The sequence below is a fragment of the Sorghum bicolor genome, chromosome 2 (assembly GCF_000003195.3).
Source record: "Sorghum bicolor cultivar BTx623 chromosome 2, Sorghum_bicolor_NCBIv3, whole genome shotgun sequence".
Lineage (NCBI taxonomy): Eukaryota > Viridiplantae > Streptophyta > Magnoliopsida > Poales > Poaceae > Sorghum > Sorghum bicolor.
Window position 1 is genome coordinate 70,075,585 of NC_012871.2, and position 139,751 is coordinate 70,215,335.

The window sequence follows — 139,751 nt, forward strand, 5'->3', positions numbered from 1 at the left end:
CACCATTGCTGGTAGCCCCAAGTATTTATCAGTCAGGGATTCAGTCATAATATTCAGAGCTTCACAAACCTCCGATTTTACCTCAACATTTGTATTATTGGAGAAAAAAATGCTTGATTTGGCTTCACTCACTTTCTGACTTGAATTAACACTATATCTGTTCAAAATATCAGATAAGCAATCAGCATTCTTCTTATCAGCATGCATTAGAATGAGAGAGTCATCTGCAAACAGTAGATGTGAAATCACTGGCGCCGTCCTACACACCTTGACCCCCCTCCAATTCCCCTCTTCCTTCAGCTCCTTTCAGCATACAGGATAAACCCTCTGCAACTATCAAAAAAAGATAGGGTGACAATGGATCCCCCTGCCTCAACCCCCTTGTGGGGATTATTGTATCTGTTTCCATCGAATTAAAACGGACCCTGTACTTTACCGATGTAACACAAGCCATAATCAACCTCACCCATCTTTGGTGAAACCCAAGCTTCAACGTCATTTTCTCAAGAAAAACCCACTCTACTCTGTCATATGCTTTATGCATGTCCAACTTTACTGCACATAGACCTCTACTCCCCTGCTTTTTCTTCATTGAGTGTATGCATTCATAAGCTAACAAAATATTGTCAGTAATCAACCTCCCCGGTACGAACGCACTTTGATGGTCACTTATAATATTCGGTAAGATCACCTTTAACCGACTTGATAAAAGCTTCGATATTACCTTATACACCACATTGCATAGAGAAATTGGTCTGAACTGCCCAACTGTATCAGGATTCGCCACCTTCGGTATCATCACAATTGTGGTGTCATTCCATCCATCTGGAATAGTGAAAGTATTTACTGCTTCCAGAACTTCGTCAGTCAGGTCTCCTTCCAACATATTCTAGAAACGTTTGAAAAAAATTGCATGTAGACCATCAGGTCGAGGGGCTTTAAGATCACCAATGCTAAAGAGAGCTTTCTTCACCTCCTTGGCTTTTTAAGCACTTGGCTCTATTATTGACCTTTCTCTTGGCTCAACTTTTTAACATTCTTCCAACTATTTACAATGTATACTCCCTTTGTCCATCTGTTTTGGGATGGAGAGAGAATATAAGGATCCTCAAAAAAATATCACCTTGGCCAAGTAAGTGCGCCCGCTCTAAATAATAAACAGATGTATTGGAAGGTGCCTAAATTAACGGAGGCGGAGGATTGATCCGGTTCATCTGGATCTATATATAGACGGGCCGTGTTGTAGCACAATCGGCTAATATACTGATGAGCATCTGCAAGAGACTAGCTAAAATTATATTCTAAATTATAAGATTTAGCTATTGTGCAAAATAAAAAATTCACTCAAAGCATAGAGTTCCACAACAGACTTTGTTAGGATAGCTAGTGAGGACGACATGGTATATATGACAAGCGAAAGTTTAGAAATAACAAACTTGTTATTTTAGTAAACCAGATAGCACATCTGTTGGAGTTTAACTTTTACTTTAAAAATATAAAAATAGCCTAGACAAGATGGATAGCATATCTGTTGGAGTTGCTATCCTAAAATAAATACAAGGTCTATCTTAAATCTAGTAAGTGCCCTTGCTCTAAATAAGTGGATCTGGATGGTGGTTAATTAAATGGAGGAGGATGATTGATGATGATCCGGTTTTTCATCTCGCTCTCCATGCATGCACAGTACTCCAGCCCAAGACCAAAACGAAGTGTTCACATGCATGCACGTCCGCATAGAAGACGCCGGCTGGGTGCGCTTATCTAGTGGTGCAAGACTTTATAATTTATAGATGTAAATATGGTAAAAATTTGACATTTATCACTATTTTTTATTTTTTTTCATGGGTGCGGCTGCACCCACAATAATACATGTAGCTCCGCCCATGTCCCCATGTCTAAACTAGGGTCTTGTTTAGTTTCAAAAATTTTTACAAAATGTATAATGTAGCATTTTTGTTTGTGTTGATAAATATTGTCTAATCATTAATTATCTAGGCTCAAAAGATTTTTCTTACAAATTATAGGTAAACTATACAATTAGTTATTATTTTTATCTATATTTAATACTTTATGTATGTACCGTAAGATTTAATGTGACGGAGAATTTGAAACTTTTTGTAAATTTTTTTGCTAAACAAAACCTAAGGGTAAAGTGAATTTTAGAGAGGCGTGACAAAACGGCGGGCCACGTGTTGACTTGCTGTGTGATGTAGCCACCAGAAGTAGTAGATGGAAAAGGTCAGCCCAGGCAAGCATCCCGGCAGCTGAGGCACATCCAACCCGCATCCTGCCTTGATCATAAATAACGCCAGTGTTGAGGCTACGGATGTTAGGCCTGGTTTTGTTCTAACAATTTTGCAGAAAAATTAAGACTTCCCACCATATTAAATCTTATGGCACATATATAAAATATTAAATATAGATAAAAATAATAACTAATTGCATAGTTTATCTATAGTTTACAAGACAAATCTTTTAAGCTTAATTAGTCTATAATTAAATAATATTTATCAAATATAAACAAAAATACTATAGTGTCTATTTTGTAAAAAATTTTGAACTAAACAAGGCCTTACAGAAAAAAATAATGAAATATCCGATACTCCCTCCGTCTCAATAAAAAATACATATTCCCACTTCGATGAGGCCATGTTTGGTTGTCGCCGTTAAAATTTAACTTCCATCACATTGAATATTTAGACATATATATGGAGTACTAAATAGAAACTATTTATAAAACTAAAAATATAACTAGCGAGTAATTTACGAGACGAAATTATTAAGCCTAATTAGTCTATAATAAGACACAAATTGTTAAATAAGACGAAAATACTATGGTACCTGTTAAACTTTAGCACCCCCAACCAAGCATCCTGGGTGGAAAGTTTTTACATACCATAGTATTTTTGTTTGTATTTGGTAATTATTATCCAGCTATGGAATAACTAGGCTCAAAAGATTTATTTCACAAACTATAAATATATTATACAATTATTTATTTTTTATCTATAATTAATGCTTCATGTATATGCTGCAAGATTTAATGTGAGGGGAATCTTGATTTTTTTTGATTTTGGGTGTAACTAACGAGGCCTGAGTCAAACAATCTTACGTAAATTTGACTAGGCTCTATTTGGTTGAACTTATCAACACTATTTTTCAACTATAAAAACAATATTTTTCTGTCACAATAAACTAGTATCAGCAGCAGCTTTTTATATAAAATTGACTTAACATTATATTTATTAAGTTTATTCTTTTTTAACGTGATCCAACTGTTCCATGGCTGGTGTGGCCCTATTCGCTTGAACTTATCAGTACTACTTTTCAGCAATAAAACAATATTTTTCTCTTACAACAAATCATCATCAGCATCAACATCAGCTAATTGAACTTCTTTCAGTCATAGAACAATATTTTTCTCTCACGATAAATCACCAGACAATAAGAGAGAGGGGGGGGCGAAAATCGTATATAGCTTTTCTATAAGTTTTGGAGTCTGCAAATTTTAATTTATTCAAAAGCAGATCGGTTACCGACATTTAGGCCGATCGAGAAATTCTCACACAAATTTTGACGCGGGCACTGCAAGATAGATTGTACTAGTGTTTGTAATATTGGGAGCATGTTCCTATGCGATAGTTTGGAGTACATTGGAAGTTCCGTTTAGGCCGGCCGCCACGAGTATTTTCAGGACCAGGCGGCCGCCGGTCAGGCCTGCTACTATCTAGTGTGAGCTAAAGCCTACAAGCAATAGGTCGATCAACCAGCACGTTAGTTAGGGTTACTCAGTCATCATTCCCAAAAGCAACGGAAAACGTGATGCATGTCTTTTTCTAATTGGAAAAAGGGGTGCAAATGCAGTGACCTAGTTGTTTGGAACATGGAGATTGCTTGTCCTAGAGACCCGAAACCGAAGATGAGCTAATAACAAGGGCATGCCGCATTGCCACTACTAGAAAATTTAGAGCATCTTTAATCAAGCTCCTTAATTCAACTCAAAAAGCATTTTTTTTGACCAAATAACAGAGAAAAAACAGGTCTCCAATAGTTTCATATCTGAATGCAGAACATCTCCAAGAGCTTGGCTAAAATTAATAATCAAAATTCATTGTTTAGTCATTTTGTAAAATACAAACCTTCTTAAAAAAAGGTCCACAACACCCTTGCTATTTTACAAAATCTGATAGCTAGTGTCAGTGGTTGGCTATATATGGCCACTAAAAATCAAGGGATAGTCAACTTTCTATTTTATAAAACCTGATAGCACATCTGTTGGATCCTACTTTTTGCTATGTAAATTCTAAAATAGCCTTAGAGCATCTCCAAGAGATTAGCTAAATCATTTTCTAAAGGTAAATTTAGCTATTGTTGAAGGAAAAACGTTTCCAACAGACTCTGTAAACCACTCTTCAAATTTAGTAGCTCTCCATCCCACCTTATTCGCTCTCTACTTTTAGATAGCCTACCTCACTAGCCATCCTTTTACAAAGTCTGTTGGAGTACTCTAATATTTTTTTGTTAAATCTATTTTAGAGAGTAGCTAAATCAGTAAATTTGACTAGGGTTTTTGGTTAATCTCTTGGAGATGCTCTAACAAGAATAACGACCAAGCTATTTGGTGAAAAAAATACCCTCCAACATTTTTTTAATTAGATCTTTAAATATGCATCTTCTATTTCAGATTACTCACTAGCCAAAGATGAAGAGCGAAGTTGACTCGATCTAGTGCACACAAGTATAGAGAATCTATTGAAGGGTGAAAAGATATAGATAAAGCATGATTTTTTTAAATAGCTCTCTAAATGATAATTTAGAGAGTTTTTGGAGATGCTCTAACATATATCCCGTGTCATTCCAAACTCTCTATCCGTAAGTTTCTCTATAATTTTTCTCCACGGGGTGAGGTTTCTACCTAGTTTTTCTCAGCAGTGCATTGTTTTTTAAGAAATAAATCATTTTGCGGCTGTTGGAGAAAGGAAAAATTGCCCTTCCTCATTTTGGCGATTTGGAATAATCAATTATTTAGTAAATATTTTTTACTGAAGAGAGCGCTAGTTTGTTCACGACGGTTTGAAGTGATCTAGTGCTGGCCGTTGGGATATCCCTACCGCACAAAATGGCCCTGAAAATTTTAGGCTTTCTTCTATAGGACTAAGACGCAATTAATCATTTTAAAAAAATATATATGGTTCATTCATTTACAAAAGAAGCCAAAGGTATATATATGGTGCCCGACAACATACACCTTCTGACAACTGATGAGCAAATAATGCCGTCATGTGTCGACAAACCTGTGTCTAATTTTCCATGCAACTACTAGTCAACAAACCTTCCAACATAAGAAACACACACACCTTCAACGGGACAACATGGTAATATTTGTTGACAAGTGGCCTTACATTCTTCTAGGCCCACACATAATTTGATCATAAGATTTTGTATAACCATAAAATATTTCGTCCCTAGGTTTGCAACCAACTTGCGCTGATACAAAATATTTAGATCAATTTCAAAGATATACATATATGTACCGTTCTTGTTTCATAACCAATGATTTTTCCTTCATGAGGACTCGAATCTCAATACATAGCCAATGTTGTTTTCTGAATATTGAATTAGCTAGAGTGGTGGATCAAGAACCCCAGCAGGTTAAGATTTTTCTTTTGTTGCCTGGGCCTTGTCTAGATCACCCAAAATCTAAAAACTTTTCAAGATTCCCGTCACATCGAATCTTGCGGCACATGCATGGAGCACTAAATATAGATGAAAACAAAAACTAATTGCACAGTTTGTCTGTAATTTATGAGACGAATTTTTTGAGCCTACTTAGTCTATAGTTGGATAATAACTGTCAAATACAAACGAAAGTGCTATAGTATCGAAATTCAAAAACTTTTCGAAACTAAATAAGGCCCTGATCTAGTTGACAAAAAGATTTTCTTTTTTATGAAAATGCTCTAGCCGTGTAGAATGATGCACTCCACCTACTGTAATATAACCGTCCATGTGGACACGTACCAAAATGGGCCATCACACGACACAAGAACCCCTTACCTCATAGCACCACATGGCTAATACACAAAGTGGGACAATATAGCCTTTTCACGGTAATTTGTCAAGTCCTCAGTCCTCATATATGATCTACTCTCTCCGTCCCTTTTTAATTGTCGCTTGCGCTTTCCGAAAAACAACTGTCGGCAATTATATATTAAAAATATTAATATTTATAATACATAATTAGTATCATTAGAAAGATCTTTGAATATAGTTTTTTAACAAATTTATTTAGAGATACAAATGTTGCACATATTTTCTACAAAACGAGTCAAACTTGTGGCACACACACCAACAACGACAATTAAAAAGGGACTGTAACACCCAAAAATTTGCAACCTTTGAAATAGGTGAAAAATGATTTAATTTTGTATTTTTGTGCTCATGAAACATAGGAAAAATAATATTTTTCATCAAAATAAAATTTATTATAGGGAGTAGAAACATTTTTTGTGCACTCATGCTCCTGCATTTTATTTATTGTGCTGAGTGGTTTTACCAAAGTTCAAAAGTATTTCAAAGTGATTTTAGAATGGATTTTAAAATAGGTTTTGAAATAAAAGAAGAAGGAAAAAAAGGGGAAAGAAGACCTCACCCCTCCCCTCTCTAGCCAGCAACCGGCCCAGCACTCCCCCTTCCCCCCGCCTTGGCCCAGCGCACGGCCCAGGAGCCGGCCCAACCGCGCGCTGACCTCCTCCTCCCTTCTTCCTTCAGCTGACGTCCGGGCCCCGCCTCTTCTCTCTCTGCCGCACTGGCCCCGCGTGACAGTCTCCCTTCCTGTTTTTCCTTTCTTCTTCCTTCCGTAACCGGCTGGGAATCCCCCTCCCCGAGGGCAAGGCACCCGATTTCACCAGGATTTTCGCGTGTGAAGATCTAAACCGCGCCCTATAAAGCTTCTCCTCCAAAGCCGCAGTTTCCGTTTGCATCTGCGCCGCAAAAACCAAGCCTTAGTCGCCTCCTTTCGTGAAGTGCGATCTCGCCGACCTCGGCCTCCACTGCCGCGCGTAACCACGCCCCCGTGAACCTTCTCGGGCCGAACCAACCCTCTAGGTGAGCTCGCGACGCTTTTCTCCATCTCCCGGTGCCCTTGAATCGGCGTTTGGTGCTTGTTTTCGAGAAAGTCGAGGTCGACGGCGAGCTCCGAGGCGGCAGCAATGGCGCCGCCGCACCGGAGGCCTCCCTGGCGACCGGCCCGCCGCTGCCTGGCGCTCCAGACGCGCCCGAGCCGTCCATATCAAGATCAAGGGCCCATAAACAAGGATACCCCTTCACTTGCAGTTTTGCTAAAGAGTCCCTGGAGATTTGAGTAATCAACCCGCGGTCCATGGCATATTTTCAAGTTTACGCTTTTCAATTTTAAAAACGTACTCTTTGTGGGCTGATTTCGAATGCGCTTTCCAGAAATTACAGAATTGCCACTGATTTTATAATGCTCATAAAATACTCGTTTTAACTCCGTTTTTGTCCATTCAAATTTCGTTAGATTCGTATTTACGAGCTCTACATGTTAGAAGTATTAGTTTGCTGTTTTGAAACTTTTTAATTCTGCAGTAGCATTTAATTAATTATTTCTCTATAGGAAATCTTGTGAAATGCATATCTTCCACGTTTTAATTCCGATTTTCGTGAACTTTACGTTTATGTGATCGTAGCGCTGCGTAGAATATTTTGATAAACTTTTATATTTGTTTTACTACTGTTTGGTGTATTGTTCTAATTATAGTTTGTTTGCTTCGTGTATGATTATCTACATTGGATTGCGTGTTGTTGATTGATGTTTGGGATTAGACGGTGAGCCGTACGTTGGTGAGCAAGATCAAGCCTTTGAAGACCAGCAGGCTCAGGAGAGCTTTGATCAAGACAAGTATAACTGGGGACTATCCTTGTTACCTATACACCATTAATATAACATTTATCATATGCATGTGTCCACCTTGATGACCTTAGCAAAATCATAGATGATTGTTATCCTGAATTCCTTGTTACCTATTTGGATATGCATTTGGGTAGTTCTTGCTAGTGCTTGATTATAATCCATGATCTTGTAACATGAATGTTGGATATACAATAAACAATAAAATAAGCTTTCTAGTAACTTGAATATAAAGGGTGGAAAGAACTCTGGCTTTTGCTAGATTGATCTTGACCCTCCATAAGGACTTATCCCTTGGCAAAAGCTGGGACAACTCGTACAACCATGAGGGCTATATGGCTCTGGCTTTAGTCAAGTATGAGTAAGCTTTTCTAGCTCGTTAGCGGTTACCCATGCGGCGCAATTGGGGAATAGCAGACCGTGGATTCCTGCGGGTGAATCACATGGACTGACTAATGAAACCAAGCGGCCCTAACTTGTTAGACGAACCTTTGAAAGACTTCATAGTGAACCCTGCCGACCTTCCTTGGTAGTGGGTTAAGAGGTCGACGGGCCTCGAGCGAAAGGGTAAATCATGACTCATGGGTAAAGATGTACAACCTCTACAGAGTGTTAAATCTGGTATACTAGCCGTGCCCACGGATATGGGCGGCCCGGAAAACTGATGGAATAGATGGACACTGACGAACGTGAATAATGATAATAAATGATGGTTTATTATGTTGTTTATATGTGTTATTCTTAATTCTTGTATACATTGATCATGTGGTTATGGGATTTAATATGCTACCTTGATATTTGCTATCCAACGATTAAATATGATATCTACATATAAAAGCTAAATGCAGTCAAACCAGTGTCAGCTTATTGAGCCTCATGAACCCCTGGTTATACTTGTTGAGTACGATATGTGCTCACTCTTGCAATTCCCCCACACCTCAGGAGAAGTTTTGGGCTTGTGATCAACCAGTCAGTTTGATCCTGTGGAGAGGAGTTAATACCCGAAGTTTGGAGTTGTCTATCCGCTGTTTGATACTAAAGGTTATCTCTTTTATACTAAGTACGTTATATATTTATGCATTGTCTTTTGATATTACCCCTTATTTGTAGCTATATGTGAGATTTGACTTCTAAAACTCACATATTGTGCATATCTGGTTTTGTCCTTAAAATCGGGTATTACAGGGACAGAGGGAGTATGCTTGTATACACCACAATCCTAGACCTCAAAATGCATGGTAGTCAATTGGGGGCCCTGGGATACATACACCTATTATTGGGAAAATAATGTTGCCTTTGTGGATTAATTATCAAAATAGGTAACTAACTTGCGACCTCAATTTTTTATATTTTTTTATCGACCTCACTACTCTAGGACGATTATTATTCACACAAGCATGCAATCCTTGCTTATTGGATTTGTCATTTGGGTAAGGATGGATCTTGGATTCTCATTAGGTTAGGCATTAGCTAGTGCAAATTAACCTGAGGCATGATGATGGGAATAGCTAAAATGGGGCCCCTAATTAAACTAGTGAGGGAGAGGGAATTCATTTCATGGAGGCTCAACGATTGATGTTCAAAGCGTATCATTAGGGAAAATAGAGCCAAGAAGCATTAGCCTCAAAAGAAATCAAATCAAGCAGTTTGTTCTCACATGAGGATGGGGCCCACACCACTTGTCCGCACCAACAGCCTCCCCAGACCATAGAACGTACAGCCACTGGTAGGCGGGGCCCATATAGGATGGCCCCATGTGTCGTGGGTGTACAAAGCCTGTACGTGGAACGAACTGCTGGTACGTGTAGTGGTGCTTAAACAGGAGTATTAGCAAGCAGCTAATCCAATCAGAGCAAAAAGCCAATTGCTTGGAGCTGTGAGCCAGCCGTAAACCCCCTGTAGTCTACTAGCGTGTGGTTAACTAACTTAACCCTAGCTTGGCCTGGCTAGTTGTTAGGTTAGGTTAGGTTTGCTTGCTCTCCCTACTGATTAAACATGTTAAGCAATTGATTACGACTAATTGATCCATTGATTAATCAAAGCGTCCCCAGCTTTGTGCATTAGACAATTTTGCCTGGCCGTTGGGCTAGAACGATTTTGTTAATTCTGTAGAGTAATCAGCTTGGCATCTTGTGTTGTGTGTATAATATTACATGGCGGATCACTTGGATGGCTTCATCGGCGTGTAGCGGCGGCGGCGCATGGCGCCCTGATCATTATTTGCCGGTCAGAGGAAGGTTCTTGCATCAGACACGGGATCAGCTAGATGATTTAGAGCATGTTTTATTCGGTTCTAGTTAACATGTTGTAGCAAACTACTGCATGTTACAGTCTAGATTAACCATCATGTGATCTTTGATGGCCCTCTCTCGGCTTCTCTCTCTCTCTCTCTCTCCTTTTGTTGTCGTATTTCTTGATGGAAGTTTTATTTGCTGACTTCGGATGATAATAATGGTTAGGAAATGGTATAGTTAAAGCAGCAGGAAAAAACAGTATATGTGTAATAGAAAATTTTAGTTATTAAAAAACTAGTACGCTGAAAAAAAAATGACTCGGAGGTAATATTACCATAAGTTAGAGGAAAACCAGGAGCTATACTATGTCATATATACTTCTGGATAAAATCCGCCATAGGCCACAAAAAATTGTATGCCACTTCTCGCACTGGATTCCACATGTATAATAACAATAATAGATACAATTGGGATCAGGTGTCATATACATGAGATGGGTGCGCAAGGGATTTTTAGTGGCACATGAAGAATTATCTCTTTTTGGAGTAACCAAATGTTTTTATCTATTAGAATGAAGATTTTAGCTATAACTAGGTAAATAGGACAACACATATGTCCAGCACATAAGACGAGATGCAAACCATCCCAAGATTAGCTGTTCAGTACTGCTCCCTATGAGTGAGGTTAATAATTGGAAACCTTAACTTTTGCCCACGGCATGCAGACTTAATCTTCTCCTTTATGGTAGTAGGAGCTGTAATGTTGTACTGCAAACTATATATATATATATATATATATATATATATATATATATATATATATATATATATATATATATATATATATATATATATATATATATATATAGTAGTACAAGCAATCAAGCATGTCCCAAGACTTGCATAGAGAAACCTCCATTATTATCCACAATCACGCTGAAGGAGGTCTATTCGACACGATTACTAAGTTTACCACAACGCTCCTCTGTTAGATTGCTAGAATTTCAAAAGCGCGCAGATAAAAAAATTATTATAAGTTTTGTCTTAAAAAAGAAGCGCAGAAAACCATCAACTCCAAACAATGACTACTTATTATCCACAATCATATAAATGTATTACCTTTCTTCTAAATTGTAAGTCGTTCTAGTTTTTTTTAACACGTATCTTCTATATACATGTAGACAAAATATATATGTAGGATTCTATGTACCTAGAAAAACTAGAATTTACAATTTGGAACATAGTAGTTTGTTCGATATGCGTTGAATATGTGTACAATTCAGTTATGTGACTTATTTTGCGTTATGATAGAGTTTGAATCGAACCCTGTATGTGTAAGGCATATATAATATAAGCTAACCCTTGTTGCAATTAGGAGATGACTTAACGGCATGTTTGAATGATAGCAAGGCCATGAGTCTGCCGGATGGTAGTGTAGTTACATTTTATAGAGAGAACTGTCTGTAGTCATGCTCTGATCGAAGATCGGATAAATGATTGTACCTTATTGTGCCTTCTGGCTTGCTTATTTTCTTTCATAGACTTCTACAATTAATATACTTGTTAGGATCTAGATCTAACCGTAAACTCTAACACAACTCTGATTGCGCAACCAAGTGTCTAGTCTTCTTTGAGCTCTTCACCGGCGACGAGCACTAGGTACGTCAATTTCTTTTTCTTTCATTCCTTATTGTGCGAAACCGAACATCTAAACATTTGTATTTGGATATGATCTCATTACACGTGTATATATTGGTAATATGAGCTACTAACTTTGATTGTTTGCAAAAATACATGGAGTGTATATATGTACATCCAATTCCTCTTTACTAAGTCCGCCAATGTCAGCGTGCCTGCACAAAGTGCTGAAAATGTAGGTTGGCTTTGCCTGGTAATCTGTTTCGCCTCAGGCCAAAATTTGCTTTGACCTTTTTCACGCTCGGGAACCGACGCTGACCGAGCATGTAGCGTGAGAAGAACGGGAAGACTAGCAGAAGAGTCGAAACGGAACTGGTGCAGGCGCGCGCGGGCCCGTTCCGTAGCGACGTGCTCACTCTTTCACTCGACTGAGAGAGATCATCCCTACCCCGGACCAAAATGCCACGTATACGTAAACGTATTTCACAAAAGAGCTAAAGCACATCAAAAGCCAGCATTAAACTAATGGGATAATAGGATGCTTCTCATGCTATCCTACTACGGTATGTTTAGGCCATGTTTAGTTCCAGTAGCGGAACCAGAAGCCTTCGTGAGCCTGGGCAATTTTCATTATACAAAATATATTTAGCTAGTAAACTGCAACGCTCTTCTTTGATACAAAGGAAATTTTTTTAAAAAAATCACCGACAAGCCCGCCCGTCTGCCTGGGGTGGCCGGGCGGTGGCTCTGCCACTGTTTAGTTCCCTGTGGAAAAAATTTCGCGATACTGTAGTACTTTCGTTTGTTTGTGGTAATTATTGTCCAACCATGGATTAACTAGGCTCAAAAAATTCGTCTCGTAAATTTTGACCAAACTGTGAAATTAGTTTTTATTTTCACCTATATTTAATATGTCATACATATGTCTAAAAATTCGATGTGACGGAGAATCTTGAAAAATTTTGGCTTTTTAGGTGGAATTAAACAAGGCCTTATACGTATGTGAGTATTGATTCGAGGTGATTTGAGCTCCATTTTTTTTTACCAAGTGTTGTTTAGATTTTCTTTATATATTTGTTTGTTGTTCTCACCTCACCACGTTCATTTGCTGATTTTTTTCATGCTGGTTTCAGCCGGCCTTGTTGACAGATTCCAAGTTGTTACGGTCTCCGTATAAACGCCAAAGTCGGGGGCTCTTCCAAACAAACAATCGGCATGCCATCTCATGGCACCCCAATAATACACCACCACCTACTATGGTGGGTCATGCCACATGTGGGGGCAGGGCAGTTATGAGTTTAACAATTGGACTAGACTACTCTTGATTAAGGACACTAATTATTGAATGCTCCTTATGTCATTCCAATATTTTCAGTTTCAGTTTATTTGATTCACAATTGAGCATGTTTGCCTTCTTCAGTTCTAAAATTTTTGATGTAAAAGTGGAATAATTTTGATATATCGTACCCCTCTATTTCAGATTATATGATGTTTTTTCTTTTTTTTTTCTAGATACAAAGCTTTTTGCATTGCACCTATCTAATACACCATGTCCAAATACACATAATAAAAATAATGTATCTAGAAACAACAAAAGGCCACCAAACTATGCATAAAAACAATTAATATTTAATTAACTTCAGTTGGATATATAATAACCTAAAATATTAAAACGTTTTACTTTCTTTGAGGCCAGGGATCCGATCAATATTTAATTAACTTGCAAGACATGAAATGTGTAGATAGACAGTGAAACGTACCAAGTGGCTCAACTTGAATGAAGCTCTCGTTTTGGATCCATCACTGTGGGTCGTAGTTTGCGTCTTTAACACTCGCTTGGGAGGCCCAAGGCAGCAAGGCTAGTACGGTTTGTAACTTTGAGCACAAATTAACAGATATATGAAAATGACATGTACATTGCACTTTCCATGATACGACAGTAACAGTAGTAGAAAAGGAAATGTACCAAAGCCGTGTCTTTTCTAATATGATGGTGTGTATAATCTATTGCTACTCGTGTAAGTTAATCATCCTGCAAACCCCATTATTAGTTACAACAAAGCCCTGATCACAGGAGATTTCATTGCTAATCTTTTGGCACAAAACAGGGCCTCCAAAACCAAAGAGATGTATTATTGCCGCTGCTTTGGAGTCACCATCATCAAAATATATTGGGTGGATATGCACGAAAAATATATACCAAACTTGTTCATTTGATTGTGTACAAATGACATCGTTCTAGAACAACCATCCCATCATTAAGCTTGGCTAGTCTTGAAACCTACTGCTAATAATACAGATCAAGTAACCCGATAATGGGCCATGTACAATAATTTGGCAATTTGCCAAAGCGCTATGATCCTAAAATCCCAATGGTATCCTACATTCCTACCATGTGCAAGCAACAATAATGCGTCCATGTATAGATGATCACATAATGGATATGTGATGCACTTAGATGAGCATTCCAGAAACACTATTAACTCTAACACATTTCTGAGGAAAAAAAAAGAGAGAATGCCATGGAGAAACCCCCCATGCTATGAGTGGGATGCAATTAGATGAGCAATTCAGAAAAATCCATCCTTTCATATAGTAATAGAAAATATATTCTACCGGGACACATGTTTATATATGTTCAACTTACCAAAGTTAGCTCTTGTAAAAAAAAAAACTTACCAAAGTTAGCCATTATGACTGTTGACAGGCGATGCCCTGTAAGAGCACATCAAGTTGCTGTGCTACAGCACACCACGACGCAACCTAGCTAGATGATCCATGTCGATTTTTTTACTCTCTGGTCGGCCTTTGCTTTTTAAAATGAAGAGGATAACTTAATTGAGAATTCTTACTGTTTTTTTTTGTGTACGTGCAATGTTTCACATAAATCAACTTTCACCTTTCCAGCATCCATTTTTTTCATGTTATTTCACAAAGAGTAAAAATGCCCATGATTTTTTTTTATTTATAATGACATACTTCGTATCAGACAAATGCATTCTTCAAGAAAAGAAAATATGATTGGCCTTCCAATCGTACACAACCATTATAACAAATTTTTCAACACAGCTGCTGATTATATCAAATAAAAAGGAAGAACGCACTTTAAAAGAATAAGTGAAGCCTATTATTGCTAGATACCTAAATACATAGCTACCTATGTGTATGTATTCAGTGAGTCAGTGACTTGCTATGCAATTCCATGTACTCCCTCTGTTCCAAATTATAAGTCATTCTAAGAATCTTGGAGAGTCAAAGCATTTTTAAGTTTGACCAAAAATATAGAGAGAAATATAAAGATTTATGTCATAAAATAGGTACACTATGAAAATATAACTAACAAAGAATCTAATGATACTTGGTTGGTACCAAAAATGTTATTATTTTGCTATATAAATTTGGTCAAACTTGAAAAACTTTGACTCTCTAAGATTCTTAGAATGACTTATAATTTGGGACGGATGGAGTATCCAACATTGCACGAGAAAGAAACCACTAAACTTATCCGTATGATGAAGATGTTAGTGTGACAAATTCATATAATAAACAAAATAGAGTAATGAAGAAGGCAATCTTATAGTCATGCACGCAAACACGTGAATGGTTCATTACCAATTATCAAACAAAACATGTAATTTATCTGATAAAATAACACATAACCCTCAAAACTAAAACTTCTTTGAGCAGGTAAATACTTAAATGACGGACTAAGCATGATTACAATCTAAGACAGCATCAGATAAAAAAGGACAAAATATATAGAAACAAACAAGTCAATGTACTAGAAACCACAAATAATTATAGGTGGCTTACCCCTAATTTATCTGTGCCATTAACAAATGACACCACCCAACCATAATTATTTAGGAAATTTAAGAAAAACACACAAATCAATTTGCTAATCCATTTTCTAACCAGATCTCAGCAGGGCAGAAATGTCCATTCAACAACCAAAACAACCTCAACAAAAAAAAAATCAGAACCATCTGTCCACAGCATTTCCGTAAGGTTTGTCGCACAGTTTCAAATCCCATTAATTTCTCCCATAAAACCTCCTCTCCCCTCGTTCTCCTCCCCTCCGCCTCCGCCTTCTCCTCTCACCCCACACCTGCCCTCCCCGCCGCCGCGCCGCGGACCTCTTCCATGGCAAAGCTCCCGCGTCTACCCTGCCCGATTCCCGTGCTCGCGCTCGTGTGCATCCTGTCTCTCGCCGCGCTGCGGCCCGCACTGTCCTCCCGCGCGGCGCCGAGGGACGGTGTCTCCTTCGCCGGCGCAGGCAACACGATACATCAACTCCTCAAGGATCACGGCCTTCCCGGAGGACTTCTCCCGCGCGGCGTGGAGTCGTACACCCTGGACGAATCGACCGGCCTACTGGAGGCGCGGCTGTCGGCGCCGTGCTACGCCACGTACGACAACGGCGACCTGGCCTACTTCGACAACGTGGTCCGCGGCAACCTCAGCAAGGGCGCGCTCCGCGGCGTGGAGGGCCTCTCCCAGGAGGAGCTCTTCGTCTGGCTCCCCGTCAAGGGCATCCTCGTCCAGGACCAGGAACCCGGGGTCATCCTGTTCGACATCGGGTTGGCTCACAAGAGCCTCTCCAGGTCGCTCTTCGAGGACCCGCCGGACTGCAAGCCGTCGGCCGCCGCCGGGATGAGCGCCACCGCCGCCGCAAGGTGGAAGGGTAGGCAAGGTGAGATTCTGACACGCCACTGTTTCAGATTTGTTCGGGGGACATGGTTCCCTTCTCGATTTGTTAGGATCCTTTTTTCTCGCTTGGCCGGTAGGTAGATGGCCTGTTTCTTCGCCGTGCTTGTTCGGACGTCTACTCCATGGAATTATGTATCTATCCCAAGATTCCGTCCACTCGTTTGAAGGTTTTTGTCGAATTCCTTGAACTTAGCCTCTGATTTCCATGTCCAGTTGGTCGATTGGATTTCAAATCGGTTGTAAATCTCACCCCAGTCGATGAGATACAGCTGCGTTGGATTCCGAGATTGGGTTGATTTATTAGAATTAAAAAAATTGCAATCTCGGTTCGTGTTCCTTGGATCAGTGGACGCGCCAGTTACAATTTGACACGACGGTAGTGGTTCGGTGAGGAGGGAAGCTGGAAAGATTGAAATTTGATGGCGTGTTGGAGTTGGAAGCTTGTGGAGGAGTAATTCTCCTACTGGGGATAGGGGATCGATTAAAGACTTCAGTTACTGTTGTATTTTTGGGCATTAACTCTGCAGGAAACACGTTCATTTGTCTTCGAAATCAAAGTCATGGCTTTGGCAGTGGAATTCTGAGCCCCTTCGGATTCACTTATTTTTTAAAAACTCTTACAGTACATACTTAGCAGGATTATTTGGATTGATAAATAAAAAACGACAATTCCTTTCTGGGGGGGTTGTAAGTTTATGGTGATTGACTGAATCCGCTGTCACTAGGCTCAGGGCGCTTGGTCAGATTACCGTGATAATCGTGATGAGGTTAGGGGCAAGTTGCTTGCAACCTGCCATGGGTGTCAAGAGGGGTGTATTAAGCATTAGATGCTTGCACTCCTGGCCTTCTCTGCTTTTGAAGCAAAGATTTTTGCCTGATGCAGGCTTTTGTCTATCTATCAGTCTTCGTTACCAATCCATTTTTTTTTCCTCCTAAACCCTTCTCCTTCTTTGCCTAGTTTGTTACGGGCAGGGCTGTTGGGTAGGGCTGTTGCTTTTGGATGCGGCCCTCCTTTGCGGATTGTTATCTTTCTATGTTAGAATGTGTGTCTCATCTCATCACCTGTCCCCTTCTATAGCGTCTTTCTCTATTGCTGCCACCTCCATTGGTAAATGAATGGAAAGCTGGTGTAGCAAACACGAACCCTTGAAAGAACATACGTCTCCGTTCCTCGGAAAGGGTGGAACAGAAGATGGTGCCACATGAGCTCACTTTGTTTCCCCCAATGGTTGAACCTCACATGATCGTTGTGAACCCTAAGCAGCATAACACTCCTTTTAGGGATTCCTTCTACAATTTTTCTGTGCAATGCTTTTTTAATTCATCAATTACAGCCGTTGCCTGAAGACGGGTCTAACAAAGTTGCTTATTGGCAGGTGTTACTGGTCTGAGGTTGAGGCGAGAGGTAGCAGCAGACAGCGACCAGCATCAGGAGCAGAGGTGAGGAGGCCTCTGAGACAACATCCAAGACGATGCCGAGCCAGTTTTCCGCTTTGTAAAATCCTGTGGTGAGTGAGAGAGTGCTGCTGCTGCTGCAACAAAAAAAATACAACTACTGCAACTTCATGCAGGGTTGGAATGTATCTACTAAGATGTGGGTACCTTTTTGTAGTTCTTTTTTGTTTTTTTTTTGGGCCTAAGTTCCTCTCTTGTTCATGCACACATGTGTGATATTAAGTTTGTCAGTCAGTCAATTGTTATAAGCAAGCACGCAGAAAAAAGAACAAAGGAAAAGAGTTGGCTGAGAAGCCAATTGGGGCTTTCGGGGCTCCGGGGCTGTGGTATAGACCATATGAGAGATTCTTGTTCTCCCCTGGGAGAGAATTCCTTAGCTGTTGGTGCATGTGCCAGCTCAGCAAGGAGTGAGCTGGGCACAGCACAGCCTCCATGTGAGTCTGTGTTGGCTGGTGGTTGGTTGAGTGCTCCTTGTGCTTCTTCCTTGGATTGATGAGTATACATATACAATCATACAATATTACTATACTGCTGCAATTATTCATTCTGCTAGGTTAGGTTAGGCCATAGAGCTATATATATAGCGTTATAAAGAATATAAAAAAGTTGTAGTTCCTTCTGTCTTGTTTATGTGGTGTGCAAGTCTTGATGAAAGGTATCTATCTGTACCCATCTCTCTCTACCTGTCAATCTATCAAGTGGCTGTATTCCTTGCACTTGTGAAATGGGAATTATTCAGTATGCTCCCTTGCTCAAGCCTCCATCCGGCCACCGGGAAACCAGCTACGTCGCGTATGGTATGGAGTAGGCATGATGAGGCAGGGGTGGATGGATGGAAAAGGATGTGAATTTTGTTTTGTTTTCCTTGTCCACATCACCCATGTTCTCTTTGCTTTAACTTGGTTGATTTCGATATCACGTTGCTTGATTGATTGTGCCAGTGTAAAATAGTTAGGAAAAGAGAAAATATCTCTTCTGCGTCCGTTGGCACAGAGAAAATTAATGAGAAAGAAAGGGTGGTTCGCATCACCTCGCATCACTTCTTTGACAAGGTAAGCACTAACATATCGATGCTGATTTTTTCTTCTCTCCTGATCTCTTTAGGCGCTGATGCTATTATCTTCTCTCCAGATCTCTTTAGGTGCTGATGCTCTGTTTTTTTTCTTCTTCTCTAGACTGTAGCCACAGAATGTTGGTCAATAGTCATTAGAATCTAAGCGTTGGATCGGACCTTTCTGGTGGACATGCATGTAGTACGCCGATTAAAAGGAGGACGTCATGAAGAAAAGTTCCGGTGACAGAAATCTCATGCAAATATCGTCAAAAATAGTAAGGACGTCACTGGCTAAGATTTCAGATTTCAGCGACAGATATCGTCTCAGGAGTGATCATCTAGCACCTCTCTTGGTTTGCCGATTATGGCGCGAACAAGGTTACTGGATTTGCACCATTGCAGATGTTGTTGTAGAAGCATAGCAAGTGGGCGGGGATGGTGCTAATCCTGCTCCTTTACCCTATCGATACGGCGCGCAAGTACTCTAATGGCACGCGCATAGGCGCACTAAATAATTCTGCCCGCCGCTGCCGGCGGACCACATCATGGCGATGGACCTCCTCGGACCAAACCACAGGGCGCCCGGATAACGTGCCCTGCCACGCGAATTCACTCACGGCTACGTCCAGTACCACTGATTTCCGTATAAACTTGCTAGTGCTAGTACCCTCAAAAAGCAAAGCGTACCCGGCGAAGCAAAAGCGTGGCGCGGGGGGGCGAGTCGCATGATGGGCATACGGGGCGGGCCGGGGAAAAAGATCCAAAAGCCTCGACATCGCAGGTCTGCACCCGCACGGCACCACGACCACGTCACAACAAAAAACTAATGCCTGCACGCCGGCAGCCCCATCGGGCACTACCTAACCAACCCACCCCTGGACCTGCACGGCACCAATTTTCTCCAGGGATATTCCCTGCTCGAGATGCAGCAGCCAGAAGCGACAAGGGATGCTACTCTTCCCCTCTCCTTCGCATGCTTTCGCAATACTTGTCGACATGTTTCGCTTTCAGTTTCCGGTACCCGATATGTACACAAAAGTGTATTACATTTAAGGCTATGACAAACGATGGTTTGGAACTAAGGGTAAATACACAGATGTTCACATCCATCTTTACAGCCAAACTGCACTAGGACTAACCCGCGATACAGCAGTTGCAATCACACCAAGCCGGGGATATCTAGCTCAGGGCTCAGCATTTTAAACATGCCATGTTATTTCGTGAGGGTAGAACGACGAGGTCCGGCCTCTGTGCGATGTGAGTCTCAGAAGTCTGGGCCTTGCTGGAAGAACTCGAGGTCTGGGTGGGTGCTCCCGCCTGGAGGCCGCCTTGGACGCCTACATCAGGAGTCAAAACAAAAGGTATATTTAGCTATCACCAGGTTTAGAAGTCTGGTGCTGATTCCGCAATCAAATGGACATGCCGACAAGCATTGACAGTTTCAATTGGATATCACTTAAATCTTCCAAGGTGATCAGGGAGAATATGTATTTATGTAGGATGTTAATAATCTAATATCCAACAGGATGTAGGATAGGAACCTGCACTAGGAAAAGCGTATTTGAAGAGCCGTTAAGTTAATTATTGACAGGTTGTAAAGCAGCACCGAGTTAGACATAGGCCATCTTGATTCTTAAAAAACCTTAGAATGGGAAAAGAATCCAGAGAAAATGGCAGCAATGATTAACTTACCTAACAAAGCTAGATGGCTCAAACCCTGGAACACCAGGTGGGCCAATTGGATCATAGCGGCCACCTGGTGGAACACTCCTGTTTCAAACATTCATTTTTATTAAGAAAAATAACAAAAAGAGCGCCTCACTAAGTGATATTGAAATGACAAATTTAGTGAAACAAGAGCAGAACATACCCAGGGCCACCAAACGGGGCATTGAAGGGATTATTAGAAGGAAAGAAGCGTGGATCATTGGGACCTGTTGCCCCAAAATAATCATTAAGCCTGAGCTGTAGACATGCACAAACATAACGACAAAAACTGGATAGTGTTTAATAGATAGTAATATTACCAATGAGCATGCTGCCACCGCTCCCAATACCACTGTAAACAGTACAGAGAATTGAAGCTATCAATTCCTTCCATGTTTTACACGAGTTCTCATTTCATGGTTGAAGACATACCTGTGAGGGTAGAAGCCCGCACCAGGTCCAGGGTAGAGATCATCAGAACCAAGTGGTGCTATTGGAGGATAAATTAGGCTGCATCACAAAATATAACATAGAAACTGATTAGCCACAGCCCCACAAGAATACAATACTCCAACTGTGACCATTTGGATAAGATACTAGGATTCTTGGATTTTTTTTTCCTATCTAGATTCTCAGAATCCAATGGATTCAAACGGGGCCTAAACAGGTATACAGGGGATCAATCATCAATCACCTTGGACGAAAATACTAAGATGTATACATGCAAAAGAAAAGGGATGATGTTGTCTAGGGATCATACCCGGAAGGGTCAGCAGTTCTAGGACCTGGATCTTCAGAGCTGGAAAAGCAAGTGTATTGTATAAGAAAAATACAAGAGAATGAGACCAATTGCACAGTTAAATTTTATATTCAAGAAAACTTTAATAATATAGAATATACGCATTTCTCCTGCATGTTCTAGAGAAAAAAAATCAAAAAAAAAAATCAGCTTTTGGTGATATTTTCCAGAATTCTTAACTATGAGAACCAAAAAGAAAAAGAAGAAGAATCTGCAGACTAGACCAATTACAGAACCATAATTTCCAACAATTGATGATTTAAGACATCGACACTAAGGAAAACAAATAGCAAGGTAAAGCTCCCCCTATGTAGCCTAGAAAATGAATGGCGGGAGAGTATTGCTCATAGTCACAAAGTTCCCAGATTGACATGGTCAAGGAAAGTGGCATGCTACTTGCGAGAGGTCTTTACATGGCGGGGTCGAAAATGACCTCACGTACCCAGGTCGGGTCGATGTTCCTGGGTCAAGGATCAATGCCTTCAACCTTATTTCCTGTGACTATCGTATTGCCCAAAAAAAGCAACATAATGATACCTCTGTATTGATGAACTTCTCTCAGCATCAGAGTTCTTGGCAGCAGCAGCAGCAGCAGCAGAGCTCTTAGCAGCCTCAGCAGCAGCATTGTCTCCATCCAATTTGCTCAACACATTTGAGTTCACAGTCTCAATGAGGCTTGCAAAATTCTTGTACATATCCCCATAATTCTTTGGCTGCTCTTCGACAAAGAAATCTTTCACACTAGATATAAGGAATCATGTTAAAACTTGAGGCTATAAAACTGGACAATTCAGATGAGCAAAGAAAACCTAGGGAGGCGGAAGAGCCAATTAAACAAGTATGTCAATATATTTCTTTAAATTTCTGCTAAGTATGAAGTAGATTACCATTACACTACATTCATATGTTCTTAAAAGATTGAGAATAACAGGGTGTTTAGTTCCCATTTCATCTCAAAAAATTTCTGGGTTTTGGTCCAAAATTTTGCATAATGGAACTGAACATCATGCAAAATGTTTGGCAAAACGGTTGTCATTCTCCATTTTGGATTTTGGCCTCAAGAGGCCGAAAAAACCCAAAAGAGCCTCAAGAGGCCATAATGAGGGCAATAAATTCTGCATTTTGGATGGAACTAAACATAACCCTGAAAATTTTGGCATTTTGCATTTCATCATTCCAAATTAGTTGGCATTTTACATTTTGCATTCCATGGAGAACTAAACAGGCCCTAAGTCAAAATTTCTTATTGCATCATATGAGGTCTTTTGAAAGTAATAGAAGAGCCTAATTGTACCATCTACTACTAAATTAAGATCAAAATTATAAAAATGATATTTTCCAAGTCGACCCACGTGATACAAGAACGTGCTTCCTAGTAGACATGGCGTGTAAATACGATTGCAAAAATTATGCTTCTGATTGGTATGAGTACCAGAATATGACATTATTGTACATAACTATTCCTATCCTAGTGTTCTTATTTATTCATTGATAGATATGCTATGCTAATAAATCATAACGCCTGGAACTAAATAATGTTGCAAATAAATTAGTTGCAAGATCCAAACATACTTAATCTGGATATTATAAGGGCTCTTATCTTGTGCCTCAAGATCCAAGACATCAATTGCAAGTACTTCACCGATCACCAGACACTTCACCAGTACCCTTTTCTTCTTGCCCTTCTCCTCCTTGCTGTACAAAAAGGCATAACAGTTCTCCATGCTGTTCCAACCATCAATCCCCACCTCCTCATCACCTGAAAGTAAGTAAATTGCATAATATATATAGAAAACTTAAAAATGACGGCTGAATTACCACCTTAACCATAGAAAACAAGCAGACTTAGGGCAGTCCCAATGCTAAAAACTATATATACCTATTAATTTCTACAAACACTACATATAAAAACTATGGTCCCAATGAATAGTTTCTACGGAATAATTTTTTATCCAATCATATACATTCTCTCTCCATTCTCTACCAATCACATCCCTTTATGTCTTGGTTCTCGTGTAGACATGGTTTCTAACTTAGACCCGGTTTCTATGATTTTTTGCTCACTCACCTCAATAACTACCTTGCCACATCAGCAAAACGCTCAGGTGGCAGTACAATTAATGTTTATAGAAACTATGATGATTTCATCATTGGGAGTGCCCTTATAAGCATGAATTCCCCATTGCTATCGATTTTAAAAACTCTGAGTATCATATTGTCAGCTACAAGTTGATTACATCGCGCAGTAATATCCAAGACAATGAGGTGCTACCCGTACGTTGAAATCTGCCCATGACGTAATAATGAATAAATTAACCAAACGCGTCCAACATACCAGCGGAAATATGAACCCTAGTTTTTTTTTTTGGGGGGGGGGGGGGGGGAGCAGGGGGGAGACGGGGCCGGTGGGGAGTCCCACAACAGGGAAGCCAGGGCGGGAGCGCACGCACCTGAGGGCGAAGGGTCGGCGAGCGCGGCAGGGCCGACGGCGCAGAGCGAGTACCCGGCGGCGAGGAAGGCAGCGTGGGCGGCGAATGCGACGCCGTCGTGGGCGCCGCGGAGGGCCGGCCGCGCCGCCCTCACGACGGCCATCGCCGCAGCGTCGGTCACCATCGTGCCGCTGCGGGACGGTGGCGGGGGCTCGGGGTTCGACCTCGGTGATCGGAGAGGGAGCGGGAGAGGGGAAGGCTAGGCGGCGGTCGGTGGGTTTGGGTCTTCGCCTCTTTGGGGGTTTCGGGAGAAGTCAAAAGTCACGCCGCGCCGCTCTACGGCTCTAGTACTCGGCGCGCCTGCCTTTGTCCCATCTGACCTGACAGGTGGGCTTTGGTTGCTTCTAGTGTGCGAGACTGACGCGCACCTTCTTGAGATGCAAGACAAACATGTCACAATTGAGGATTATTACTCGATTCTAAATTACAAATATTTTATATTATTTTTTTAAGTATATATTTTTATACACTGTCTAAATATGTAATACAAAACAATATATTTAGAAAGATAAAAAACCTTATAAAAAGTCAAACTTTAAGTTTCATTAAATATATACAAAAATACGAATATTATTTATGATGTATAATAATTATCATTATATACTTATGGAACATACTTTCATAATAAATTTATTTAAAAATAAATAATATCATTTTTTATATACTTAATCAAACATAAAAGGGGTTTGACTCCTCAGTAAGTCAGTAGTGAGACTTATTTTAGAACGAACAAAATATTTAATTATGAACTTATATGTGGTAGTTTATTACTCAGTTCTAGAAAAGAATTAGTTATAGAACATTCTTTTGATCTATTTTATAAAAAAAATATTAATATTCATGTCTCTCAATAGTCAATTGATATACTTGAAGATATATTTAAAAATAAATTCAATAATATTTATCTGTATGAAAACGTTAGTACCTTTTTCTATAGAATAGAGGTGGTTATAAAACTGTAATTGTTTGACTTCTCGGTGAAACATTCACTAAGAGTAGAGGCATTGTTCGACATGGCTCTTCCTTATTTTAGTGTTTCTCTAAAGGAGTTCGAGCATTTAAAGATTTATAAATTGCAACTTCTTTAGATTTCTTTTAAAGAAAAAACTAGCTTCGACTTTTCTATTATTTATTATTTAGAAGAAAACAACTTCTTTTCAACAAACTGAGTAAATATATTGATGAAGCCATTATAAATATTATGCTCCAAAAAAAGTATTTTAAGAGCATCTCCAAGAATTTGCTAAATTAGGTTGCTATTCTTGATTATTTGGCAAAATAAGAAATTTTAGTCTCCAACATATTGACAAATGAGGTTGGCAATTTTAGCCACTTGCTATCTGCGACCTCCGCACGCGCATATATGCGCGCGGGTATTCCCCGCGTATCAGCCTCCCGCGCGCCGCAGCGAATTGACGTGCTGCACCAAAGTTCGTCTGTTTTCTGCGTGATGCCTGCTTGCTATAGGTTCAGGTGTCAGATTGGATGCTGCCGGCCACCAACAGGTGCAACAGGTGTCAGCTGAATTGACGTGCATGCTGCAGACTTTTTGCCGTCCATCACATTTAAATATAAATTAATTTCTTTAAATCACAATGGCACAATAAAAAGGTTCTCTGAAACATGTAAACAAAAGGTTGTTTAAATTACAGTTGAAAACTATATAAATCTGCACGATGGTCGGGTTGCGACGAGTCTCGCGTCGCCAGGCAGGAGTGTTGCGGTTGAAAAACATTGACAGCTGAAAACAGTTGCATCCGATCATGTTGTGGACCTATTTTTTTAATTTTACCAAATTCAAATAGCAAACTATTGGAGAGCCTATATTATTTCACTTAGCATATATTTTAGGGAGTTGTCAAATCATAAGATTTGTCAAATCAATTTTAACAAACTCTTAGAGATGCTCTTCAACTCGTCTATATTGTTTTCTATTTTTCTCAACGAGTATCCGATCATTCTCGTTAGCCATATTTTTCTAGTAAGTCATGTTTGCTATATGTGTTTTTCAATGTAGCTAGGCTATTGTAAAACTCTATATTTTAGATAGATTTTCTATTTTACATAGTAGTTAAATCTCACAATTTAGGTCTAATTTTAGAGCTCGTTCCTGTAGAAGCTGCCGTTAGAGCTGAAGTCGTGACAGACCCGCCAGTCAATTAGCCAGTCCATGGAGTGGTCCTTCACGTTTGGGCCGAGAAGTAGCAAAGCCTTCTTCGTTGGGCTGAGCAAAAGAGGCGTAAGCGAACAGCCTATTTATTGGGCTCAAACTAAAGCGACGTTATATTGAGTAATTTTTGTTTTTAAAAATCTTGTCTAAACTTATATTAGGCCCTGTTTAGTTCCCCACCTAAAATTTTTTCGTCCATCCCATCGAATCTTTGGACACATGCATGGAACACTAAATGTACATAACAAAATAAACTAATTACACAGTTTGATTGAAAAACGTGAGACGAATCTTCTAAGCCTAGTTACTCCATAATTAGCCTTAAGTGCTACAGTAACTCACATGTGCTAATGATAGATTAATTATGCTTAATAGATTTGTCTTGTAGTTTCCTGATGAGCTATGTAATTTGTTTTTTATTAGTTTCTAAAAACCCCTCCCGACATCCTTCCGACACATCCGATGTGGCACCCAAAAAATTTTCATCTCCAATCTAAACAGGGCCTTAAAACAAGTTGGTTTTTCAGCTTTACAAACTTCAAAGCCCTGTCAAACAATACCTAATTGACGTTAAGAAAAAATACCTAAATATGTTTAATTAAGGGCTCGATCTGAATCGCTGTACCCTTTCAGAGCTTAAATTTGGGGGGGGGGGGGGGGGATAGAGGATAAAAATTGCTTTGAGGTATCTTTCATCAAAAGAGAGAACTATAGAGGATTTTTTTCCCCTCAGAGAGACACAGTTGACAGCACACACCAATTCGTTTATTCGTCTTGCTGCTGGTGCAGACAAGCATGTGTGTTCTAACACATACACTAAAAATCAATTGCAGGTACGTACGTGATCCTCCGTTGAATGCGAGTGGCGATGTAATTAAGGGCCTAATAAGAGCTCCCTCTAGCTGCATTATTACTTGCTTGGTTCTGAAGCCAACAAAAGTAAAGTAACCTGTACTGTAACTGTAACCGATGATAGATGCTGGATGTAAGGAAAAGCTAGCAGCAGCTCACATGTTCGATCAGTTATTAGCACAAAACGTGACAAGGATCTGTTACGCCAACCGAAAGAGAAAGTGGCCTGAGACTCTGACTGAACCGAGATCGATCGTGTGTACTATCTACTGATACTGTTCGTCCTCGTCAGTCGTCACCAGAAATCAATCAGATCAAGAAGGTAGGTAGGTGCCTCTATATATGCATGCATACGATATTATGATGCCGCATGGTCGTCCAGGACCAGGATCGGCCGGCCGGTGAATGGAACATTGCAACAAGAATGATGATAATCATTGCACATGCTGAGGCTCAAGAGATGCTGTGTACGTGTTCATCATACAGATACTGCAGCATTGATGCAGTTTTTCTTGAACTGATCTCTGGACGTTGTGTTACCAGCACCAATGGGGCAAACTAAAATTCGGTCAGCTAATCGCAGACAAACCGTTTCTAGATAATGAATGATCACAGGTAAATCTGAATATCTGATTGCCACGAAAACTTGGAGACAAAAGAGAAACTCGGAGGAAGTGGCGCGATCGGCGATCCACATCCACTTGTTGGCCAAATCTTAGGGCTTTGCTCGTCCGCAGCTACTAGCATTTTATATATTTTTTCCCCTCCTTGGCAGACAACTGACGATCGCACATATGCCTGCATTTACTCCCAGTCCCCAGAATCACAGATCAGAGAAGAACCGTCTTTTATAGGTTTTGTTAGGACATTAACTCATCACCGTCCAGCTCAAGAACCAAGGCCGATTCAGCTCAAGAACAACTGCTCTGCTCCCAAGCAGAGGTGTGAAATTTGAAGGAGGTGAATCGTCTATTCATCACAAATGTATATATTACAGCAAATCTAGGGGGGTTACACTTGTTTGTTGTTTCTTCCTTCCCGTATATCCTCACTCTGCAGTCTGTAACTCTGTACTCTGTAGAATAGAAAGGGTTTCAGAAATCACGAGAGTCCATATAGAGAGAGAGTCAGGCCTGTCTATCTATAAATGCATCAGACTTTTGGCTCCACGACGTTCTTCTTCCTGGTGATGCGGATGTAGCAGAAGATGGCGACGACGATGGCCGCGGCGAGCCCTGCCACTATGATCTTGCCGCCGGCGAACGTGCTGTCGAAGGGTTTGTGGCCCGCGTGGTGCGAGCTCATCGGCGATCCGGCGAACCTGGACTCCTCCAGCAGGGAGTGTGCGTGCAGGGCGACGACAGGAGCAGAATAAGGAGCCTCTGCTACGACTAGGCTACTCATCGCGCCGCCGCCGTCCAGCAGGAAGACGGTGGCGAAAGGCCGCGCCATGACGGCGGTCGCGGCCAGCTGGCTGGACACCAAGCAAAAGAGGAAGAACCGAGGCATCGTCTCTCTTCAGATAGATTATTATGAGAGAGATCAGAGCTCAAGCGAGATGATCGATGGGCGTGTAGGAGAGCTGTGGTGCTGGTGCAGGAGCTCTCTCACTCTCGCATGTAGCTAGTGGATGTGGATGCCTTGTTGATGATGTGCTGGGGAGGCCATGGCCATGGCTGGGAGGGCCGTTATATAGGAGATGGAGATGGCCATGTCAGTTGAGCTCGCTGATCGCTGCCCAATGATCCGTCGTTGGCCGATTAAACAAAGGTGGGGGTGTTGGGTTGGGCAGAGGCCGCATGGCCATGCACGCACCCACCCCCACCCTTTATGGATCTTGATTTCTCAGTGCATGATCAGTCTCCCTCGTGGCTGCTGGTGGCTCTAGAAAAATGATTGGATTTGGAGGGTGGCTTCTACGAATCCATGGGGGCCAGCCGGCACTCAGCGGTCAACTCTGAGGTGGATGCTCCGAGTGCATCAGCGACTGACATCTGGTTGAATGTTATGGAGCTAGGGAGGTGGAAGGAGCAGCACGCACGCCAGCACTGCATCTGCATCTGCATGAGCATGCTCAGCGTCCAGACTCCAGATTCCTCATCGAGTCAAGCTGCGAGGCTACGTAGTACAACTGTGTCCAGGTGGGGGGAAGGGGAGCCTTGGAAGCAGCAGCTGCCCCCTACAGCTTTGCAGGGCCTTGTGTTCTGCCCAGAAGTTGACGATCGAGCTCGCTTCCGCAGGTTCTTGGAAGGTGAAACGCAGCATGCGGCCGGCACACCTTGAGAATGGCTGAGCAAGTGAGGAGATGCCTGCCTGCGGATGCATGAGGTGCTGTTGTAGCATCAGAAAGGGGCAGAATTTCTTGGTATCAGTGGCTGATGTTATTTCTTGGTTCAACTTTATTAGAAGTAGAGTGAACTCAAGGAAGCAAAGTAGTGTTACTTTAAAAATCACTAGATAATAACGCCTTCTATGGGAACAAAATGACTGAATTTTCAGTGACTTAGAGAAATCGGGCAGTGCCGTTAACCTATGACCATGTGATCGGCGAAGATGCTTCCAATTTGTATATTGCACAATGCACTTCCATGCCACCGCATGTGTGGAGGAATCACCCGACAGGATTTAAACAGCAGCTCGATTTTATATGAGGCTGTTCAGGATATAATTTGCGTGTCTTACAGGAGCACAAGCATTGGAGGTACAGCGCCAGTTTGCAGGTAACAGGTGCCGCGCTGCAGGCGGAAGACGCCATTGTTGAATTCGGCGCCTTCTAAAGATGCCATTTTACCTCCTCTGCATTCATAGGACAGGAGGTAATGTAAGAAGATTCTGACTGGTTGCTTTGTCTAGAGAATGCATGCCAAAACAGGCGCAAATCACTCTGTTTCGAATCTGCAATGTTTTGTTATTCAGTTTTTTGGTTTGACAGAGTTCGTCCATGCATGCTATTCAGTCTCGGTGTCCACCATTTCATTCAAGCTGATTCTTACCATCAGTTGATAAACCTACCTAGTTATTTTTCAGTAGTAGTCAGATTAATAACTCATTTACCTGACGCAAAGGAGCAATTGCACTCATAAATAAGCAAAAAGGTGCATCCGACACTGCACCCGAAATCAGAACATGATGATGTGCAACATCAAAAGCCATTGTTGTACAGACGAAACATCGACGAAGAAGAGACAATGTGGAGTCTGAATGATCCTCTAGATGTTCCCTTTCCTAGATTCAATCTCTAATCTAAGTAGCCCTTTCTGGATTGGATGCAATTGGGGTTAAGACTAATCAGGAACGTTGCACGCTCAAGATAGCTGTAAACAGCAGGCTGGCACGCACGCATGGGACCATAATGTCAACTTATCAGGAATGAATTACACGGGGATCGACAGAATCAGACCAGCACGGAGGAAGAAGAAGCTTCTCCCCCACCGACGAGCACTGCCGGGGCCCGAGGCCGACCAGTCCATGACAGCCAGCCCCCTCGTGCAACCAAAAACTGCAGAGATCTTCAGAGGCATCGATTAAATATTCAGTCTGTCTTCTCTGTACCACTGAACAAACTGAAGAGACCAGTGAACATGAGCTGTCCATCGTTTCAGGACCAATGATTCTGGCATCATTAACCTGCCGATCAATGATCCGGACATGACTAACCTGCTCATCATACGATTCTGACATTGTTAACCTGCTCGCCATATACGACATAAATCAGGCGGTGTTGAAGCGATTGATCTTGTTAAGATCTCCATTTGGGAGCAGATCTTTCCCAGGGGCAGAGCCAAGAGCAAAGCATCCCGTGATGTTGTTCCGGTGTTTTGTACCTTGGTCATGCATGCATCATCCGAGATTCTTCCGTGCAGCCGGCTCAGAGCCTCGAGACATATTTTTGCCGTTGGTTATTGCAAGAGGGCTTCGTTGACAATGGCACGATGAGCTATACTGCACTGTGCTCATCAGGTGCAAAGTACATTTTGCACAGCTGGATGTACTTTTGCTGTACTTGTAATGACACTGCTGCTGTGAATCATGTGATCAACTTGGGCCTGCCTTTATATACTATTCAGGTGAAACTGCACAGTGTCAACGGTAGGGAACCAGATCAATTTGATGATAGCTGTTTCAGTATCAGATGTTTTGTTTTCATCTTTGAAGGATACTTGAACTATCCTCCAGCTTTTTGATATAGCACTTTAGCCCATCTTTTGATGACCTAAAGGACTAAATAAATGTGTTCCCTTACCCAATTTACTTGTACAGGTTATGTTCTTAGTTACCACATTTGTGTATTTTCAATGCATTATAATGAGTAATGACACTTCTGCTGAGTCATGTGATCAACTTGAGCTTGCCTCCAATATGTTATTTAGATAAAGTTTCAGTGCAACTGTAGGGAACTCAAGGAAATTGGTGATAGCTGGCTAGGATCAGATGAATATTACAACTAAAGTCTGCTTCTAGTTACAGATCAGTAAGAAAACTGTCTGTTTACAGGCCTGCTTTGGTGTAAACTAGTCTACTCCTGCTTCGATATCCTTTTGACCTCAGTAGATGTTACTTTCTAGTTTACAAGAATTATGCAAGTTTCACCAAGAACAGTTGGAATTTGTTCATCTATTCAACAAACTGAATCTAAACAAGCAACTAAAGGCCCCAAGTCCGACTGGCGGAACAAGTCATCGGCACTGGAACACATATCATTCAGGGCAACATGGAGCATAAAAATTATTGGGCTTCTGGCAGAGCACATAATTGACTAGTGTACAAGACAAGTGCACAAACCAGAAGATAGACCCATATTTATTTGCCAAAGTATTTAGCTAATGTTGTGGAGTTCCTGTAGGTCCATAATTAGTATTTTGTCTGGTATACCACTTCAGCACATTTTTCGGAGGCATTTATGCTGACATTAATCACACTTCCAGAAGAAGTTGTTTATATGGTAGAAATATGAACACTTTCTTCCGCAAGCATTTCACAATATCCACTTGCAGCACTTATATTTTCTGAGTCTCACTCTCAAATCATAAGGGACCAAATAACCATAGTCATAAACTCAACTTTTCATGGTCATGACATGAGATACCATCACAGTGTTCATGAAAAGTAGGTCTCTCATGCGGTCAGGGAAGGAACGACATGAATGTAGCCAGTACATTGTTCTAACAACCTAATCATACAAGTGGACCCAAAGAAGAGCACATCTTTTTATGTTACTACTCATAAGATTGGACATTGCAGCCATGCAAAGTTGTACTTGTTGAGGTGAATAGATGGCCCAATATTAATGGGGTTGGCTGAACAACAAAAACTTGCACAATGATATGGACAATAATCTGGCTATCAGAAATCAGAATAATCAGCATCTCAGTCTCGCCCATTTATTGCTTTTTGGCAACATGGCCATCCAATCAATATAAACGCATTCATGTCTCTGAATATACCTGAATAAATTTCCACCACAAAAAATCAATTTTGGGAATGGTTTTGAGATACAAGTGATAAAACAATCAGTGAAGCAACCGGATGATCTGGTTGAAATTAAAAGTTCAGAAGTGCCTATGAGAACCCTTACCTCAGTGCATGCCAAAAATTTCTTCTGGAGGATCATAGATATGCCTTTCTGGGAACAGCTCTTCAAAATCTTGCTTTACTCTATTTCTTAGCAATGGGTGAGGTAAAAGACCCTTCAACAATACCCTAAAAGGTAACTCTTCTGGTGGATCAGGTGACTTTTTCATGTCCTCATAAATATTCATTGCATCTGATGGGGAGCCATATCTCAAGAATCCTCTTATTACTTCCGCATAAGTCTGTGAGTCAGGAAACAAGTTCTCATCTCTCATGTTCCCCCAGATTACCATTGCTTCCTCCATCTTCTTGCATTTGGCTAGTGCAATAATCACGTCTTTGTACATATAAATATCTGGCTTATACCAGTCCTCCTTTTGTATGATCCTGAACATCTGATAAGCAAAAGTTTTATAAACTAGTAAGGTCAACAAAGGCAAGCATCAGGAAATACCATTTCAAAATCGAATAAATGTGTACGATGAAAATGCCATTATGTTTAGAGAACGAATTTAGTACTCGGTATATAAACCTTTGTTGCAAACAATTCCACTGAAATAATGAGAATACCATTTCACGAATTTAGTGTTCCATGGAAACGATGAACTTAGTTAAACCCTGTGATATTACAATGTTCTTTTTGCAGCATAGATCACAATATTCTGTCATAAGAAATACATCCATTCACTTCATTAAAAATTTATCACTCGAAAACATGCTCAGTCTGTTGCCTAAATTTTTATCCAGATTAGACACATCTGCCTCAGAATTCAGAAAGTAGAGAAAAAGAGAGAAAAAACTAGCACAGACATGAATGCACTATGAGAATTTAACACGTTTCAATAGGAAAACAAATGTAATTGACAATAAGGTAAATAATTTTGGAGATCGCAGATATATCTCAAGTCTCAAGAAAGACCAGATCAAACTATCCATTGTTTAAGCCATGGTTTTAGTTTCTCTTGATCAATCACAAATACCTTGAACATAATTAAAAGCTAACGTCCACCTTATTAGAGCAAACATTTGTGCCAATCTTGCCTGACAAGTTAACCAACATTACAGGTGTGTACTCCTAAATAACACTACTTCTCACACTTATTAGTGAATGCTCAAATTCACCCTTTCCAAGCAATCCAACAAGTATTTCAGTAAACAAAATCACCAAATACAATCTAACAAAACTATGCCCTCTCTGAGAAAGTAAATTCATGTTTGCAAATCTCGTTGGGCTTTGGGTCAACATTTTCTCCCCATCACCTCTCCAATCAATTTATTCGAGCTTCATGTATATCAGTAGTAAGCAAACAATAAGCAATCCAGCCAAAGTGCGAACATGGCACAACCTGTCTTTTAATCTCCTATAACTCGCTATATGCCACGAATATGTTTTAAATAGCGGGCTAAGACGTTTAGCGGTTCATGTCTAAAACAGCTAATAGCGGAGCTAAATCGGGCTATAGCGGAATATAGCGGCTAAATTGTATATGAACGCAAATAGCGGCACTCTGCCTCAAAAGGCTATAGCGGGCTATAGCGGCAGCTATAGCGGGATATTTAAAACTGACGAAACACATCCTCCCAGTGAATTAAAACGACGGTTTGAGCAAAATCAAGCTCCAGAATAGCCCTCTACGCAAGAGATCGCCCAAATGGTTAAGAATTAGGGGGGAAATGCCACACCTTGACGGCCAGGTCGACCTCCTCCTGGCGTTCCAGCTCACCGAGCACGGCGAGCTTATCCGCCTTGAGCAGTCTGGCCACATACCGCCGCACGAAATCCGCCAGCTTCTCCTCGTCCCCCTTGAACCGCTTGAGGCCCTGGATCGCGAAGAGGGCCTCCTTCCCAATCAGCTTCTTGCTCCGCCACAGAGGCCCTCGCGGCCGCCCATCGTGGAACGCGCGCCGCCACGCGCCGCCGGTTGACGGCGTTGGCCACGGAGAGGGGAAGAGGCCGTGGGCGGAGGAAGAAGAAGAGGAGGAGGGAGAGAAGGGTTGCGGTAGTAATTTGGGGCCCCGGCTGCGGAAGTGGAGGAGCAGGCTAGCTAGGCGTGCTCGAGGGATCGCCATGGCGGCGGCAAAAACCCTCGTCTTGTTCGTTGTGGTTGGGTAGCCGAGCCGAAGAGGCGAGACCGGCTACATTTACATTTTTACCATCATTATTCGAATTTCACTCTTAATCTGGTTTTTACAAAAATACGAGGCGTGTGCAAGTTTAAGAGGGTGTTTGGGACTGCTCCACAAACTCCACCATGGAGCAGCTCTAAAAAAAACTAGAGTTTATGGAGTACCTCTTTAGGTGCTCTCACAACTTCACATTTTTTTCTCGAACTGATGCGTGGAGCGGAAACCATTTGGCTAAAAAACATGGAGCGAAGCTGGAAAATATGGAGCAGAACATTCTCAAACACCCCATAAATTTCATTTTTGCCACTTTAGCTGATGTAGCATGCCACGGCATGTTGACACGCTGACACACATTCAGCAGGGCTAGGTAAAAAGACTCTGCTGCCCCTGTTCATTTGACCACACATAATAATTCTGAACATAAATTGACATAAACTAAAAATAATAGAACTGAAATAAACTGAAAATAAACTGCTAGTATAGATGACGGAGGCATTATTTCAGTTTTATTATTTTTTCAGTTCCATTATTTTTAGTTTATATCAGTTTATGTTCAGAATTATTATGTGTGGGCAAATGGACAAGGGCAGCAGAGTCTTTTTACCTAGCCCTGCTGACTGTGTGCCAGCGTATCAACGTGCCGTGGCGTGCGACATCAGCTAAAGTAGCAAAAATGAAACTTAAACTTACACGTACCTAGTATTTTTGTAAGGGCTAAATTAAAAGTAAGATTCGAGTAGACCGCGAGAGGACGGAGACACGGTTTCGAGCGAGTCCAACACTGATCCTTGCGTCGTCTTCGTCAAATCTGATTTAGCAGCATTTTTCTTATAATAAATCAACTAATAATATCTTTAATTAAATTTTTTTTATCAGACTCGTAAAACAACTTAGCGCCATCAAGGAGAAACATTGGTACACACTCCGCGCTACTCAGTAGCCAAACAAACGAGGCAGGCTACGGCCTTGTTTACTTATCAAAAAATTTTGCAAAATTTTTCAGATTATCTGTCACATCAAATCTTTAGACGCATACATGAAGTATTAAATATAGATGAAAATAAAAACTAATTGTATCGAAATTGACGAGACAAATCTTTTAAGTCTAGGTAGTACATGATTGGATAATATTTGTTAAATACAAAAAAAAGTACTATTCCTATTTAAAAAAAAAATTTGCGACTAAACAACGCCGTAAGCCGACTTCGATCTACAAGTCTGCTTCGTTCGGTTAAATCGTTTTCACGTCGGGAATCAATCCAGCCAATAGAGCTATATATTAGCCTTGTTTAGTTCCCCAAAAATTTTGCAAAATTTTTCAGATTCTCCGTCACATCAAATCTTTAGACGTATGTATAGAGTATTAAATATAGATAAAAATAAAACTAATTGCACAGTTTGGTCGGAATTGACGAGACAAATCTTTTGATCCTAGTTAGTCTATAATTAAACAATATTTATCAAATACAAACGAAAGTACTACTATTTCTATTTTACAAAATTTTTTAGAAGGAAACAAGGCCTAAAGTAATGATTCCGTCTGGAATTCTTCATGGGCTTCATTGCCAGTGAAATGAACGGGGCCTGGTCACCGGGATGTGCTTTGTGAATGACGCCGGCATCTCTGTTGTAGTGTCAAAATCTTTGTTCCATTTTTGAAACATGTTGACCTTTGCTTCTCTCTTGTAAAAAAAAAAAGACCTTTGCTTCTCTCGTAATAGAATTCTCTTTTTGTCGAACCCGCCTCCCTTCTCCTTGGTCCACAAATGGAAAAAAGTAGGACCGACAGAGAAGAATTCATAAAGCATGGATCAGTTATCGGTAATCTTCTAATTTTACCAAATTGCTGACTTATTATTTGTTAGAGATTTTTACCCACTGCAATTTGGTCCTACTGTTGTAGTACATGACCTCCCATGGTAAAACTTATGAATTTACTCCCTCAATTCCAAATCATAAGATATTTTGACTTTTTTTCTAGATATATAATTTTTGTTATGTATTTTGATATATAGTATGTCTAGATATATAATAAAATCAATGTATTTAGAAAAGCTAAACATCGTATAATGTAGAATGGAGGGAGTATTTGCTACCAATATCTGATTTAGTGAAAAATTATGGTATGTATTAGAAGACATCTCATGCCAAGGTAAACGTTAATTAGTACTACAAAGTGTACGATCACGGAGCGCATGTATTGATCTTTTTCTACAGAAATCCTCCAATTTCATGACATCGCCAAATTATCTCCCGTCTTGACTATATATATAAACCCACAGTAACCTGCAGCTCAAAATAAGACTGAAAAAAATACATTCCACTCAAAGTAGAAAAAAATGGCAGGAACAAGCCAGGCCTTTATGTGCTTTGGGCTCTTGATGCTGATTGCGTTGTCATCAGGTACAAATTGTCACAGATCTTTTGGTAACGAAGAACCAAATAATTTACAGTTCGATTCATTTTTACTGGCGCAGAAGAGATCGCCATGTCGGACGCGAAGACCTGCATGCCGGCGGTTGGCCTTGGCTGCTTCAAGAGCGACCACTGCAGGAAGCCATGCTTAAATGATGATCCTGACAACAACAGCTGGAGATGTTTACACATTTTCTGCCTCTGCTGTAGGTCGTAAGGGCTGTGGGAGAGGAGGTCCGAGATGCATGCATATGAAAAAAAAAACAAAGCGTGCGTGGCAATAAGACTGGTAGCTAGGACTAGGAGATAGCTATCTTGGTATCATGATTGAGAAATAATAAGCTATATTATATGTGTTATTATCCCCCCAAATACTGGATCAACTATTTTTTGACAGAAAAATGTGCCAACAAGAATACTGAACTTAATCATCAAGTTCCTGGCATCAAGACATGGGAAACAAATTTGTAACAACAAAATTGAAGTCCAAATAAAGAAAAGACAATTTTGGGCTAACACTCTACCAAGACCGGCCTAGCTGGCCTGCTAAACCAGCTAGGTCGGTTTTACTATGTGCTGCTCGGCAAGGCTGCCTAGAAAACCGTCTAGGGCGGCTTTTTTGTTCTAAGTTCAGTTTGTTTCCAACTCAAATTTGATCTATTTTTGGCCGTGGGAAACTTGAAGATTGTGTCTCGAAGATGCATGTTTCCCTCTATATAAACGAGGTCATGATCGATTGAGGAATCAAACTTTCAATCGTTAAAAAACACATCTACTACCCTCTCACCCTAACTCTCTCTCTCTCTCTCTCTCTCTCTCTCCTTGCTGTTCCTCATGTCTCTCGACACAATCGATTTGGCGGTGTTCTAGATGGACTTTGTCGATGCTAGTGCAACTTTGTTGTGCCCCTCCTCAAACGGGTCTTTCTAGGAGCTGCTCAGAAGTCTATCAAGCAAATAATGTGCGTCAAATCAGTGTGACCAACTGGTCTCGATGTGTTTTTGTTATGTGCTAGGTCATGTGCAAACTCGGACGTCTAACACTTGTGTATGATCCGATTTAGCGTTAACACACTTTTTGGCGACTCTGTTGGAGAAGAAACATCTCAGATGATAGTAATAAGACAGAGAAGGATGATCCAACCGATCCCTTTAACTTGGAGAACATGTGAAATCCAACATCAATCGAGGAGCTTCCCGAGGAGCGAGGACCCTTGCCAGAAGATTCAAGCCAAGCTTTTTGCTGATCTAGAGGTCCTTGCAAGCTGCGTGTACTAAAGATCAGCGAGGCAATATTATCCAATATCGTGAGCCCATCTTCGGTGATCCCTCCACTAAAGTTTCACATCTAACATTGGTTTGATAAGGGCATGATCAATCTGTCCTTGACTTTGTGAAATGCTTTATAGACATTAAGAAACAGTGCTTTCATTTGGCAATTTCGGAAAGAGATTTGACTTTTTTGGCTCTTCATGGTTTGCACTCTATAATTAAAGAAAAACTTGAACTTTATGAGTTACTTACCATTAATCAGTCTCCGCAAAAGGTCATTGTTGTTGAAACTCGTTTGAAGGATTCTTGTGACATTCATAGATCACATTGTCCAAATATGCATGCTATTGAATATCATTTGGATTGTTCGGATAATGAAACTAATGAATGTTGCATTGCTAAATTTATTCAGATAATTCGCTTAGAAGTGTTTCATATGAGCAAATCCGACAAGCTTGGTAATTACATGGCTTGCAACAGATCACGACGAATAGTGACAACGCAAGCGGTGACGACGGTGTTTTGACTTTATAGTGTTGGCAGTGCAGTGTGGTGATTGATAAAGAGCCGTGTGGAGTGCTAGATTACTGGTATACAATTTGCGAGACCATGGTGTTGTTGTCCGGCCACGTGTTGAGGTTCTGTTTTGACTTGGCCAAAACTTTTAATTATTGCTTGATTTCTTTTGTTGTTCTTGAGTTTACCTTTGGGTGGCTGTTTTGGTGTACTTTCTAATTTGGGATTTTTTTAATGTAATAATAGGTTGCTCTTTTGCTTGATTCACTTCAAAAAAATGCTTAACTTATGATTTGTTTTGTTCGTAAAAAAACTTATGAATTCTTTGCTAGTACTCAATTTGTTCCATATATAGTTCACTTTAGTTTTTTTAAGTTAAACTTATCTAACTTTAACAAAGTTTATAGAGAATTGTAGCAACATCTACAACATCAATTATTTTATTAAATTTTCCATAAAATATGTCTTGATAATGCATTTATTTCAAACAGTAGATGTTAATACATTTCTAAAGAATTTTGGTTAAAAATAGAAAAGTGTAATTAGGATAATGCTGAAGTGACCAATAATTTAGAATGGATGGAGTAATAATATATCTAAGCCTGAGGTATGGCATCTGAAGACATCTACATGACTGCAGCCAATACACTCTTGATTTGCAGCGAATATGATCACGTAGGGCAGTAATTATGCTATATACCCAATAAAAAAATCATCCAAATAAACTAGCGTTCGTACCGCCCACAGCCAAAGCAATGTCCTTGAAAAAAATAAGCTGGTCCATTATTAACTGATGAAGGTTTCATACACCAGATCGGACCAGGATGAGCAATTATTAGATAACATTAATCTGCAGGGCGCACTTCCAACTATACAACCTCAACCTTGTGGCTATATATACCCATCCCAACCTGCAGCTTATTAAGTACACTGCAGATCTAGCAAGTGTCCTAGAAAGCAATGACAGGAACAACAAACAAGGCCTTGCTCTGCTTTTGCCTCTTGATGCTAATTGCCTTGTCATCATCAGGTATATATATCCTATCTCTGAAACTCTGATGCCTCTATAATACCACATCGATGTTTTTGGTAACCAATCAAATAACTGGTATGTGAAATGATTGAGCTGATTGATTTTTGTGATCTTGATCTATTCAGCAAGAGAGCTGTCACCACTGCGCGAGGGAGACGACGATCCTGGAGACACCAAGACAAAATGGAAGTGCTTCCGACTGTGGGACAACTATTGTGTGAAGAACAAGAGATGTGTGAACAAGTGCCAGGGCGCCGATGGAAAGGGCTACCATCACGGACACTGCGAGTTGTGGACATGTGTTTGTTGCAAGAAGAAAGGCGAGGATAATAATGAAGTAGTAGCTCCTAGCAACGCGCAGCTAGGCCCGAGCACAATTACGCAGTAGTATGAAACAAACAAAGCGTTAGGGGAGCTCAAATGGTTTTCGTGCGCATTTCACTGTATTGTGTGATTGGGTAAACTTTTGATGTTACTGATTGATTGAAACAATAAGACGTACCTTTACGCAGTTTTTGGCTGATCGGCTCCAAGAGCACTTGGGAAGTTGGGATTGGGAGAGAGAGAGAGTTGAGTGTTGGATGCTCCCAGCTAGCGAATACTAGGATTCAAAAGCAAAGATCCAGTGCACTCGAGAGATCTTTGCTGCTATCAGATGCACACACCAATATGCTTCACTATCCTCAAGACTCGTGTCCTAAGATTGCAATATCCTATTTGTATCTTCCTTTTGAGAACTCCCATGATCTGATGATCGCTTGTATGGTTGTATGCACTGTACACTGACAAAAACCACACCTCCAGTCATCATATCTTTCCGTTTGCACCAAGTTGCAAAAGGAGCATTTCCAATAGCGTCCTGCAGCTACCGAACTAGAAACAACAAAAAAATCGGGAGCACATAATAATAGTTTCAGAGATGTTGCTACTCCAGCCCATCTGCCCCAAAACCCAACATGCTTTGCTTGATATCTTCATGACCCTGACCCTCCCCTGATCTTTTACCCACAGTCACAAAAATATAATATTTTGAGTACTTCAATTGTTGGCCATTCCCTAATAAACAATTATTCTATGTTGTTGTAGTCTAGATTACTAATAATTGTTCTTGTTAGATTTAGATCATTCAATGGTTCAACTAATTAAACTATAAATTCTAACCAAACTGCTATCCAGTCTACTCCCTTTGTTCGAAATTATAAGTCGTTTTGACTTTTTTAGTATATCTATTTTGCTATGTATCTATATATAATAATATGCCTAGATATATAGCAAAATGGATGAACCAAACAAGTCAAATCGACTTATAATTTAGAACGAAGGAAGTATATCTATATCTGTATCTATATCTGTATCTATATCTATATCTATATCTATATCTATATCTATATCTATATCTATATCTATATCTATATCTATATCTATATTCTCTTCTTTTCTCTAATATTAATAAATAGTCTAAATTTCTCTGCATCTATTTTTTTTCTTCCGGCCCTCCCTTAACTAATTTTATGAATATGGAAACCGGATATAAGCCCTTCTCTTTATTTAACAGTGTAGGGCTACTTAAGATAGTCTGAATAGATAGCAATCCTAATCTAATTAGATCTCTCTAATCCTGAGTAATCTGAATAGAAATCCTAATCATAGGAAAAAAAAAATAAGAATAGAAATCTCCAACTTGGCTACGCTCTTTTTTCCCATTTCGGTGGACCACACCGTCCATCCGTCTGTGTCCTTTTTAAATTTTCAGCTGCACATACTATTTTCTTTTCTTTTTCATGAGCCATACATCCACGCATAAATATATGGACCCATAAGGTTTTTGATTTGAATTAAAATTCTTTTCTAATCCTATTTTAATACATATACCGTGAGGAGTTTCTTTGTTTTATCTGATTTTTTAGTTTATCTTCTTTCTTTCTTTTTTGTCCGAAGGGTGTTCAATATGGAGGAAAGTAAAGAAAAGAAAATAAGAAATCTGATAAATAAAAGAAAATGCATGACAACTGTATAAATCTCTACCTCAATGGATGTCTAAAAAAGAGAGACAAGATTAAAGAACGACATGTTCTAGACGAAGAAGGTGAACTAAACCATGCGATCTTGACATTGGCTTCTGTCGATATGGTGGACTATGGATTCACACGGCTAGGCTATTCGTACACGCCTCCCCCACCAGCCTCGGTTAGAGGCACGGTGGAGCACCCTATGAGGAGAGATCAAAATTAACGAGTGGACGACATTGACATTATGTCTCACCACCTCATGACTATGAGGAGAGGTGCCTACCTGCCACACCGTGCCTCCTACAACGAGCCATGAGGCCAGGCCTTAGTAGAAAGCATCACAAAAGGTTACATGCTTACAACAATAGTGGCATTGTGGAGACATGTCTAGTGGTTGAGCGCGCTTGGAAGCTACCTCTACCTTGACATGTTAGTAACTAAATTCTTATTAGTTTTAATATGCAATGAATTGTAAATTTTTATAGGTCCTTAAAGTAAGTCACAAAACTCACTAGCACATGAATAGTATGGAAAATTAAGGTTAGTATATATTTACAAGTAAATATTTTTGGGCTTAGTAAGATGAACTACAATTTTTATGGATCTGTAAGTCACAAAACTCGATATTTGACTATATACCGACACTTGGATAGTATGAAAATTAAGGTTATGATATATTTTGAGTAAATAATAGTATTTTTTTTCTTACAATTGCTCTCACCCATATTCTTATGAGTTTGAGTACTATGTTTAAGACACGGTGAGGAGTCAATTCCAAAACAAATTGAAGTACATAACCGGATTATTGGATATAGCATAGTCTTTGTAGTCAATGATTTAGCATTAAGATGTGAGTATGGAGATCGTTTCCATGTTAAAAAAAGAACTTCAAACGTCCTTTACCTATATGAATTCGAGTAGAGCGTGTCCGAGCATATTAAAGAGTTTGATTCCAAGATGAATGAGAACACATGACGTGATTGCTGAACAAATCTTCTAAGCTTAATGTTATCCAAGTAACTAGACTATGCTTCATGTCGTCCAAGTGAGTAGCCTACACGCAGGTGCATTTTTGCTAGCAGATGCCATGAACTAATTCATAAATCACTGTGCAATAAAACGTTTACTGCATATTTTAAAATTTTAGGTTGTATGTATTTTTTATTTTATTAAAAAAACACAAATCCATTGCCTCACTGTCTTGGGCTGCAGGCCCATTTACTTACGCACACCAAGACTCCAACTGACCAACAACTTCTCATCGATGGACATCATCAGAGGCACGCAGCGCCGCCAGCCTCCAGCACTGGTCCCAGGCTTCCAGCGCCGCGCCGCCGCCAGCGCCCGCTCGCCCTCCCGGCCGGCCCCAGCGCCGCGTCGCTGACCTGCCTCCAATGCTTGGCCCCAGCACTGCCCGTCCCCAGTGCCGCACGGAGCCCAACGCCGCGCCGCCGCTCTCTGCAGCTCCGCTTCCTCGCCGGGTTGATACCCGTCGGCGTTCATCCCATTGATGATTCGATGTGCTTTTGGGACACGTTCCAAGCAGCGACCCGCGATCCGTGTGACTGTGCGTTTTACCCCTTTTCTCCCTGAAGAATTGCCATGACCCAACCACGCCTCAAGCCTCGGCATCTTTCAGTTAAACCTGGAGCCCCGCATCAGTGTCATCAGTCCACAGCCAGCGTAACCAACCAAAGCCTCTTCAACCAACTCCCCCCCCTGGAACTGGAACAAGGCAAGCAGGACCATCGCCATCCCACTTGCGTTCTTGCCTTGCCTTCTGCCCGCGAGATTCCTCAGCCGCCCCGCCCTTATAAGCCACGGCAACCGCGAGCCCCGGACGCAACCGCAGCAGGGCGTTGGGACTTGGGTGAGTGAGTGAGTGAGGCTGGGGGAGCAGCAGCAGCAGTGCCGCACTGAACTCCCCTTCTTTTCCTTGTGGTTCGGCGCCGCGCGGCGGGGAAGCACAGCACAGCAGCAAGCAATGCCGCGCCGGCAGAGGGCGCGCAGTAGCGAGGAGCTCAAGGCGGAGGACTTCGTCGACTCGGTCCTCAACTTCGGCGGCGGCGGCGTGGGCGACGAGGATGACGAGGAGAAGGAGGCCGGCGGGGACTCCCAGCCGCCGGCGGAGTTCAAGTCCAAGAACCTGGAGGCCGAGCGCAAGAGGCGCGGCAAGCTCAACCGCAACATCCTCGAGCTCAGGTCCGTCGTGCCCAACATCACCAAGGTACGTACTTGACGGCCACCATGATTCCTCTTCCTCCCCCACCCCCATGACCCCATCAGTGATGCACGCATTCAGTTCGTCGCCGCGCCGCCCTTGGTGCGCCACCGCGTTGCCCATAGCACGCCGCAGCCGCGCCCTAGTCCTAGCTGCAGCCGACCCCTTGATGCCGCCTACCACGGTGCCGCCGAGCCTGCCGGCGCCCTTGCTGCCTGTGCGGCCCGCCGGCGCCCCTTGCTAGGCTTAGCGGGCTGCCGCCTGGAGCCCACTGCTGCCTATCTGCCTCAGGCCCTCAGTAGCTCAGTCCTTCAGTGCAGGTTATGGAGGACGGGATGGTATATCTCCGCGTTGTTGTGTTCTATTTTTAGATAATCGTATATTATGCATTAACTGATTTGTTCGTCAACTTCATATTCAGATATTTTTTTTACCTCTTGGATAGTTGGATTTTTTTACTCTTGTTTACTTGGTGTTTGTTGAATTAATAGATTATATAAGTTGATATGCACATCTTCTAATGATAGATACTATCTTCAGTCAATCTTATCTTAGACATTTATGTGTTTCTCTCATCTGAATTCCGTTGTCCTGGAACACATGCTGAACTCCTCAGGAACTCAACCTGATGGTTTGTTGAATTAATAGATTATATTAAGTTGATATGGACATCTTCTAATGATAGATACTATCTTCAGTCAATCTTATCTTAGACATTCATGTGTTTGTCTCATCTGAATTCCGTTGTCCTGGAATACATGCTGAACTCCTCAGGAACTCAACCTGATGTGTTTCTCTGCTGGTGGTTCAGATGAGCAAGGAGTCCACCCTGTCGGATGCTATTGATCACATCAAGAAGCTCCAGAACCAGGTCCTCGAGCTGCAGCGCCAGCTCGCAGACTCACCTGGAGAGGCCTGGGAGAAGCAGGGCAGCGCGTCGTGCTCTGAATCATTCACTGCCACTGAAAACATGCCGTATCAGGTAATAATCGCTGCTGTCACAAGTTGATATTGCAAGTATGGTTTAGCAGTTGAAGGAGAATTTTAGGGAACTATTGAACACTAGGATCAATTGCTGTGCATCTTTGGAACTGAAAATTCAGAACAACTGCTGCCACATTTCAACAGAATTAATATGGTTTGGTTACTCAATCCCATCATAATTTTCAGATACATTGAACCGGACCTTAACAACTAGATAAGCCCTGAAATCTTCTTTGAAGGAATGAGAGCAGAATAGTTCAACTAGGTAAAGGAGAAATGTTACGATAGCATTGGACTTCAGGATCAATGTTGTGCTTCTTTTGGAACTGAAAACTGATAGAGAATTTCTCAGCTTCATCACGATTTTGGGAGACACTAATTTAGTAATTTAGTACCTTTCAATAGCTGACTACCCCCAGCAAATGCTTGAATCGGTACAATTCAAATTTCATCAAATTGACTCTTGTTTATTCGATTATTAGTATAAAATTGTTAACTTCAGCTATCAAACTATAATGTACTGAAAGGTTAAGCTCTGAAGTTTCCTAGAATGAGTGGGATCAGAAAACCTGAAATCATTGTCTACTGGGTTCATCTCTGATTTGAAGCTGAACGTTTAGCCGTGATGTACTATTGATACCTCACAGGCTCACTGTGCCATTACGATACGTCTATGCAGGGTCAAATCGAGCTGGTTCCTCTGGGGCCATACAAGTACCACCTTAGGATCTTCTGCAAGAAGACCGGCGTCTTCACCAAGGTGCTGGAAGCGCTCTGCAGCTACAATGCGCAGGTCACCAGCCTGAACACGATAACGTTCTATGGCTATGCTGAGAGCGTCTTCACCATTGAGGTAAACTGTTTGCAAAAGACTTGCCTGCACACTTTTACTGATCTGCTAGATTTGCCACCAAAAGTTTTCTAACTGTCAAATCTGTTCCTGCTCCCTATATATATGTGTAGGTGAAAGGTGAGCAGGATGTTGTGATGGTGGATCTAAGGAGCCTTTTATCCAACATTGTGGAGGTCCCGAGCAACTGAGATTCTGATAGCAATAGCTCATAGAGCTCACATGTTTCAGTGCAGAAACCTGACTTTGGGGGAAGCATGCTAGTGGTGAAGTGTCTGTGTAGGCAGTGTAACAAGAGTACATGTCAAACTGGTAAAACTGATGGATAAAAAAGATGTAAGTTCCCTGAAAGGAATGAACTTGTGATCGTGAACAAATTTATAGTTCCTCCTCATTGTCATCTATCTTTGTGGCCACTTCCGTTAGACCTGAATTCTGTATGCGATGTACGCAGGGGTCGATCGGATGCTGTGCTGATTTCACCTCCCATAGAAAAGCAAGGCATTCATGAACACCTGTTAAAATGATTCCAAGTTCAGACCAATCTGTTACAGAAAGTTCTACTTTTTCGTTCGCAAACGAAAAGAAAGATCTTTTACAGACAATACTTCACCTGAATTTTGTGATGACTAAAATCTTGCAATTGGGTGTTTTTTTTAAAAAAAAATAGATATATGCTTGTGCGTTGCACGGGGCAATAAATTTATTCTCACATTAACGATAATGCAGTAGCTTGTGAATTAGGCGAAAAATATTAAGAAATCTATAAATCTCTTGTAGATCTTTGTCACCTATATCGTGTAGATCTAGTTCGTAGAAACCTAACAAAATTTGTCCCTTTTTTATATTTTTGTGATTTATTATTATGTATCTTTACAATTTTAAGCTGATTTGATCATATTTAAATAAACAATAAAAAGCCAATAAACAATTTGGTATTGGGAACCTTAAACTATTTTCAAATTCATTCGCTTTTTTTCTCCTTTTGTCGTCGCCTCACCGCTCCTTTTGCCGTTGTGCGCTACCAACATTCGTCGAGGGACCACCGTTGTAACTAAACTGTTTGTTTAGCTCATAAGCCATGTCTAAAAATAATATTCACTAATTTGTTATAAGAAAAAAACACTATTAAATAATTGATTTGTTGTTGAAAAAAATACTGTTGAATGACTAATTTATTGTACGAGAAAAACACTATTGAATACCTGACAGACTTTACAGTGCAAGCTAAAATTTAACAAGAAGAAAGATCCTAAATTTTAACTACTTAAACTTTAGTTATTTTACTGACTAAAATTTAGCAAACAAACCCTAAGCAGCGACGATCCCCTTAACTATTTTTAGGTGGTATATACAGAGCGAGAGAAAATTGGCACCTTGTTTAGTTCCAAAAAATCTTTTGAGTTGTATTTGAAAAATATTATCCAATCACGGATTAACTATACTCAAAAGATTTGTCTCGTCAATTCCGACCAGCGACGGAGCCAACGGTGGGGCTGGTGGGGCTCCAGCCCCCCACGGCCGTAGAACCCACGTAGCCCCCTTAGCTCCTCCTATAAATTTTTATCATTGATGCTCTTTAAGAAGGGGCTGAAGTTATCTTAAGAGCAGAAGCCTCCTCTAAATATTTTTCTAGATTCGTCACTGATTCCGACCAAACTGTGTAATTAATTTTTATTTTCATCTATATTTAATATTTCACGCATGCGTCTAAAAATTCGATATGATGAGAAATCTGAAAAAAAATTGTAAAATTTTTTTGAACTAAACAATATCCGCGCCGCGGGATGGATCGCATCGCCATCAGCATCAGGTTGTGCAGGCACAGCGGAGCACGACTCCTCCACGTGGCCATGTAAACGTGGATCCCACTCACACCGGTGCGGACTACGGAGGGGACTCGGCCACGGGCCACTCGTCTCGCTCTCGCTCTCATCTAATTACGCCCCCTGCCTGATAAAAAAAAAAAACGCCCCGTCCCTCTCATAGGGAGCCTCCCGATCCCGATCCTTCCTCCACCTCGCCGCCGGTGGTGCCCGGTGGGACAAATCTTATCTCTTCGCGGTTCCCTTCTCCGCGCGCGCTCTTTCGCGGGATTTTTGCTTGATCTGTCGCGTCGACCTGATCCGGGGTTGAATTGCAGGGCAGGCGCGTGGACGGTGCTTGGACCGCCCCCGTCATGGATCGCGCCGAGCTCACCACCGAGCAGGTTAGTGCGTTGGGTTGTTTATCCGCTACTGTTGCTTGCTAGCTTCTTCGTGCGGAGCGTGTGGAATTTGTTGGGTGTGCGGGCTGGTTTATTTGACCGCATTAAGAGGCTGTAGTGTTGATGCGCTTTGCTAATTCTGATTGAACTGTATTGACGGGTAAAAGTACATATAATCTGTTGCAATGGTACTTCAATTAGATCAAAATTTCCACTCATAGTTACTTTATGGCTACTTGTATCCTAGGACCTAGGCTGACGTTTTTGCTGTGGACCTGTGGTCATCTATGGAGTCTCCAGAGAGCAGCTGCTAGCTGAGCCATAGTGATAGTGCGACTGAAACTGCGGTGATTATAATGGGAATTAGATCTTTTGTTATTCAAAGAAAGAAAACGGTTTCCTGTTTCTGTATTGTTGGGGCATGACCTGAGACACAGCCACCCTTATGATGTGTTAAAATGATGGATGCATACAGTCCTGGCTGAATACAGTATCATGCTAGTGAATGTCCATGCAATATTGTAGGCTGTCCTGTTCTTGTTTACCTGATTATGTAGGGAGTTTGGTTTCCAGGGAAAATGTTTCCTGCTTACATCAAGCTGATGAAGGCTTACTGCTACATTTATGTTTGTATCACTTAGCACATAAAGTTTTAACGTTGGTGGGCAGAGTTAGAAATAACTACTGGAAATTGCAGATCATTGCATCGCATTATGATTATTTTTTTCTTGGGGGCAAAATCTTCCTGCCATCCTATGTCCAGAGATGGATATAGGTTCGAAACTCTTGATATGTTACCTGACATCATATGCTTTATAGGTTCTAATATTATGAACTGAGTGCCTGATACATCAACATTTAGCAAGTTTCTCGCGAATTTATAAAACAAATGCCTCGCTAATTTTGATACTAGGTGCTGAATTACTGAGACTGTTCGTTTTTGCTGATGAAATGTATGGAAAATTGCACTTTTCTAGCACTGGCATATTAGTTTTCATGTGTTAGCATGCCCTTCTTTCTAGGCTAGGATGCTTTTCATAAAAATGATGCAAGCATCAGTGGATTGTGGAATTTTTTGTTGCATTACCTAGAAGGAAGGAAGAATATAATTCTTTTTAATTATTTTTTGTATTGTGGTTTTGTATATCAAGGTTCTCAAGCGAGATATTCCATGGGAGCATTACATGTCAACTAAGCTTATCTCCGGAACATGCCTTCAGCTTTTACGGCGATATGACCACAAACCGGAGAGCCAGCGAGCTCCTTTGCTTGAGGAGGTGAGTTGCTTTCTCACCCTAAATTATTTGTGTGGGTAAAATTGATTAAAGACCATTGTATCACTGCCTTCTTTTTCCATCTTTCAGATTTGGTACTATCTTGTTATGTTTGATGTCTTCATCTTTGTATCAAATTTTTCCTGTTTTCTCACTCTTTAGTAAAATATCATATCCTTACGTTTTTTGGTGTTTTGCTTTTAGCTAACAAGAGGTTATCAGATATGCATATTTGCAATGCACTCTTTTTTTTTTTTATCAATATATGAATTGATTCAGTGCATTAATAGGGTTTGTACTCAACCATGCATAGGTTTACTGTAACAGGATCTAGTTGACTAATTTCCCTTTTCCTCTTTCCCCCACAAATAACTCTTACTGCCTATAATGTGTTGTACATGCCCCTCAAAATGGATTATATTAGATTTACTTGAATTTATCTATTTTTGTAAATCTCTATTACATGTTTGGTTATTCAACTAGTTTTATATGACACAAAGATCCTTAAAACTCTGTTCTTTTAGGATGGGCCAGCGTATGTCCGAGTTTTCCTGAATATCCTGCGGAGCATCTCCAAGGAAGAGACTGTGGAATACGTGCTTGCCCTCATTGATGAAATGCTTACAAGTATGCCACTATTTATCAGCCTTTTTTTTTTTCTTTCAGATGAAAACTATTCACTTCCGTCATTAAACCATTAGATTATCACTTATTTATGCTACATTGGTGATACCTTTGTTTTCAGCAAATCCTAAGCGTGCAGCACTGTTTTATGAACAATCTCTGTCTGGTGAAGATATTTATGAGCCTTTCTTAAGTTAAGTGTACTATGCTTGTTTAATTCTTTTATTTTTATCTTATTAATTTAAGGAACTGCTCATTTTGTTGTTCAGCAAATATATTGACATATATTGCCCATTCCACATCCTGATGACAAGACTTTGTAATTAGAATAGTCACCTTCTGTACCTGATGGCCTGTTTTATTTCGGGAATACCCTCATGCTTGAAAGAGTTCATGCACACCATGCTAGGCCTGATTCATCTTGTTCTCTGACCACCACCATATTTAGCTAACAAAATTATAATTTTCAGGTTGTTGTGGAAAGGCAATTGGTTTGTACAAGAAAAAAGTTGTAAGATATTGACTGATATAATTAGGTAAGTTTGGCTAGTATTCAAATGCTCGTCATGTAAAATTATTTGTAGACCTTACTCTACTTTGACTATAGTGCACGGCCAAAGCTTCAGAATGGCACGCTTCCAAATGGAGATGCTTCTAATTCAAAGAGCAAACTTACTTCAATACATGATGTATTGAGAGGTTTAGTTGATTGGCTCTGTTCACAGGTTAGAAATGTGAATGGTCTTTTTAGTTCATTACCACTTTTTATTTGTTATATGCTATGAAACTACCATTCATGCATACTGAAATTTTATTATGATATGTTTTGCAGCTGAGGAATCCTACACACCCGAGCTGCTCTATTCCTACTTCTATCCATTGCCTCTCCACTTTGCTAAGAGAACCATATGTTAGGACATTATTTGTTCAAGCTGATGGCATCAAGCTGCTCATTCCTTTAATATCCCCAGCTTCCACACAACAGTCAATTCAGGTGATTGCTTGGCCCTAAGCATCTAGAATGGAAATATCTTGGAGAAGAGTGTTGCATTAGGTATTAGCTGGTCGATTGCAGATAACAGGCATAAACTGTTGCATCTTTCAACGCTAGAACTAACTTCCCCATATGTGTTCCTTTTTGTTATTTCTTGTGCAGCTCCTTTATGAAACTTGCCTCTGCATCTGGCTTTTATCCTTTTATGATGCTGCAGTTGATTATTTGTCCACCACAAGGGTTATGCCAAGACTAGTAGAGGTTGTCAAGGGCTCTACTAAAGAGAAGGTAATGTTCTAAATTTGCATATCATATTATGTCACTGTAAATCTGTTATTACGTCAGAAATGTTAACATGATGCATAAAATTGAAGGTGGTCAGAGTTGTTGTGTTGTCCTTCCGTAATTTGCTGGCAAAGGGTGCGTTTGCTGCCCAGATGATCGATCTTGGATTGCCGCAAATAGTACAAAACTTGAAAGCTCAAGCATGGACTGATGAGGTGAGGAGCTTTCCAAACCTTTGTTTTTTTAATATTCCACAGGAAAATATGCATAGAATGTTGGAATCTTTATATGTGAATCATTGTTTCAATTGAAGTAAATGTAGGAATCGCAAAATGGCATGCATATGCTTTCTTGAAAAGCAACCTGTCTGAAATATTTGCTATTTACTGTTCAGTAAGTAAAATAAAAGGTTGCACTTTACCTAGGATTTTTAGTTTAGTTTCCTTTTTCTCCTTGTAGCTAGGGTTAGGTGAAGATATCGCTTAAACCTGGGTTTTCAAGTGTCTACGGAAAAATGACAGTTTGCTAAAATATATGGGAGTAGCTGTATTTCATGTGCCTGAATTTTCAGGCAACAATCTTAGACAACCAGCTAGTACAATTAAAAGGACAACTCACAGACAAGTCACAGTTTTTTTTTCTAGTCAAACCATGACAAAACTACATGTTGCCTGAACAACAAAAATATAGGGACCTGAAATATAGAAGTGGAATTGTAATGACATAGTGAGCCCTCGTGTAGTTTCTTTGTTGCTGAACCTTTTTGTGTGATCTGGTCTCCCATATCCCCATGGCAACCCTAATAATTGAACTGCAGAAGTTTTGCTTGGTAACATTGCAAAGAGTTAGTTAATCAGGCATTGTGAATCACAAGAATCATTTTTATCGGCAAGAGATGTTGGAGGTTCCTGTAGTTGCTGCTTCAAAATTGGGGCTTGTGAATTTTCATGCAAGCATATATAAATGTGACTATATCTCTATCTCCTTTAATGCAGTGATGCATAGCTCTTGCGTGTTTGAGAGAAAAATGTGAATGTATCTTGTCTATTATGTGATCAGGTTGAGCTTGTATGTTTTTGCATGTTTTTGTGCTAACAGCAATTTCCTATTATTTATGCATCCAGGATCTGTTAGATGCTCTGAATCAACTAGAGGTGGGACTCAAAGAAAACCTCAAGAAGTTGAGTTCCTTTGATAAGTACAAACAGCAAGTTCTTCTTGGTCATCTTGACTGGTCTCCAATGCACAAAGATCCAAGTTTCTGGCGTGAGAACATTAACAATTTTGAAGAAAATGATTTCCAGGTATGCCTTGTCCTTTCTTGAATGAAAATGATCGAATAAACTTGTTGCACAATTGGACTAAGTAGTTAAACACTCAAATTCTGGACAATTCAATGTAGATTAGATAGGCTCATAAGCATTCAGCTCTGTGGTTGTGATGAAATTGCACGTATAACTTGGCAGATCCTACGAGTTCTCATGACAATCATTGACACATCAAGTGACACCACCGCTCTTGCCGTGGCCTGCTACGACCTCTCACAGTTCCTCCAGTACCATCCATCTGGCCGAATTGTGGTGGCAGACCTCAAGGCCAAGGACCGAGTCATGAAGCTCATGAATCATGAGAACACTGAAGTGAGGAAAAATGCGCTGCTCTGTGTGCAGAGGCTCTTCCTTGGCGCAAAGTATGCCAGTTTCCTGCAGGCTTGAGAGAAACTGAGTCTTTTGTATTTAGATCCAGAGGACCCCTGGCCATTTCTCAGAATGTCTGTTGAGAACGAAAAACCTTGAAAATTCTTTTCCAGTATATCCTATTGTTATTTGATTCCTGAAACTGATTGTATAATAAATAATCAGAGCCATACCATGCTCGTTGTAATAAAGTGTCCATGGGCTTGTTGATTCATTTATGTAAATTTTGACTTGTAACTTTAGCAAACCTCTTTTTTTGTTATTCCGTTATTCTTCTACTTGACGACATTGCTTACTTGTCGCGTTCACAAAAAAGCATTGCCTGACTTGTGTGCATATGGATGTTACATGTTTGCAATTGTTCCACAGGTTTTTATGTCAGTTCATTCTCTTGAAATTGAAGAACATCCTGCGTCTGCCGTCTTTTGATTTTGCCTTGCGCTACAACCATCCACATCGCTCGGTTTAACCTGCATTATTGTTCGTACTAACATTATAACATTTGAGCTTTCACATATTTCGAAAATATATATTAAATTGTTCTGAAATATTATGAGTGATCGAAGTTTCTTCCAATTCAAACTAACCTAAGTTTGATTAATAGCTATCACATGAAAGAGCTAAATTATGAAACTACATTTGATAATGCTATTGCTACTAACTCGATTGTCTTAAAAATATTATTGTTATTTTTTTATATAAATTTGCTCAAGCTTATAATAGCTTTGATTTGTGATAAACTTTGATATTCTATATTTCAGGATGGAAAACAGAGTAATTGTAGAGTTCGGATTTGGTTTCACCACGTGTCATTAGTGCAGACCTGCTAACGAAGCAGGCACACCGGGATTCTTATCAAACCAATCCTTAAACACAAATGGGGGCAAAGAAATAAAAGAAGATGTACATATGAGACTATTTGCTTGTCTGAAAAGCCATGGCTGAAAGTATTGTTCGTTGATTTATTGTGAGAGAAGAACACTGCTGAATGACTGACAGATTCGGTAAATAAGCTCAAGCAACAGAACACAATACTATAGAACTTAACTGCAAGGATATATTAAACTAAGATCGAACATACCTTAGCAACTACTTCATCTATTACAAATTATAAGTTGTTTTAGTTTTACTCTAAGGTAACTCTAACTTTAACCATATGATATATTAAAATCTCTTAGCATATATAGGCCTTGTTTAGTTGTTGGGGTGAAAATTTTCCGGGTACTATAGCACTTTCGTTGTATTTGGCAATTATTGTTTAATTATGGGCTAACTAGGCTTAAAAGATTCGTCTCGCAAATTATAGACAAACCGTGCAATTAGTTATTATTTATATTTATATTTAATATTCCATGCATGTGCTGCAAGATTCGATGTGATTAAGAATCTTGAAAAGTTTTTAGTTTTTAGGTGGAACTAAACAAGACCATAATAGTATGCTAATAGTATCAAATTTTACCATACACATCTATCACTTAGATTGCATATATAATAGTATCAAATAAATGCTTATCATATACAAATTTTCTAAGTATATCATTGCTCCATTGTGTATGTTCGTTTCGCTAAAATTTGGCTTATGCTGATATTGTTTGCTAATTTGTTGAGAGAAAAACATTGCACAATAGCTGATAAGCCGTGTTGATAAGTTCAAGCGAATGTAATGTCTGGTCATTATAGATTCATACTAGTTCATCATGACAGATTAACATAAACATGTTAATTGACTGAAATGGTATACCTCCAAGCTCCAACAACAGAAACTCAAGTAACCATGGTATCCGTCAAACGATGTTCAGTGAGCTTTGTCAACTATTTTATAGAGAACTTAAGGTGTAACAACATTAGTACACAGATATCAATTTTTCTTTTGTAGAACAAGACAAAAGAACACGGGAATTTTTTTTGAGTGGTGCTGGAGGCATAGAAGAAATGGTTGGCAACATTGGTTTTGAGGGAAGTATCAGGAGCCAAAATTGCAGTTCACAGTCTGTAGTTTTCAAGAAAAGAACAAATGGTTAACATCGCTTTTGAGGGAAGTATTATGGATGAACATTGCAGTGGAAAGTGTAGTTTTTTGAGAAAACAAATGTATCAGAAGACATGTAAAAGACTACAGCACCAACAAAAATGACTGAAGCAGGTTCTCCTAGTAATACAATTGTAATAAAGTTTATCGGAATCCATTATAGAATTGTTAACAAACTTGGAGCACTTATCTCATCACTTCCTTACCAGATCTTGTGCTATTTCTCCCACACTACTCCTAGATAAGTACTATAGACCATTGACTATGATGCCTTGCTTCTTACTCCTACAGTCTGTTAATATACATTGGCCAACTTGGTAGCTAATAATGTTCCAGTTGGTAGCTAATGTTCCATGCATTGCGTCAAACAAAACAGCACTCGCCCGTTAACTCTACAATTGTGTGATTATTATTGAATTATAGAATAACTAGATTTAAAAGATTTGTTTTATAAATTATAGTTAAACTATATAATTAATTATTTTTTTATTTATATTTAATGCTTTATGCATGCTTTGCGCAGTTTCCTTGGGGTTTGGGGACAGGAGCGTTTGGGCCTTCGGGGTGCTTGACCAAGCGTATGTGTATTGGGCTTGGGCCGTCGGGTGGGTCTGCCTGGCCCATTACAATCTCGAGAAGCAACCCGTCACGCCGCACTCTTCTCGCCTCCGATTCTCCGGAGATTCGTCATCAGAATGGCGGTGGCGGCGGCGGCTCGTGCCGGGTTCCGGCGGCTATTCTCCGTGTCGGCGTTCGCTGCACCACCTCCACCCGCTGCGCGCCCCGCGGCGGAGCCCTGCAACAACCTCTTCGTCTCAGGCAACCAACCTCGCTCCAATTTTTTCCCCCGTTTTGCATGTTTTGCAAGAGAAACCCTCGCTTTGATTCTTATGCTGCGCGCTTAATTAGTTGCTTGTTGTGCTGGCAGGCGGTGGATGCCTGCGGTAGGATTAGGAATGGGCGAAGTTGTTTACTTTTGTCTGAGACCTGCGAGCCAGTAGTCATTTCCAATTTTGATAGGGCTGGCTGATTAACTGAACAGTCTAAACTGATACTAATCGTAGTCGAACAGTATTTATCTCGCGACTAAATCGATTTGCTCTATTCTGAAACTACCCACTCTGAACAAGAGAAGTACTGCACGGGCGCATACAGACTGATTGTCGACTAGTTAACCTTTTATAATTATAAGCCCAAGTATTGGTAAACTTGGAAGCAGACAACATCACAGATGCCAGTGATTAGTGCTGGTTTGAGTAGTCCACCTTCCTATATGGAAGAAAGGTGGAGCTAAAGATTATTGCAAGATTCGGTGCATTAGTAGCTTCCTACAATTTTTCTTTTTTGTCGATAGTTCATCCGGTCATCTGTGTCAACTAGTCAGTCTCTTCATTTAAGGAAAAAAAAACAGCGATATCTGAATCCGTGAAATAATCCTGCTGAAGGTCGATTATTATTTCTCGGCAAAGTTATTACTATGCAAATATAAATAACACCACCAAAACAATAAATAATCATATACAAATATAGTACCACAGAGGTTTTCAAAATTTAAGGTGTATTGTCTTATCATTGATTAATATTGCTTCATTATTTGTTATCATCACAGCATGCACTCATCATGTGCGAAACTAGGAATGTGGGTATATATTGTGGTAGTAGTAACAGCCTCGTATGCAGGGTTAAATAAACGCACAACATCCAATGGACTTAAGGAAGCATTTTCGAAATTTGGTCAGGTTATTGAAGGTATATATTGAATTATTGCTCAGCCTTTTCTTCAATTGCTGATTCCATATATCGATGTGATGAAGCAACACTGTGTGTGCAGCAAGAGTAATCACTGATAGAATATCTGGATACTCCAGAGGATTTGGCTTTGTCAAATATGCGACTGTACAAGAAGCTGGTGAGGCCATAAAAGGCATGGATGGAAAGGTGAGTGCCAAGTTCACTGTTTTAGTCATGAAAGACGTTAACCACATTGAATGTTCCTGATAATTCTAAATGTAGAGGACAGCAGAAATATGAACGTGTCAAAAATTGTCTTTTTCGACAACCAAAGAACAAGTGATGACTCATCGATCTTTTAATTTTGAGAACATCGTGTATTCAGCCTTTTTTTTTTCTCCTCAGACATCTGTATCTTTGCAGTTCCTTGATGGTTGGGTTATTTTCGCCGAGTATGCAAAGCAAAGAGAAGCCACACAGCCGTCACAACAAGGAGCACCATATGAATACTCTAGCTAATGATTGAAGTTGCCATGCACAGTCGATTACATACACTGTATTCCTTTTTTTCTGCCGAGAGTGTAATATTGGATGTTGCTTGCCATCCAAAAATTTACAGAGAGAATGTAGCTTGCTGTGCTCCACTTGAACTGCCTTTGTTGTGGTTAACATTGTACTTGGCTGCTGCAGCTTCATGTGTGTGGCATAACTTTCCTCATTAATTTACATGTCACTGCATTTTTTGACCACTGTGTTGCAATGAGCTGTTCTTGGCTCTTGCCCGCAGTATGGGGGCTGTTTGGTTGCAACCTTGGCCTGGAGCCCTGGAGGCTGCTGGCCAGGGAGGTTGATGCCACCCAGGTGTTGAAAATCCGCTAAAGAACGTTGTCTTGGCCAGGCAGTTTCCCCAGATCAACAAACAAACAGGCCGCGTCTCCTCTTCTGGCTTCTGCCGTCTACAAATAAATTGGCGCGCATGAGAAGTCTAATTTGCATGAGACCAACTAAAATTTATGTTATGTTAGTCTAAAATTCCACCTGAAAGTTATTGCCTTCATGTGCACGCGCGTGCGAAAGCACCTCAAAAAATGCTTGAAACTTCGTTGTTCCTTTGTTCTAAATTATATAAAATGTTTGATCTGTCTAAATATATTATATTGTTGTTACTATTTATCTAGATATAGTGTTATTTAAGTACATATTAAAAGATCTAGAAAAGCCAGAACTTCTGAAGAGATGACCTAAATTTACGCTATGCTCACTGAAAAAGAGTGGTTAGACTTTTAACGGCATTTTTCATGCATTTTATGGTACTTCGGTATGCTTTAGCGGGAATGTTGCTCATATATAGTTTCACAATACAAAGAGTGGTTCGAAAATGGGTCTTCGAGGCCCACGTGATAGCACTGCATAAATGTCACTCCCCTCAAAAAAAAAAGTTAGTATTTTCATCATTTTTGACTTTTGCCATTTTTTTTACAACAACTTTTGACTTTGCCATTAGTGAAGCATCCAACCATCACGTTTGACTTGTCATTAGTGAAGCATCCACCCATCACTTTTTGACTAGTCATGCATCCAAATAAGAGGTGCAATATACCGTTGTTTGGCGATGGTTATCGTCATTTATCACTGATTTTGTTCAGATGGGATTATGATTGTTACAACAACTCCAACCGCTTGACTAAATTAGTAGAAAAAATTTATTATTTAGTCATTTTTTAGAAAAAGTCACTAAAAACAAGATTCACAACAGTCTTACTATTTTACAAAGTAAGATAGCTAGCACCTGTCATTGGCTATTTATGGCTAGCGAGAATTAAGGAATAACCAGTTTTCTATTTTAGAGCATCTCCAAAGGTTTTGGCAAATTGACTTGCCATTTGCTGCTATTTGCAAACTCCCATAACAAAATGCAAAGGATAAAAATAGGTCATCTCCAAGGGATTTGGCATTTGGACTTGGCAAAGGATAAAAATAGAAGGTATCCAGGCGCGCGCGCTTTCCTCGCGCGTGACTTTGCTCGCGCGATCGGGTTTGCAAAGTCGTCCACAGCTTGGCATTTTTGCCAAGTCTGCTCCCGCATTTGCCAAGTTGGCCAAATTGCAAACTCCAAATGCAAAACCATTGGATACCTCTTTAGAGCTTTTTGGCAAATTACTCAAATGCAAACCTCAAATGCAAAATCCTTGGAGATGCTCTTACATCTATTAAAGTCTATTTTTGTTATACAAATTCTAAAAAATAGTCTCCACAACAAGAATAGCCAAGTATTGGGGGTGCTCTCAGTTATCAATCAGTGTGAACTCTCCATTTTCATATACCATATTAGATTTTTTTTCTTAGTCAAATATTTCAAGCTTTAACCATCAATTTCAATAAATCCTTTATTTTATAACATATGTGAATTATGTATTATGAAAGTAGTTCTCATGATGAATTTTTAAAAATAAGTCTTAGAGCAACTCCAACCCACCTCCTAAACAAGTCCCTATTCTAAATCTAGGGACTTGATAAAAAAATCAACTCCAATCCACCCTCCTAGTTCCTACTTGGTCTTCCATTTTTCATGCCCTCTTAAATTATAGTTTCAGCCCCTCACATCTAGAACCCCCTATCCTACTTGTTTAGGAGGTGGGTTGGAGTTGGGTACAAATTTGAGCCCCTACTTTTTTTTATCATAACATGTAAATAAAAATTTAAGGGCTTAATTTAGGGACTTAGGCTGACCTACATAAATTTCTTAAACTTGATACTAAAAAATAATGTTTAATTTAGGATAAAAACTAATAAAACATGTAATAAAAAAATAAAAGATAGCAAACATCTCTTCGTTTCTTGCCCAAATAATCCCTTCGACGTACGCCCTTTCAACTTTGCCTTCCTCCACGTACGCCTTCTCTACTTCGCCGTCCGCCGCCACAAACCCTAATAATGGAGTCTTCGCGCACCGCTTCGGGCCTCGACCGCATCAGCGGTCTCTCCGAGGATCTCCTCGTCACCATCCTCGCCGGCCTGCACTCCACCGCAACAGCCGCGCGGACCAGCGTCCTATCCAGCCGATGGCGCCGCGTCTGGACAAAGGTCCCGGATTTCATCTTCCTCGACGACGACTCCTCCCCAGATTCCGTCGACGCCGCCATCACCGCGTACGCCGCGCCCGCGATGGAAAGGTTCGCCGTGGGCCTTGACGATATGTCGCGCCCCGTCACCGCCTCCCGCGCCGCCGCGTGGCTGCGGTTCGCCGCGTCGCGCGCGCCGAGGGAGGTCCACGTCTGTCTGCCCTGCAATAAGGAACCGCCGCCGCTGCCGGAGGACGACGTGGAGGAGGAGCTCGAGGTGTCGATCTTTGAGAGCACCCTATGGTTCAACGCAAACTTCGTGTACGACTTCCGGCTCCGGCTACCCCCAGCCGGCGCCGGCGCCGGCGTGTTCGCGGAGCTACGCATCTTAAGCATAAAACAAGGCCGAGTGAGTGGCGGCGACCTCAGCCGCGTTGTGTCCTTGCAGTGCCCGTGCCTCTGGGTGCTCGAGCTCACCATGCTTGACGTCGACGGCGACATCTCCGTCCGCTCCGACACGCTGGAGAGGCTCGCGCTGCGTGTCGTCGGCGTCGGGAACAGGCTCGACGTCGTTGCCCCGAGACTGGAGTGGCTGCAGGTGCACGGATGCAATTATGAGAATCCCCTCCTTCTTCTTGCTGTAAACCTGAAAACCCCGATCTAGTTACTAGATCGGCTGATACCATTGATAGAACTCTAGCAGGATCTACTAGCAATAGAACGTATGGGAATTCGGGATACAAAAACAATATATAGACAGTGACACATATATGCACATACTCTAGATCTATTACAACTGAGTAGAAAGAGAGGTTAGGGTTCGACCATCGGCGTTCCCGGCGAGAGCGGATCCGGTGGCGTCCATGTTGAGGGCGTTGACGCGGTGACGAAGTAGATCCCGTCGTCCTTCGGGCCTCCACCGGCACTGACCGACGACGGCGGGGTGGGAGAGTGGCGCAGTGGTGCTTCCCGACGCCACTGCGCAAGCCTGATCGGATGGCCTAGGGTTTGTCGAGTGGGGTGTGTGCACGGCGAACCTTGTGTCACGTGCCTGCGGCCCCCACTCCTGTTTATATAGCGCAGCGCGTCGGGGGCCCACCAACCATGGATCGGTTGGGCGCCCCCGATCAGGGCGCGATCCAGGGGGTAAGAGGCCCCAGCCGTTGGGCTGGGCCTGAGATCAACCTAACATTCTCCCCCTTGATCTCAACTGTGCTATCTCGCTTTGTCAACTCACCCCATCACAAATCAGTGTATTGAGCATGCTTCATCTTGACAGTTATCACTGCTAGATTAGACAGCCACAAACACTTTTCTATTTAGAGATGAATTCTCGCCTTGGGCCCCTTACTATCCAGGAATCACAGGCTTTCCCTTAAACCCATGCCGGCTACATGTTCTCTGAACACGTTGGGCGGTAAGCCTTTGGTAAGCGGATCCGCTAGCATCTTTTCTGTGCTTATATGTTCAAGACTTATGACGTGATCCCGGATTTTATCCTTGACAACATAATATTTTATGTCAATGTGCTTGGCTGCATTGCTTGACTTATTGTTGTGAGCATACAACACTGCTGGCTCGTTGTCACAATACAACTTTAGTGGTTTATCGATGCTGTCGACCACCTTTAAACTGGGTATAAATTTCTTAAGCCAATTCACCTGTCCTGATGCCTCATAACAAGCAATAAACTCAGCATACATTGTGGACGATGCAGTGACTATTGTTTGTTTTGAGCTCTTCCATGATATGGCTCCTTGCGCGAGAGTGAATATATACCCTAAGGTAGACTTTCTATCATCTCCCGCGTAATCAGAATCTGAATACCCTACTATTTGCAGGTCATCAGATCTTCTATAGGTTAACATGAGCCCTTTCGTGCCTTGCAAGTACCTTAAGACTTTCTTTACTAGATTCCAGTGTTCCATACCTGGATTACTTTGATATCTACCAAGTAACCCGGTCACAAAAGCCAGGTCTGGGCGTGTGCACACTTGAGCATACTGTAAGCTTCCGACAGCTGAAGCGTATGGAACGGCTTGCATGCGATCGCGCTCGAACTTGCTCTTGGGACATTGATGTTTCCCATACTTGTCACCTTTTACAATAGGAGCAGGTGAAGGTCTACACTTATGCATATTGAATTTCTTCAATATTTTCTCTATATATGCCTCTTGGGACAATCCCAATACCCCTCGACTTCTATCTCGGTGAATCTTTATGCCCAAGACAAAAGATGCTTCACCTAAATCTTTCATATCGAAATTTGAGGACAAAAATCTCTTGGTTTCCTGCATTAGAGTGACATCACTACTGGCTAGTAGAATGTCATCTACATACAGTACTAGGAAAATGTATTTCCCATTCTTAAACTTTGCATATACGCAATTGTCCTCAACGTTCTCTTTAAACCCAAACTTTCTGATTGTCTTATCAAACTTTAAATACCACTGCCTGGATGCTTGCTTTAATCCATAAATGGATTTCTTCAGGCGACAGCCCATTCTTTCTTTGCCTGTCACAACAAAACCTTTCGGTTGTGCCATGTATACTCTTTCTTCTAGATCCCCATTGAGGAAAGCTGTCTTCACATCCATTTGATGCAATTCTAGATCAAAATGTGCCACTAGGGCCATTATGATTCTAAAAGAGTCCTTGCTCGAGACGGGAGAGAATGTTTCATTATAATCTATCCCTTCTCGCTGAGTAAAACCCTTGGCTACCAGTCTTGCCTTGTACCTTTCTATGTTCCCTTTGGAGTCACGTTTCACCTTGTAGACCCATTTGCAGCCTACTGTTTTGGCTCCTTCAGGAATTTCCTCTAGGTCCCAAACTTTATTGGTACTCATAGACTTTACTTCATCTTCCATGGCTTCTTGCCACTTAGATGCTTCGGTGCTCCTCATGGCTTCTTCAAATAAAGTGGGTTCATCCTCCATCTGAACTTCTTCGCATTCATAGACTATATAGTCATCTGGAATAGGAGACTTTCTCGCTCTTTGAGGTCTGCCAGAAGTTTCTGCTACTGGCATTTCTTCTTGAGGTTGCTCTTGTTGGGGCTGTTGTTCTTCGACTATGGGTTCATTCGGCTCCTGAGGGACAGGTTCCAAATTAGCCATAGGCGAAAAAGCAGCAGGTGTTGTCACTACTGGTGTAGATCCAACAACAACAGGCAGCGTAAAGTAGGGTTCTTGCACCATGGGAATGGGCACGAACACCCGCTTCTCTTCAAGGTTAATTTCTCGCGCTGCCTTGCTCCCCCTGATCATCTGATCTTCTAGAAAACTAGCGTGTCTCGTTTCCACAAACTTGGTATGTCTACCAGGGCAGTAGAAACGATAACCTTTCGAATTTTCTGGATAGCCAATGAAATGACAACTTACTGTTTTGGGGTCTAGCTTTCCTATGTTTGGGTTAAACACTTTTGCTTCAGCGGGGCTCCCCCAGACACGCAGATGGTTGACTGAGGGTTTCCTGCCGGTCCACAACTCATACGGGGTTTTAAGTACTGACTTGCTTGGAACTCTGTTGAGAATATGAATGGCGGTTTTTAAGGCCTCCATCCACAAACTCAGTGGCAGAGTGGAATAGCTCATCATGCTGCGCACCATATCCATTAGAGTACGGTTACGCCTTTCTGCTACTCCATTCTGCTGTGGGTCCCCTGGCATTGAATACTGGGCTACTATGCCATTTTCCTGTAAGAACCTTGCAAAAGGTCCAGGAACTTGTCCATAAGGGGTATGTCGACCGTAGTACTCCCCCCCACGGTCAGATCTTACTACTTTGATTTTTCTGTCTAGTTGGTTTTCAACCTCAGCCTTGAATATCTTAAATTTGTCTAAAGCTTCTGAGCGTTCTTTGATTGGATAGATATATCCAAAACGAGAGTAGTCATCTGTGAATGTGATGAAGGAATCAAAACCATCCACGGATGTCACTGGAAAAGGTCCACAGATGTCTGTGTGGATCAATTCTAGTACTCCCGTGCTTCGCTTAGCGCCTTTCTTTATGTTCTTTACTAACTTGCCTTTAATGCAATCAACGCATTGCTCTAACTCTGAGAGTTCTAATGGTGGGAGGATTGATTCTTTGACTAAGCGTTCTATTCTCCCCCTCGAAATATGGCCTAAACGACAGTGCCATAATTTCGATGAGGAATCAATTCTCTTTCTTTTCTTGCTAGCATCTGCGGGTATTGCATTCTCAGCATTATTACATTCAGCATTCACATTCTCAGACAAAGATAATAAATAAAGTTTGTCTTGTCGGAAGGCAAGACCCACACATTTATTATTTAACTGTAGCTTACAATCATTCTTGCTGAAATGGCAATCAAAACCATAGTCTGACAAACATGAAACTGAAATTAAATTTCTAGCTAAAGAGGGAACATAAAGAACATCATGCAACTCAAGGGTGAAGCCACTAGCTAAATCTAGAGATAAATTTCCTATAGCTTGAACTTCAGCTTCAACACCAGTGGCCACCTTAATCTGTCTTTCTCCTCTTTGAAGGGTTCTCCCTCCACTGAATCCCTGCAAAGAGTTTGCAACATGAACAGTTGCCCCTGAGTCAATCCACCATGTGGATCTAGCATAACTTAGATATAAGGATTCATCAACAAAAGTTATAATGTCCTCACCTTTCACTAGGCAATGTTTCATGAACTTAGGGCAGTCATGCTTCCAATGCCCTGTCTCATTACACCATCTACAGCGATCCGGGTCCTCCTGCCTGTGTTGGTTGTCTTGCTTTGGCTGTGCTTTAGGCTGTGAAGAGCTTCCTCCCTTGTTCTGGGAGGTGGAGGCATCTGGAGCTTTCTTGTTGTAGAATGGCTTCTTGTTCTTTCCTTTCACAAAGTTCACAGAACCACCATTTGCATTCTTGAGCCTTTCTTCCTCTTGCACACACATAGCAATCACCTTCTCTAAATCCCACTCCTCTGGCTGTGTGTTGTAGTTAACAACAAATGTCTCATACTCTTTAGGAAGTGAGTTTAGAGCTAGGTGAATGAGGAAACCATCAGCGAGGGGCATCTTTAGCTTCTCTAACTTGGCTGCCATGGTGCTCATGCTCAGAATGTGCTCTCTCACACTCCCCCCTGTGAACCTCATGTTAGTGAGTTTCTGGATCAGGGTGGAAGCATGAGCTTTGGTGGAACCAGTGAACTGATTCTTCACTTTCTCAAGATATTCTTTTGCTGTGTCACATTCTGGGATTGCACCTCTTAGGCCCTCTGTGATGGTTTTCTTGATGACAATCTTGCACTTGCGGTTTGACTTTTCCCACTTGTACTTCTCAAGATCATACTTTGCTCTGATGGGAGCAAAGTCTCGCTTCCGATTAGCAAAAGCTTCATCGGTCTCATTCTGAGCCCTTTCGGGCTCCTCTGGCTCAGTGGGCTTTGGCTCCTGAAGAGCCAAATCTATCTCAGCAAGTGCTAGAGCTGCATCAAGTTCCTCGCGCCACAGAACATAGTTCTGCCCCGTCAGCTTTGGGATTGCACTAATGAAGTGCATCGCATTGAGTGCTTGGTCTGAAATTAAATATGAGAAAATAGTGAGAACATCAACATCTAGGGAAATTAATTGCATATCTTAATTTAACGTTGGTCAAAATCAAGATATACAAAAAAAATTAACTCTGTACATAAATTCTAATCACCGTTGGGCAGAATAGAATAAAAGCATAAAAATAGAACTTGAAATTTGCAATATTGTTATTATTAACGTTGGTCAAAAAATAACAATATCACAAAAATACTGGGCTTTAAAACTCATGTCTCAAATTAAATATCTCGTTGGTTCAATTTAATATGAGAACGAAATAATAACTTGCGCAGCGGAAAAACATTAATTTACTTGCTATTTTCAGAAGCATAACTAGCTGACTGTGCTTTCTAATTAATATACACGTTGGTGCAAATTAAATAGAATTTAAAACTGAGCAAAACGAATATTTAAATGCTTCTGAAAAACAAATAGAATATAACAAAAGAATTTCTGTGCTTGTTGGACCAGGGCGAACACAATGGCCCACGGCCACTTTCGGCCCAGCAGTGCGCAACGCAGTGCCCAGGGCTGCCTGTTTTTTTTTTTCTTCGCTGACTGGAGGCTCGCGGCCCAGTTAGGCCGAATTTGGCCCACGTCTATGCCTCCCATCGGCGCGGGCACTGAGCAGGCCGCAACCTGGGCCAGCTCGCGCAAAGCGGCCCAGGGCGCCCTCCCGCCTGGGCTCAAAGTCGGTCCAGGGAATCCTGGCCGTTGGATCAGATCCGACGGCTCAGCGTGGAATTCGCGCAAATAAAAGGGCTGGCCGCCGCCGCCTCTCCCCAAAACCCTAACTCTTGCTCTCTGCTTCCTTGCTCAGCGCGCCGGTCAGCAGGGAGCCGCCGCCGGCGCTCTTGCTCCGTCTTGCGCCGTGCGGCGCACAGGGAGGCGCCGTCGCCTTGTTCCCGTGTCTTCTCCAGGCCACACCGCGCCGAGCAGCAGTGGAGCCGCACTGCACGGGCCTTGGCGGCCGAACGGCGCCGCCCCGAGCCCCCTCGCCGGTGTGCGCGCTCGCCCTGTGCGGAGCGCGCCGCCGTCGAGCGGCTTCGTGCGCGGTGCCTCGCTTGGCCGGCCACGGAGAGCCGCGCGTTAGCGTGGTGTCCCCGGCCGTTTTTATTTTCTTTCTTCGATCTGGATTTCTCTGCTATGTTTCTTGTGTTTACTGGGGTTAGGTGTCCCTTTCCCCGATTTGTGCCTGTTTGGATCTGGGCGTTAGGGTTAGGGTGGTCTCGGTTTTGACTGAGTTAGGATTAGGGTTTCGAGAATCCCCTCCTTCTTCTTGCTGTAAACCCGAAAACCCCGATCTAGTTACTAGATCGGCTGATACCATTGATAGAACTCTAGCAGGATCTACTAGCAATAGAACGTATGGGAATTCGGGATACAAAAACAATATATAGACAGTGACACATATATGCACATACTCTAGATCTATTACAACTGAGTAGAAAGAGAGGTTAGGGTTCGACCATCGGCGTTCCCGGCGAGAGCGGATCCGGTGGCGTCCATGTTGAGGGCGTTGACGCGGTGACGAAGTAGATCCCGTCGTCCTTCGGGCCTCCACCGGCACTGACCGACGACGGCGGGGTGGGAGAGTGGCGCAGTGGTGCTTCCCGACGCCACTGCGCAAGCCTGATCGGATGGCCTAGGGTTTGTCGAGTGGGGTGTGTGCACGGCGAACCTTGTGTCACATGCCTGCGGCCCCCACTCCTGTTTATATAGCGCAGCGCGTCGGGGGCCCACCAACCATGGATCGGTTGGACGCCCCCGATCAGGGCGCGATCCAGGAGGTAAGAGGCCCCAGCCGTTGGGCTGGGCCTGAGATCAACCTAACATGGAGTGGCTGCAGGTGCACGGATGCAATTATGAGGAGGTGCGCATCGCCGCTCCTATCGTGGCGGAGAGGTAGAATGGGACGACGGTTACGACCCGGCGCGGCACCGCATCACACAGACCGGCCGCCGTCTCCGCAGGCTGGCGGTGACGCAGTCGACTCCGATGCCGCCACTGCTGGAGCGGTTCGATGCTGCGGATGAACTGAGCCTACACCTCGTCATTCCACCGGTGAGTTCCTCTTTTTGGTTGATTCTGCAGCTGAAGATGTGTGCCAGGCTGCCATGCAATAATTATTTTGGAAACGTGCACTCGACTCCTAGCATATATATATATATATATATATATATATATATATATATATACAACACATATATGTACAATTGATTTGTCAATATTTAGCCAGTCTGACAAGTTGCTTGTACATGTCACTTCACAAGCTGATATAATGTATTCCTTCCGTTTCAAACTGCAAGTTGTTCAGCTTTAACTACAAAATCAAACAAGATTAATTAGATATACCATGGAATAATTTTGTTGCTGCACTTATTTGCTACAACATATTTTCTCTGTAAACTTTATCAAAAGTTCGACTTATATAGGACAAAGTTAAAACGAGTTACCATTCGGAACATACAGAGTATATGTACCAAATCATCTAATCTAATAAAGTTAAAACTGATAACCTCACTTAATTAATTACTTACTCTGCTATTCACTTTACAAGCTCAATACTTTTCCCAGTTATTGTTTCCAGAAGACTTTCATATTCCCTTGACGACATTGTTTTCCAAACGATTTGCAGGAGGGTTTTAACAGTTTTCTCAAGAAAATAATTGATCTCTAGGCCAACAACTAACCATATATATATATATATATATATAATTAAGAAATAGTCAATGTCAATTAACCTTTTCTTTTTTACATATGGAGCTGTGTTGACGCAGATTGTAGTGGTAGACTAGCTAGAATTGCAACATGAGATGAAATTAAAGCATAATGTCTTGTTTTATTGTATCATGATATATCTGTTCTAGGGAATGGATTTTTCTCTTCATGCTGGAGCTTTATCCACTGTTCTTATATTGACAGTTCCCAGATGCATACCGTATATTCCTGGAGAATACAAGTAAGCTTCCCAAGAGCAAAGCTCTAACAGTGGGGCTAAAAGTACTTGCACATTCTATTGAGTCCAGCTTGCTGCGTCTCCTCAGGAAATGTGATGGCATTACCAAGTTGGAGATTGAGTTGATCCACCAAGATGCACCAAAGGTAAGCTTTTCTTTAATATGAATTATTCATGGTATATCTATTTCCTGGACACATGTTACATTTGTATGGTTGTTTGAGTTGAGCATGCGCCATAGACTGAGCTGTTCTATTGATCAGGTGTCACTGTGCAAACTATTTGGTTGCTCTTGTGTTCAACAAGAGATGCTGAGGACCGACAACGTGGCCCTCGATTTCCTTGAGGAGGTAGAATTCCATTTCTTCACAGGATCCGACGAAGACGTAGACCTGGTGAAGCTGATATTCATGTGCAAGGAGACACTTAAAAAGATGGTAATCAATGTGGCTGACGATGTCTCTTTAAGTGAGGAAGTATACAAGAAGATCCAGATGTTCTCACCCCCAAGTACCACACTTGAGACGGGTGGTCCTTCGTCGCATAAGAGGGATGTCTGCCAGTGCAAAGATCATGATTGGTATTAGTTGAGGGAGTCTGTCAGCTAGTCCTGCATGAAGATATAGGCCGATAATTCTGTGCACAAAGACTTGGTCCTGCTCTTTTTAGATTTAGGCCTTGTTTAGTTCGCAAAAATTTTCAAGATTCCCCGTCACATCAAATCTTTGGTCGCATGCATGGAGCATTAAATAAAGATAAAAATAAAAACTAATTACACAGTTTATCTGAAATTTGTGAGATGAATCTTTTGAGTCTAGTTACTCCGTGATGAACAATGTTTGTCAAATAAAAACGAAAGTGCTACAGTAGCCAAAAAAACTAAAATTTTGCGAACTAAACAAGGCCTTAGGTTTGGAAGTCCATTTCTGTTTGCTGGTCAAATACAAGAGTGTTTCTTTTGTCCTCTGTCGATTGTCACGGTAATTAGTGATGACTTAATGTTACTATTGACTTCTGTGTGCTTAGGCTACCTTTTGGAGGGGATATTTGCTCGTGTACCATTCCATGGTTGTTCCTTTTTATCAATTATCATGCAGTTTTGGAGCTATATTTGCAGGATTTGAAAGGATTCGTGTCCCTACAAACTTTGCAATCCATAGAAACTAGAGACTCTACCTCACCATCTTATACCTAATTTACATGTTTAGCTTAAGATAAATGAGGTATAGAGCATCTCCAAGAGCTTCCAAAACCCACTCCTAATCTAAACTTCTTAGTAAAATTGAAAAAAAAAACTGCTCTCCAACAACTCCCTATTTTTTTTTGATGGAAACAACAACTCCCTACTTCAAACCCCAATCCTTTTGCATTTTGGTTTGGCCTGATCTTGGTTTGACTTAATTTTGGCTTTGGCCAGGCCACCACATGAAGACTGAATTTTGACCACCAAAGAAAAAAAAAGACAAGTTAAATTTTGGCTAAGGTCAAACTTTGTCTTTGCTATATGAGGACCAGAAACCAAACAGAGACCCAACAGGCTGAATTCATGGGCCAACCAACCCAGCGCCCGGTCTTTTCAGTTGCAGGCTCGCAGCACAAGAGCCGTGCCAGGCCTTGATTAGTTCCAAAATTTTTTATAAAATCGATACTATAGCGCCCGTGCATCCTGGTTCGCGTCGCAGACACCACGTACGACCGCACCTCCCCGTGCTCTCCTTCCGCTACGAATACGGCCGAACGCGATCATCTCGGCACGGGTACGAGCGCACGAGCGTGTAGATGCCGCCGTGGCCGCGCACACTCCTCGAGGTCCCGCTGCTGCCGCGCTGGGCTCCACAATCCCCCGTGGCCGTGGACGGTGGAGGGGAAAAGGCTGCTCCGTGGCTGCTGCCTGTTCGCCTCGCAGCGCGTCGCCGGCGAGCTCCGGCGGCCGTCAAGAGCGGCGAGATCGTGGTTCCACACGTACCGTGCGAGAGGGCCAACGATCACGTACGCTCGACGTCGACATGCTCCCGCTTCGGTTCTTCTTCCACCTGCTCGCCGCCGCTGTGGTCAGATGAGATTCGCCTTGACTGGGGATATGCCATTAGCATTAGGCCAGCATTGCTACATCTTCTTAACAAATGTTCTGGTGTCAAAAAGATTAATTATGGTGGATTGTTTTGCTTGGCGTTGTGTCTTCAGTGTGCAATTTTACCATTTTTAATGCCAATTTCTATGGATCGATAACACCAAAAAATGATGCAGATTAAAACTAGAATGACATTATATAAGTGGGGAAATTTGAGCATGAGTTTCACACAATTTTTCTTCTAGGGAGAGTGCTGCGAACTAACATCACACATGATTTGTGAGGTCTAAGTCTGCGATAATAAAAATATAAATAGTTCATTCACATGTGTAAGATCCAATTTATATGTCAACTTTTTTATTTTCTTTCAGGGTAAATGTGGATGCATACCATGGGAATGCCACTAGGACATGGGGATGACGACATTGCCTTGGATTCAATGTTTTTAAGGCGATAAAGCGAGGCGTGGCGACAGACTACCACCTTACGCTTAAGCGAGTAAGGCGTAAGGCAAGGCGATACAGACTATAGAATTGGAAGCATGTCATATCTTGGTGTTGTCTTCTCCCCTGCAGTCTGTAGTCCCAAGTGTGCATCTAATATAAAAACAAATTGTTGTCCAAAAAGAGGCTAAGCACTAAGCAATAAGCACTGAGCACCAAGCAAAGAAAATATAAACAAATCGGCATCCCACTATTCTACTCGAGACAAGAGGCTACAGGCAAGTAGAGAAAAACATAGCATCCCACTATTCTACTTAATCTGATCGAGGGAAGACTGGAGGAGGCGGCTTCCTGCTCGAGAGAAGACTGGAGGAGGCGATGGAGGACCAAAAAGGCAGTGGGGAAACAGCAGCCCGCCAGTGGCTGCTCCTCGCGCAGATGGAGGACGACTAGAGGAGACAAGCGGGGAAACATCAACCCGCTGATGAGTGCTCCTCGCGCGGATGGGGAAGATGGGAGGGGAAGGCGGAGCCTTTGCTTCAGGCAGAGGCTCGACAACAGCAGCTTCTCCTAGTAGCGCGGGCGAAACACGAGCGAGCAGGTAGGTCTGTCTTCCCCGCGAGCGCTCCTCTCTGATTTCTCCAGCGCTCTTCTCTCCAGCGCGCCTAATTCTCCTGCGCACCCCTCCCTCTGTCTCTGCGCGCGCGACTAGCTTTCCGGCGTGTTTACTCCTTTCTCCCACGATCTCCCATGTTTCTCGCCGCCCCGCACAGAACATACCCCGTATGGCGCTCGCCTTCCTCGTGGGACGTCCAAGTTGACGTTTTTCGGACGCCATGCTCATAAGGTGGACGCCATACCAATCTAAGGCGAGTCGTATGCCAAAACGTCTCGCCTGGAGCGCCTTGACAATTAGGCGACGCCAAAGCGATGTGGAATTCGTTAGGCTATTGTGTCAATATAGTGCAACCTTTTAGAACAAGGTCACTCTTACCCTCATAGAAAACAAACACAAGAAGTATATACAGGAGGGGTTACACAACATTTGTGTTCCCAATGGCAAACTTGTAATCATGTGAAGTCCACACAGGCCTGCCGGGACCACTGACTGAAGGGATTCGCCGCTTTGAAGCGGTGAATTATGATGATCAATCTACGGAGATTTTGTAGCCTATGCATTAGTTAGTTACATTACAAAAGAAAACATACAACAACAAAGTTGGTGGATATTGTATTTTAGTGTCTTTTATGTGTTGCCAAGGAACTCCCTTTCAGTAGTGCTTTGTATGAGTTCTTCCTTCTTCTTCTCTCTCTCATAACTATTTAGTAGTACATTTTATTTGTCATGTGCTTGTGCCTCTAATGGCCTCCACTTCGGGTGTGATAATTGATAACATATTGAGAAAGCACTATATTGATGGGCATATGCACAAACTAAGCGCAAGCAGAAATATCTTTTTCTAGATGAAGTATATAATACAATGATTTGATCTGAACCACGGTCAAAACCAAAGGATAAACTAATGTCTGAATTGAAGTACAGAATACACAGTTACACATTGAGCATTAGCAGAATCATTATAGGAACTAGTATAGTGTCTGTACTAACGCCACGACTTCATTTGAGGGAAACAACAGTGGCATTTCGTCACATAAATAGAGTACAACAAAACAGTTAAGAGAGATTCCAATTCATTAGATAATTTTCAGTATATTATAGAAATTTGTCCTAAACAAGCGCTAGTACGTCATTCACTACAGCTATTTAGGACAACAAGCGCTAGTACGTCATTCACTACAGCTATTTAGTCAGCTATAAAACAAAAAATCTCAGTTCTTAAGTTAAACTAAGAACGACAAGCTTAAAGGCTTTAGACAAAAAGTAAGGGCGTCTACATTTTAAGGGGGCCCTTATTCTTAAATCTCCTAGGTAGAAAAGATGCAGGCGCAAGGAAAGCAGTCTTCTGTTCACCATGAGTGTTGGTCTGTTATCTGGATTTAAAAAAACAAACAATCATAAATCTCCTAGGCAGAAAAGATGCAATAAAAAATTCCAAGAAATTATTGATGACAATCAACAAAAAATAGTGGTGACAGTCATAGTAGAAAATTAGTGATTACCTTTGAAGCTGGTACCTCCAATCGCGATTCGAAATCACGGTGCGCTCATGTCAGTTATCTGCATCCACAGTTGACCTCCAATTGGAACACCTCACTACCTCAAACTTACTTTTGTAAAAACCTAACTCATCAAGCATAAAAACCCAGTTAAAAAGGCCATTGGAATGATGCAACGAACGAAGAAGAATCCATCCCATCCCAACCACCTTGCCTCACAACAAAATAGGATAAAAAACTATCAGGATAATCGTTGAAACTTCTCCAGTTTGAATAAAAAGACAACAGGTAAGCAGTTAATTATACTTTCTACAGAAAATATGAAGGCACAACTAAATGATTTACCAGAGAAAGGTCTAATCCTATAATGTTGCACAATAACAGGGGAGTGATATAGAGAGAAAATACAGAGGAACACCTGACTTACCCAAGTAACTGCAGATTTAGAGCATCTCTAATAACCTTTCTAAATTTCACTCATTAAATCATTATTTGGACAGTCATTTGTATAAAAATCGTTTTCTGTATATTTTCACTCTCCAACAACTAGTGTATCTCTTATGCACACTCTAGAGAGCCATTCTCGTCTTCTATTTTTGCTTAGCGAATAATCCGGAATAGAAGAAGACTATATTTGGATGATTATTTAGAGCATCTCTAACATTTTGGCAAATGACTTCCGCGATCTCATCCATAAATTTTTTTAGCAAAATGAGAAAAACCCTCTCCAATAGTTTGACATTTCAATTCCCCATCTTTTCTAACTTGGCATATCTCTCTGTCTAGTGCGCAAATATGCACGTGGGCTCCCTGCTTGGCATCGGTCTTTCTCCTCATGCTTAGCGGGGCTCTTCGTTCGCTAATTAGCGGGGCTCTTCAAGTTAAGAAAAACAGGAGTACAAATACAGACACATACATGTACAATACAGATACTTCTGTTCGCGTGCGTCACGAGTTGGGGAGAGGAGTCGCGCGTGAAGGAGACGAGTCACGCGTGGGGCCATGGGGGAGAGGAGTCGGAGTCACGCCTGGGGGAAGGAGTCCGAGCAATTTGGTTCGTTTTATATGAGTGAGTTTTTTCTCGAATATATAAAAGATTTGTGATTTAAGAAGAAGATATTTTTATAACATATACGGACACGCTAGGGATGAAAAAGTATACAAAAGACACAACCTTTCTAGCCTGATTACACATTATGATTACTCGCGGACTAATTCTCTTAGGTGGTGCGCTCCCGCCTCTATCTAAACGTCGGCGATTTGCTTGATCTTGTGAGTAGTTGCGCTCTGGTGGCCGTTTCATTTCGGAATAATCTTGCATTCCTTTCTTTCTACAGCTCACATGCCATGAGGGTGAAGAGGGTGTCAGCGCCCTTCTTTTTCTCTCCATGCCATCTCTGTCTCCACTGCTTCCACCAGTCGGTGATGGAGCCCCACCCCCCACCTGAGCGGCACCGGTCCCTAGCACCGTCAAAGTGGGCCACAAGATGTGTCATGGTGATGATGTGGTCGATGGTCTCCGGGTCTTGGTCGCAAAGGTAGCATTCATTGTCCGCATCAAGACCATGGCAGCTCTTCATGTCTTCCGGACTTTAGAGAAGTTTATATTGGTGCGGATACTTTTTTAGTGTGACTTTAAAGAAGTTTATATCGGTGTATTAGGGGGTGTATGGGACTATTCTATAAACTTAATGTGGAGTAGCTCCATAAAAATTTGAAGTTTATGAAGTACTTTTTTTAGGTGCTCTTATAACTCTACTTTTTTCCTTAATCAGAGTGCGTAGAGATAAAACTATCTGGCTAAAAAAAACATGAATCAAAGCTGAAAAAATAGAGTAGAATAGTCCCAACTTCCAAACACCCCTTTATTGCGGTAGAGATTATTTTTTATGGGTGCATTTAGAAGAGTTCAGGACTGTAGTAGATATTTTTTTGATGTGGCTTTAAAAATGTTTACATTGATACAGTATATGTGGTAGACGTATTGTTTAGTTCAAAAAAAATTTTGCAAAATTTTTCAGATTTTCCGTCACATCGAACTTTTAGACGTATGCATGAAATATTAAATATAGACGAAAATAAAAACTAATTACACAGTTTGGTCGGAATTAACGAAACGAATTTTTTGAGCTTAGTTAGTTTATGATTGGACAATATTTGTTAAATAGAAATAAAATTGGTAATATTCATATTTTACAAAATATTTTGCAAATAAACAAGACCGTAGAGATAAAACATATTAGAGTAGAGGTAGAGATTTGTAGGCTGATGGAGCTCCATTTATTTGTCTCCCACGTGATTTGGCACGTGAAAACGCCGAACGGACAGCAGAGTGAGCTGAACTCCGGCTTCGCACCCAAACTCCCCTACAAACTCGCTCCACCGGCGGCTCCGGCTGCGAACCGCGGCTGACTGCTGCTGACCCCAAGCGGTACCGGCGCGCTCGTCCCGCCATGGCTATCCCCACCGCCTTCGCCTCCCCCCTCGCGGTCCGGTCGGCCGTCGGCGCGGCTCTGGCGGCCGTCATCGCCGCGCGCGCGGTCCGCCGCCGCTCCCTGGACGCCTCGGGCGGGGCCGCCGGCTTCGTCGTCATGGCGGTCCACATCGCCTGCGGCTACAGGTACGGGGCGCTGCTGCTGGCCTTCTTCTTCTCCTCATCCAAGGTAACCAAGATCGGGGAGGACCGGAAGCGCCGCGTCGAAGAGGATTTCAAGGAGGGCGGGCAGCGCAACTGGTAATCCACACTATTTCTTTTGGGGAATTTGCGAATTTCACCCAAAATTATCTGCTCTCTGTTTTGCGTCCGAGCTGGGCTATCACCTGTCATAAATCAGACAGGTCCTTTCTCTGTCTGTGTCTGTCTCACCATTTCCTTGTAACGTGGCCACAACAATTCCAAGTATAGTAGTGACTACTAGTAAAAAAAAGGGACATCCAGTGTTCAACTCACAACGATGCAGAGAGGGGGAGGGCCTGGTATGAGTGTTTGCCAAGTAGTACCTACTATATTTGTTCAGAGTTAGCACTTTATGCTGTTTGTCAGCATGCATACAGTGGAACAGTAATTGCAGCTCCATAAGCCAAAATGTTATAAATTCTACGGAACTTCCCTGCAGGTCTTACATGTCTAATTGCTATGATGAAATTGCATTATGTGTTGCTTAATCTGTTTTCTTCAAATTATTCTCTTATTGGTAACATTCTTTGCTCAATTCAAAAAACATACACTGTGTTCTTCCTAGTTAGTTAGTTTAGTTTCTTTTAGTCTTTTTAGTTGCTTTGTAACTGTACTGCCTGCCTTTCTTAATTCAATTGCTGTAGGGGTGCAAACCCCTCTAGTTTCTTTCAAAAAAAAAAAAAAAAACACACGACGCAAGTTAAAAACACCTTGTGAACCTCTTCTTTCTTTTCTCAATCATACAAGTGATTGTTTGGCCTGTGAATGTCACCAGACTTCATAAAAGATATATCACAGCAGCTGCAGTTTTGTCAAATTAACCTTGCTGGTGTATCTTACTATCTCTTTACATCTTAAAGGATCCAAGTTCTAGCAAATAGCACAATTGCCACTGTACTGGTTGTGATATTTGCACTATTGACTGGAGGGCAAGATCAGTGTTTGGACTCAAATGGTTCAAAGCTTATAACTGGTATTATAGGTGGTATCATTGGCCACTACTGTTGCTGCAATGGAGATACTTGGTCATCTGAAATCGGTGTGCTTAGTAATGAACAACCAAGGCTTATTACAACCCTTAAGGTAAGTGTTCTTTTCCATGTGACAAGATATACTGTGTTACGTAATAATGTTGTCCTTGTGTTATCTTTAGTCATGATTGTATATGTAGTTCATGCCAGGCTGCAAAATCTTGCTGCTTTTCCTCAACTGTCAAACCAATTGTGCATGGCTTGTGCACCTCCAATTTGACTGGACAGAGCCACCATATTTGATTTCTGGTCAAATGATCTGAAATGTCCAAACTCCAAAGTCATGGGCTTGCTACCCTTCTAGCCATATCCAAATTGTTTGTGGCATTGAACTAACATATAAGAATAAGAACTTTGTCATCACATTAAACAAACCCATAAGAACTATCACTTCCTCATCAGGTAAGCATACAATATGCCTACCGGGCCTAATACAGTACAAAGATTATCACATACAAAATGCACAGTGCATGCATTTCGTAGACAATCATGTCAAACCTTTCTCCTGATGTGCAAAGCTGGGACAAAAAACGCAGACCTTGTCCACTTCCCTAATTTTATGTTCAGATTTTTTCCCTGGTGGGTTGTGCATTCAACCATATATTACTAATTCCAATGTGCTGTTATGTAAAGAAGTTGAATTTAAGGTGTAACAGCTCGCTGTAAATTTTTTTTTTGGAAAGCTTATCTAATATAGGGTACTATGATGGATGAGTATTGAGAGTCCTTTTCTTTGTGTTGGCACTACCGATTATTTACAATTAGCATTAATGGGGAACAGTTGTTTGTCATACTAAGTTACTAACTATGTTGGCTACACCATGTAACAGATTATGACTATTATTGTTTTCCACATATTAGACAGAATATTTACTATTTAATTTCCATGTCTTGTATAGATTTTACCCCATTGCATTCCAAATGCAAGTCATTTTAGATTTGTGTATAAGGATTAACAAAGTAGATAAATGATTTTGTTGCCCTTCATTTAGACTACATTGTCAAAGATGGGTTCTTTACAAATGATAGTGGTAGTATTAATTTATCTGGGCGAGCAATGAATAACAAAATAGAAACGAGCCTCGAATTGCTTGGGTGACTTACATTTAGTAACAAATTGAGAAGGTTAAAATGACTTACTTTTGTAACCAGAAGGGCTGGTGAATTCTCAAATGAATATTACTCTTTTTGTAGTGTTTATCTGTGAGCTGATAACAGTATTGCTCTACAAGCCTGTCAGGAAGGGTACAAATGGTGGAGTGACCTTACAAGGACTTCTTGCTGCCACAGGAGGAGGCCTTATCATTGGTCTCACTTTCGTCGTTGTTGGACTTTTGACTGCTGAATGTTCGTCTGATATGGCCCTCTTGCAGCTCCTAGTACTACCCATCTCTGCTGCAGCTGGTTTGCTTGGGAGTCTAATTGATTCATTGCTGGGAGCTACACTTCAATTTAGTGGGTACTGCAGTGTTCGGAAGAAGGTAAACTGTTCTGTGCCACCTTGGTAATATGCTATTGGAGAAAAGAACAGTCTCTGAAAGCCTCGGCTTTAGGACACCTGAAGATGTTTGGTCAGTGATAGCTGCAAAGGGCACAAAAACATTTGTTCATTTCATCACCATGTTCAAAGTAGAATATCAATAGGGCTTCTTCTATACGTCTGTTAACTGTTCTGATATTTGTACAAGACCAGAACGAGTACATTTGGATGTTTCAAATATAGACAATCATTTAGAATGGTACCAGAATTTGCTCCTTCTGCAAGCAGGGGTCTCTCTTGCAGTAAAATATATTAACAAGCTTGACTTTGTTTGAAGATTAATGACTTTTTAGCAAATTATTATCTTGCAACTTCCATATGATAATATTTTATTGTTGCTCTGTAGGTGGTCAGCAAAAGGGGTCCCACGGTTACAAAGATTTCCGGGATGACTATCCTGGATAACGATGCTGTTAATGCAGTGTCTGTTCTGCTAACAACTGTGCTTACAGCTTATGTGTGCATTTACATCTTTTAGAAACTATATGTGAAATTTTCTCACTTCATTCTATTTGTGAAACTATATGGAAATGGAACGGTCTGCAACTTCTCTGTATTGATAGAATTTATATTATGGTACAGAAAGGCTGATTCACCTCCACTTTGATACTAATAGTTCACTGCAAACTTTTTATATTCCCATTGCAAAAAGTTATCCTTCCTACGGATTTACCCGCTGTTTTTTTAGGGGTGTGGCAATCTTTCGGATGGTACCGATGCAGTTTTGGATCCAGTTTTTAGAGTTTTAGCTAGTTTCATGCCTCTCGTGGAATGTGGAATTTTTTCTAAATTCCAACATATATTAAATTATTATATATAATGAAAAAATATTTGTTTGCGCTCTAAACTGGCCCTGAAGTATATTCTGAACAGAACATAAAAGGTTCTGAAGAGTTGAGGGGAGTTTTAGCTTCAAGTCTCAAAGGAGTTCCGAGGGAGTTTTATTTACATTAAGACATTGATTTTTTAGAACGCTTCGCATATGGAATCATTATGTAGCTTGATCTTATTATCTATGCAGGGACACTATTACCGAACTGTGCGACTTCTGGATTTATCACTGAACAATGTGTCGTTACATCAACATACAATGATACAACATACACGTTTGACTGATAAGTCATGATAGAAAGTACTGTTAGCTGATTTATTGTGAGAAAAAAATATTACTGAATAGCTGACAGATTTGGCTGATAAACCCAAACGAATGGTCCAATGAGATCATTAATCAGCTATGAGATTATTAATCAGCTATTGTGAGAGGAGCAGATGCCTTTGGACAGGCCACACTATGAGATACTTTCAATGACCATTTGGTTAATTAATTCGCCCCAGTGCTGTATTGCCTAAAAAAAAGCTTTCACAGTTTCCAAAAGAAAAAAGCTTTCACAAGTTCTGGATCTGGATTCTTTTCCCAAATCTTTACAGCTACAGAGATATTTTTTTGTAGTCTAAAAATCTTATCAGAATATAGATTTTAAATGATTTTTAGTTCAGAGTATAGATGTCCGGTTTCTAAGTTTGAAGAAAATCAAGACACAACGTAACCCAAGAGGTAAAAGGTACTATTTTTCAAGACCCTCATACTGAGTATTTTTCAGCGAATGAACAGTGATTTACTCACAACAAATCAACATAAACAGCAACATAATACAAGAGGTAAAAGATACTATTTTCCAAGACCTTGCTTGGATGTGCTCATATCTCAAATAATCCACATGTTTAGAAGTAGATGTGGGTGAAAAATTAACCAAACTACAATCTTTGTCTATTCTAACATGGAAGTAGACGAGCACATGTCTTTGGACAGACCACACACTTTATGAGATACTTTCAATGAGCCTTTGGTTAATTGATTTGCCCCAGTGTTGTATTGCCTCAAAAAAGCTTTCACAAGTTCTGATATTTTATTTAGGCTTGACATTTCCCAATTTATCTTTTGGATTTTTTTTAACAAATCTTTAGAGCTATAGAGATATTTTTTGTGGTCTAAAAATCTTATAAGATGTTTTTAGATCAAAAAGATGAAACCATCTTGAGAAGTACTTCTAGAGCAAAGAGATAATTTATATGAATTTTAGTTCAGAGTATAGATGTCCGGTTTCTAAGTTTGAAGAAAATCAAGCCACAACGGTAACCCAAGAGGCAAAAGATACTATTTTCCAAACACGTGTTTGGGTGGACTTTGGATGAAAAAATAATTGATTTTTTCTTCAATCCAATCCAGCACACGTGGATTCATGTGAACATGACTGCATCTAAACAAACCCTTAAGTATACAAGTGTTGCTTTTACATGATGAACTCTATGCAATAAGCGAATAGCTAATCACGCTTCCTTCTACCTTGACGTTTTAGACCAATTCCACTAGATCCCTATTCCCCTTTAAACTCATTATAGAGGATTGAAAAAACATGATTTGTGCTTAGACCTCAACGGGCTTGACGCGGCAGTTAACACGGCTTGCCTACTAGTGGCGGCGGCACCGAACCAAAAACTGTTCAGTATGTGTGCGCCAGTCGCGCTATCAATGCACACTTTCCATTTCTGACGCCATTTGCTTTTACGTCTGAAACAAGTACGTATGCACTTTCTATTTCTATTCTGTTTCTTTTCTCGTGGACATGTGGCAACCTCCTTACTCGGCACACGTGCGCTAGCAGAGGAAGCGACATACATATGTTGGGGCGCGGCGATCCTCGCCTGCCTCCCGACCACCGCCGCCGCCGCGCGCACCAGCGTCCTCTCCAGCCGCTGGCGCGGCCTGTGGAAATGCGTCCCGGCGCTCTCTTTCCACGTGGAGCCAAAGGCGCCGCCGGGTGCTTTTTCCTCCACCGCTAACGCCGTCGACGCCGCCCTCGACGCCTACTCTGACTCCGCCGCGCTGAACCGCCTCGCCCTCGACGTGGATCCGTCAACCCCAGTGCCACGCATCGCGCACTGGCTGCGCTTCGCATCGCTGCGCCACGCCGGCGAGCTCCGCCTCTCCCTCTCGGGCGCCGGCGGCGGCGCCGGCGCACGAGGGATCTCCACGGGGCACAACATTCGTAGGCGGCTGATCAAGCTACCGATCTACCAGAGGGCGACGGGCATCGAGCTCGCCAGGATCAACTTCCAGCTCCGACTCCCAAGTGCCGGCGTGTTCACGTCGCTGCGCGCCCTCAGGATCAACGGAGGCAAGTTGCACGGCGACGTCGGCCACCTCGTGTCTACGCAGTGCCCGCGCCTTCGGGAGCTCGAGATGAGCAACGTGGGCGTCGTCGTCGCCGCCGGCCAGATCTCCATCAGCTCCACGTCGCTACAACGGCTTGTGTTCAGACAAATCAGCGGCATCAGCAAAAAGGCCCGTATCGTGGTTGCTTCACCAAGCCTATACTATCTGGCTTTGGAAAACTGTGGAGACAGATCTGCTGCAGCTACCATCGTCGCTCCCATGCTGGCCGAGCTGATTTGGAATCACAGCTATGACCCTAGCCGCCATAGCATCAAGGATGCCGATCGCCAAATCTACAGGCTAGCAGTCACCTGCAGATCCAACACGGCGTTGTTTCAACGATTCGATGCCGTCGACGAGATGTCCCTCCATCTGTCCATGTTGCCGGTTAGTGCGTTTTTTTTCCTTAACATCATCAGGGCTTCGATTATTATTCAACCGTATGTTGGAGCTTGTGTTTGCAAACAGGATCGGAGGTTGCCACGCAAAATCCACATAACCTAAGTTTGGGTTACTTCATTAAGCTTCCAAAAGGAGGATCCAAAATATAGGCTTGTTCAAACTGAGGGTGCATTTGGATAGAAGAAACATTTTGATTTCTAATGACAATCATGATTCAAACAATCTTTTCTAGCAAATGATTCGGAACCGAAATATTTTCTTTTTTTTCTTTTTTCAGTTAATTATTTTTTGTGCAACAAATTAAAATGGTTTGTATTCAGATTCATATGATTTTTCTTGAATCGGAATCTGTTTTACCAGCCAAACAGTTCTCTCAAGTGATTCTGATTCATTATAATCAGAAATGTTTGTTGAGGCTTGATCCAAAATATTTCTGCGAGGATCTAGAGCCCTGTCAAACGCGCCCTGAATTTAACTGGCACACATTAGCCGCTCCCCTTTGGAAGGATGGATTTTTATTTAATTTTTTATATATATTATGAGTATAACCTTATGAGTATTGGATAGTGTAGATAATTACAAATCTAACCATTCAAGATTTGTATTACAATAGTTAATAATATATGCATGAGCATCTCATAAACTGGATCAGAGGGAGTAATTTAACTTAGTGACAAATCTAGAACTACACTACTGGATTTGCCTTCTTTGCCGAGAGTCGGAAACCCTCGGCAAAGGCCCAAAAGCCCTCGGCAAAGTCTTTGCCGAGAGCCTGCCACGTGGCTCTCGGCAAAGAGCTCTCGGCAAAGAAGCTCTCGGCAAAGAATTCTTTGCCGAGAGCCACGTGGAAGGCTCTCGGCAAAGAATTCTTTGCCGAGAGCCACGTGGAAGGCTCTCGGCAAAGACTTTTTATTATTTTTTTAAAAAAATCTTTGCCGAGAGCCAACTTTCCAGGCTCTCGGCAAAGCTGGAAATTTTTTTTGTATATATATATATATATATATATATATATCACAAATCCACATGTCTATATCACAATCCACATATATATCACACATGAAACATATCGAAGTCTACAGATATCACAAATCCACATAGATATGACAAATCTAACATAAAGTTCAACATAAACCAAAAGTTCATAACATAAACCACAAGTCCACATGAATATCACTGCTCGAAGTCGCTAGCGCCTCATCCCTAGTGCTGTGACTCCGACCCGTCGTCGCCGTGGCCTCCGTCGTGTCTCGAGCCCCCATCTGGCCAAGCCGACCAGGGTGAGTGCCCCCAGGGTGTGGAGAGCTCGCACTTGCCCAAGGTGCCCAAGGGTTACAGAAAAAGTTTGGGTCCAAAACTCAAAAAAAATCTTTCTTCTTTGCCGAGAGCCATTTCTGGCCGTCGGCAAAGGGACTCTTTGCCGAGAGCCTAACGGCGTGGCTCTCGGCAAAGGTGACGATAACGGATGTCTTTTCCTGGCGCGGCTCCTTTGCCGAGAGCCTATCTTTGCCGAGCGCTAGGCTCTCGGCAAAGCTGGCCTTTGCCGAGGGCCTGGCTTTGCCGAGAGCTAAGCCGTCGGTAAAGGCTCTTTGCCGAGGGTTCTATTTGGCTGTCGGCAAAGGCAGTCTTTGCCGAGAGCTAGCTCTCGGCAAAGCTGGGCCCTCGGCAAAGCTCCCGTTTCCTGTAGTGCTAGCTATATTATTGGGCGTAAGGAGTACTTATTAGAAACAAAAGAAAATCATAGAACTTTCAAAAGACTCCGGTTAACCTCTTTGGAACAAAAGATTACAACCTATATGAGGAAAACTAGCATGAATCCATAGGAGTTTTCAAGGAAACTAGCATGAGGTCAAACCTCATCAAAACTTCTCTCTTCAAATTCATGTGATTTTCTTGTTATGCATTAAAAGCTATGTTGGAAACTTTCTTACATTTTGAATTCCAGTTGGTTTTTAAATTTCATGCAACCCCGAGATCTTGTGTGTTTTTTTATATATTTCTTGCTTTTGTGAATGCTATGTTCCAAACGGCTGTGTAATTTTCTATAATACCCTTTTCTCCAAATGGGACTACAACAGTAACTTCTTTTTACTTTTACTCACAGGGCGTGCAGGGATACAAAAAATTTGTAGAAGGTATGGAAGAGCTTACCAGGACCAAGGTTTTAGAAGTGAAAGGGCTATCGACGAAACAACATCTAGGGCCAGCAATGCTGCATCTCCTCAAGAAATTTACTGGGTTAACAAAGCTTAAGATTGACCTCCTCCCAGTGAACACCTGGGTGAGTCATTCTAATCGATTTTCTCATTATTTGATTCTGGTCCTAATTGCCAAATAAATAATTACGGAAACTCTATATGTCAGTTGGCTGAAATCACTAAATACTTTAGTTGACGAGAACATTTTGACCCCATCAGCAAGGTTAGGAATCAAGTTTGCACTTTTATCATGTGGCTTACACACGGTGTCAATTCCATTTTTATTGTTATCTTTTTATCTTCACTTTTTGGTGCCACAAGGTCTGGTTATGACTCGTAAACTGGTAGTAGATGTAGATCAATACAACTGGTAGTGCAATCCAGTAAGAAATTTGGGTTGGGTCATAGCCAAAATTTTCTTCGGCCTAGCAAGAGCACAAATACCTGGTTATTGTGTACAGTACCATCCAGCTAATTATGATACTCTAGCTAGTCTTCTTCTTATACTATATATAATGAAGTCTTCTTCTTATACTATATATAATGATATGTAGTTCTACCGTGTGTTCAAGAAAAAAATCACGATGCTCCGGTAATCTAATGACTAATAAAAATTAATAGGAGATAGTAAATAACTAAAACATACTGCTCAAGAGCTGAACTTAAATTATGCATGGTATAGAATTGTAAGCTAACCCCGATGTTGTGTGTGTGTTTGTTTTCTCCTGAAGCAATCACTATGTGGTCATGATTGTAAATGTCTGGAACCTGGAAGCTGGAGAACTGACAGTGTCACCCTGGATTCGCTAGAGGAGCTAGAGATCAGTAGTTTCACCGGAGCTGAGGATGACACTGAGTTCCTGAAGCTGCTGTTTGGGTGCAAGATCAAACTCAGGAGGATGGCCATCCACACAAGAAAAGACGTTTCTCTGAGTCAGGAGGTTCAGAAGCATCTCTGGGGTCTGGCACGTCCACATTGCATCATCCTCGAGTTTGAAACCATGCAATTCCATAGATGATGATGCCAAAGGAGACGATGATGAAACACTTCTCTGTAAGTTTCTTCTATGAACTCGGTATTGAATTCAGTATAATGGTTATGATGATTCGTGAGTGTGTCGTACGTGGTTTAGATATCGACTTATTTTGACAAAAAAGGAGTTTGTATTTAAGTCATAATGGAAATATCAATCACTTCCTCAAAAAAATCTATCAATAGTTCAATAATAAAAGAATAGTTGTTTTGGAGTATGTCAAAAGTTCCAAATGGCTATCGAATAAAACCTTAAAATGTCACTTATTTATGGGAGGCGCACTCATCTTATTCCTGTCGTGTTTCTACTATTAATCCTCTTTCTCCCACGGTCCCACCATCCCGCCACCGTGGTTCTACCGATCCGCCACTCACCACATCGGCTGCACTGCGGAGCTTTGACAAAACCCTAGCTCGCTCGTGGCGCCACCTTCTTCCCCTCCCCCCACCCTGTCCCGACCGCCTCCACTGCCGCAAGGGCCTCTAAACCACCCGTCGGCTTCCCCACTGGCCGGCCTTCTTCTCCCAAACTCCTTTCCTTCTAAGGTCGTCAGAGTTTGGGAAGACAAGAAGAAGAGCCCATCAGAACCCTAAGAAGCAAATCTAGGAGGGGGGAGGAGGAGGAGGAGGAGGCCTACTTAGCTCGTAGGCGCCGCGCCGCCGAAGGGTAGAGAGGGAGGAGACGTGCGTGGAGGAGATGGGGCGCGGGCATGAGCACATGGAGGTGGTCATCGGAGGAGGTCGCTGCTGAGGTATAGGTCGCGAGAGAGAGAGAGAGAGAGAGAGAGAGAGAGAGAGAGAGAAGGCGTGCATCGGGCAGGAGATAAGGCACGTGCGGTGGGGGTGTGCGGACAGGTCATTCTAAATGAAGTCTTTACGTTATTTATGACTTGAGGGAGTACTTGTCATTAAAGTGCAATGATAATATGACTTTCCCTCTTTCCACTCTTAGCATCTATACTATATTTTTATGAATATAGCACATCGCGTAGTATGAGGAAATGCCGGGGTTTTTTTAGCAAATTTGATGATACTGATCATTTGTGCACACACTATACATCTTAAAGATCATGTAAGACTGTTGTATTTTTTATCTTTTTGGTTTCTAATAGTGTAGATTACCTGTGTCAGTGTGTTATTTTTAACTACTTGCGAGATATATATATCTTCAGGTTTTGCTGCTAATACATGGACTCATGGAGAAGGAGATGAAGACTTGAATCTGCAATGTTGAAGGACTGTTAGGACTGCTGGGTGTGCTATGGTGCTACCTACTTGGACTTTTTTTATCTTCTTAAAGACTTGAATTGAAGGGCTGATGCCTTATTCTATTATGTATCATTATGAGTTGCTTCTGCTACAGTTTGAATCTGAGAACTGAAAATCGTATTATTGTGTGCTAAACTATCGTCTACCTGCTTGCTGTCATAATGTCTAATTTGTATTATATATTGTGTTGTTATTTTTTGCCTTCAAATAGCAAAAATGCTGCTGAAATTTGCTACGAATTCTGTTGTTTTTTGTGGCTTTTAGTCTGGTCCGGTTAGTTCGGTCATGATGCAGACCAAACCAAATTAAGCAAGACCGAATGTGCTCGGTCCTTGATTTTTAAACTGGCCAATTGATCCCCCCAACTTTTCAAAGTAAATAGGAATCGATCGGTTTGGTTCGGTCTCAACAAATGCCACGGCTATTCACAACTCACTACTCTCATCCGAGCAGCACGGGCGGCCCAGGACTGGCGCGCGCCACGTGGCGTCACCGTCCTTCCACGATGGTGACGGTGACGTCGTTGACGGTGCAGGTTGACGACCACTCGCCGTCGGTGGACGCGGAGCCCCGGTCGGTGGCGGTGCAATAGCCCGGGTGCCTGGGCTGCGGGAGCACCGCGCCCGGGTTGCCGAGCGCCAGGAACACCGCCGCCATGTGCGGGCGGTCGTCGGGCCGCTCCTGCACGCACAGCAGCGCCACCTGCACGCAGCGCAGCACCTCGGAGCTCCGGTGCGCGCCGGCACGGGCCACCGCCTCGTCCAGCAGCGCCAGCGCGTTGCCTTCCCTCCACAGCTTCCACGCCTGGCTCAGCAGGCTCGTCTGCTCGCCGCTGCTGTACATGCCCCGGTTCTTCCTGCCGCTGATGATCTCCAGCACCAGCACGCCGAAGCTGAACACGTCGGACTTCACCGAGAACACGCCGTCCATGGCGTACTCCGGTGACATGTACCCACTGTGTGTGTGCATCGTCGTGCCAAGAACAGTTCAGTAACCAACAATTGAGGTACGTGGAAAGGAGAAAAGGGGTTGCCGGGCGTGCTTACTATGTCCCGACGACTTTCCTGGTGCGAGAGTCGGTGTCGTCGCCGAAGATCCTGGCCACGCCGAAGTCGGAGATCTTGGGGTTCATGTCCTTGTCCAGGAGGATGTTGCCGGCCTTGAGATCCCGGTGGATCACCTTGTACCGGGAGTCCTGGTGCAGGTACAGGAGCCCCCGTGCGATGCCCAGGATGATGTCGAACCTCTTGGACCAGTGCAGCTGCGAGGATCGGTTCTTGTCTGCTCAAACACACACATATATATATCACATCGTCGCATTAGTAAAAAGAACTAATTCGAATGTGAAATGCTCAACAGCTCAAGACTTGAATTCTGAATTGAAGTTAGCCAGCCGTGTTACCGAAGATGAAGTTGTCGAGGCTCTTGTTCTCCATGTACTCGTACACCAGAATCCTCTCCTCTCCATGGACGCAGCAGCCCAGGAGCCTGACCAGGTTCACATGCTGCAGCTTGGCGATGAGCATCACCTCGTTCTTGAACTCGCTCAGCCCCTGCGTCGAGTACTTGGACAGTCGCTTCACCGCCACCGTCTGCCCTCCTTCCAGATGCCCCTGAATCCATTCCATCGTTCGCATCAGTCATCATGTTCAGTTCAAACCAATTTCCACATGCATGTTACATGATGTGTTCTTGCCACCTACCTTGTACACGGGGCCGAAGCCGCCTTCTCCGAGCTTGTTCCACGCCGAGAAGTTGTCAGTGGAGAAAGCTATGGCGTCCATGTCAAAGAGCGTGACGTTCAGGTCGCTGTTCTGACCGGCTTCGTCCTCCTTGCCTTTGCTCCTGTCTTGTACTTGGACCGGAGCAAGAGGGACGGTGGAGTCAAACGAGTTGAACCTCTGCGCGCTCTGGAACCTCCCTGGATTACAGTTTCATTTCAGTCGCGGGATCGGATTAGATTAGCACATGGATTTGCAGCAAAAACTGTCGTCAATTTCTCCCTTGTTTGGGAAAAACTGGTGGCTTGGGCTCACCTTTGTTTCTGAAAAACTTGATCCAGATGAAGAATCCGCCGAAGCCGAAAAGGAGAATGGCCGATAAGCTTACGAGAACGGCGACGACTATGTTCTTCTTCCTGGAACCGTCTCCATTGGAGGCTGTCGACATCATCGTGGAAACGTTTTAGTTGGTTGAGCTAGGCACATTGATTTTGTCGTACTGTATGTATGAACTTTGCACACCAACTGCTGCTTCTGCTACTACCAAATGATTGACAAAGAGCGCTATTGCTTTGAGAGAAAGACACCCTAAAAAAAACTCGATAGGTTCTTAAATCATTACTGATTGTTACGTATTAACCCTTGCAACATGCATTTGCTTGTGATTCAGGGAGACAAAACTTGTGCCGTTGGCATGTATAAGAAAACAACTCTGGTGTGGTAACCTAGCTATATTTTTTTTTATTTCTAATTATATACAGTCACTAATGTTGACTATCAAACATAATTGAAATTTGGCCCTTCCCTCCCTTGGTTTTACTTCAGGCTACACAATAACTTGAACGCGCCGAAATGTTTGTTAGTAAGTTCAACTAAACATGGGTAGTAACATAAATGTAGAAAACGATAATCTACGTGAAATATCAAGTCCGAAATTGAAAACGACCGGCGCTAACTCGCATTAACCTTAGGTACTTGTTCCTGAAAGCAACATTTGCCAATAAAAGGTCCGGCCAATCTAGATTTTTGGTAGACGACTGGTCAATTCAGGCTTAAAGATGCACTTATTATCTATAATTTAATGAGCTTGTTCCTCATGGTACAAGTAATAGAATAACAGTTAGAAAGTTTATGGGCCATGGTTAATAATATTTCTAATTAATTCTAAAACATCTTTCTCCTATATTCCTTAAATCTGTAGTATATATAGGACTCATCAAAAGTATATATAAATGGTTTGTGTTTTCAAGAAGATTTCATATGCCTTTAAAGCTCCCTTTCTGTCTAGGTTCACTGGGTTTTTTTGAAAAGAAATTCCATCTTGATCACCATCTAACCAAAAGTATTAATTATTTATTCTTCCAAAATCAAAATTGTCATCCTTCACTTGAAAAGCATGATGTCAATCAACAAAGAGTTGAAAAGAGATGAGCTGAGGAGATTCGTACGCAGATCAGATGCCGCGAGGCGAACGTACAGATCCTGGCCACCGGAAGAGAAATGCCTGATGTCAATGAGCAGCGAGCTCCAGATGATGCAGCCGCTGTCGCCGCCCTTGATGTTGGAAGCGGCGTAGGCCAGGCAGGAGCAGTTGGCGAGGCACCTCTGCCGGCACCGGTCGACGGTGATGGCCGCGTCCTCCGTCGCGTTGGTCGTGTCCGGCAGCTTGACGCCGCGCAGCTGCAGGAAGCCGTCCCCGGTGCAGTTGAGCGGCGTGACGCGCCTGCACCCGGCGGAGCTGTCCCTGAGCTCCCAGTCCCGCGGCGACGCCGGCGTGAACCCGTGCACGCAGGCGCACGCCGGGGACCCGCTGCTGGTGTCGCAGACGCCGAAGTCGCCGCAGTGCCCGTAGTTGTCGCACTGGTCCCGCGGCAGCGACCAGTAGAGGCTCCACCCCTGCCCGCCCTCCGGACACACGTAGCGCTGCACGCTCGACTGGTTCAGCACGAACCGCGACACCACGCCGCCGCTGCTGTTGTCCACCAGGAACGTGTAGTAGACGTCGCTGGCGTTGTCGACGAACTGGAAGAGGAAGTTGCTGTTGTTGGGCTCCATCTCCGGCTCGCCGCTGAACTGCAGCCCGTTCCACGGCCCGTTCCGGTACACGGGCGTCGTGTCGTCGTCGCGACGTATGAACCCTTCGGGGACGCCGCGGAGGTCGAACCCGAACGTGTAGTCGCCCGGCGACGGGTCGCCGGGGCTCCGCCACGTCGTCAGGTAGCGGTTGAGCCCCGTGGTCAGGTCCCACCCGAGCTTCATGCCGGGGAGCAGGGTGTCGGACGGGTAGTCGAAGCTCTGCCACAGGACGGCGCCACCAGCGCCTTGAAGCACGAAGTTGCCGCTGTCCAGCAGCTGCGCCGCCACCGGGCCGGCGGCGGCGCCAGTGCCGCTCACGTTGGACGACCAGAACACCTGCCCCGAGGAGGCGTCGGCGAGCACCAGGCTGCCGGTGCCGTTGATGGCGAGGCTCGCCGTTGTGGCGTTGATCGGAGCTTCCCGGTTGGCGACCCAGACGACGGTCTGGGGAGCGAGGCCCATGTACCAGATGCCCAAGAACCTCGCCGTCGAGCTGACCGGGGTGAAGAAGCCCAGCTCGAACACTCCCGTGGCTGAAACGAGCGTCTGGCCATCGCTGAGGGAAGAGTTGGCGGCGAGGGTGTCAGCCGCGGAGGCGGAGGAAGGGGAGGAGAAGAAGAAAGTAACGAAGAGGGGAAGCAGCAGAGCTAATGGTGGCCGCGCACCCGCGGCCATGGCTCTCGCCACGCCACTATTCAGCCAGCACAGGCGACGAACTCAACGACGCACCCCTCGGGCCAGCCAACTATGACGAGGTGGAATGGAATTCTACCCGTCAGCACTACAAGTTTTACCGGGAAGGGATGCTTGTGCAGACGGCAAATCCATTGAACTCTGTCTCACCTGCCTCGCCTGCAGCCTGCTTGTGCGGAACGTTCGTGCGCATGCGCTTTTGCATTTCAACGTGCGAGGATCTAGAAGCTGCGGTGGCTCTGCGGAGATGTGGGTGCTGATGGTGATGTTTTGAGACATTCTGAGTTCTGACACGGGTATGTTTTCTTCCCCGACGGGTCGACGGCGACCTCTGGTGTCTGGAAGCAGAGTCTCATCCGTTGACGAAACGAGGACTTCGGGGGAAAAAAAAAGAATGCGTTTTCGTCTCCCTGGCGGTTTTAGGCGGCATCAGCATCACGGCAGTCGGAACAAAACTTTTTCTACTGCCGCCTACGGGTCAAAGTGAGCTACGGAGTAAAACCGATACGTGGTTGCGATTCATATGGGCCTACCCCAGTAGTCCAGCCGTAGTCCAGTACGGGGTGTGCTAGATCCAGATGTCTGTCTGCCCGATGCCCCGATACGGTCAAACGGCACACAACCAGTTGAATACCAAATAGGGTAGTCTTCGAGTTCGACAACGCCGGTGAGCTCATTCTGTGATGATGCCCCCCCCCCCCCCCCCCCCCCTGAGGCTTTTATTGATTGATCTTAATTATATAAGGAACTAATTAGTTATATCTATAAAGGGCAATTTAGTCATTGTAGTTTGGAGATCAATGACCGACATACATCCTCCACCCACCGTCTCCAGAAAAGTATCGTAAGTCAAATTTTATAAAATTTAATCAAATTTATAAAAATATATATCTTCAAATATATTAACATAAAAATATATTTTATAACATATCTAATAATACTTATTACATATTATAAATATTAAAATTTAAATTGCTTATATTATTTTATCAAAGTTAAGATTGAGTGACTCTTAGAAGCGAGAATAATGTGTCTTCATGGAGAGTATTTTGTTCTCCATCAATCAAACAAACCTATGGAACAATCATAGGTCACGATCAACTGGGAGGGAGTCGTCAGTCGCCGCCACCGCTCGCCTGCTGCAACTTGTAGAGATGACAGTGAGTTGGGTAAGATATGGATGAACTAATATCTACATCTATATATATTCTATATATCTTATAATTCTAAACATTACTGTAGTTCAATCTTAACATGCAAGCTATCCACCTCACTCATCCACTATCAGGCCTTGTTTAGTTGGAGAGATAAAAAAATTTAGTTACGGTAGCACTTTCGTTTTATTGGGCAATTATTATCCAACCATAAACTAACTAGGCTAACAAGATTCATCTCGCGATTTACAGCTGTGCAATTCATTATCTTTTTTACATATATTTAATGATCTATGTCTGTGCCATAAGATTCGATGTGATGGAGAATCTTAAAAAGTTTTTAAGTTTTGGAGTGAACTAAACAAGGCCGCAGATGCTCTTGCAGGATTTGCAGTGTGCAAGTAGAGGATCCTAGTAGAAATAAGTACCTATCTTTTACTAAAAAAAAGTACTTATCTGGTGTCTGTTGATATATTTTGGCCTTGTTTAGTTCCCAGAAAATTTTGTAAAAATTTTCACATTCTCTGTCACATTGAATCTTTATACGCATGCATGAAGTATTAAATATAGACGAAAATAAAAACTAATTGCACAGTTTGGTCGAAATTGACGAGACGAATCTTTTGAGCCTAGTTAGTCCATAATTGGACAATATTTATCAAATACAAACGAAAATGCTACAGTGTCGATTTTATAAATTTTTTCGGAACTAAACAAGACCTTTATGTGCATTTCCTTGTAGAAACTGTGGGTAGCATCTAATTCTGTTCTTGCATTGCGTGTGACTATAGAGAGACATTGATTCGGCTTCGAGCGAGGCGAACAACGGCCGTTGCCCGTGTCACACACTATTTACTTTTTCTCCTTTTATTTTATCTTATTTGTATATTAACATACCATTTTTTCTTCTGTAGTATGAATATATTTTTTTAGAATTAAAAGTTTGCCCGGAACAAATTATTTAGAAAAATGTTGGACAACAAAACTTATGTGTACAAGATATGTTATCTGTAAAATTTATTTTATAAAAACTGTGATAGAAAAGTTATGTTTGATAGATATTATGAATATAAGTTGGGTTGCACAAGCCACAATAAGGTTTTCACGATAAATTGTCTATAAAAAGGTTATGATAGAAAATTCTGATGACAAGTTTTATCAGCAAAATATTTTGCACAAAAGTTATGAATATACCTTTGTAACTATGTATCTAAAAAATAAAAAGTTGTGAAAATATATTAAAAAAAGAAAAGTCATGGGTTGTCTCAACGTACAAGTACAACCCAATGGGATGTAATAAGAACAATAATAATCTTTATCCAGTAATGTCGTGTGTAATACAGATTGGGCCGCAGCCCATAAGAGTCAGAACGAGTCTTGTTGGGCTTAGGACACCGGAAAGGTCCACATGGAAGCCCAAGGCCCCAGGCACTGCAAAGCCCGCTTTTCCGTTTTCCTTTTTCTGCGGAGTAGGACACCATTTTTTGCGTTTTGCCTCAGAGTCGACACAGGGCCATCTGCCATGTACTCTGTTGGAGGCTCTGAGCAAAGGAAGACTCTCAGTAAAGCACTAAGCACCTGGCGACGTGGTATGGTAATGGATATGTACAGCTTCGTCCAATGCAATATTTCCCTATCGCTGCATCCTATTCCTGTCAAGCCTAGCTACCTCCCATGCAGCATTGTGACGGTGAGGTCACAGGCGGAGTAGGACTCATCGACTCTCTCCGGGAAGATCCCGTCCCTGTCCGACGACGTGCACTGCAGCGTGAACGTCGGCGGCTTAGGCATCGGCAGCACGGAGCTGTCGCTGCCGAGCGCCATGACGACGTAGGAGATGTCCGGGCGGTCGCACGCGTGGTCCTGCACGCACAGCAGCGCCATGTGCACGCAGCGGAGCGCCTCCCGCACGGGGCACGCCGGCAGGATGGCCGGGTCGATGAGCTGCTCCCCTCTGTCGGCGTTCCAGAGCTGCCACGCGTGGCCGACGATGTTGAGGGAGCCCTCCATGCGGTGGAAGCTGCTGTTCTTCTGCCCGGAGACGATCTCCAGGATGAGGATGCCGAAGCTGTAGACGTCGGAGCGCACGGAGAAGAGGCCCTCCATGGCGTACTCGGGCGACATGTAGCCCAGCGTGCCCACCACGCGGTTCGTGTTCACCTGGTTCTGGTCGCCGCCGAAGATCCGCGCCATGCCGAAGTCGGAGATCTTGGGGTTCATGTCGCGGTCCAGCAGGATGTTGCTGGCCTTGAGGTCCCGGTGCACCACCCGGAGCCGCGAGTCACGGTGGAGGTACAGGAGGCCACGGGCGATGCCCTCGATGATGTGGAACCTCGTCTTCCAGTCCAGCAGCCCTCGCCGCGCCGGATCTGCAGTCCATGCACCGTCACCGTCAGTCAGTCAGTCTCTCTGCAGATTGTTTTCTGCTCACTACTGTAGAACAGAGCTTTGCTGTGCATGTACGAGTGGATTTGGATCGTACCGAAGAGGAAGGCGTCGAGGCTCTTGTTGGGCATGTACTCGTAGACCAGGATCTTCTCCTCCCCCTGGATGCAGCAACCTAGCAACTTCACAAGGTTGCGGTGCTGCAGCTTGGCGATCAGGATCACCTCGTTCTTGAACTCCTCCAGCCCCTGCCCTGAGCCCCGGGACAGCCTCTTCACCGCAACCTCTTCGCCACCGGGAAGTCTTCCCTGTAAATAAAATAACCAAATTTAGCATCTTGACATTGTAACACTGCTACTACTACAATCTGACATACTTCAGTAGAAAACATTGTAATTTTAGCTCATGTGTGTAGTCAGTGTAGTGCTTTTGCGATGTGCTCTTGAATTAATGTAGTACCTTGTAGACATGGCCAAAGCCTCCCTCTCCAAGCTTGTTGTCGGCGCTGAAGTCGCCGGTGGCCGCTGCAACCATCTCCAAGGAGAAGAGAGGCAGCTCGCACTTCTTGCCGCCCTCTGCTTCCTCTTGATCAACCTGTTTCGGCCCTGAGAAATCCTGCCGTGCTTCCCTCAAAGGAAGCAGAGACGGCTGCGTTGTCGTCTTTGTCTTCTCCCTACCAACAATGCCAAGTTTCTCTGCACAAGATGAACCGCGCTTGCCATGAATAACGAGCTCAAGCCTCCCTCAAGGTAAAACTAGCTGAAAATTGTCACACTGCACGATAAGGCAGATTTTAAATTGCACCTTTGATTCTTCTCCTGCATTTCCACAGGAGAAGGCCGCATCCTGCCAATACAACCACGACGATAACTACAGCAACGGCAACTGTCGTCCATCGCCTTCTTCTGGAGCCCGTCTGATCTGTGAAAGGCAACAGAAACAATTGTCAGCAATTTGCTACTGTCAGGTAAGTAAATTGTTTAATAATACTAACATAAATCGACTTCAGTACTACAGTATGTTACAGCAGAAGGAAGCAGCAGCTAAGAACGAACTGGTCAAAGTTTGAAAGAGTTGTTTTCTGAACACTCTGTGTGCGTTCAGACCATTTGATAATTTGATATACAAGGTCAGACATGTTGCCTCATTAATAAAAGGTCAAAACATGGTGTGCTTCACATGGTTTCTATGAGCTAACTGCAATATAATATAGTTGAACCTAACAATCCACCTCATGCATGGCATGGCTTTCATACAAAAAGATTAGAAAGAGGATGAGCCACATGTTAGGTCCTTTTCATGAAACCATTTCTTCTCCCTTATCTCGAATTTTGTAGTTGTTGGAATACTTTAATGACCTGCCATTGTCAAAGTACGTAATCTTTAAGCCAACATCCAAAACCAATGGTCTGCTGTCTGCGTATATTTAGAAGTCGTTGTCGGTAAAATTTTATTTTCGAGGTTGAAATAAACGAACATTTACTGACATGATGAGTCTTGACGCATTGTCGAACAAAGACAGGTAATAAATCCCTAGAGATGGTGTGAGTTAGTGGGTATGACACCAGCATCTGAAAAAAGCATATGTGCTTCTACCAGATGATTCTGACCGTTAATTCAGAAAATGAGCTAGATATATATATATGCTATGATTTTTCCTAGAGTGAACCGGTCGCCAGGCTCGGAATCGCTGTTCACGAGTCCAAGTTTGCAACCATCTTCTACACGGCTATTTTGGTGAACCCGCACCACCCAATGGACACGCAGTTTACACTGCTCACTGCTACTTTCCTATGGCATTTCTCTACGACTACACGGACTCCTGGAATCGCATCCCTAGCTAGAAGACGACCCAGCTGCCATGCCCATGCATTGTTCTTTCTTAAACCCATTGGCTTGACATTTAGCTCAGTCAATTTGTCAGTTCTTGCAACAACCAACAAACAAAGAATTAAAAAATAACATTTTCTAGAAAAAAGATTTCAAAATTACTTTTTTACTACCAAACAAACAAATTCCTTTGACAACAACTTTGTACGTACGTATCCCAGAGCAGCAAAAATTAAAGAACCTACTCGTACGTTGTTCAATCATAGCCGATTAACCGCGCATGCATGAATGGAGCAAGCTAGAACATGTAAGGACCTTAATTACCTAGTAAGTATGCAGGGACCTTGATCTGCAGATCGTATCCTTCTCCATCCGGGAACTGGTAGATGTCCAGCAGGTCCTGTCCCCAGGTGAGGCAGCCGGTGCCACCGCTGTAGCTGTACGCGCCGCACGAGCAGTTGGCCAGGCACGACTGCTTGCACGCGTCCGCGTCGCCCACCGTGGATCCCCACGCCGCGAAGTTGGGCAGCTTCACGCCGGGGAGGTCGGCGAAGCCATCGCCGCCGCCGCCGCCACTCACGTTCGCGTCGCTGCTGCAGGCCAGCGGGGAGCTCCTGACGCATCCCTGCGTCCAGTTCCCGTTGCCGTACTCCGACACATTCCTCGGCTCGAAGCCTGTCAAGCAGGTGCAGACGGCCTGCTGGCCGTCGTCGCCGCCGCCGCCGCCGGCGCACCGGGCGTTGGCGCCGCACATGTTGTAGGCCTGGCACGGGATGGTCGGCTGCGACCAGACGGTCTCCCAGTCGCCGGTGTCGAGCAGCATGTAGCACGTCTCGGTGCCGTTGGAGTGGAGCATGAACCGGTACTCGGAGCTGTTGTACGTGTTGAAGACGTAGGACATGACACCGGAGTCGTTGTACGGGTCGCCGTTGAGCTTGAAGCCGTACACGTAGAGCGACCGCCATGGCACGCCCACGAAGTTGGTGTTGGCCCACTGCCCGGACCGCCAGTAGGTGCTGTTGGTGTTCTCGCCGCCGGTCCGCCAGATGTAGAGCTGCGCGGAGCCGAGCGGGTCCTGCCCCAGCGTGAAGTCCCCGGTGCCGGGATCCCCGGGGCTCCGCCACGACGTGAACAGCGTCCGGCGGACGGCGGACCTGTTGGTCCGGTCGAGCGTGATGCTCATCCCGGGGAGGAAGGTGTCCGCGGGGTGGTCGAAGCTCTGCCAGAGCACCGTTGCGCCCGCGGTCAGCTGGAGGTTCCCGGTGTCGAGGAGGGTGAGCGTCACGTTCGCCGGCGAGGAGGAGGAGGAGGAGGCCGTCGTCGCGGAGTTGGTGCGCCAGACCACGCGTTCGCCCTCAAGCACCTGCAGCTCGCCGGCGTCCGTGACGGTGGCCGAGTACGACGAGCCGGCGCTCACGGGCGCGTCGCGGTTGGCCACCCAGGGCACGGTCTGCTCGTTGGACTGCGCGTACATGACGCCCAGGTACCGCCGCGACGGGTCGGCGGCCCCGGTCGGCGTGAAGAAGGCTAGCTCGAAGGTGCCGTCTGACGACACCAGCTTGTCGCCGGCGCCCAGCGAGTGCCCCTGCGACAGCGCCGCCGCCGCGTCCACGACGTATACGCCGGCGCCGTCCCGCCGCGCTTGCGCGCTGAAGAAGACGAGCAGGGCGAGCGCTGCCACGGCGGCGTGGGCCATCGTCAATGTAATGTCGGCGGCCGGATATAGCTAAGCTACGCTAGCTAGGTGGCTAGCTCGTGGTAAATGAGGGAGAGAGAGGTGAGAAGAGATGGAGGATGGCGGGAGATGATGGATGTCTAGCTGCCGCTGCCGCCGCCGCCGTGTATATCATGAAGGTGGGCGCGCGCGGGAGCCGCGCGTGGACGAAACGGTTAATTGATTAGTAGTGCTTGGTTTTGATTTGAACAGTTTATGCTAGTTAAGCAGCTGATTGGGTGATTAGGATTGGATTGCCGTGGCTGGCGCGAGCGCGGCTAACTAGGGTGAGCAAGTAAAGTGGCGTGGAAACGAAGGGGCTGCGAAGGCCGGCGGGGGGTTCACACTGCAAAAGGTAGTTGAAGACTGCGTTGCGCGCGCGCGCGCGCACGACGGCACTAGAGACAAAACAAACAGCATTTGACCTGCGATTAGTAAGCAACTGACGGCCAAATGGCGATTTGGTGATTGGTAGGTAGGTTTAGTGTTATTGGATTGGATGCGAGGTCTGATCAGTCGTGGTAGTTAGTTTATCCGACGGTCCTGATCAGCTCAGTTGCGGTCGGTCAGTAATCTTTGTGTCAATTTCTGCAAACATGGGTTAATTAATCTTACTACTACGTATTGTCATATCGATCGATGATGGTAATTAAGGAGAAGCTTCGTGGATAAAAGGAACAAAGAAAAAGGTAGCATGATGAGAAGGGACACAGACGAATATTAGCTTTTAGGTTTCGTGTGCAGTCCTTTCCTAGCTAAGTCGCTGACTTTAGCCATCGTCGTCCGCGCCGGCCGGCTAGCCGGCGAAGGATTCTGATGCTCGCAGTGCAATTCGCAATAATCCAGTGAATGAATCCAATCCACGGAACCATATATCCTAGAACGGCGCCGGCGCTGGCGAATCCAGCAGGCGCGCACCACGGTTGTGAACGAAATGCACTAGCTAGCTTGTTTTTGTTTCCTTGCGGGCAAAAGATCGAGAAGCAGGCGGCGGCCGTTTCACTGGCAACATCATCGTCGATCCGTTATTCTAGAACCGATGCTGCGCTTTGCCGACGTGTCTCTGGTCTAGGATGATTGGGCCATGCATGGCGCCACCAATCTGCCTAATCATTTTTTAGAAAGAGAATCGTATTAATATCTTATCTTGTGCAACGAGTAATACATATAACTGTTTATTATTACAAGCAAATGTCACATAGTCTAAGGAATCTCAAAAACGAAGTTTTGAGCCGAGCACGAGCCTGCGATCGCACTCTCGTTGCCATCCAGGTCGGTCGATCGCGGTCGGTCAAGCCTTATTGGTCCCGTTAAGAACGCAACGCAGGTGCTCTCGAAAACCATGCCATCAACTGGGTGCACGTTGTTTGTTCATCGTGCCACGAGAGAATCCGTGCGAATTTCTGCAAAAGAATGGACAGGAGAATCCGGCGCAATTCAGATTTCAGAGATGTCGCCAACCAACGACGCAACGAACGCCTGACCGGGCCAAGCCACGACGACTGGCTAGTGGTGGAGTTTCCACTTGGGGGAAGCGCCAGCGCAGGCAGCTAGCCACGGTCGCCGTGCCGACCGAGAAAAATAAACGGCGCGAGCTGAGCGACACCACTAATTGGCGAACGTTCAGTCAAACTAAATTAAGCGAACGATTTTCCGACCAATTAAACTTTTCATTTTCGAAAAAAAAAATCTCACCTCTTTCCCTTTTAGGAAATACCCATCGCGTGCATCCCCATTGCTTCTCTCGCTTCGTTCTCTTTCTCTAGCTATGATGACAGCACTGACATAACTCACAAAAGCAAAATATTTTTTTAAAAATGCTATAACTTAAAAACGGTGTGTCTATTTTTAATTTCGTCTGCACCAATGTGTTCTACATGATGTGACGAATAAAACTAGACCCCACTTAGATATGTTTCAAAGAATTTTGTTCTACAAATAACTTATATGTACTAACTTAGGATATATAATTTAGAACATATAACTTAGAACACACTATTTACATGTAATAAGCTCAGATATAACTTAGAATATATAACTTATAATGTATAACTTATAACTTATACAAAACCTTAAAAATGCAAGAGTTATGAAACACATTTTATTAAAAAAAAAGTTGTATTACACATAAAGGAATGAACTAAGTCATAGCTTATGACAAAACTTGCAAACACAAAAATTATTAACACACAAAGAAACGAATTAACTTATAACTTATATCAAAACTTACAAACATAAAAAGTCATGAAAGCCAACTTGTGTACATAAGTTATTCCATATAACTTGTGTATATAAGTTAATCAATACGATTTATGTGCATAAGTTGTAAAGTTATATGTTATAATTTAACACATATAAATTTCTATGTGAAAAAAAAACTTCGAAATATATGTAAGTGGGATCTAGTTTTGTTCGTCTCGTCGCGAAGAATACAATGGTGCAGACGGAATGAAAATTGGATAAACCATTTAGAAGTTATAGCAATTTAAAATAAATGATTTGCATTTTTTAGATGACGTCAGTCGGACGTCGGCGGAGTGGAAGACGCTAACTGAATCGTTCGCTAGATTAATTTCTAATGAACGTTCACTAGAATGGAACTGGGCGAGCCGAGGCACGTGCTCCATCCGGTCCCGCTCGGAACAACTGCTAAAACTTTAGTTCAACTCATATTTGTATCATCAGCTAATATCTATAATTAATCGCAGCGACCAGGGGAAGTTTCTCGCGCGATCGATTTACAATGAACATATATAGGAATACTTGTGTGAAGTAGTATTAGGTGGTGAGATTCCTTCTCTCTCTCTCAATTTTTTTTCTAGAATAAAATACTACTAACTCGCTATCTACTGACCGACCGATTACCGATGCTGCTGTGCTTTATATATTGTGGTTGATTAATTAATTAACGTGCGAGGCGACTGTTACGTACGGTATGCTGCTTCCAGCGATTGTCTGTTCCGTACAGGCACCGTTGACGGCCGCCGGTCGCCGGATGCCGCCATGTAAGGCTATCTCATTTGGGACCCAAACCTAAAATGGGTCTCCAACACAATACCTATAACCTCCAACAGAGTACCCATACAGAAGATCTATTTTAGGTATCAGGAGAGGCATAACCCAAATTTGGGTATCCTCTCTCCTCGAGACCCATTTGCAGAGAGTGTTGTCTTTTAGGTCTTGTTGTTGGAGAAGACTAAAAATAGGTATGGAACCTTTTAACTGTAGCGCTACCTAAAGGACAAATGAGTCTTGTATTTTGGGTGATGATTGTTGGAGATAGTCTAAAAGGGGCTAATTAAGGCCTTGTTTACTTCCAAAATTTTTTGGGAAATCAACACTGTAGCACTTTCGTTTGTATTTGACAAATATTGTCCAATTATAGACTAACTAGGCTCAAAAGATTCGTCTCGTCAATTCTGACCAAACTATGTAATTAGTTTTTATTTTTATCTATATTTAATACTCCATGCATGCGTCTAAAGATTCTATGTAACGAAGAATCTGAAAAATTTTATAATTTTTTTGAAAATAAACAAGGCCTAAAAAGGTTGTTTAGACTGGTTGTAAAGTAAACTATTTTGGACTGAATGTTTGAGATTTTTTTATGGGTTTCGAAGACTTATTTATAGTAAGTTTGGGCTGCACCTTGGGCTACAGCCCCCCTAGCTCGGACCTGTATCCGACCCTAGATGCCACGCGCCTTGGTCCGGTCAAACGTGCATTACATCTTGTCATTAGGGCAGTTATGCGTTGTGGCACTTGTGTACATCTTCACTACTGTATGTACCGGTAGTGTGGTGCAGAAATATGAATCCAAATACCATTTTACATAGGGAGTACAAAACAAAAGAAACATATGAGCCATTTGTTAGTCTGAAAAGTCATATTTAAAAATATTATTTATTAAATTATTATAAAAGAAAAAAATACTGCTAGCTTTAAGACAAAAAACTGAGTCACAAAGAGATTTCCGGCTCATCGCGCGCATATTTGAAGCGAATTAAACGTTCCTTACATGAATGATCGAGAAAAAAAAACGTTCCTTATATGCTGAGATAGAGATAGTTGTGTTATTACGCGTGTGTTCATCAATTGAGACGAAGCTTATTAGTTGTTCCCCTGTTCAATGTAATGTCGTTTTCAGCCTGGATTGATCATAGATTCTAGTGAGAAATCGTAACTAATGAGAACTTAGATTTTTTTTTCTTGTGTGTAAGCGTTGCTTCCTGAAAGTGACGGCTTGACGTGGCTGGCTCAATTGGTCTTCAAAATTGTGCACTGTTTAATTCCCATAGGATACAAAATGCCAACTACTTTAAAATAACGAAATGAAAAATACCAAAACTTTCAGAACTACATTTAGTTCTATCCAAAATGCAGAATATATTCTCATATTATGGGAGGCTCTTTTTGAGTTTTTTTTCCTTCTTTAGGCTAAAATCTAAAATGAAGAATAACCACTTTTTTCACCAAATTTTTTTCATGATATTTAGTTTTATTATGCAAAAAAAAAAATTTGGAACGAAAGTAAACTAAACACCCTACATCCGAGTCCGTGTCCGTGTGGAGCAGGATTTTGATGCAATCATGCATGCATGCATGCTGCAAGGTGCAAGCTGTCCAATATTCCGTGCGGCCGGGCCTGTTTAGTTTGGAAACGAAAATTTTTTGGGTGTCACATCAGATGTGTCGGAAGGATGTCGGACGAAAGGGGTTTTTAAAAACTAATAGAAAAACAAATTACATAGCTCGTTAGGAAACTGCAAGACAAATTTATTAAGCATAATTAATCTGTCATTAGCATATGTGGGTTACTGTAGCACTTAAGGCTAATCATAGAGTAACTAGGCTTAAAAGATTCGTCTTGCGATTCTCAACTAAACTGGGTAATTAGTTTATTTTTTTATCTATATTTAATGTTCCATGCATGTGTCTAAAGATTCGATGAGATGGATGAAAAATTTTTAGGTAGAGAACTAAACAGGTAGTCGGTTAGATCATGGGGGGTGAACCGCGCTGGCGAGTCAACCCCCGACGCGGACAATGTTTTGCCGAAACGAGCGCGCGCATCTAGAAAGAACGAACAATTCCATTTCCCTTTTTTATATATGGTTGGGTGTTTGAATGCCACAGCGAAGCCGAAGCAGCAGCGTCGTCGGTGTGCGCCGACGTGGCCGTTGCTTGGACGGGCGTCGAGCGCGGGCGCTGCCACAAGTGAAGAAGGGAGTGGCCCCACGCACAGCGAAAAATGGTTAAAAACCGGTACAGTGTCGAGACTTCCGGCGCGGGGGAATCGATTCGCGTCGCGTTATCATGGACGCCCGCAGCAGGCGACGACGAGCCTCGATCTCGAGCTCATTAGTGTATACCAGTGCACTCACATGCTTAATATATGCACGGTTGGTCATCTGGTCAATGCGCAACGCAGCTACAGCACATACTGTTGCTGCTCCCGACAACCTAGTATTCGTCGTCCGGGGCTCCGGCGCCCGGTTTGGCGTCTGCCGTCTGGAGTCGCCGATGCCGCGTATATAGCTAGTCTCCATCGTTCTTTCAGAGGATGTGGAGGCCTTGAGGGTCAAGTGTGTTCTCTAAGTACAGTCAAATGCACAATGTGAGGTCGTCCTTGTGATTTTCAAACAGAAATGTTGTCCAGTACTGATGAATTCTCATAATAATGCAATCTTAATGGGTGGATTCACACCAGATGCATTAATCACTGTGCATGATCATCATCAAATTAAACGTACGTAGAGTATCAGAACTTGAAAGAAGAAAAAGACATCAAGTTCTGGAACTTGATATATACTCCGTCGTAATAAAGTTCTATTTCAGCTGATAACGAGCACGGAGCATCCACCGCTTCGAAAGCCAGAGCCACAGCACCGGCCGGCACAGTCGTCGCCTGTACACTAGCTACACGCGGGAGCGGGTGACTATTAATTCCGAGGACGTGACGCCATTATTCCTCGTGGTCCTGGAGCGAGCGACAAGACACCGCGGTTGCGAAGCTGCGACCGGCGAAGTTGGCCACCCGGCCGGGGCGCGTCAAGCAGCGGCGACGGTCGCCGAGGACGAGATGGCCGGGCACGTGCGCATCCCCGCACGGTCACGGTCAGCAAATTAAGCAGCAGCGCGTTGTTTCATTTTCTTGGCCGCGAGCCGGCCCGCGACCGCACCGCACCACACCACCAGAGCGTGCCCACGCACGCGCCGACGCGACGCGATCCTCGATCGAACACCGGTGGAAAAGCATCGATCGAGAGAGAAGAGGCTTGGAAACTGGTCCAAAGGACTTGTTTGATGTTGTCGGATTCACCTCAATCCATATGTGTTAGAGTGGATTGAGGTAGAATTTAGTTTAAGTTCCACTCCAATCCACCCAACACATGTGAATTAATGCAAATTCGACTACATCCAAACAAAACATTAAAGTCGAAACGGGTGAAAAATCACGCGAAATGAAACGGCTGCGGATCCGAACGGGGAGTTCCTGTAGTAGTAGTTTATGGCTGTACGGCCGGGCGCCCGCGGTCCAGAAGAAGGTTCCGTTGCCCTCGCTATTAGGCCTTGTTTAGTTCTCGAAAAATTTTGCAAAATTTTTCAGATTTCCCGTCACATCGAATCTTTAGACACATGCATGAAATATTAAATATAGATAAAAATAAAAACTAATTACACAATTTAGTCGAAATTGACGAGACGAATTTTTTAAAACTAGTTAGTCTATGATTGGATAATATTTGTCAAATACAAACGAAAGTGCTACAGTGTCCATTTCGCAAAAAATTTTGGAACTAAACAAGGCCAAAACAAACTGATCTGCTCAACCTGCCTGCAAACTGCCACGAGTACTGTTGCTCGCTATAATATGTTGTAACTTTTCACTCTTACCGCCCCGCCCACCCCCTACCCCCAAGATTAACGATATTTAATCAGAAAAAAAGAGTTGTTGTGTTTAAGACGAAATTCCAAACCAAGAGAAGTTAATTGTGTTTATATTTTATTACATGTAATCAGCTTATAATTAGTCGAACTTTTATGCTTCTATAGTAGAGGTTGGGGAGGTGAATTTTTCTGTTTATTTTTTGTCAATCGACTTGGTAAATCTGTATAATGACAAATACAAACAAATATGAGTATGAGTTAATGCTGCATTGAACTTGATATAAATATTGAGCAAAGCCTGTATAAGTGTCTAATGTTAGGATTGATCTCATGTGACTCAATCCAACGATTGAGTCAGACCCTTTGGCTGTGTCTTGATCGAGGACGCTCAGCTAACTCTTAGTGGGTCCGTTGGGTACCATGAATTAGGATACCCAAGCAGACGTCATAACAACTCAAACCTCTTTTTCAAAACAAAACCAGATAAAGACTAGGGCTCAATCACCCGACCTTAGAAAGGACAGTTGGGCCACCCGAAAGACCTCTCTGGGCCTTAAATAGGACAATTCCACCTCAGTCCAAGGTAGACCGCGAGCAACAGAAGAACAATTTCTGTCTCGCTCGAGGCCAAGCCTCGGATTTTTTTCCCATTCCCCCGAGCCCAGGCTTGGGGGGCCTTTCCCCAATAAAAGCACTTCAGGCTTCTTGTGCACGTCAAGTAACTGCCGTATGACAGATGGGATGTGGGGCACGCCCTAACACCCATGCTATGTAGGCAGGGCATGGCGCACACTATGTTGCCTACTCCCATCACTGCAGCGCCTGCCTCCTGTCACTATAAGTGCAATCGAGTCAGGAGGAATGGGCAGCATCAAATCCCAAGCACCGTAGCCACGAACCCATCAGAACTCCTGAACACAGATTAAGGGAAAGAGTCCTCGAAGGATAGCCCAGGCGAGGAACAGAGGTCGGCATGACGACCACATGAACAAGCGTCTTGTCTACAGCATCGGCATAGCTCAACATGAGCAACAGGAACATCCATACCGCGACCACAATCAACTACAACATCAGGGATGGAGCGCCTTACCCGCCGTACGACACCAATACCCTAACCCACGCCTCAGATCAACACCACGACGTTATAACACAAACACATGTATCCTCTCTCTCCTCTTGAACTATAAAAGGGGAGGGAGGGCCTCATTCGAACAGACAGATCAACACGATAAACCACACACACGCACACAAGAGATCCTGATAGACTAACACAAATATGAGTTAAGTCTCACACACCACACTACAAGCCGAGACCTAGGACACATCCCTCTCTCGCAACTCGCTTGTAACCCCTACTACGAGCATCTCGGGTGTAGGATAATACAAGCCACTCCTTCACACTGGATGTAGAGCACCCTCGGTCCGAACCAGTATAAATCTCTGTGTTCTTCCTACATCGCCATCTGGATTGAGGGCACACAGACACATATATTACTTGTTAGTGCCTGGATCACTAGTTCAGACGCCGACAGGGTCCCTATCACACAACGTTATAAAAGAGAAAGATGGGGCCGGGGCACAAGGGACGAAATTCATCACCGCCACTAACCCACCGAGAAATTAAAGGTCCGATCCAATTATGGGCGCGCTGCAGTGATGGAAAGCTCCACCATCACCGACATCGACGACATGGTGGATTCGAACAACTCAACCAAGCCCGATGGTGCCTATCCCCTCTAACTCTCTCCTCGCCTCTCTCTCTTCCTCCATATATATCTTCAAGTTGTTCCTTCTACAAATGCAAGTAAATCGCCCACTAAATCTATGCCTAGATGATCCTTAGAATCGATCATCTCAATGACTAGTGGACAACCAAATGGGAAAAAATTGCACTACTCAAGTCTAATTCAGGCTAATATAGGCAACAAACCAAGCAACATGCACTAGCCATGTGCCACCCTTACTAGGCGCTTAGGCCTCACGACTCCGGACATGGGATACAAGCCTATTTAGAGGGTGTTTGGGACTGCTCTACTTTATGTTTTTCAGCTCCGCTCCACGTTTTTTAGCCAAACGGTTTCAGCTCCACGCACTCAGTTCGAGGAAAAAAGATGGAGTTGTGAGAGCACCTAAAGAGGTACTCCACAAACTCCAATTTGTTGTGGAGTTGCTCCACAGTGGAGTTTGTAGAACAGTCCCAAACACCCCCTTAGTTTCCCCAACCATATCAAAAGATTTGACACTAAATATTATCCACTAAAACTTTTGGTATTATGAATTTTAAATGAGGTGTTTAGATGCACCAAAAGTTTTGGCATTCTGTAGCACCATATCAAAAGAAGAAGAAAGACAGCTCGTGGCCCAAGGCAATTTTGCGTAGTTTTATGTCCCAAATGCCAAAATTCTGTAACAATGCTCTGTTTAGGGGCTTGTTTAGTTCCAAATTTTTTGGCAAAATGAGCACTGTAGCCATTTCGTTTGTATTTGACAAATATTGTCCAATCATGGACTAACTAGGCTCAAAAGATTCGTCTCGTCAATTCCGACCAAACTGTGCAATTAGTTTTTATTTTTATCTATATTTAATACTTCATGCATACGTCTAAAAATTCGATGTGACGGGGAATCTGAAAAATTTTGCAAAATTTTTGGGAAACTAAACAAGGCCTAGATTCATTTTGCAAAAAAAGTTGGACTAAAACACCAAGGCCTTGTTCAGTTTATTCTAAAAACCAAAAACTTTTCAAGATTTCCCGTCGCATCGAATCTTGTAGCATATGCATAGAGGACTAAATAAAGACGAAAGTAAAAACTAATTACATAATTTACCTGTAAATCGCGAGACTCCATGATTAGACAATGTTTGTTAAATAAAAACGAAAGTGTTACAGTTCCGAAAACTAAAAAGTTTTTAGAAGTAAACAAGGCCCAAAACTTTTGGCAAAATGGAGACACTAAAGGGGCCCATCTCTGCTTCAACAGGGTTTGATAGACAACTAGTTCCACAACATACGACTCGCTATATCAGAAACAGACTGGGAAGGGGGAGAAAAACTTGTCACCAAATTAAGATGATACCAAGTTTTCAATTTTTATCTCATGATGGTAGGATGCTATGGGTTGACAAATCCCATATAAAGTTACGAAGAACCACGTAAAAAAAATACCTCACCTTTGCAAAATTAATTGCCACTTTACGTATGTATGACGCTACGGTGATTTTCATACAAATTCACTGCCGCCATCATAAAAAGAAAGAGGGGGGGGGGGGGGGGGGGAGAGAGAGAGAGAGAGAGACTAATCTACAGCAAACGGCAAATTATCAACATCACAAAGGGAGAACAAAAAAGAAAAGAGATATCACAACTTCAGTATATTTTTCGTGCTATACTCTATCTTCCATGCAGCTGTGTCATTGACACAGTGCCAATGGAGTGGCTCCGGTCCTTCTCGCTCGACTTGCTGGACTCGATCTCACGGCCTCGAAGCATCAGGGTAGGCGGCCTCGGATTAGGAAGGCTCGAGCTGTCGTTGCTCAACATAAGGATGACGGTGGGGATGTCAGGTCGCTCATCGGCGTGATCTTGCACACATAGCAACGCAATGTGGATGCATCTCAGGACTTGTCGAACCGAGCACGACGCTCTTATCACTGGATCGATCAGCTCCGCAGCCTTGTCTTCGTTCCATTGCCGCCATGCCTGAAAAAATGTTTGTGAAGTAAAACATCAAGCAGTCACAAACAGTATGAGGGCGATGCCTGTTTGTTCAGGTGAGTCCCCCTCAACCTAATGGTTATAGGACAGGCAATGTGCTTACATATCCTGCGATATTCAAGGAGTCCTCATGACAGTGGAAGCTCACAGCTCTCTTTCCTGTGATGATCTCCAAGATCAGGACTCCAAAGCCGTAGACGTCAGACTTGACTGAGAAAATGCCTTCCATTGCATATTCAGGAGACATGTAGCCACTGCAAAACAAAGTTCAACATATCATAACCAAGTGGCAGCATGGTGTGGTTCCTTCCTGTATGGCCCATTGAATTGTGCATACAATGTACCGACGACGCGATTCGTATTGAATTGGTTTTGGTCCCCTCCAAATATCCTTGCCATTCCAAAATCTGATATCTTGGGGTTCATGTCCGCATCCAGGAGAATGTTGCTGGCCTTGAGATCACGGTGAACAACTCGCAACCTCGAATCCCGGTGGAGATATAGCAGCCCTCTAGCAATGCCTTCAATTATATCAAACCGTTTCTTCCAGTCTAGAAGCCCTTGCTTTTCAGGATCTGTTCAACCACAATGATCAGAATTCAATCATATTTGCTAGTTCGGGTTGGGAAATGAGATGCGTGGAAAGTGGAGATGACACATACTGAAGAGGAATGCATCTAGACTTTTGTTAGGCATGTACTCATACACCAAGATCTTCTCTTCTCTCTGTATGCAGCACCCCAGTAGTCTTACAAGATTGCGGTGCTGCAACTTTGCAATAAGTATGACCTCATTCTTGAATTCTTCAAGGCCTTGACCTGAATTCCTACAAAGCCTCTTGACAGCTACTTCTTCTCCCCCAGGAAATGTTCCCTGCAGTGGTTCATGATATTCGTTATCATTAAGCCAAGTATTAACATAAAAGCCCATGTACATCAAACGCCATTCAGAGTAGTGAAAGTTAACATACCATATAGACAGGACCAAATCCTCCTTCTCCAAGCTTGTTAGAGTCACTGAAATTGCTTGTAGCAGCTTTTATGCGTTCCAGGGAGTACACTTTGAGTTCATGACTTTTCCCATCCTCCACATCATCATCAAAACGAATCGACTGCGAGATGTCCAGCATAGCACTATTCTGCTGGGATCGGGAAGATGAATGCCTTGATCTCCAACTTCTGTGCACTGCATCTGCTCCAGAATGTTAATTAACATTATAAATACTGCAAATACTGCCAAGAATTCACTTTGAACTGCTTATTTGCACTTTTTTTAGCGATCATTATGGTGACTGAAATGAGTAGAACTTTTATCGTTTAATCAGCTGAGGATAGTTTCAATGAACTTACAAGTAAAATTTATGATTTATGTGACCTTGGCTAGAGAATACCTCAAATAGCTAATGTTGGCAATGTTTTCCCACAGCAATCACATAACAAAATTCATGGAATCATTATGGTTACTTAAAACCATGAAGCTTGTTTTTTTTTTTGAAATCACTAAGGTTTCTAATAGTGTTGGTGAAAACCAAGCTAATGGTAGGTTTATTCTCATTCCAGTATAATCATAACTATTGCCAAAACAGTCAGTTGAACACTTGTGAGCGTCCACAAGGATTTCTCCACATGGAATGATGTGTACAGTGGAATCTTACCTTTAATATTTCTACCACGCTTCCACCACAGAAGAAGGCAAGCAGCCAAAACAAATAGCACTATGGCTGATGCTATCGTGGCTATTTTCCAAATTGGGTGATGTCCTCCTGCTCATCAAGAGAGATCAGGAACTGGCATAAACATAATGTTTCACAGGTGGTAAATGTAGAAATGTGAACTGATTGACCTGTTTTTTAGATAAACGTCATTACTTACGTAACTCAGAAGCAGGAAGCTTCAGGTTTAGAGTATATGCCCCAGTTGGCAACTCATGCATGTCGATTAGTTCGTTACCCCAGGCTAGGCACCCCGTTGTACTCGTGTATACATAAGCACCACATGAGCAGTTGTTCAGGCAGTCAGTTCTGCACCCAGTCTCATCTGCCACTGTAGATACCCAATATGATAAATCAGGCCATTTTATGTTTCTCATTGGAAGAAATCCATCCCCAGATTGGTTGGCCTCACAGCCCAGAGGAGGGCTCCTGATGCAACCTTGACTCCAATTTCCTGCATTCCACTGCTCCTGCAGCTTCGGACGGAAACCTATTGAAATAAGTGAAGTTTGATGTCAGACAATAGCTCATGTTTATTTTGTAAGAATGTATGGAAAGAATTAAGATGTACAAAAATAATATACATAGCGCTCCGTATCTTCCTGTATTAGGAATCCTAACTAAGTTTATTTGTACTTTATATTCTTCTGAAAAAAGGGAACAAAAACTCAAGCACAAAAATTTAGTCCATTTTAAATGGATGATTCTTATAACAGTTGGAATATGCCCCAAATGTTGTAGGCGCACTTGCTGTAGCTGAAGATGAAAGGTCGTGGTCTTTGGCGGGGGCTCGAGGATTATCCCTCTTGGATGCCCTCGCTCCATGTGGTTAGAGCCCTGTCTACCTTGGTCGTGATCTTTATGTCACGGGCACGTTAGTTACCATGCTCAAAATGGAATTCTAATCTCCCACGCCATCAAATCTTGGAATTGCAAAAGATATTTTGGCTGCAGGCCATACTTGTTGCATTGTAAAAAGGATATTAGCACTCTAAAATTGTGGTCGAGTACAAACCTTTTAGGCAGGTGCATTTTGCCTTGCCATCTTGTAACGCAGTGCATAACGAATTTGGACCACATGTAGCATAGTATTCACACTCATTTGATGGTTGGTACCAGACAGTCTCCCATTCTTGTGAAGATTTTTTAACCATGTAGCAGATGTCTGTGCCATTTGGCAAAACAACAAACCTCTGCAGAGAAGTGTTTGTTGCAGTGTATGTGTAATATTTTCCTCCTAACGCTGGATCATTCGACGGTGTGAACCCACTCAAGTAGAGTGGCCTCCATGGAATGCCTATAAAATTCACCCCATTCCACTGTCCCGACCTGTAAAAGAATTCAGATCAAGTTATGACATATCTTGCAAAGATATATTATATATATTCAACATTTTCAAATCGAGCTCCCTGTTATTTTGAGACCCTTTATTCGAGTAGCTACACAGCTACCAGAAGCTATCATTCACACTGGCTAAATTCCACTTCATTTCCCTTCCTTTTTGTTCTGTGATTACTGATTACAATGAAGATACATGCACACTCACACAGTCCCAAACATGCATACTAGACTCATGCATCAGTGCACCTCTTATCATAAACTTACAATCAAAGCTGAAAGCACAGGTGCTTGTAAATTGTAGGCGACCTGAGTTTAGAGCCTGATGGATAGAGTCGTACATACCCTCACATCTCCATCCCCGCAACAGAAGATGGCAGCCCACTTTATTTCCCATCCTAGCTTGTTTCAGTTGTGCAGCTAAATTTCCAGTATTGAATTCTATTTAATTTGATTATTCACTTATACATCCATTAGGCTATTCAAGACACAGGTATCAGGGTTCACATAAGCAGGCACTGTGGAAATATTTTTGCACTACCGACTTAACAGAGGGATACTAGTAGTTACCAAGATAACTCTGTTCTTTCAGAGAATCATCCAAATGGCCCTCTACCATGTAAAAACAACAGTTTCAAGGTGAAGGTGATCACCCATGAACAGGAGACCCTCAAGTTCCCCATTACCAGCTAGGAATAGCCGCCCAGAGGTAAAAGTCCAACCAACAACCAACCAATCATAATGAGCACTACTGAATTTGAACACATTTTTCCCTGAAGAAAAGTCTTGAGTTGCTCCTATGAATCACAGGGAAAGATATACCCTCCCAAATTCAGAATTTCTCGAGTCGGATGGTGAAATAAGCCAACAACCATCAATTAGTGCAGTACTTGCTACAAAGGACTAGTAAATGTTATTGCCCAAATCAAGCTTATAAAACAAGACCCCAAATAGCCAGTAAAACAAGAAAGATGCTTTTCTTTGCAAGCAGGGAAGCAAGGAGAGAAGCAAGAAGCGGACCTCCAGTAGGTAACATTGCCGTCTTTCCAGATGTAGGCCTGAGCGTTGGGGTCGAGGCCGAGCGCGTACCGCCCCGGCGAGGGGTCCGTCTCGCTGGCCCAGGACGTGAACAGCATCCGCTCCTTGGGACCCCTCCCGGGCGTCTGCAAGGTGATTCGCATCCCGGACAGGATGGTGTCCGTCGGGTGCGAGAAGCTGTCCCAGAGCACCCCATCATCCTCGCTGCGCACCTCGAGGTTGCCGCTGTCATGGAGCACCGCCGAGTAGCCGCCCCTTGGGGCCGCGCGCGAGGTGGCGTTGGAGGACCAGAGCAGCGGCGCGTCGGCAGTGCCGTTGGCCGTGGTGCCGTCGAGGACGCGGAGCTCGCCTGTGACGGTGAGCGCGAGCGACGGCAGCGCCGAGGTGGCCGGCGCGACGCGGTTGGCGACCCAGACGACGGTCCGCGGCGAGATGCCGTGGTACCAGATGCCGAGGTACTGGCGGGACGGCTGGTTCGTGTCCGGCGCGAAGAAGCCCAACTCGAACACCCCCTCCGGCGAGGACACCAGCGTGGCCGCCCCGGACAGCGACTGCCCCTGCCGCAGCGTGTCCGTCGTCTGCGCCGCCACCGCACAGCATAGCGAGGCGAGGAGCGGGAAGAGGAGCCGAGGAGGAGAGGGGGCCATGGTGGAGGAGAAACGCAACACTCCTCCCCCTGGCTTCATCCCCACCATCTCTCTTTTCCCTCCCGGTGTGCCCCACCCCGGCCCTATCGGCAGAGGCCACGGCCAGCCACCCTGAGAGCACCAACCACTCCACTCTGTGGAGAGAGAAAAGGAGTGAAGGAGAGAGAAAGACTGCGCCTTTAATGGCGAGAGAGCACGCCGCGCTGCGGTGCGGGGCGTGTCACTGCAGGTGGGAGCGAGAGTGAATTAATTAGTGTGATTAAGCATGTGGCTTTGCTTTCGGTTTTGCTCAAGACTGTGGCGTGGCAGCGAGTTGAGGGGGCGCCGCGAGAGCTGCGTGTCGAAGTAATTTTTTAAGCGGCCAGCGCGGAATGGGCGGCCGACGGCCGGAGCTCCGGCTCCGGTGAGCTCGATCGGCGCGGCGGCCGGAGGACGGGTCCGGCCTTCCGGGGCCCCGGCGCGTGGTTTCATGCGGGCCTCTGAACAGCGGTTGGAATAGAATGACAGGCTTCGAATGAAGATACGTTGACGGATGGAGATCCGGAAGGACCGATTTCCGACTGGCGATTGTGATCGTGCATCGATGCCTTTTAATGGCGGCGAAAACGAAAGGTGACGACAAGGAGATGGACCGAATGGCAGATGGAGCCAAGTGTCCTACCGTCCTCTACGGTCTACTCCTTTGGGTTTGCAAAGTATATTCGGCATACTAGGGCTTTGTGTACTTCTAAAAATTTTTGCAAAATGTGAATAGCATTTTCGTTTGTATTTAACAAATATTGTCTAATTATAGACTAACTAGGCTTAAAAGATTCGTCTCGTCAATTTCGACCAAACTATATAATTAGTTTTTATTTTTATCTATATTTAATACTCCATGCATACGTCTAAAGATTCGATGTGACGGGAAAACTGAAAAGTTTTGCAAAATTTTTGAGGAACTAAACAAGGCCTAGCATCCTCACAGTCTATTGTACTGTATATATAAACTCCCCACACTAAACTAATATACAATTTAGATTTGGAATGAATAGTGACTACAATAATCCCTAGACTAGAACACTATTTATGTGGTCTCATATATTAATTAAATATATTGTAGCTAAGGGCAACTATGTAAAATGCTGATGTGATATTATAGTTAATGAAGAAAGAAGAAAACAATTTTTTATATAAGAAATTATGTCTATACGAGAACCAAAAGACAAAGAGATGTGATTGGTAAATGACATGAGCAAAGATGCCAAGTAAGTCAGCAGTGGAGGGCCAAGGCCTAGCATGGCATTCTTGCATGAGTTACAAAGTAGCAGGATAGAAAGGGTGAGATTACATATTACACCATATTTTTGCTATATATTGTCTATTCTACAGCAATCTACACACATGCGGTCACTGATTCGTAGCATTTTGAAAAAGCTATCCATTGAAAATATGGTTTCTATGTATATATCTATTTGGGGTCTGTTTGGTTCTGCATCGACAACATATTTTAGCGAGAACGTGGAAAAATCTTGTGAAAGGTCCGCGATGTGAAATGCAGAAAAAATGAATTGCACACTTAGAAATTGCGAATGCAGCATCCGAGCTCTGTTCGTGCGACGGACTATCACGGAACCAAAACAGGATAAGCGTGGAAACCATCTCATAGTTTTTGAGTTGGAACTACCCTGATAGAAAATCAGGCTAAAGTTGCACTTAGGCCAGTCTTAGTGGAGAGTTTCATAGCGTTATTTCCAAGGTTGCCATGTCATATGAAATGAAATGAAACTTGGATGAATCACCCACTCTCAATGGAGAGTTTCATTCCATAGTTTCATAGGCATTTAATTTCAAGACTCATAGAGAGTTGGTAATCGTGCCAAGAGAGTTTCATCTGGGCCTTGTTTAGTTCACTCCGAAATCTAAAAAGTTTTCAAGATTCCTCGTCACATCGAATCTTGCGGCACATGCATGAAGCATTAGATATAGACGAAAACAAAAACTAATTACACAGTTTGTCTGTAAATCACGAGACGAATTTTTTGATCCTAGTTATTTTATGATTGGACAATATTTATCAAATAAAAACGAAAGTGCTACAGTGGCGAAATCCGAAATTTTTCGGAACTAAACAAGGCCCTAGATGAAATCCATTTCTTCTCTCTCTTCTTAAATACGCTGTCATGTCATCCAAAATGCCTATGCAGCAGCCTATTTAATATGAATGAAACTCAGATGAAACTTCCACTGAGACTGACCTTAATAAATACTCTAAATTCAATTGTGTCAAATATTTTTTGGAGGAATTAGTATTTACATATTATCTTTAATGCACGATGTCTATGGCTGATGTGAAGCGGAAGATTTATCGTAGATAGTGCCTTTAATTCTGATGATGGTTACATAGTACACATGTATATAGTTGTGGTGGGTCTTTCGCCAAGGCCGGCCCAATGCAAGGGTTAACATCTAAAGTAGTTGCAGCGATAATAATGTGCAAGAAGTTGCACACGTGAAGCCATCAAGTTTTCATAACGTGTATTTCATGGCGGAGTTTGGAGTAGTACGCACTCATTCATGGACAGGAAACATGACGTTAGGTTTGAAGAACTTCTTGCCGGCGTCCTCTGCTTGCCTCGACGAGCAAAACGGATCGAGTCGTGTCGATCGTAGCTGTACTGTCACACGACCCTCTTGTTCCAAGGGATGATTACGTATGGTGTGTGAGCCTATGCAACTGCTGACTTGGAAGGTCGAATGGCAGACTCCATGGATGACTTTCTCATCTCCAGCTCCAGCAAGGTTTTGTAATACGGGAGGACCGTCTGTCTGTGAAAATTATGAATCTCCCCATGCTCCAACCTCCACTCATCAATCCGAGAGAGACGAAGAAATAAGAAAGAAATGGCCCCAACAACAGGAACAGCGAAAAAGGGAGACTGCATTATTCCTCGTTGTTGCTCCAACAATTGAAAACGACAAGGGCCATAGTGCTGTGCTGACTCTTTTTCTGGCCGCAACAAAAGAAAAGCGCGTGGAGGGGAAGTTTCATGCGTCTCTCAAGCAATACTCCGTGGCGACTAGAAAAGCGTCAGAAATGTAGACACCTCCCCTCCAAGATAAAAATTTTCTTGTGGTGCTTATTCTGAACAAAGACAATTAGGCCAAACGAAAGTAGGATATTCCATAGTATTCAGCGTCTCTTTTTTGGGTATCGGTTTTCCAACCCAATCAAGCGCATTGTCAAGATTACTTTGTCGATTAACAAACCAAAAGGAGTAAGTCATGCCAAGGATGGTTAGCACAATGATCTAAGGGCACACAATAAACAAAAAGAAAAGGAAAAAGAATTTTGGTTGGGGTTCCCACCGTACCTTAGGCCACCCCCAACGTGCCATGGTGTCTGCCCCATCTTCCAAATCAGCCTGTAAGTGCCATTAGCTGCCTCACATAGGGTTGCAGTGGCCTACAGAGGAAGCACGGCCTCATCTGACACTTTTACAGAAGCTAACAATGAAGCATGTATTGCAAGAATGGAGCGGCTGTTTGTGAAGAAAGAGAGAGTTGAAGAAAGGAAAATGTAGATTCATAATGCTCTTTTTGCACTACAAAAGCCATAAAAGACTGCAATAGACTTTAGTTGATGGTTATAGGTGATAACCTTAAAATTTTTTGATGTACATGTCGCACTGTATTTTTTGCCGAAACTAACATGCTTATATACTTGCGTTGGTGCTGCCCTTAGGGCAACACTAACGCAAGCATATAGCAGTGTTAGCCTCGGAAAAAATCATTGTCGAAATTGAAGCAACAAATTACCCACAACGTGTTCCTCAACTGCTGCTTTTGTTTTTTCTGCAAGAGCTTCGGACAGCGTGCGGAGCCACCGTTCTACAATGGAAGTTTGGAGCCAATATGGACATTGTGGCAGTACGTCATCCTCTAGTGGAGCCACCGCTCTTGTGCTATTTGGGCCTTGTTTATTTTTTAAAAAAAAAATTATAAAATGGATATTATAGCACTTTCGTTTGTATTTGACAAATATTATCTAATTATGAACTAACTAGACTTAAAAGATTCTTCTCGTAAATTACAAATAAATCGTGTAATCAGTTATTTCTTTTATTTATATTTAGTGCTCCATGCATGTGGCGCAAGATTCGATATGATCAGAAATCTAAAAAAATTTTGCAATTTTTTCTAGAAACTAAACAAGGCCTTGGCTTTGCTCTGACGATACTGTATTTGACAACAAAAACAGTGACATCATTTAAGCAGGCACTTTGCTGGGCACTCACAGGATGAAATTTTGGAGGTTCCTATGCAAGGACGAGATAGCTTGCGCATGGACTGCCCAAGCGTTTGAGGTAGTGTCATGAATTTCTTTGTCAAAGAATGGATGATGATGACGGTTTATACTAATAAAATATATGTACATATTCCAAATGATGTGTACTCGCGCGCGTGGCCTTTCATGTCTTAGTTTCCATTCGTCACCCCTCGCATGCAGCTAAAAGTTTACATATTATGACGAAAAAAAATTGGACGTATGCATAGCATCATGACGAAAAAAAAGTGGATACAGCCTCCCACCGGTGCATACCAACCACGGATGAATGACACTTGTCCAACAAAATGACAACATGGCTGCCTCCGTAGTCCGTAGCTGGTTTGTAGCAGATGGAGTAGCTCCCTCGGCTCGGCTGCATGCAAGCTTATCCCAGCGCAGGACCGGACCTCTTTTAGGTCTTGTTTAGTTCTTAAAAAAAAATTGTAAATTTTTTCAGATTTTCTATTACATCGAATTTTATGGCACATGCACATGCATGAAGTATTAAATATAGATAAAAAATAACTAATTATACAGTTTATTTATAATTTGTAAGACGAATCTTTTGAGTCTAGTTAGTCCATGATTGGACAATATTTGTTAAATACAAATAAAAGTACTACAGCGTTCATTTTTACCAAAAAAATTTAGAAGTAAACAAGGCCTTAGTCAAAGCTTTGGATTGTAAAGCCGGACGCGCGGCTTCTCTCCATGATGGGTACTAATGTATAGAAGGTCTGTTGGAACATGCTCCACCAATTTCTTTTTTGCACAAAAAAGGCTAAACCATATTTCCATCTTTCAAGGCACTCCCTTCTTACTCTTAGATTCGACAGTAATGTCACTCAAACTATGAAATAATATAAACATTGTGTGCGGACACATAGAGGCAAGAAATTCATATTCAACAAAAACAATTTTAAAATCATACAAGCCACGGTGGTTGTCACGGATCATTGTTGTCATATTGACGGACAGTTCTTCTATACCGGGAGCGAGCTAGCAAGAGAAGAGAAATTCGAGAATCTACGCAACTAGAGAACCAACGGTTTAGATATGAACGATGCTTTTTATGAACATTATGTACGTTGATGTAATATGAACATATTTTCTGACATACATGGACCGTGCAATGATAAAGATTACATATATGGATGTAATATATGTGCTTATATGTTTCAATCTAGCAAATTTCGGATTCAATGTGGTTATCCTTTATACATATGTATTTTGCTTTGTATATGTTTCAACCTAACAAATTTTGGATTCAAATTTGAAAATAAACTGAAAAAGGTTTTTTTTAAATCTGGATACACTTAAAGGAGGCGGGCTAGTTACAAAAACCGTCTCTGTTAATACATTAACAAAGACGGGCATTTAAAAAAAATGTCTCGTTAACATATTAATGGAAGCGGTTTCATAACAGCGGCCGCCTCGGTTAACTTATTAACCGTGGTGGTTGGGCAACTGCCTCGGTTAAGGCAACAATTAACCGTGGTCTTTGATCCATGGCGGTTGCCGTGCCCGCCACGGTTAACCTGTTTTGCCCGCCACGGTTAAATATTTCTGTAGTAGTGTCTTCTACACATTTTAATTTACGCTATACTAGCTATTTTCCATGACTTCGATATTATTTTTAAAGCCTTCATGCATGTCAGTATCATCATGAGACATACTACTAAACAAGAAGACAAATCTTACAAATTCTCACCAAAAAAATGGACATGATTGACACAACTAGAACTCTGAAATCTAGGTTGGAAATAGGCAAATAGCCTATAGACTAATTCCACATGCTTCTATAGACCTGAGAAAAATCTGGTTCGGTAGACTCTAACCAGTTCCCAATAGTGACCACAGGAGAATTCGGGCCTTGTTACTGCACAGATATTCCCTCCATACCTATATGATCTCCAAAGCCTAAATTTGACTTTTTGTTTTTATAAAATATTTATCAAAAAAGTATTTCTCAAGACAAATTTATTTATATAATTTTTATATTTTCAAACACAACAAGTCAAAAATTATCCATGATTTATATTTCTAATGTTTGATCCAAATATTATCTAAAATGACTTGTATGGAGGGAGTATCTTATATATTAGTAAAAAAAAAGCATGGAGCGAAGCACAAGATATGCGTCCCAAATAATATACTAGCCTTGGTCGTAGATTTGACTGTCGGATGAAAGAGAGAGATCAGCAGAAAGGAGATGACCACCAACAAGTGAAGTCGAGCGCCAACCGTGGTCATCCAGCGTCAAAGGAGAATTTAATAAAGGTGGTGTGCCGAGCGAGCGAGAGGGCCGACACACAAGTGATGTACGTAGGCCTTGTTCAGTTGAGAGAAAATTTTTCGTTTGTTTGTAACAAATATTGTCCAATTATAGACTAGGTAGACTCAAAAGATTCATCTCGCGAATTACAGATAAACTGTGTAATTAGTATTTGTTTTTATCTATATTTAATACTTTATCGATGTGACGGGGAATTTTAAAATTTTTTGGAACTAAACAAGACCGCATATATACATATGCGTCGGCGCAAACAGTACCGTCCTCGATGATTGTCATGCATGTCTACGCATGATGTGAAGCTATTTAATGTGTACATGTCCTTCGCCAAGCAGCAGCCATCTACTGTAGTGTTGTGCCATTCTCCAAGAATTTGCACACCTGAAAAAAAAAATCCCTTCAATTGCTTGCCAACGTGCCGTGCATACTGCATGGCATGATGGAGGGTCACGCACGGAAACATATTTTAAGGCCCCTTAATTCCGTACAGGAACATGTCTTAAATGTAAAATACTCTGTTGGCTGCTTCTCCGAATAGCTGGCCACCTGTTTGCATTTTAAATTTTCCCGCGGCGCCCTAGCGAATGGACAGAACACATATTTTTAGCTGTACAAACAATCCAACATACATTCCATGTTCCAAGGGATGATGAGTGATGACCACAGCGGAGTGGGGTACGTGCCTATACACCTCTCCTGACTTGGAAAGGTCACTCAACTCAATGATCAGGCCTTGTGGTCACTTGGATTATTTAGATGACAGCTCCAGCTTCAGCCTTGTTGAATATTCTTGTGCAACACACTAACACTGGGGCCTTGTTTAGTTCCAAAAAGTGAAAAGTTTTCGGTACTGTAGCACTTTCGTTTGTTTGTGACAAATATTATACAATCATGGACTAACTAGGATCAAAAGATTCGTCTCGTGATTTACAGCTAAACTGTATAATTAGTTTTTATTTTCGTCTATATTTAATGTTTCGTGCATGTGCTACAAGATTCGATGTGACGAGGAATCTTGAAAACTTTTTGGTTTTCAGGGTGAACTAAACAAGGCCTGGGTTGGACAACATTATCGTCCGTGGCTGTGAATTTCAGGCCTTATTTAGTTGGTGAAAATTTTATAAAGTATTACTGTAGCATTTTCGTTTATATTTGATAATTTTTGTCTAACTATGAATTAACTAGACTTAAAAGATTCGTCTCGTAAATTACAGACGAACTGTACAATTAATTATTTTTTTTATCTAAATTTAATGCTCCATGCATATAACGCAAGATTCAAAACGGAAAATCTTGATCATTTGGCAAAATAGTTCGGTAACTAGACATGGTCTCAGCAAAGCGCTCGCCAGGTTATTACCTCTGGTGCCCAATGCTTATTAGATGTGACGTTCCGTGCCAAATGTACTAGCAACAATACTCAACTACTCATGTACTACAGTAGTACATCTTAGTATTCTGTTGTACACTAGTAGGATTATCTCCCCCTGGAAACTAAACAGGGACCATTTTCTATATCTAAAGACGACTGCCCAGCACAAACGCCGCCGTCCCGACCGGAGTCCGGAGCGGCTCGATCGAGCCAGTCCAGCTCCGTCAACCACCGTGTCTAGCGGATGGCCAGGCAGTCCAACAACCAGAGTCTACAAGGTCTAGTTTAGTCTAAGAATGACAAGCGAGTTGGTTCACGTCTCAGCGTCATTAACCCCAGATTGCCGGCCGGTCCATCAGTTTTCAGTCAGGTATGGAAATCTTCACAAGACGACATAGCATGATCCTGTCACTGCTGAGCTCAAACACACGGACGGACGGATCGATCAGCCCATGCCCAGGTCTCAATCATCTACCACGGCAGCTTCAGAGAGAGCTTTCTGCTTGACTCGGTGATCATCCTACCCAATGACCAACCCTGTAGTGTAGCGTCAAAATCAACTTAAACAAAAGACAGAGAACACGAGCACGGCGAGCACCATTGCAGTCGTCACTTGGGACAACCAAAGCGAAAACAAAACAGAGCTCATGTTCGGTCCGCAATCTGTCCGAAAATTGAAAACGACGACACGGAATTCTTAATGCATCCGCCGCGACACAACGCAAGCACATAGATTAGAGGCGTGAATCACAAGATGCGTCCCAAATACAGTGCTGCCAATAAAAGGTCCCATGGCAACGTGAGCCTGAAGATAATAATTAGTCAATAGACGGAAGGTAGCTGGAATGGAAAATTCGCCCCAGGAAAGGGGTGATGCGTGGCTACAGACCAAACATATTGTCGCAAAAGTGAGCAGCTCAGATGATCCAATGCATGAACACATCCAAGAGAGAAGTGTCTCAGCACGGAAGGCAGAGTAGGGCAAATGTGAGTTGTTCACCTAAATATTCACACAATTCCAACAAGCATCCTTTTAAACACACCCCCCCCCCCCCCCCACCACCCAATTCATGAGCAGAATTCTACAGCGTGCCATTCACAGCAGCTGGGCGTCATAGCATTCCCTGAACACACAAGTATTATTTCTGGAAAGGACAAGGATCTACAACATGCTTGTGTGGAAATTTATAATATTATAAACACCTTGAATCGCTCAAATTCTCCATGTTGGGCTGAACCATGCTGAACATGCATGTGATTCACTGATTCGGTTGGATCCTCCTCTATAACACGAAAAGTGCAACAGTACTAGTGCACTACGGCAGCACATCCATAGCAGAACATGTTCCAAAGAGTTGGAGTCACCACTTCACGAACCAAAAGGTCCAGACCAGCCAAAATTTCAAATTTAGAAAACCCCCAATACCATAGTGTGGCAAAATCATTGCAATGAGGAAAGCACGGAACCAATCCCAGCACACTGAGATGGTTACTGCCACTCAATTCCATGTACCAGAAAAGTAATCTGAATAAGAAAAGATTCCATAGCGTCGCTTACAGGTCCCAATGGAAGATAAATCCAACCATGGCGGGAAAAGGATCAGGGAAGATAGTATATCATGCCAGCCTCACGTAAAGAAAAAGGTAGCTCTATCTGAAGTTGACCGGAAAAACAGTGGAACTTTCCTCAGGACTGGAATCAGCACATCAAACTAAAATAAAGCAAATAAAAAAGGGGAGGAATTTGCACACTTGATTAGTTGGTTCTACAGAAGTGGTTAATTTGTAATCAGAAACACAGTGCAATGCAAATTAACTACAAACGTTCAGACAGATATTCACGAGGCAGTGGAAGTCAGACAAGCTACATGAACAAAGGTAACAGAACTACAGAAGATACAAACAAAGTGAAAGCACGGATACACACGGGTAATGGAAGTTCAGGAAACATCACATGCACTCAAGCAGAAATCCCAGCTAGCACCCAGCCAACAGTCCAATACTAGAACCTTTACATGCTGTGGAAGGAAAGGACAAGAATTAGATAAATATATAAACAAAATTGAAGACAATTAGTATAACAGATTAACAGATGCATGGTAAATGAGAATTTTTGGTGGTTGTCAAGCCAGATGACAAAGTTTTGTTGAAACTAAAGCCCTGCTTCAATAGTGTGCGTGCAAAAGTTGCAGCAAACTGTCCATGGAATACCCAGTGACAGGTTGGGACCACAGAAGCACAGTACAATGGACCTCTGATCATATTCATATGGGAGGAAAGTGATCAAATCAAAGGGAGCTAAGGTTTTCTAAGAGTATAAATTATTGAAGGATAGGTCCACTGGGATGTTCACTAACAATCTAAAAACTTCATCTGGATATAACATTTGCTCTAAAAAAGAAAACAGGTCCCTGCTTTGTAGTCAAGGGAGCTTATTCAATAGTGCAAAAGTTGCAGTAAACTGTCCATGGAATACCCAGTGACAGGTTGGGACCATAGAAGCACAGTACACTGGACCTCTGATCATATGGGAGGAAAGTGATCAAATCAAGGGGAGCTAAGGTTTGTCTAAGAGTATAAATTATTGGAGGATAGGGCCACTGGGATGTTCACTAATAATCTAAAAACTTCATCTGGATATAACATTTGCTCTAAAAAAGAAAACAGGTCCCTGCTTTGTAGTCCTGAATGATATATTTATGTTGCAGAGGCACAGAGCTATCCTTGATTTGTGACAACCAAGGATAAAAATTCTCCTATCTTTCATTTCAAAACTACAAAAACCCTCAAACTTTACAACTTAAAGTAAATACATAATTTAGCATGCATAACTTTCAGTACTGCACGCCACAAAGATGCCATAACACAGTGAAAACGAAATTCAAAAAAATTACCATATATGATGCGCAACATATATATACAACAGAAATGTGCAGCATTGATGCCTTAACCAAAGACAGAACAGGTACAGGAAAAACTATTGAGAAAAAAGCTCCATAGCTAATGCCCATCATACAACAACAATAGAACCCAAATGGGACATTTTAATTGTATGCTAACCTGAATCCGAGAGGGCTTCACTTCACAATGCATCATCGAGGTCAAGTATCTGCAGAAATTGCACCAATTCTAGATATTAGCCTAATTAATCACAAAGGACCCTTGATATGATACATGCAAATGTTTTTTTCCATTAAAGCCATCATAAAAATCAATGAGAACGATGCAGTACATTCAAACATTAAAACTTTTGAGAACAATTTTCAGTTTTTTCAGGCAGTAACTTATAAGAAAACATTAGCCCACAGCTTGATATGGGTTAATAGCACACAGAAGATGAAAACTCAGCTAAAGGAATCTAAGTGTAACCTAACCCTTTCATTGATCAAAGCTGTGATACATAAACTAATTGAATTTTTGGATAAGAATAATGATTGCCATCAAGCTATTTCGCAAATATGAAATTATGGTGCAGCAAGTAACGTTTATAATGCTTAATATATTTTTTTCCATTGAAGGCATAACAGAAAAGGCTGGGTTATGTCAGCATCTTCAACTTGTTAATGACAGCTAGTTGTTATTTAATCCAAGCTGGGCAGGTGGGGGGTACCACACCAAAGACCAGTGGACATGACGTCCTCAGTGGTCACCACATCCAGATCCACCAAGGCGGGGACGTCGGGTGGTGGCGAGTATGGCTGTACTGGGGCTGGGGCCACAAAGCAGGTGAGAGCACCGACCAGCAATTGGATAAAGGTGGGAGCCTAACAAATAAGGGGTGGCCATTCAGACTTGGGCTTGGGCTGCTTTGAGGCCTTTCTGTCCAATGCTAGGCCGGTAGGCCCACTGATCTCATGTTTTGCCATTTGGTTAAGGGTATATATGCAAGTGTATGGCACATGCCTAGGCGCACCTAAGCTCAAGTCAGAGGCCGAAGGGTCACCACCTAGAGAGCGCCTAACGCTTTCCGTAACCTTGATTTAATCACAAAAACTTGTGACATGACATCACTCATTCTATAAAATTTAACCAGCCAAGGGAAGAGCATATGTTGAAGTTTGCATCTATTGAATATAGATGCCTAAGGAGCCATAACAGTTCAGATAACTAATATTATCATCTACTTTTAAGAAGGGAAGGGATGGATGAAGATCCATATCCAAATCGAGACCAAGGCACACCCAATATGAGATGTCTATATCTAACTCAATCCAATTAGACTGCAGAATGATCCAAACAATCAATTAAAGTCCAGCATCCATCCAATTATCCAACATTAGGAAACAGTTAACATCAAGAAACAGTTGAACACAAGAGAAAGCCCATGCAAAGAGGAGATTGCCCTGCTGTTTCCATCCATTTTTTTTAAAAAAAAAAAATCCCACACGTAAAATCATAAGAGATGAGTGGAGAATGAATTTCTAGCCAAACTTGTCTAATTGAAACTGCTAACCATCGATTGAATCAATCCAAGCACACAAGCAGTTGGGGGCAGAATCACTGCCACTTCACATGCAAATGCAAGCTCCTGTAAATCTGTAATACTAGATTGCAAATCTAGTGGCACAACCACCCGAGCTGCCAAAAACCATTGATTCCTATGCAATAAATAACCCACTGAGCCTATAGTTGTCCAACAGCACGAGGCCCATGGGCCGCTATTTTGGCCCATGGCCTGATGCAACTCATGCCCGTGCCTCGGCCGTTATCTTGGCCCGTCGGGCTGCACAGGCACGGCCCATACAACCTTGGCCTGTCACTGCTCATCACATTGCTAGGGCTCACGTCATCTCCTCGTCCCAGATTCCCTTTCTCCTTCCTCCTCCCGCTGTGCAGCCCTCTTGTCTGCTGCTGTACGCTCTCCACTGCCCTCTCCTCTGTGCTCTTTGGCCCTCGCCTTCTCCCCAGATCTGCTCTATTACAAGTTTACAACGCTCCAGTCCACGGCACAATCAGCCCTGCCTGCTCCGGCCGGAGCTTAGAATGACAGCTAAATTTTGCTTTTGTTTTTGTGTTTATGTCGTTCTCAATCTACAGTGAGTCATTCATTAGTATCTTGTTTCGATCTGTTTAATCTTGCATTTGCTGATTAGCTCGTGTCGCCCAACAGCCTTTAGTTGGCATTCTGGGTTGTTTTTCCTCGATTTGTTTGTCTCTCGCCTCCTCCCATCTTTTTCGCTTGGCATCAGCAACAGGCCAGCAGCGGTTCAGCAGCAACCTCTTCCTTGCCCCCTCGGTTGCAGTACTTCTACAGCCCCACCATCTCCTTCTTCTTGGTAGCAATGACTTGAGGCCACTAGGCTCGCCAGGCACGATTAGCAATAGGACCGTGCTGGCCCCACTTTGGCCATCTGTACCTGAGCCTCTTCAAGCAAGTGGGGGGAGCATACTGTAGCTTCCCAAGCAGACCAATGTGCAGACCCCAGCACTGTGGGCCATCCATTCACTACAGTCAAAGGCCATCAATTCCTATGCAGGTAAAGCCTCCAGTGGCGATGTCAAATTGTCGAAAGCCCCCATCTATTCACTACATGTTCTAGTTAATCCCCACTTGAATTAGCATTGATACGTTGTGGCATAACCACATATCAATACCTCTTTCTTTTGTGGGAAAACAAGGGTAAATCTACAGTTGAAAATTTAATTCAGGTGCTCCCAGCCAAATGATCTAATAGGCAAAGAACAAACATAAAGTACTGATCAATTGATGGTAAAGAGTGAAAATAAAGTTTAGAATTAGTTGCTTTCACAATCTCAAAACTAAATAGAACCAAATGGACTATTGACAGAGCATGTAGATCTAGATCTTCAATAGGAAAAACTGAAGTAAGGAGAACAGACATAGAATTGAAACATAGTTACCGCAACCCTACATGGGCAATCTTCTTTACTATAAAAGGCCTATAGTCGCTAAAACCTAGTTTTCATACACGAGGTTGTTCTACCAAACAATCAAGTTCTACAAAGCATTCTAATACCATATGAAGTGGACACCCTAAAAGATAATCTGAACCAAATACTGTTCATATAAACGAAACATATACCTGCAATCCTTGCTAAGTTCAAATTAGAATTACTGCTTAGTTGTAGAGACAGAGTTGCAAGTAGATCTTGGTAAGATCTCGTACAGCACGTGTGCTGCAAGCGGTGTCCATTTTGGCATGTAACCAGTAGTAGCTAACTAGCTAAAACTTAAGGTTTTACGATGTTTGAGGTTGCTTGGTTCTGGGGACGATGGTTCTGAGTGCAGCGCATGCGGCAGGCTGAACCCTGGGTGTTCAGATGTTGTGATGCACTTTTGCAAGTTCCTGAACCAAATACTGTTCATATAAACGAAAAGTATGCCTGCAATCCTTGCTATGTTCAAATTAGAATTACTGCTTAGTTGTGAGAGAGAGAGAGAGTTGCAAGTAGATCTTGGTAAGATCTCGTACAGCACGTGTGCTGCAAGCGGTGTCCATTTTGGCATGTAACCAGTAGTAGCTAAAACTTAGGGCCTGTTTGGAACGAAGGAATAGAAAACATAGGAATAGGAAAAAATGCAGGAAAGGAAAGTAAACAAAGTGGCAAAACAGAGGAAAGAAAAACTGCAGGAAAAAAATAGAAAGGGGCGTTTGGACATAGGAATTTGTAACACAGGAATTGCAAAGCATATGATTTAACAAATACACTTAGCACATAATGACGATTTGGAACATACAAATTTGTAACACATGTATTTGTTTTTATTCTTACTTTAAAGGGTAGGACCTGCTATAGTGCTATCCATGAGTTATATAGCTTGCAGTAGTATGGCTACATACGCTAGAGCAAAGCACATTGAATGGTGATACGGCTTGGCTAATCATTTGTCCCCTAGCTGTGTTAGCGCCTTAACAGCAGCATGCTGCCTCGGACTTCCGCGAAGAGCGGAAAACCAGAGCATGGAGTGGATTTTTTCATTCCTGTGAAAACGCGAAGGGACTACAGTATTCCATAGGAAAGGGAGGGGTGTTTTCCTGTGTTCCAAACAGCATGGTTGCTTCCCTTTCCTTTGTTTTTGTTTCCTTTGAATTTCCTACAAAAATCCTATGATCCAAACAGGCCCTTAAGGTTTTACGATGTTTGAGGTTGCTTGGTTCTGGGGACGATGGTTCTGAGTGCAGCGCATGCGGTAGGCTGAACCCTGGGTGTTCAGATGTGGTGATGCACTTTTGGAAGTTCCTGTTTTCATGGTTAAAAAACTCTGAACACTTGGTTGTTGTGAGTGCGAGGCAATAAACTTCGGGCTTCCGTCATGGATAAAAGAAAAGAATGACTGCTTAGTTGGAAGCAGAATAATCCAGAGTTAGTCAGAGCCAATTAACCGATAGTAGTAAATTTGTTGCGCACATTGTGCTGTCCTATTGTTATGGTGAGTAAAATTTTGGTGCATTTTGTATGGATAATGAAGGCAGCCCCCCTATGACATGCACAGCAAGCAATTATATAGTAGGAGTAAGAAATTCAGTTACCCTTGTGCTCCTCAGCAGCGTCATGGTACTCGGCCTCCTCCTCCAGCACAGGGTGCAGCACATCCTCAGCACCAACCGCGGCAGAAAATCCACCGGCCTCCCCAGCCTCGGCGGAGCCGTCATCAGGGAAGCGCACGACGACAACGGGGCAGACACAGTGGTGGACGCAGTAGTCGCTGACGCTGCCGAGCCTGCCCTTGCTGGTCCTCCTTGCGGCGCCGAAGCCCTTGCTCCCCATGATGACGGCGCTGAGCGAGAGGCGCTCGACCTCGAGGCAGAGGCGCTCCTTCATGTCATGGTCCCTGACGATGTGGATCTTGTAGGGGATTCCGGCGTCCTTGAGCGGCCTGGCGAAGTCGTCGGCCTTGGAGGCCGTGAAGGCGTCGTAGTCGTCGTCCATCCTGCTCGCGGCCGCGGCGGCCTCGGAGTCGTCGTCGTCGTCCTCGGAGGCAGCGGCGGCGTTGCTAGGGTTGGGGAGGGAGACGTCGACGGCGCCCCAGTCGGCGCCGTAGAGCACGGAGGTGGGGCGGACGTGGAGCAGGATGACGGCGTCCCCGGGGCGGAGGTAGTTGGCGACGGCCCAGCGCACGGCGTAGGCGGACTCGTCGGAGAGGTCGACGGCGATGGCGATGCGGCGGTGCGAGGTGCCCAGCGGCGCGGCGGCGGCCGCGGCGGAGAAGAAGACGCCCGGGGACTCCGGCTGCAGCGACGCCGGCGGCGGGGGCCGCGGCGTCGGCGCCTTCACCGGCGGCGGCGCCGCCGCCAGCGGCAGGTCGACGGAGGAGGACGGCGCCGGCGGACTTGGGGCCTGCATCGCGGGATCTTCTGCGGCGATCGGTCTGGGACTTGTGAGTTTGCTTAGCGGCCGGGGTCGGGGTCGTGGGGACTTGGGGGCGACTAGGGAGGGAGAGGAAGGGGACGGGGAGAAGGTACTGGAAGGAATGGAATGCTTGGGGTTGAAGTCGAGCGAGGCGCTGGGTGGGGGTGGATGATAAACTTGTCACGATCTGGACGAGGTCAAGCGTTTGCCTTGGAGTGGAATTCGACGGCTGGTCGGTCGGCGCCACGACGTGCACGTGGAGGATGGATAAGGATTAAGGACAAGGCCGCCCAGATCCAACGGCGCTGGACCAACTTGCGCAGCTTGCTGTCTTTGTTACGTTTTCGCTATTACGGTCAAAATCTCAATTTTTTTAAAAAAATTTCTATCACATCAAATCCTATGACATATATATAAAGTATTAAATATAGATAAAAAATAACTATTTATCTAAAATTTGCAAAATAATTTTTTGAAATCTAATTAATTTATGGTTAGATAATAATTATTAAATATAAACAAAAGTATTATAATGTCTAAATCTAAAAAGATTTTAGATGTAAACAAGACCTGAGTACTTTTAGTTTGATACACTCATGAATTAATCAAAAAAAGAAGCAGCAAGAGAGAAGAAATGCCTGGTCTGTGATTTTTTGATAAACAGCGGGCATCAAGAAAAATTGTTAGCCAATGTTGCACCCTACAGCACACAAGTTTCCTCCTCCACGCTCCACGTGATCAGTCGTTGCAAAGCGAAAGGCTGCTATCCCTGCTAAGATAAGGCCCAGCCAATCATTACGTCGTGGTTAGGACCACGATTAGGGAATAGATCGCTCGCTCCTTTTTCTTATATATTCATGTACTATAAATATAAGTAAAAAATATAACTAATTATACGGTTCATATATAATTTACGAGACGAATCTTTTCAACTTGGACATGTTTGGTATAGCTCACAACAGCTTTATAAGCTGTTGTGACCTCATCGGCGTCGACCTGGCCTCTACTTTCTACTTTGTTTTCAGTCATCCTCTGCTACCTCCTCCCTCGCGCATCCACAACCAGTGTGTAGGTTTGGACATCCTCTACTCCGCCTGGCGCGGCAAGCGGCAGTGGAGCTTCAACGAGACCCTATTGCCTGCAACGAACTCCTTCTTCTCCCCACCCCCAGCCCTTGCCCCAACCTAGCTTGTCCGCCTCCACTCACTCGCTCTGGCGGCATCACCTCATCTCCGTCTCGTTGCTGACTCTCCTATCCCCACTGCCTGGCCTACCTCACTTCCTTGGCCTTCTGTCTAAGCCCACTAGAGATGGAGAAGAAGAGAGGGGGTTGACTCCCACATTGTCCGTGTGTCACACGATAGCGTAGGTGCACGATCAATCACGTAATTGAGTTTGTGTTTCTCTTGGTGCCATTTGGATCCTTGAAATTGAATTCGTTTTAATAATCATAAAGGCATATATTAGTTAAGCTAATATGGTAATATAATATATATATATATATATTATATTTATATATTATTGTTGGTTATACGAGAGATATTTATGTGTTACATTCCTACTGTAGCGAAAGGGGCTCTAGCCTAGTGGTTAGAGCACCTAAGTAGCACCAGCGGACCTAGATTCGACTCCCCGTGGGAGCGAATTTAAACACGTCTAAATTATAAAAAATGAAAAAAATAGGCTGAGGTTTCCTTTGCTGACTTTGGTAAAAAAAACATTTCTACCGTAAGAATAAGTTGAAGAACGTGTTATAAGTTCCAAAGTATAAATATAAATGACACAACACACAAGGGAAGGAATCCATGTAAGTTGAAGAGCGTGTTATAAGTTCCAAAGTATAAACATAAACGACACAATACAAGGAAGGGATCCATGTACGCCTAGCCCAGTCGGACGGAGTGATATTCATTAGTAACAAATCAGGAAATAGCTGCCACGGCAGTTGCCAACTCATAATCCCTTATCTACAGCTGCCACTAGCCCAGTCGCACGGAGTGATATTCATTAGTAACAAATCAGCAAATAGCTGCCATGACAGTTGCCAAGTTGAAGAACGTGTTATAAGTTCCAAAGTATAAACATAAATGACACAACACACAAGGGAAGGGATCCATATAAATTGAAGAATGTGTTATAAGTTCCAAAGTATAAACATAAATGACACAATACACAAGGGAAGGGATCTATGTACACCTAGCCCAGTTGCACGGAGTGATATTCATTAGTAACAAATTAGCAAATAGCTGCCACGGCAGTTGCCAGCTCATGATCCCTTATCTACAGCTGCCACTTGCCGACTTGCCTAGAGCCACCGTGCATCGATCGTGGATGAGAAGGACAAGGAGCTAGAATTTACCAATTTACCGTTTCACGCTAGTCGCAGCCATGGTTCGGAATTTTTGATCGAGATTTCACGATTTTTCAGTTCTAGTTCTATCCGTGACCTCTAGTAAATACGTGTAGTGGTGATTTTGTTTTTTGTTCGGATGATTTTCATTTAGATTTTCAAATTTTAGTTAAAATTTATGCAAAATTTCAAAAACTTCTAACGAATTTTTAGGCCCCATTCGTTTTGTTTGAAACGGGGCCGTTCCAGGGCATCGTTCCACTTCAATCAAAAAGGGCATGCATCGTTCCACCCGAAACAAAACAGAGACGTCGGTATTCAAAACTGGACTAACGTGGCCAGGAACAAAACCTGATCCAGCCACTGCCGAATTTTCGTTCCTGCCAATCCCCTCTGATGAGATCCACGTCGCTCCGAACACCGGGTGGATGCACCTAATAAGTGGGGATAATTTTTTTTTTCCCTTAACTATCGTGTTTTTTTTGTTAGGATGCCAGTTACCATAGAAGCACAACTGCACAATAAGCACTTGAATGAACAATAATAAAACATCCAAGGAAATTTGTCCTCTCTGATAGGTGGAGTTCGTAGCTAGAGTCACTAACTGAACAAACCGTGATTAGAAAGCATCGAATGAGATACTTAAATAGGTGATGATGACACTGAGACGTACGTGTCATATGTACGTGCATCCGTTGTTTCTTCTGGTTACTGCCCGACTAGCTAGTGTTTGCTTCTTAAATTAATTCACTGGCTGTTTGTTTTGCATTATTGTCTCCTCCAGTTGCATGGTCTCCTTCTCTAGGATTTGTTCTTCGTGACCTTGTCGATTAGAGGATCGATAATTGAATCCACCTCTCTTTTTATCTCGTCAACCTGCCAATAATAATGTCAGCGAAGTGAAACACTCAACAATTATCCTCTTTATATATATGCTGAACTAGTCTTTCAATCCAAGCTTTAGAACGGTCTAGAATCTTATGTTACATAATAAGTAAAAAAAAGTTGTAAATAATTTTAACATGTACAACTAATTGAAATTCATTATATTTATTCTCCCTCCCTCCCTCCCCCCCATCTCTCTCTCTCTCTCTTCATTTTCTAACACAATACACATTTGAATACATAATTTGTTTCTTCTTGTGATAAATTTGATAATTACTCTATATGTAATTTCATCCTTGGCATTGCACCTCGTGAGTTTCAATGCTTTTTTTCGAAACCTTATATTAAGTTATATCACATTTTTATCTCTTGTTGTGACATTATAAATCTATATTTGTTTTGTACCTTTTGATCTTCTTAGTTTGCAAGTTTTTTATTCACATGTTAAGTTCAAACTCTCTTCTACCTTACTGAATGACGTGTGCAGCTCCCCTGCATAGTTTGGGAAAAAGTTCAAACTCTCTTATTATATCTTTATTCATTTTTGTCTTTTACATTTTATTAAAAAAAATCTGTTCTAGGTCTCCACTCTTAGTTACCACAATGGCATAAACCATATTTTTAGCAACTCTTAAAGGTCTTTCTAAAACTCATTCTTTAATCACCATTTGCAAAATCATTTGAATAAAAGTCGCTTTATATATCCCCTAACTCTTCAACAACTTTTCTATATCTTGTGCGCACTCTAAAGAGTCAACCATGTTGCCCATCTTTGGCTAGCATGAAATCCAAGGTAGATGATGGCTATACTTCGATATCTATTTAGATATGTTGTTGGAGGTAGTAGTATTTTTTTTATCAAAATCTCTATATTCCTAACAATTAGGAAGAATATAGACAGTCTTTTGGAGTTACTCTAACAACATACAAAACTTATTGTCATAGAGTTTCATATAATTTGGAATGAACTCTCAATATCATTGTTCTATTATGAGAACATTTCTCACGGTTGAATAAATGTAAAAATTGTATTTATTGCTAATGTATGCATCCATATTTGGTCTACATGGCGAGTGGATTAATTGTTGGCTTGGCTTAGGCCTTGTTTAGATCCAAAAACTTTTTGGATTTTGACACTGTAGAACTTTCGTTTTTTATTTGACAAACATTGTCCAATCATAAAGTAACTAAGGTTAAAAGATTCGTATCGTGATTTACATGTAAACTGTGCAATTAATTATCTTTTTTATCTATATTTAATGTTCCATGCAAGTGACGCAAGATTCAATGTGATGGAGAATCTTGTAAAGTTTTGGGTTTTTGGTTGCATCTAAACAAGGCCTTAGCTTTTTTTTTTCAATATCTTCTCTTTACAGATCCTCTTAAAGTTTGGAATAAGAATGACAAATAGCCATTGTGCAGTTGCTGGTGAAAGGATAGCTTGGGGTGGTCACGAGCAGCGAGTGCCCTTGTTTGTGTGTGTGAGCCTGCTTGTTAGTTTGGCGGGCCCAATTAATGCAACTGTATGTTCACATGCCACATAAAGTCAAAACGACGCCCCACTGGTAGATCCAGTCCAAGAGCCATCATGGAAGCACGCACGTACTACCAGCACATGCACAGAAGCTGCAGTAATCGGAACAGGGTAAAAGTAAAAACTAACCTTCTCAATCAGGGCCTCAGCTTTGTCGGCGTCTTCCTCGATCTCATCCGCGATCGCCTTAATCTTGGTGGCAGCCTGCTTCAGAGTTTCATTGCCGGGGAACGCCTCGGCAACGTCGACGGCGACCTTCTCCGTCGCCTCCGCCACCGAGTCGATCACCTCGATCGCCGCCTCCGCCGCCTTCTCCACGTTATCTGTTACACCAAAGTTGCAATCAAAGTAGAAGATTTCACAAAGCTGTGGACACACGGTCGTCGTCTCCATGTGTTTATACCTTCTAGTGTTCTGAACCTTCTGTAGAGAGGTACTGCTGCAGCTATGGCCGCACCAAACATCCAGGGCCTGGCAAAGCGGAGATGGCAAATTGATCGAAGAAATCTGGAAATTACATCTGAACAAGGAACAATCTTCACTCACCATGATAGAACTGAAAGCAGGTCTGGTATTGGGATTACGAGGTTTCCTTCGCCTAAAGAATTTGCAGAGGCTGGATCTACCGCACGGATTCTGAACAAGAAAAACAGGTGAAACTTCATATGTGTTGACGAATGAAGCTTACTGTGCATGCAAAGAAACAAGATACTGAAACACAGAGTCTTGAAAGGATCTGTGACTGTGAGGAGCTTTCAGAGAGATGGAAAAATGCATTTACCGTGTAGTTCTTTTGATCGGGCTCGTGCCTGAAGAATTCGTCGTCGTTGAGCCGATAAGACTTTGGCGGTGAGCATGAGGTGATGCAGAGATCACCGGAGTCCCACGGCAGCGAGGAGGAGGAGAAACCACAAGGGCGGTCTGAAGTGCCAAGCCTCTGGAAGCAACCGAAGAACAGAACGGGGCCATGTGGGATTTAAATGATACTTCGTTGTAGTTGTTGCCGAAGCTGGCTGCTTTGGGGATATGTATCTAACTAGTTTATTGCCTGGAGAAGACAACTGCTTCTGTTGCTGTCAATCCTCGCCGTGAAATCTATCTATATCACTCTGAACCAGCTAGCAGTATATAAACGGAGAAACTAACCAATGATGATACAGTACACAGCAAGAAGAGATATATGGAGGTCAGCAAAACCGGGAGACAGAAAACCAAGCCCTTGTTTACATCCGAAAACTTTTCGATTTTTAGAACTGTAGCACTTTCGTTTTTATTTGACAAACTTTATTCAATAACTAGGCTTAAAAGATTCATAAACTGTGCAATTAGTTTTTATTTTCGTCTATATTTAATGCTCCATACATATGTCGCAAGATTCGATGTGACGGAAAATCTTGAAAAGATTTTGGTTTTTTGGATGAACTCAAGGTCTTGTTTACTTCTAAATTTTTTTTGCAAAATAGGAATAGTAGCACTTTCGTTTGTATGTGACAAATATTGTCCAATTATGCACTTTAGTTTTTATTTTTATCTATATTTAATACTCTATGCATACGTCTAAAGATTCGATGTGACGGAGAATCTAAAAAATTTTACAAAATTTTTGCAAACTAAACAAGGCCCAGGCCTGAAAAAACCAGGACGGACGACGGACTAGACCCGAAATATGCTCCGGTACGGTTCTAGGCTAGGCCACACAAAGCGAATCTTTATCCCGGTTGTTCAGTCAAGAAACTCTCGGGTATTTTTTACTCAGAAAAATGGAGTTGGACCAGTCTCCAGTCCCCAACGACGACACGGCCCATCGTGGTCCACCCACATGCATGCATCGCTACGGCACAAAATTTAATGATGACGAGGTTTTCGATGAATGAAAATAGATATTGCAATCACCTCTAACCAAAGGCCACGATTAATCTATGATTAATAGAGGCGTTTGTTTTTACTCGTCTCTATAAATCAAAATAAAATAATAAAAAAGTCGAGCCCAACGTAAGTCCATATGGGCCTGACGTCAAGTTCGGTCTTGCTGTCATCGTCTTAGGTCCGCAAACGTCGAGCACCTGGAGCCTGGAGGAGTGCAGGAGCACCATCGCAGAAGAGGAGGGGGCTGGATCTATCGCCAAAGAGGAGGAGGAAGAGGCCTGATCCGTTGAAGCCAAGGAGGGGTTCGATTCCCCGCCACCGCCAAGGAGGGGTTGGATTCCCCGCCACCGTCGAGGAGAGGGCCAGATCCACCGCCACCACCGCCAAGGAGGGGGCTGGATCTGTGGCCACCGAAGAGGAGGGGCTGGATCCACCGCCACCACTGAGGAAGGGGGTGGATCGACCACCACGACCAAGGAGGGGGCGGATCTATTGCCACCGTATCGAAGAGGAGGGGCCTAGATCCGCCACCACTGCCGAGGAGGCTTGATCCGCCGCCACCATCAAGGAGGAGGTCGGATCTGTGACCGCCGAAGAGGATGTGGTTAGATTCATCGCCAGCAAGGAGTAAGGGGCTAGATCCACCACCACCGGTGAATACAAGGATAGAGGCGCCGCCAGATTTAGGTCGTGGCCACCATGTCCGCCACCCCTCGAAGCCTCCCTAGAGCCGAAGAGGCATGCAATGCACACGAGCGATGTCGCAAGGAGCACCACGTGGATGGAGAAGCCGACCATGGCTCTTATGTGGAAGGAGCGTGCGTGAGTGCTACTCTACTGAGGTGAGGAAGGCGCTGAGGGAAAGGGTGAGGGGGAGAGGGAGAGGGCTCGGACGGAGTCAGAGCTAAGGGAGAGGGTGCGGACTAGGCTGAGGGATGACGACTAGGAGAGAGGATGAGAGTGAGTGAGGAAAACCCTAACATCATCTATTTCTACTAAGGCAAACAGACACTGCAAGTGGCCTCTCTTTGCCAGCGGACATGCAAAATAGTGTAATTTGCTAGTGGACACCAGCGTTATTGTCAAATTTGCTCGTGGACATCACGACAAATAAAATATTTATTTCTAGCTAAGGAGGAGAGAGAATAAGCATAAAATTTCCTTTCTACCCCTAGGCTCTTTCTTCTTCCCCATCTCCTTCTCTGGTCAGGCATGGCCGCTGTCGCTTCCATGGCCGAGCTCGTCAGGAGGGGGCTCACTCTTTTTCAGAGGCGGGGCTTATAGTGTGCCCGCCTCTAAAATCAAATTTATGGAGACGGGTAACTTAAGACAACCGCCTCCATCAATAGGCTATTTTTGGAGTCGATTGTTTTAAGACGGGCCGTAAATTAATTTTAGAAGACAGTTGGGCAATAATAACCGCCTCGGTTAATGGATGATTAACCGAGGCGGCCGTTTGGAAAGGGGCTGACAAGCAGACAAAAAGAGTACCCGTCTTCAATCAAAAAAGAGTGACGCCACCTAAAAGAAAATCTTGTACTAGTGTATTCTACACTACACGGCCAACTACTGTAGCAGTCAGTGTCCCTCTCCTTGTCATCCAAGTTTTCATCTTGAGTAGGTAGGTGCTATTCAGTTACTTGCTCGAGGATGAACAAGATGTAAGTGGAGAGATCGATGGCACTCATTGTGTACATGTTTTAGCATCTATTTCAATTGCGTACTCCCTCATATGACTATATTTATACCTTAATATGCGCCATTTGGTGACAAAATTTAACCTTGTTCCCCCGTACTAGCTTTTTTCATGTGGAAAAATTCATGCAAATTGTAAGTGCCACGTTGTAGCAATGCTAAATTCTCACATGGAAAAATTCTAGTCAAAAGACTAGTGTTCACAATTTTGGCACCTTTAGCTATCAAAGTAGCTAAAATAGACTAAGGAATAGTAAGCTAAAATAGACTAAGGAATAGTAAACGAAAATAGGAGTGCCATTAAGTAAACTTTTGGTCATCAATCAACAGTGGAGGCTAATTGCGGTCACGTTTATTTTGGCATGTCATCCGTGGGCCCACGTAGTTTGGCGTCCAAAGATCAGTCACCATGCTTTGCAAGGAGACAGGGCAACAATGTCCCACGTGGGACCGCGCAATAGGTCCATGTGCTGAGAACTCAGCAAGTCAGTGCATGTTTTGGAAGTGCCAGCAAGTGGCACATTGCTTGGGCTTGTTTAGTTTTGAAATTTTTTTGGTTTTTAGAATTGTAACACTTTTGTTTTTATTTGATAAATATTGTTTAATCATAGAGTACTTAGGTTTAAAAGATTCATCTCGTGATTTACAGGTAAACTGTGCAATTAGTTTTTATTTTCGTCAATATTTAGTACTCCATATATGTGCCGCAAGATTCGATGTGACGGAGAATCTTTAAAAGTTTTTAGTTTTGTTCAGAATTTCAGATGCATGCAGGATTGATTGACGGGCATGTTATTACAAATTTACTGTAGTGTTGAAACAAGTCAATACGGTCGCCAGTCTACAACTCAACCTATATCACTGGATTTCATGACAATCTAAGCTTAGAATTTAAATTAACTAAAAATCACGCTTATAATGAATAAATTGTAAATTTGGAATCATAAATTTAAAAATGGCATTTTGACCATGTACGAGTTTTAAAAAATCAAAATAAAGCGTCTATATAAAACACAATTAGTAAAGACAAAATTTGAACTATCAAAGTTTGATCTCCAACACAACCAGATTTTTTAATTTCTCCTAGTGGTGTGGGGTTCTCCTAGTGTCTTAGCATTCAAAATTTAGTATAAACTTTCCCTAGTAAATGTCTCCTAGTGAGGATTCCCTAGCAGTGGCGGAGCCAGAATTTAAATCTTGGGTATTCCTTTGTTGATGTCTGGTGGGTTGCCACTCAGTTTTTGTATCTAACCTCATGAGCGACGTGCAACCTCATGAGCGACGCCCCGCGCCGCTAGAAGCTTAGGACACTGGGGACCAGCAATGCCTCTACTACGTCATGCCTCATCGGCTAGGGTTAGAGATTTAGGAATGAGGATTATGGAATTGCCTCCCACTCATGCATTGTTCACTCACACGAAAAGAATAGTTTGTTATGCATGTTGTCATGTGCGCATTCCGATTTGTCTTGGAAATGAGTTTAGGAATAAGATATGATTTGTACTAATATTTGGTGGCATGAGTCAATATGTATGTGGTCTGGAGATAAATAATTAGGTTTTCATTTGTAGAAACAATAAAATAGAATAATTTTGGAAATCGAGCTAACATAAAACCTATGTGGAAAAAGAAATACAAAGATAGACTAAAAAATGAGTGAAAAATTTTATTTGCTAAATATAGAAATGCTAATATATTATATATATATAGTGTATAAAAAAGTTGGGTATTCCTGGGAATACCAGGAATACCCACTGTATCCGCCAGTGTTCCCTAGTGT

The 139,751-nt window shown here is 42.7% G+C and overlaps 17 protein-coding genes and 1 long non-coding RNA gene across 19 annotated transcripts; 8 read left to right on the forward strand and 10 right to left on the reverse strand.

Annotated features, from left to right (window-relative positions):
* On the forward strand, positions 15,800-18,642 carry LOC8084102. The gene is made up of 2 exons (XM_002460787.2): positions 15,800-16,494; positions 17,888-18,642. Exons 1-2 carry the CDS (start codon positions 15,945-15,947, stop codon positions 17,953-17,955), a joined length of 618 nt encoding a protein of 205 aa, XP_002460832.1. The 5' UTR covers positions 15,800-15,944; the 3' UTR covers positions 17,956-18,642.
* LOC110432535 (probable proteasome inhibitor) lies at positions 19,998-24,301 on the reverse strand. The gene is made up of 9 exons (XM_021453168.1): positions 23,977-24,301; positions 23,099-23,285; positions 22,064-22,267; positions 21,488-21,526; positions 21,160-21,237; positions 21,048-21,079; positions 20,891-20,954; positions 20,713-20,790; positions 19,998-20,357 (listed from the first exon to the last, which is right to left on the reverse strand). Exons 1-9 carry the CDS (start codon positions 24,137-24,139, stop codon positions 20,285-20,287), a joined length of 918 nt encoding a protein of 305 aa, XP_021308843.1. The 5' UTR covers positions 24,140-24,301; the 3' UTR covers positions 19,998-20,284.
* LOC8081725 lies at positions 27,988-28,820 on the reverse strand. Its single transcript, XM_002462943.2, has one exon. The coding sequence runs from the start codon at positions 28,544-28,546 to the stop codon at positions 28,190-28,192; it is 357 nt and encodes a 118-aa protein (XP_002462988.1). The 5' UTR covers positions 28,547-28,820; the 3' UTR covers positions 27,988-28,189.
* On the reverse strand, positions 32,011-34,755 carry LOC8084103 (pentatricopeptide repeat-containing protein At3g46870). Its single transcript, XM_002462944.2, has 3 exons — positions 34,292-34,755; positions 32,613-33,003; positions 32,011-32,481 (listed from the first exon to the last, which is right to left on the reverse strand). Exons 1-2 carry the CDS (start codon positions 34,676-34,678, stop codon positions 32,614-32,616), a joined length of 777 nt encoding a protein of 258 aa, XP_002462989.1. The 5' UTR covers positions 34,679-34,755; the 3' UTR covers positions 32,011-32,481; position 32,613.
* Positions 39,879-40,481, forward strand: LOC110432265. The gene is made up of 2 exons (XM_021452322.1): positions 39,879-39,967; positions 40,096-40,481. Exons 1-2 carry the CDS (start codon positions 39,898-39,900, stop codon positions 40,356-40,358), a joined length of 333 nt encoding a protein of 110 aa, XP_021307997.1. The 5' UTR covers positions 39,879-39,897; the 3' UTR covers positions 40,359-40,481.
* On the forward strand, positions 43,282-46,438 carry LOC8084104 (transcription factor UDT1). Its single transcript, XM_002460788.2, has 4 exons — positions 43,282-44,206; positions 45,012-45,182; positions 45,864-46,037; positions 46,148-46,438. Exons 1-4 carry the CDS (start codon positions 43,964-43,966, stop codon positions 46,223-46,225), a joined length of 666 nt encoding a protein of 221 aa, XP_002460833.1. The 5' UTR covers positions 43,282-43,963; the 3' UTR covers positions 46,226-46,438.
* Positions 47,916-53,392, forward strand: LOC8081726 (probable V-type proton ATPase subunit H). Its single transcript, XM_002460789.2, has 12 exons — positions 47,916-48,073; positions 48,178-48,243; positions 49,392-49,517; positions 50,039-50,141; positions 50,260-50,332; positions 50,609-50,674; positions 50,746-50,863; positions 50,971-51,132; positions 51,295-51,420; positions 51,507-51,632; positions 52,542-52,721; positions 52,884-53,392. Exons 2-12 carry the CDS (start codon positions 48,214-48,216, stop codon positions 53,130-53,132), a joined length of 1,359 nt encoding a protein of 452 aa, XP_002460834.1. The 5' UTR covers positions 47,916-48,073; positions 48,178-48,213; the 3' UTR covers positions 53,133-53,392.
* On the forward strand, positions 55,767-57,620 carry LOC8081727 (organelle RRM domain-containing protein 2, mitochondrial). Of its 2 annotated transcripts, none has more exons than XM_021452632.1 (4): positions 55,767-55,962; positions 56,824-56,892; positions 56,975-57,081; positions 57,280-57,620. In XM_021452632.1, exons 1-4 carry the CDS (start codon positions 55,839-55,841, stop codon positions 57,391-57,393), a joined length of 414 nt encoding a protein of 137 aa, XP_021308307.1. In that variant the 5' UTR covers positions 55,767-55,838; the 3' UTR covers positions 57,394-57,620. The 2 variants fall into 2 exon arrangements, with proteins under 2 accessions (XP_021308307.1, XP_002460835.1); XM_002460790.2 differs by having other exon boundaries at positions 57,298-57,620.
* Positions 59,809-60,600, forward strand: LOC8081728 (F-box protein At5g03100). Its single transcript, XM_021453602.1, has one exon. It carries the CDS (start codon positions 59,809-59,811, stop codon positions 60,598-60,600), a length of 792 nt encoding a protein of 263 aa, XP_021309277.1.
* Positions 64,184-64,678, reverse strand: LOC110433008. Its single transcript, XR_002450372.1, has 2 exons — positions 64,582-64,678; positions 64,184-64,474 (listed from the first exon to the last, which is right to left on the reverse strand). It is a non-coding gene; the product is annotated as an uncharacterized LOC110433008 (long non-coding RNA).
* On the reverse strand, positions 64,704-65,458 carry LOC110432779. The gene is made up of 2 exons (XM_021453603.1): positions 64,851-65,458; positions 64,704-64,788 (listed from the first exon to the last, which is right to left on the reverse strand). Exons 1-2 carry the CDS (start codon positions 65,456-65,458, stop codon positions 64,704-64,706), a joined length of 693 nt encoding a protein of 230 aa, XP_021309278.1.
* LOC8081729 (protein PGR) lies at positions 75,387-78,961 on the forward strand. The gene is made up of 4 exons (XM_002460792.2): positions 75,387-75,813; positions 76,617-76,839; positions 78,020-78,268; positions 78,674-78,961. The coding sequence occupies exons 1-4, from the start codon at positions 75,533-75,535 to the stop codon at positions 78,803-78,805; spliced, it is 885 nt and encodes a 294-aa protein (XP_002460837.1). The 5' UTR covers positions 75,387-75,532; the 3' UTR covers positions 78,806-78,961.
* LOC8081730 (putative F-box/LRR-repeat protein At5g02700) lies at positions 80,912-85,188 on the forward strand. The gene is made up of 3 exons (XM_021453604.1): positions 80,912-81,928; positions 84,045-84,221; positions 84,870-85,188. Exons 1-3 carry the CDS (start codon positions 80,912-80,914, stop codon positions 85,155-85,157), a joined length of 1,482 nt encoding a protein of 493 aa, XP_021309279.1. The 3' UTR covers positions 85,158-85,188.
* LOC8081731 (receptor-like serine/threonine-protein kinase SD1-8) lies at positions 86,409-91,113 on the reverse strand. The gene is made up of 6 exons (XM_021452383.1): positions 89,610-91,113; positions 88,477-88,599; positions 88,144-88,361; positions 87,843-88,053; positions 87,487-87,721; positions 86,409-87,395 (listed from the first exon to the last, which is right to left on the reverse strand). The coding sequence occupies exons 1-6, from the start codon at positions 90,910-90,912 to the stop codon at positions 86,930-86,932; spliced, it is 2,556 nt and encodes an 851-aa protein (XP_021308058.1). The 5' UTR covers positions 90,913-91,113; the 3' UTR covers positions 86,409-86,929.
* LOC8084105 (G-type lectin S-receptor-like serine/threonine-protein kinase B120) lies at positions 93,323-98,247 on the reverse strand. Its single transcript, XM_002462946.2, has 5 exons — positions 96,624-98,247; positions 95,274-95,390; positions 94,929-95,164; positions 94,567-94,777; positions 93,323-94,453 (listed from the first exon to the last, which is right to left on the reverse strand). Exons 1-5 carry the CDS (start codon positions 97,993-97,995, stop codon positions 93,750-93,752), a joined length of 2,640 nt encoding a protein of 879 aa, XP_002462991.1. The 5' UTR covers positions 97,996-98,247; the 3' UTR covers positions 93,323-93,749.
* Positions 108,060-113,804, reverse strand: LOC8084106 (G-type lectin S-receptor-like serine/threonine-protein kinase B120). The gene is made up of 9 exons (XM_002462947.2): positions 112,690-113,804; positions 111,347-111,660; positions 110,492-110,821; positions 110,275-110,382; positions 109,591-109,811; positions 109,283-109,493; positions 108,958-109,195; positions 108,724-108,874; positions 108,060-108,605 (listed from the first exon to the last, which is right to left on the reverse strand). The coding sequence occupies exons 1-9, from the start codon at positions 113,400-113,402 to the stop codon at positions 108,297-108,299; spliced, it is 2,595 nt and encodes an 864-aa protein (XP_002462992.1). The 5' UTR covers positions 113,403-113,804; the 3' UTR covers positions 108,060-108,296.
* On the reverse strand, positions 123,047-129,805 carry LOC8084107 (universal stress protein PHOS32). Its single transcript, XM_002462948.2, has 3 exons — positions 128,822-129,805; positions 124,389-124,437; positions 123,047-123,346 (listed from the first exon to the last, which is right to left on the reverse strand). The coding sequence occupies exons 1-2, from the start codon at positions 129,633-129,635 to the stop codon at positions 124,430-124,432; spliced, it is 822 nt and encodes a 273-aa protein (XP_002462993.1). The 5' UTR covers positions 129,636-129,805; the 3' UTR covers positions 123,047-123,346; positions 124,389-124,429.
* On the reverse strand, positions 132,507-135,597 carry LOC8084108. The gene is made up of 5 exons (XM_002462949.2): positions 135,192-135,597; positions 134,957-135,046; positions 134,814-134,881; positions 134,540-134,733; positions 132,507-132,867 (listed from the first exon to the last, which is right to left on the reverse strand). Exons 1-5 carry the CDS (start codon positions 135,377-135,379, stop codon positions 132,793-132,795), a joined length of 615 nt encoding a protein of 204 aa, XP_002462994.1. The 5' UTR covers positions 135,380-135,597; the 3' UTR covers positions 132,507-132,792.

Excerpts from the sequence above, each read along its gene's own strand:
- LOC8084104 (XM_002460788.2), top strand. The coding sequence starts at position 43,964 with ATGCCGCGCCGGCAGAGGGCGCGCAGTAGCGAGGAGCTCAAGGCGGAG. Across the intron at positions 44,207-45,011 it reads TCGTGCCCAACATCACCAAG|ATGAGCAAGGAGTCCACCCT; the intron begins GTACGTACTTGA and ends CTGGTGGTTCAG. Across the intron at positions 45,183-45,863 it reads CTGAAAACATGCCGTATCAG|GGTCAAATCGAGCTGGTTCC; the intron begins GTAATAATCGCT and ends ACGTCTATGCAG.
- LOC110432265 (XM_021452322.1), top strand. The coding sequence starts at position 39,898 with ATGACAGGAACAACAAACAAGGCCTTGCTCTGCTTTTGCCTCTTGATG. Across the intron at positions 39,968-40,095 it reads AATTGCCTTGTCATCATCAG|CAAGAGAGCTGTCACCACTG; the intron begins GTATATATATCC and ends TGATCTATTCAG.
- LOC8081731 (XM_021452383.1), bottom strand. The coding sequence starts at position 90,912 with ATGGCCGCGGGTGCGCGGCCACCATTAGCTCTGCTGCTTCCCCTCTTC. Across the intron at positions 88,600-89,609 it reads CCTCGCGGCATCTGATCTGC|CCTCCAATGGAGACGGTTCC; the intron begins GTACGAATCTCC and ends TGATGTCGACAG. Across the intron at positions 87,396-87,486 it reads AGGAAAGTCGTCGGGACATA|TGGGTACATGTCACCGGAGT; the intron begins GTAAGCACGCCC and ends GCACACACACAG.
- LOC8084105 (XM_002462946.2), bottom strand. The coding sequence starts at position 97,995 with ATGGCCCACGCCGCCGTGGCAGCGCTCGCCCTGCTCGTCTTCTTCAGC. Across the intron at positions 95,165-95,273 it reads ATGCAGGAGAAGAATCAAAG|AGAAACTTGGCATTGTTGGT; the intron begins GTGCAATTTAAA and ends CATCTTGTGCAG. Across the intron at positions 94,778-94,928 it reads GCTTTGGCCATGTCTACAAG|GGAAGACTTCCCGGTGGCGA; the intron begins GTACTACATTAA and ends TTTTATTTACAG.
- LOC8081729 (XM_002460792.2), top strand. The coding sequence starts at position 75,533 with ATGGCTATCCCCACCGCCTTCGCCTCCCCCCTCGCGGTCCGGTCGGCC. Across the intron at positions 76,840-78,019 it reads GGCTTATTACAACCCTTAAG|CCTGTCAGGAAGGGTACAAA; the intron begins GTAAGTGTTCTT and ends TTGCTCTACAAG. Across the intron at positions 78,269-78,673 it reads ACTGCAGTGTTCGGAAGAAG|GTGGTCAGCAAAAGGGGTCC; the intron begins GTAAACTGTTCT and ends GTTGCTCTGTAG.
- LOC110432535 (XM_021453168.1), bottom strand. The coding sequence starts at position 24,139 with ATGGTGACCGACGCTGCGGCGATGGCCGTCGTGAGGGCGGCGCGGCCG. Across the intron at positions 21,527-22,063 it reads AGAAGTTCATCAATACAGAG|CTCTGAAGATCCAGGTCCTA; the intron begins GTATCATTATGT and ends TTGCTTTTCCAG. Across the intron at positions 20,791-20,890 it reads GCCCCGTTTGGTGGCCCTGG|GAGTGTTCCACCAGGTGGCC; the intron begins GTATGTTCTGCT and ends TGTTTGAAACAG.
- LOC8084106 (XM_002462947.2), bottom strand. The coding sequence starts at position 113,402 with ATGGTGGGGATGAAGCCAGGGGGAGGAGTGTTGCGTTTCTCCTCCACC. Across the intron at positions 109,494-109,590 it reads GATTTGGTCCTGTCTATATG|GGAACATTTCCTGGGGGAGA; the intron begins GTATGTTAACTT and ends GAACCACTGCAG. Across the intron at positions 108,606-108,723 it reads CCTTGAATATCGCAGGATAT|GCATGGCGGCAATGGAACGA; the intron begins GTAAGCACATTG and ends ACATTTTTTCAG.
- LOC8084107 (XM_002462948.2), bottom strand. The coding sequence starts at position 129,635 with ATGCAGGCCCCAAGTCCGCCGGCGCCGTCCTCCTCCGTCGACCTGCCG.
- LOC8081725 (XM_002462943.2), bottom strand. The coding sequence starts at position 28,546 with ATGCCTCGGTTCTTCCTCTTTTGCTTGGTGTCCAGCCAGCTGGCCGCG.
- LOC8084102 (XM_002460787.2), top strand. The coding sequence starts at position 15,945 with ATGGCAAAGCTCCCGCGTCTACCCTGCCCGATTCCCGTGCTCGCGCTC. Across the intron at positions 16,495-17,887 it reads AAGGTGGAAGGGTAGGCAAG|GTGTTACTGGTCTGAGGTTG; the intron begins GTGAGATTCTGA and ends GCTTATTGGCAG.
- LOC8084108 (XM_002462949.2), bottom strand. The coding sequence starts at position 135,379 with ATGGCCCCGTTCTGTTCTTCGGTTGCTTCCAGAGGCTTGGCACTTCAG. Across the intron at positions 135,047-135,191 it reads CCGATCAAAAGAACTACACG|AATCCGTGCGGTAGATCCAG; the intron begins GTAAATGCATTT and ends TTTCTTGTTCAG. Across the intron at positions 134,734-134,813 it reads AAGGTTCAGAACACTAGAAG|ATAACGTGGAGAAGGCGGCG; the intron begins GTATAAACACAT and ends TTGGTGTAACAG.
- LOC8081726 (XM_002460789.2), top strand. The coding sequence starts at position 48,214 with ATGGATCGCGCCGAGCTCACCACCGAGCAG. Across the intron at positions 51,421-51,506 it reads AGGGCTCTACTAAAGAGAAG|GTGGTCAGAGTTGTTGTGTT; the intron begins GTAATGTTCTAA and ends ATAAAATTGAAG. Across the intron at positions 52,722-52,883 it reads TTGAAGAAAATGATTTCCAG|ATCCTACGAGTTCTCATGAC; the intron begins GTATGCCTTGTC and ends ATAACTTGGCAG.
- LOC8081727 (XM_021452632.1), top strand. The coding sequence starts at position 55,839 with ATGGCGGTGGCGGCGGCGGCTCGTGCCGGGTTCCGGCGGCTATTCTCC. Across the intron at positions 56,893-56,974 it reads ATTTGGTCAGGTTATTGAAG|CAAGAGTAATCACTGATAGA; the intron begins GTATATATTGAA and ends CTGTGTGTGCAG. Across the intron at positions 57,082-57,279 it reads TAAAAGGCATGGATGGAAAG|ACATCTGTATCTTTGCAGTT; the intron begins GTGAGTGCCAAG and ends TTTTCTCCTCAG.
- LOC110432779 (XM_021453603.1), bottom strand. The coding sequence starts at position 65,458 with ATGCACTTCATTAGTGCAATCCCAAAGCTGACGGGGCAGAACTATGTT. Across the intron at positions 64,789-64,850 it reads TTAGAGAAGGTGATTGCTAT|GAAAGAACAAGAAGCCATTC; the intron begins GTGTGTGCAAGA and ends ACTTTGTGAAAG.
- LOC8081728 (XM_021453602.1), top strand. The coding sequence starts at position 59,809 with ATGGAGTCTTCGCGCACCGCTTCGGGCCTCGACCGCATCAGCGGTCTC.
- LOC8081730 (XM_021453604.1), top strand. The coding sequence starts at position 80,912 with ATGCACTTTCTATTTCTATTCTGTTTCTTTTCTCGTGGACATGTGGCA. Across the intron at positions 81,929-84,044 it reads TCCATCTGTCCATGTTGCCG|GGCGTGCAGGGATACAAAAA; the intron begins GTTAGTGCGTTT and ends TTTTACTCACAG. Across the intron at positions 84,222-84,869 it reads TCCTCCCAGTGAACACCTGG|CAATCACTATGTGGTCATGA; the intron begins GTGAGTCATTCT and ends TTTCTCCTGAAG.
- LOC8084103 (XM_002462944.2), bottom strand. The coding sequence starts at position 34,678 with ATGGCGATCCCTCGAGCACGCCTAGCTAGCCTGCTCCTCCACTTCCGC. Across the intron at positions 33,004-34,291 it reads AGGTCGACCTGGCCGTCAAG|ATGTTCAGGATCATACAAAA; the intron begins GTGTGGCATTTC and ends TTTGCTTATCAG.